Source organism: Ixodes scapularis, unplaced genomic scaffold (assembly GCF_016920785.2).
Source record: "Ixodes scapularis isolate PalLabHiFi unplaced genomic scaffold, ASM1692078v2 ptg000658l_1__unscaffolded, whole genome shotgun sequence".
Classification (NCBI taxonomy): Eukaryota; Metazoa; Arthropoda; class Arachnida; order Ixodida; family Ixodidae; genus Ixodes; species Ixodes scapularis.
This window is the reverse complement of record NW_024610018.1, coordinates 47,333-191,511: the sequence shown is the minus strand read 5'-3', so window position 1 is coordinate 191,511 and position 144,179 is coordinate 47,333. Positions and strand designations below refer to the sequence as shown.

The window sequence follows — 144,179 nt, the reverse complement described above, 5'->3', positions numbered from 1 at the left end:
ATTCTGTTCTGGGAACTACTTCAGTAAAAAGTTATTTACAATAATTATTTCTTCCAGATTGTTATCAGTCATTGGACAGATTGATCAATCAATCTGCCTTGTTCAAAAATACATCTATAGATAAAGAATCACTATTTTAAAACTACAATGATTTAAATAAAATTAACATGATTTAATTCAAAGAAGGCTGATTTAAATAAAGCAAGTCCAATTTAATTAAATAAAGAAATTGTTCTTTTATTTTGTTTTTAGTCAAATTCTTATTTCATGTCATGCACATGCACTCCTCCTGAGGCCTGCCTGAGAGTGTAATAAAACATGTGATTGAATTGAAATACATTGAATGAATTGAACCACCTGCAGCAATCATTTGGGACCTGGATGTTACTTTGAGTCAAAGCTTAATTCATGCAATCTAGAGCACTTTTGTTGTAACAAAATAAGTTGGGTGCCTAGTTAGTTGAACATTATAAAAAAAATATTAGCGTAGAAGACAAAGGACAAGGGAGGACAGGACAGGGCAGCGACAAACGCATTTGTTGCTGCCATGTTGGATCAGATGTTTCCATATATTTTATATAGTTTCGTTATTCTCATGGAATGACCTAACCAAGTCCACATATTTACCACACTGCATTGAAAGATAATTTGTTTATATTTCTATGTTCTTTCTATCCCCATGGCATCAAGCATGCTGTTATGCAGATGTATCTAATTACCATGCATTAGAGGCATTGCATCACTAAGTTTCTAGCAGATGTCATGTTTTTTTCCAGGTGTGTGCTCAATTACCTTAGTCTACCCAAGTTGTTATTGTCAGTCTGTATTTACAATTTTTTTTTATCAAGTTATGCATTTTGCCTACTGTAATAAACATGTTAAACCTTGTTGCTTATGCACAGCTAGAATAGAAGTTCTGCACATGAACTTGACATTATCTATCATAACAATAACAGTCTTCGCTTTTGTTTTTTTTTAAGGGACGGGAATGGCAGTTGTTTATGAATTTTCCCATTTGGTTGCATGCTAAACTTAAGTCTTGCGTACTTGCACATTTTATTCTGTTCTTTTTGTATTGGTGTATGCATTGTTTTGCTGGGTCTTGATGTGCGTGTGGTCACATCACAGGCACGCCATAAAGAGTTCCATCTGGCCATTCTCAATTCCAAATGAGGCAATAGTATTCACTAGAAAAAAGGGGCGGCTGACCAGTAGAAAGTTTGTGCATGCGTCTTTTAAAGTATATATAGGTGTACACTAAAACTGACTCTACCTGGTGGAAGATCGATATGTGAGGAATGGGCATCATAAGGCATCCGGTTCGAGACACAAATATTGTATAAGGAAAGGAATTGGCTCATCATCTAATGAGATAGGCAGTCAGAGCCAACGTCACTCGATCAATATCAGTTGACGAGCTTCCTAGAATGCCTAGCGCCTATTCGTGGCACGTCCGCTTCGCGGTGGTCGCTACGCCATCGACCCAGCCCATACGGACAGAAGCGACGGAATTGATGGAACATTGGATGCACATTGTCTGCGGTGGAAAGTGTTCCTAATGCGGTTTTTATGGTGAACTTATATAAAGCTTGCATGAAAGATTGCTCAAGAAGAGCGCTGTTCAGAAACGGTTCTTGGTTGCCCTTGGGAGCGGCGCTGGTGGAGGCACCAGGATCGCTATCCCCCCGTACCTGCTTGCATGCAGACAACAGAAGAGGACCGTTTTCTAATTAAAACTTTGGTTTGGGCTAGTTGGTCCATAATAAATATAAGGTTTAAAAGCGCAAACAGACAGGGACAACAGAAAATAACACAAACGACAGGGACAAGGCGCTTGTTGCTGTCGTTTGAGTTATTTTCTATTGTCCCTGTCTGTTTGCGCTTTTAAACCTTATACCTACCGTTTTCTAACTTTGCTAATCCGTAGAGCTTGTCAACCGATGGATCTAGAAACGTTGGTGTGAGCATCATTATATCGTCATTGTTTTGTATCATCATCGTGTGCACTCTTGCAGCATGATCCCTGTGTTTGGGGGGCGCAAGCCATTGGGAGTATTGTAGACCCGCTAAAACGGTAAAAGGATTTCAGTTGATCTAGTTTCTTCCACCTTGGTATTGCATACCCTGTGGTGCACTCTCAGCTCAAGCATTCAGAGGGCTTTCTTCGTGCCATCAAGCTTGTAGCGCTCGGAGGAACTCTTGCCATGCTGACATTGACACCTCGTATGTTGCTTTAATTGTATGTTTGTCTATACAGCGGGAAGTTAGGCAGCCCCAGTGTGCACCAGGTGTCTCTGCTGTTGATGAGAAATGTAGCCAGTGCGCACTGGTGCAGTAGCACAGCTAGCTTGGAGTTTTTTACTTGCATTACGCGGCAGTAATTGCACGACCGCATGCCGGTAGGATGCCCATCCAGATCGAAACGGGCAGGGGCAAAGATTGAACAGGATTCCTAGTTTCTTAGACGCAAGCTTTTTGCTCTTCGTGCTTCCAACTGCGCCACCGATCCCCTTATCCCATTTGCAGTCGTAACAAACAATGGCTATTTGGCTACGGTTTTTACACCGGGGAGGTAGGAATTGCTACGCTAAACTAATCATGATGAAAAACAGCGCGAAACACAAGGACACAGAGGAGAGAAATACACAGGACAAGGCACTGTGTCCTTGTGTTTTGCGCTGTTTTTGATCATGAACGCATGCCAACTAGCCCAACTGTCCATTCTAGTAAATTAATCGTCGACTGACTCAGTATAAACCTGCGCCGAGGGGAGGCAGGGGCGTTTTATTTTTTTTTAAAACTGGCAGTGCATATTTGTGAACATCGAATGGCTCTGGATAAACACAGATGAGAGGCCGTCGTCTGTCTTCATTTGTGGACAGGCACTATATTACGCTGCTTCCAAGTGTCTGGAAAACTACAGAGAGCCTAGATTTAAGGGAGGGAGCAATTGAAACCACGGAGAGCATTTGCAATTTAATGGCGGATGCCTCCCGTGCAAATTGGTCGCAGGTTCACAGGCGTTGCGTTGTCGCATGGCGAAGAGGAAAGTGGGCGGAGAGGCAGAAGTGGCTGCAGATGGGGGGGATTGACACTTTCGCCGCCTTCTCGCAGCTCGTATTAAAAACGTGGCCCATTAACCATGTGACCCCGATCAAGCAGTTGAAACCCCTTTGAAATCTAAGCGCACTATGAAAAACATCTGGACCAAGTAAGCTTAATATAATAGTCGTCTACAAAAGGGATGCAAGCGGTTCATTGTGTACTTTCACAATGGGACCGGGAATAACATCGGTGCCAACAGCAGTTAAGTGACTCACCTCCTAACGGCGACAGCAAAATCGGTGGAAATAACCACAAGCTCGGAAATTACGTCAACCACACTTTCTTGTTTTTCTGCGGCATATCTGACGTGGTGGGTCTCGTGATCTAACTTGGCGGCTCTGCAAGCACGTCAGAATAACGATAACAATTTGGAAAGTTGTCGAATAGCTTGATGGTTCGTTAAGATAAAAGAGTATGCACCGTGTCGTGTACTAACCTAAAAGTGTACTTGCTCTATTTTATAATTTGCATCTATATATCTGTGGATAAGCTGATGTGCATCTATGATTGAAAACATGGTTTCCTAGCTCTTGAACCTGCATGCCCAAAACGTAGGCCAACTGGCCAGCTGTTCTTGTCCTCGAGCTAAAGCTTGCTTAAGTTATTCAATACTACCTTCTGACTGCTATTATTGCTTTTTATGACTCATTAAATGTCTCATTAAATTCGAAAGGCTGTGCCACTTAATAGGTTTTCTCATCGAAATACAGTTACGCATTAAGGTAGCAGAGTTCTGGAAGGCAGTAATTGTTGTAGGGTTGTAAGCAGAGAGGGCATAATTTTAATCACTCACTCACAGTATCTATAAATCAGTTTTTGTTGACAGAAAACATGTCAAAATTAATGAAAAAGCAGATGAGTCCACACCCATTTGGCTAGGGTTCACCTGATTCTGTCGGGTAAAACCCAACATTTTTAAACAAAATAGAGAAAAAAATGTTGTGCAGTTCTTTTTTTTATATACATATATATATCTTGACATAGTTTGGATCGCTGGGAGCAAAGGGCTGTGGGCAAGAGATAGAGACACTTGTGCAGACCACGTTTATGCGTTCCAAATTGCACCTGAAGCAATTGAGGTTGTCTCTAGTTGCAAAGTTGTAAAAGCTTAGTTGGGTCTACCCATTACTTAGCCTGACTGGCTGCTTGCAGGCCTCTAAAAATTCAGTTTCATCTTACACCGGCTAGTGTCTCTGTCAAAACAGGTAACCGATAGAACTTGTAGCCACGGTGGGGGGTATTTCAGGGTTGAGTTTCTAAAATATATGTATTATTCTGCAAATCAAGGTACAAATTAATTTTGCATCGATTTATACCGTAAAATACCGGGCAAGCGCCCACTCAAAATTTTGAGATAATCATGAAAAAATGGGGGATGGGCGCTTGTCCAGTCATCAATTCTACATATCAATGTACTGTGCATATTTTCTCAGATTTTACAAATTTGGGTATGGGCGGATGCACGGTATTCTACGGTATGTAGCCATTTATATTCTCTGCTTCATAGGTGATAAGCCAGAGAAAATTTTCTATCATAAATTGAGTGGCACAAAAGTCTTCTTTGTAGCTGTTTCAGCCGGAGAGCCGTCGGTTCTCTAAACACAAAACTGCTCTTGTTGCTGCGCCAAGCTGTGGTGTCAGGGAGAAATTGGGTTTATTCTGAGTCGTCTTATTCGACTCTCTAGCTGACAGGTAAAATGGGATTTATTTAGAAAGGTGCTGCTAAGTAGATTCAGGTGTCAAATAATCCCAAGAAGTAGCGACATACTGTTAATAGCTGGTTTGTTGTGATGCTGTCCACAAGAGCAGTGATTTGTGAGAAGAAAAAAAACTAAAGATACCAAGAAATGTGGTGTGCAGATTGTAGCAAATTACCAAAAATACATTACAATACTTCCAAGTTCCATAAAATAAAAGGGTGATTGTAAAAAAAAAAGTGGCAAAACTGAAATGTTTATACGGAGCTTTTAAGAGCCACCCAACTGCATACCTTGCTACAGTTTATATAGAGAGAGATGAACATTTTCTGTCCCCTCTGCCAGGTCCCCAACGAGACAAACCTGCTGGTGGTGAGCCTGGAGGCGGAGAAGTGGTACCGGGACCACAAGATAGCGGTGACGGGCAGCCAGGCCAATGTGGTGCAGCTCAGGAACCCCGCCCTCAACCCGGCCACGGCGGGAGACCGGGAGGCCGAGGAGAGGCACACCGAGGAGGACGCAGTCCTCACAGACGCCCCGACCCCGGTCCTGGTGAGTTGACCACACTCTCAGCTTGCACAAGAGAGCATCGTGCTATTAATATTGTGCTTGAAACGTGTCTCTAACTATATTTATGATTTTTTTTTTTAATTTGTCTATGCTGTTTGCATTTCATATATAGGTGCCAAGGCAGATAACTGTCCTTCCGACCAATGCTTCAAAAGTGGTCTCATAGTGGCAACGAGCAATGTCACAGGAGCTGGCGTGTCATGCCGTCGGCTTTGCAATCCTGGCAATTGGTTATAGAAATACCGGTGAAAATGGGCGAACGGGGGCGAGCGTCGCCATTGTCGCAGCTTTGCGTCTCGTGTCGCGTCCCAAGAGCAAGAGTACCGCAAACTATAGGAGCGTGACCAGCACATTAGGCTGAATCCCGTCGTAGAACTCCACTTTGGAAAGAGGCACCTTCGTGTGTCTTTCACCTGCCAGGTAGCGTGCACTCTGCATTAGGAGACATTATCGTCATTGTTGGCCAGCCTTCTTCGTGCTTTTGGGTGGCAAACTATTTATAGAATGTGTGGGGCTATTATTTGTATAGTTATAGTTTGTTCTGTAAATAACATGTTTCCTTTGTGTTTTTGTGGTTATTGAAACAGGTTGAGAATCCTCACCTGCTAAAGGTGCAAAGTATGCTCATGCAACAGATTCACATTATATCTGATTCTTATTCAAATTTTACAGCAAACAGATGAGGTGCGCGAGGTGTGCTTGCAATGGCACCACTATACAAAATCGGACACAGTTTCGAACGCTTTCCGTTGTACCGTATCTCTGGGAAGTTCCACAACTGAAGTGATCTAGCAACGTTGGGCATGACTCTGCCACCGTGCTTATTTCATGCACCTGTCAGTCTATAAAAACGCTATGGTCTACACTTGTGCTGGTTTAGGTTTCAGTCTCAGATGTTCCTGACGAGTTCAGAGGTAATGTGAGAAAGTGGGCCAGTCGGTTTGTCTTAAAAGTTTGCAAAAAAGTGCAGAAAAACACGGGTGTCTATAGACAGGCTTTAAAACATAATGGATCTAGAAGTACCCCCTAATCATTGTTATTTCAGCTAATAGCATCTGTATTCTTATCAGAAAAGAGCATGAGCAGGGCTCTAGCGACCTGGAAAACTGGGAATTGTTAGGGAAATTTTAATTACCGGCAGAAATCAGGGAATTGTCAGGGATATTGCCAAAGAGAGAGCCAGTCAGGGAAAATGAGCCGGAAACGCCATCGAGTGCCCTGAGCAAAGACACGAGAACTTGAAGGCAGAAGAATCGGCAACAAATTCTCCTTAGAGCGGAGCGCAGGCTCTGCTCACCCGATGTAGAGTGTGCTACCCGATGCAAAGGGAAGAGCCGACAAATCCAGTCCAAGCCTTGGATTGGATTGAGGGCACGACACTAGGCTTGATCAAGTTAGAGCTACTAGATTTAGTAACAAATGGGAAAGCCGCAGACCTCCATCCAATCCAAGCATTAAGCCGAAAGTATCCGAGAGTGCGCATCTGGCAGGAATGCGCGATGCTGACATTCGGTTATTGACGTGTGTGGTTGAGCGTCGTGTTTTCATTGTGTTTCCGGAAGTGGCCTCTTCACTGACAATGTTGGCGACAAGAAAGTGCTCGTTTAATCCGGACTGGACGAACCCAAATATTTCAGAATATGCAAGTTGGATTAAGCCCGTGCAAAATGATGCTCACAGTGCTCAATGCTGAATGCCTTGTGTTGTAATGGTCTTATATATTTAACCGCCTCTGCACTGGCCAGGAAATTTCAGCTAAAATTGTCAGGAAAAACCTGGAAAAGTCAGGGAATTTCAAAATAATAATTTGCTAGACTTCTCAATAGGTATATGAAAAGGGTTTGCTCCGACATAACAATGACTAGGCATTTCTAGATGGCTTATATAAAGTTCTATGTTTCTTTTTGCTTTTTTGGGGTGTTTGGCGTTTTTTTATGACAGATTCCGTGACCATTTTGTTAAGAACAAGTTTTTCTATACCTTTTTTTGGTGACTTTTTTTTTAGACTTAGATGTATGCGAGATCTAACTGCCACTAGGTGGAGGGTTTCTTACTTTCTGCCCAACTGCAAGGGTGGCAAAAGAAGAATAGAGGTGAATAAAAGCAGAGGATCCTCTCAACGCCTCCTAGGTGGCAGGACCATAGCACCGGTTCTTTTGTGTCTTCTACCAGAGTTAAACGCAGCAAGGCATGAACTGGACATAGGTGCTGTGTCAAGGTTCATTTGGGACTCATGTCCTTGCCGAGTCAGCACCAGTCTCGGCCCAACACTGACACTGGACTCATGTCTAATTGGCCTCTTGCAGGTGTCATAGAGGATCCAGTACTACTGATTTGTCATCTATACTTTGTTTCATCTTAAAGGGGCACTGAAGTGCTTTTGGGGATCCTCATTTTATGGTCATAACTCATTTTATGAACTCTAAGCATCCTAAAAAACCGATATTGCATCCATGCCTGGCCGATTTGCGTACTAAAAAAGAATCAAGCTTCCCAACACTTACGGTTCATGTAGAACGACAGATGACTCTGCCGAACCTTGCTGAATATAATTGAACGGCAGACGGCGTGTGTCAGCCACTTGCGAGCGATGAGTTCCTGCATGGGTGAGTGGCTGACCAGTCCCGCCTGTCCTCGTGGGAATCTTTTGCTCTCAAGTGGCTGTCAAGCGCCGTCTGTCGCTCAACCATATTCAGCAAAATCTGGTAGCGCCATCTGTCGTTCTGCGCCAGCGGTGAGTGTCAAGATCTTTGATCACTTTTTTAATACACAAATTGGCTGCACATAAATGTAATTTCAGATTTCTTAGAATGATTAGAGTTCTTAGGTTGAGTTTTGACCATAAATTGAGGATATCAAAAAGCACTTTAGTGCCCCCTTAAGACCGGGCGGGGCCAAAAGCTGACTGCAACGCAAACACAAAGACGCAGGCTAAAAGTGTGATGTCGCGATACATTCGTCACACTTGATTAGATCAGTTGGTGGTGATCACATGCATAGAAACACAACAAGTGTCGTAACCTAGCTTTTTTTAAGAAGCTTGATTAGCCCCATCAACTTGTAGCATTGGTAGCTTGCGGGCTTAAGATGAAACAGAGTATAGGAAGAGTTGGTAAAGTGCTCCGGGAGGAAAGGTGAATCAAATTTGGGTGACACAGGCGAGTTGGTTCATTCTTACAAATCGGTGATACAGCGTGCAACACACAGGGACAGAGATAGGCAGTAGACGTGCGCCCTTCCTGTCTACTGCTTCTCTCTGTCCTCCATTATTGTACAATCTATCGCTAATTTGTGAGGAAAGGTGACGAAAAAATGAAAACCCTCGAGTGCACGAAACGTCAAGTGTCGTTCAACCTCACAGTATCGATCTGTTGTCGGCTCCTTTAAAGAGCGTTTTCACCTCTTTCGGTGTCGCTGCAGAGGAGGCAGAGTCTGTCGGAAGAGGACAACGAGAAGGTGACGCAGCACACAACCACCCTGTCCAGCTTCGTCGTGCAGCGGCAAGATGAACCGGACGGCGTGGAGGATAGGGCCCCCGCCCTGCCATCTTCTCCGGTGAGTTGCGGCTGGAACAAGCGGTTTAACTATCCTATTTTCCGGTCTATAAGTCGCACCACCCTATAAACAGCCATTTTCACGAGAAAGATGGTATATAATTTGCACCTTCGTATGCCCAAGTTGCATACACACCGCCCGTATGTGTATTAGATTGCAATGTTTTTGCAAGCGAGAGCAAGTTTCAACATTCTCATCAAACGAGAAACGTAACTGTTGTGGCAAAGTTTCACGGTTAAAGACCATAGTCATTGAAAGAAATCTGTGCCAGTTGCACCGTTGCATAAAATGCCCCGACGAAACTTTTCGAAAAACACAGCGACTTATACACCGAAAAGTATGGTACCTTTTGTACATCCATTCGGTTGCATCAAGAGCCAGTTTATTTTGTTGATCCAACATAAGTAAGCGTAAAAATTTCCTCGTGGCAGGAATACTGAACCAGTTTAGTTTTTGAATTGTGAAATGCATTCTTACTGTAAGCTGCCTCGGCATTCGGCATCACAAAAGCATTTCGAATGCGGCAGCTCCGTCAGAGTTGCCTAGCCGGCGAGTTGATTTGGCCTCTCGGTCCAGCTCGATCGTGACGCTTTGACATGATGTCTTTCAGAAAAAAAAATATTGACAACAAAAGGAGGAGGGGCGTGTTGCACGTCAACACGCCTCTCGCTCCAGCCGTGTCGGTCGCAGCTCCCAGAGTACTTCATCCACGTCTTTAACGAAAGCGTTTAATTTTTTCGGCCCAGCTCGGCGTTCGAGAGAATGCTGCAAATTTTCTCTCACCTCTTTCCAATTTGATGTCTGCGGTGGACTTGGTGGCGCTACGTCCGTAATAATTGTCCGAATAAAGTACAAACATGATTAATGCTAGTAGAAAGAGCTCCAGCAAAAGTTTTATAGTCATTGATCGGCCTCAAAATTATTTCAACACGTTAAAAGACGCACTTGAACCAGTAACTCAAATCATGAGTCGTAATAGTTTTTTTTTTCGCTACAAAATATTGCGGTCTCGAATTTGGTCCGGAGGTTCTTATGGCATCACTCAGTTGCGACACCAGATATGTGTCACATCGTAATGCCCCATAGCATCCGGCATTAGGGGGCATTACAGCTTGTTCCCGGTGGGTTACAAAAAGTCAGATAGTGCGAAATGAATGCTGGTTAAGCTCGTGCCAGGAAAACTAAAAAAAAAAAAAAAAAGAACTGAAAAAAAAGGAAGGATGTATGCCAAATATTGTTTTTAGGCTGCCTGCACGACTTGCCAGTTATGCAACTTCATCCCACTGGAGAGCACGGGAAAATTTGAATGTTGGTTTTGGCATAACCTTTATTTGCCATTTCGTCAATGGCTATTTTGAATTTGGAGATTATAGATGGCACATCGGAAAGAGTACAAAGAATGTGAATTCCGAAAATGTGTTTGATTTGCGTAGCTCAAAAAACTGCCAGAGCTGTTTCTCCTTTAACCGCCTATAAAAAACTGCCTTACAGGAATCTTTCTACTTGCATTGACCTTCCTGGTCGCGTCAGCAGCAGCTGACATTTTCACTGAGAGACCTAGTATTTTTGGGAATACTTTTTTATTTGCTGTTAGTATATGTGTAGAGTGGCCACCGTGTTCCTTACGCTGCAAAATGGACCTGAACAGGACGCCTGAACACAGGCAGGTCAAACTTCCATAGAATCTGCATTTATGTGAGGGATTTTTTCCTCGCAAAAATTCAAGGCATAGTTCTCCTCCTGTAAAAGATGAGACCAACAAATCTGCCAAAGTCAACGACAGACGTGTTTGCAGAAGACAGAGTTAGCGATAGATTTAACTTGTGGCACCATCTCCCGATAGGTACAGTGACCAGACGATACACTTCGTTGTCTGCTAGCTGCGCCTATCGGGAGATGGCGCCACAAGCTTCGTTCATCTCTTACTTGGTCGTCTGCAAACACATTCACTGTTGACTTTGGTAGACCACGGACGTCAAACCAACAAACTTGGTTGATGCGACCATGTTTGTTGGTCTCATTCTTTACAGAAAAATAACTTTACCTTGAGAGTTGCCAAGGTAAAATCCACCACCTAAATGCACATTCGGTGAAATTTTGAGCTTTGTATGTGCAGGCACTGATGTCTCCGGTTCCTATTTTGTCGTAAGAAACACTGTGACCACCTCATATTTTCCTTCCCCTCCAACGCCGCGAAATTCTTCAATTTCGGCGGTACCGCTTGCCTCTCAGCCGCCGGACGACACGGAACCCGAGGTACCGGAGACCAGAGAGGAAACCCCCACCCCAAAGGAGACCCTACCAGAGGCAGTCAAGACAGAGGTCATCAAGACCGAGGTGGTCAAAACCGAGGTGGTCAAACCGGATGAGCCGAAGCCCAAGCCGGAGCCACCGAAACTTCCGCAGGCCAAGCCGGTGGAGCCTCCTCGTGTCCCCACCGAAGCCAACGGCGGTGCTTCCACAGTGGCGATGACGACGACGACGACGACTTCTGAGGCGAAGGGAGCGAGCAACGGGTCGCTCAACCTCAACATGAGCGCTTCGGAAATGCGGCAGCTGTTGGCGCAGCGCAAGAAGCATGACCCCAAAAAGGTCCAGATGGACCTGAAGAAAAAGTATGAGCTCATCGAACAGATGTAGACGCGACCCCGATCTTCTTTCTTTGTATCTTCGGTGCTTTTACCGTCGTTGCCTCTGTTTTTCGTCGGTTATTGGAAGAGGTGACGTGTACCGTCTGCAAGTTTTTGCGAAAGTGTCGACGGCACTGTGGATGGTCTACATGGGATGACCGAGAGGCCTTTGAAGGCTCGTCTCGAAACATGTACGCGACTATGAAAATGCTGTCCTGGACGGTAGTAGACTAGGCCGAGGTTTTTTTACGGAAACACATTTTTCTACTATGGTATAATGAAATTCTTGGTCTGTCGGCATCTAAAAGTTGCAGCAAGCTTGTGACGTTGGCGTCGGCAGTCCGGATACCATCGTAGCAAACAAAAGAAACTGCTTTACTATTAGTAGTAAAGGAACATTGTGGTAAGCTCACAGTTGTGGTATTGCCGACTTAAATGTACTTTTTGGCCCGTGAATCGAGTGTACCTCTACAAGCAGGTCCTTTTAAGTTTTAAATAGCTTTTCCCAAGATGCAGAAAACGGGGAGCCATTTGGGTGCAACCTATTGGTCCCAGTTATCACGCACGAAAAGTTGAGGTCAAATGTCCCTTTTACGCTCTTCTAGAGATCCCTTTTCTATTCCGATAGGTGACTGATTCCAGTCAACCGGTCCTTCGTGACAACTATCAACAGTGCTATCGACAGTTTTGCGCCGGCACTAGCAACCATACTTTGCTGCAGCTTTTAGTCCGAGCTATGTCGGACTTAGGTGCCTGCAACTGTTTTTTGGCTGGTTCACGATGGCTATGAGCAACGGTTGTTATTTACAGAGGCTCGCGGACGTGGCGGCTGCAGTTTCTCTTCCACTGTTTAGGGAAGAAGCCAACTCGCTACGTCCGCTCGAAAGAATTGTGCTTGCGAGAATTTGGTGTTGAGAACCGTGGCATGTAGCTTTTAAGTGCCACGGAGTGCAATTGCCACCGTTAACTTCGTTCTGTTTTGCTCGTCGTGCGCGGAGAGATGGAGGTAGCAAGAAACCGAACGGAGCTATTTTTGTCGGCCGCTCGGATCACTTCCACGCATCCACTGGACGTCGAACAAATTTACGAGTGTGCGCGACCCGTCGTTCTTCCACATTCCACTTCGTCGAGCCTGGCGCGCTTCTCTCTTCTTACGGAACAAACGACGTTTGCCGGTTTGTTTTCTCGTTTCTTTCGTTGGGGCTAACCATAATCACATAATCGCCGTCAATTTTCATGTTGCCATTTTTTTTTTCTTTTCGAGGAGGCTACGCAAAAGTTGTGGAGAATGTCGGTTAAATCGTGACAATTGCCCGATAGTTTTGTTTCTTTCCGTTTTCGTTTCGAGCCTCGTCCTCTCGGATTTTTATCCCTTTACAACGCCGACTGTGCAATACATTCCTGTTCTGTACTTACCGAATTTCGTGCACGAGCAGTTGCTTTTCGTTTCGGACGGAACTGCCCATTTAGTGGTCTCTTTCCACTTTTCTACCGTTTGTTACCATGTAGGGAGTTTTTTTTTTTCTTTTTGGTATTTTCATCTAATCTCGACATCAAAGCCTCCACACCATGTGGACTTTGCAATGTCTCAAAATGCCATGCAGAGAGAAGTCCTACTCTTTTGCCGACTATGCGTTTCTCCCCGGAAGCGCTGTGTAGGGCGAGTGTTGGGGCGTCAAATTACGGCTGGTTCGTGCACTTGCGACTGCTTACGACAGAGTTCATTTAAACCTCTCGTGATCTCTCGCGACGAGAGAATGCGCAGTGGGACACTTGTGAGTTCCATATATTTCCTACTTTTTTCGCGCATCATTCCTCCTTTATTGGCTCGATAAGCTTTTGACGATGTTACAAACGATCATTTCTCGTAGATAGTAAGCACATTTGATCTCGCGAAAACTGAAAAACCTTCGCTCTAGTGAGACATAATAGTTTCAGGGCCACCTCGTAGGTGACACCGTGTGCCAGTGTCTCGTCGTGAGAGATCGCGAGAACTTTGTCGTAGGCAGACGCGAGTGTGCGGACCAGCCTAAAGTCTCGCGCGACTTCTCCATCGACTCGAAGGTTGGTTGTGCGGAGGTCCGGTGCCTTATACCCCAGTTCCAATGTTTACAGACGAAGCATATTTTTCCATCATTCTACGCAACTATGAGAAGAAAAGCAAAAAAAAAAAAAAAAAGATGTATACACTTCGTTGTGGGAGCTGCGTTTAAAGCTCCATATTTTTGTAGCCATGTTTGAAAAGTGTTTTTGCGACCTTTTGGAGTCATAGTAAAGGTGTAAAAAATAAGGCGATGGTGTGTCCTCTCTTTTTTTTCTAAAGAATGATTTCCACTGCAATGTCTGCCTCAGCCAGTGCTGCCAACCTCGGGAATTTCTTTGCGAATGTGGAAATTGCTCTATTGATCCTTAACATTGCGTAGGTCGGTGTTGTCGTCCTCAGTACCCAATGAATTTTTGTTTCAAAGTACCGGGCGAGCTGCGTAGTACGCAATACAGTGCAACCCACTTATAACGATAATGAGAAAACCCAAAATTTCAATCGTTATAACCGATTATCGTTGTATCTGGACTAGAAACTGATTATTTCCAGTCCAGAAACTCTAGAAACTGATCGTTATAAGTGGCACATCGTTATATGTGGTATCGTTATAAATGGATTGCACCGTATTACACATACGGTATGGAGAAAAACTAATCTCGCGTCCTACGATGCCGCAATAAATTTCTGCAATCACAGTCGGCTAAATACGAACTGGGCTCATTCACCCAGAGTCGTCAGACTTGCCCCGAGTTCATTGGAACCTAAAGCCGCAGTCACACTGCCCATACGCCATACAAAGGGAACGCTGTTCGCTGCGGACACGATGTCCGAATTATCTGCGGAGATGCCCGGGGCACGTTAGAAGCAGGCTTGCTCCATACATACATATGCTTCGAACGTGTCTGCAGACGGTTTGTGTACGACCAATGTGACAAGGCCATAGTACAAAGAAGAAACACGCCTCAGACAGTGTCAGTCTTTTCTATGACGTGCGAGCACTGTGGCTTTAGAAGCAAGCAAGTCTCTCGGTCATAAGGTGACCCACCTCGACGAAAAAGAACTGTCGAGCATCTCTGCACATGCGAGGCTGTCTTTGCCTGCCATTCGTGACTGGAAGCACTTTTGTAGCCCTGTGGGAATGTTTCCACGGCACTAAACAACATTAGCGGAAGTGATCAACGGCTGAAACGGTCCAATAGAGACCTTTTGCCGAATCACCCCAGCATAGAAAAGAATGCCGGGAATATGGGTACACGCGCTGCATGTGCTAGCGTCTTCGGCTCTAGCTCTTTGAAAGCAAAAATCTAAAACAAATTTCACTTCTCACGCGCGTTCCACAGATGCTTTATTTTGGTTATTTACTTGAAATCTTTTCTATAGGGAAGGCGAGCACGTGCAGTGCATATAGTACTTATGTTCCCGACATTCTCTTTGATGCTTGGGTAATTTAGCTAAAGGTCCGCTGCCGTGTGCGACGCTTCATTGTCATGAATACATTGGAAGCAAAAGTGGCCGAGCCTTCAAACCTTTCAATCTCGGGGGTGCCTCGGCAGACCTACTAATGGGCTTTTGCAGAGACAGCTGTCGTCTGCAAAAGCTCCTTTTTTTATTTATAGATCAATGCTGTCATCTGTGGTCTTTGTCGATTCAGCGTCTTAGAACCCATCGGCGACGGTAAAACAATAGATAAAACAAGGTAGTACCACTCCTCTCGACGGGCAAGCGAAAAGAGACCCCATGTGGACAGTCACGCATGGCCGGAAAAGCCCGAGGCAGCTAGAGCAGCAGCGTTTCGAAAGAGTGCTTTGGAGAGGGCTGCTGTCTGCCGACCTCCCCCGTGTTACATGTGCCTCGGTGGCTCGGATCCCCAGGTAACAGGTTTGAATCTCGGCCTGTGTGCCCGCAATCCAAAGGAGGCTTATTGCAGAGAAGGCTGAGCTTGCAGTTGCATGTCAAAAAGATCTCCAGGTGGTCGAAATGAATCTCCAGTTCCTCGCTGGAGTCATTATAGATGATGCCTTGTTGCTTTGGCACAAAAAAGCTCAAGGTACACCTAAGCGTTTCTTATGAGTTGTGAATGAGAAAGCATGCAAGCCGCTTGTCCGCTCCCTTTGTCGTCTGCTGCGTACTAGCTGTCATCTGCTGCATACTAGCGCGCGCGCTCTTCAGGATCTCGGAGGCCATGGCGCAGCAGCCAATGAAAGGCTTGTTGACGCGCGAGCCAATAGAATCGACGGCGCACGGAAACTAGGAGCCGTATTCGCACTTCCAACTGATGACGTCAGCTCCCTCCATGAGACAGTTAATGCTTTCACATTAAAATCAAATATTTTTCCCCCGTGCTACAAAGGTAGAGCCAGTCAAGCAATCTTGTTCCCGTTCTTGGCGAGACTAGCACCACGTGTCCCCCTTTCGTTGGTCTGGCAGTCGCTGACATGTGCTAATCTTTTTTAGTGCCGTCTGTACACTTATGTGCGAGTGCACACTTGAAAGCACTGTGCCATCGAACATAGAGATGGACAGCGAGCGATCTACTAGTCACTCTGCTCTAAATATGGCATAAAATTAATACACGTAATGACCTAGAGGGAAAGGTCCCACACATTCTGGCTGCTTCAGAACAGCAGGGTATGGATGCAGATGTCAATGACCCAACAGGCCCAAATCACTGGCGATGCCTTAAAAAAAGATGCAGTGAAACATCACCAGTAAGGTCTGTGCCTAGTTCTCTTCTAGCTTACATTGCAGGAAAACACTGGCATCGTGCATTTTAAAAGATAAAGAAAGTTGACAAGCGCTCGAATGACTTTTTAACTCATCGCGGCAAAACGAACATGCCTGACCTATTGTCTGCTTTTGTTTACTGCTCCTCTGTCGCTGTCACTCTCTCTCTTTCTCTCGGGACCAATGATATCGGCGCTCAAGATTTGCCGCGCTCTGTTTCCGTCTGTGATCAAGTCAACCAAAATGCGTCATTTCTCACAAAAAAAAAAAAAACAATTCCTGGTTCCTTACTGCAAAATTTACAAATGAATGGTGGTAACAGTCGAGTCTTTGCACATACTACTTCATTCAGGCTATATTTGTGTAGTCCCCGATAAAATGAGCAGGGAAATGCACAAAGCATTTTCCGGTAAAACCTAGTCGAGAAATTTGATCAGCTAAATACCGTAAACGGCTATATTGTCACGAGTTCAAGCAGATTTCATGAAGCGTAGCTTTCTATAATGTTTTTGGTTTTTTTCCGTGATTTGAAGCGATATGCCACGTATTCATTATCATGCATCTCTTACGCAACATTTTCGAAGTCGCGAAATTCGAGAAAATTAGGTCTTCAAAAAAATTGAGTTGTTTATGGCAAGCATTCTCAAACTCAAACGATCGACTGCCGACGGACCCTTTCAATCTCAACACCGATACAATAAGGTGGCGCAGAGAAGTTTATGGGAACTCTAAACAATAGTTCACATACTATTGAATGGTCTCTATAATAGTGCTTAAACAGGGAAACCGTTTTACATGGTGGTGAAGACGATTGAGAAACTTTTGGAGCTCGGGAACACCCGTGTTCCTAGAAACAGAGTTTGAGAACCGTGGGAAAATTTTCTTGCTACATTTGGCAGGGATAACTTCACCGCTTAATTCACCGAAAAATCTTTTTGAGCTAAATTGATCACATGTGGGACCAAGCTCCACCCCAGCAGACTGCCATCTCTGGTGGGTAAAACAAATGTCTCAGAGGCAAGTGCTTTGTTTATTGTAGCGTGGCTGGTATGGTTAGTCGACGGAAACAACATGCTCTTTGCCCTCTCCCCTTGATGAAGGCGGGGTTCTCGTTTGTAAACCTTCTACATATTAATATAAGCAGCATACAAAAAAATTGAGATCAACTACTAATTTACCTGGTTGATCAAGTGGACTGTCTTGATGTATTAATTTGAACCGAAATAAATGTTGATGCAACTACCAGCTCGTTCTTCACTCTAGAAAGTTTCCGTTCATATTCTTTGCGCAAAGTAGGACAATGCGGTGAGGGAATACTTCCATATATAAAGACTGACTGGCTGTCCGAGCAAGTGCAATCATGCTGAAGTGCTCGTTATCACCATCTCCAACAAAATTACTTCCTTTGTTATATCCTTGGTTTACAGGCTATCGGCTCTACCCTTCTTTTATTAAGGCGAAAGCCTCGTACATTTCATCGTTAAGTCGACCTTCGAAGTCCTTGAGCGAAGACGCGTCCTCACGAAAGCTATCGGAACTCGACGGCGACACGAAAGGTATGAAAACCCACGGTTCACCACTGAACCGCAAGATGGCGTTACTTGTGCCAGAAGCGGCAGAGGCGCATATTCCTCCGAAAAAAACTTTTCGCTCTTTTCCTTCGACTGGCATCGAACCAGCGGCATCTCGTTCAGTAGCCCGAAGCGGTACCCCTCCGCGGGTACCGCCTCATCCGTAAATCATGTCTTTGATGCATCGGTGCTTGGGCTTTCGCCTTCAGGTCGTCTTGGAGACCCTGCTTTTTTTTATGATGAAATGTTTTGGCTACTAAACACATTTAACAACAACAGTCAGCTTATAATTGCTGGTGATTTCAACATCGATGCGATGAACGTAACCAAATATGGGGTTGTGAACTACCTGAATTTGTTATCGGGATTAGGTCTCAAAATTCTAATTTCAAAACTATACAAGGAAAGAGCGACTGGGAAACCAAATTACAAATACATGCATCATCCCATTGTTGTGAGATTGAACAAGCTGAAAACGGTGTTGGGAATTATTAAGCAAAAAGTGGCAGAATATTATTTTATATTCCCTTTTTGTGTTTAAGGGGCGCAGGTATATTGGGACTTCAGTCAGCCATACAATAAGATGCTGCAACTCGGCTTACTTACCACAAATGACAGAAGACTATTTAAATACAATTATTAAAAGTATGTCGGTGGCCAAGCCTCCTGGGAATGACCGGATATGTAAGAGCTTGTGGCACATTTTTCAAAACTAAAATATGTGATACTTAAAATAGTTATTTCATTGCTTTCTATGAGAAAGATATCGAACGACCTCAAAATAGCTGTTGCGAGGCTCATCTATGAAAGAGGAAGTAAAAAATATATGTTAAATTATATGCCAATTTCTCTTTTGCTAGTAATATCCCTTATCATAAAAAAAAAAAATTGTTTTTTGGTCAATGTCCTTATTTTGGAAGAAGCATAACTTGCTATGTCATTCTCAGTCTGGTTTTTGTAAGAGTAAAGCAACAATCACATTGCTGGAAGACATATCGGACCATATTCATAACAATATTGATAAAAAAAATTGTACTAACATTATTTCTGGACCTAAAAAAAGTGTTTGATTCAATTGATCACAGGTTACTTCAATATAAATTAGAGCATTTTGGCTTCACAGGTACGTTTTTAGAATTCCTAATGAGCTATTTATCTGAATGAATCAACTTGTGAAATTGGTGACATTAAGAGTAATCTACTCGAGATTATAACTATGGTGTTCTTCAGGGATCTATACTAGTTCTGCTACTGTTTAATATTTATGTAAATGAAATTGGTAACTTGAACTTCTCTTCACATGTGTTTCAGTATGTCGACGATACAACTATGACGTACTGGCTGAAAATGACGAAATTGAAACGGTGTTGTCACTTCAGACAGATATATACAAGCCGATAGAATAGTTTGAAAGCAGTAATATCTTTGTTATTGTAGACACAACTAAATTAATGTGCTTACACAATCCTCAAAAAACATTAAAACTTACTATATTTTGGTTCTACATCGGTCAGATTGCCAAAATTGTAAATCTACCCCAATGGTGTAAGCATTGTCAGTAAAATATCTGGGTCTCTTTTTTTATCAACATCTCTCCAGGAACACTCATATAGACTATTTGGCGAAATACCTAAGAACTGTATCTGCCTTTTCATACAGCTTAAAAAGTAGAACGAATATGTCTGATAATAAGGATACAAAACTTGAAAGTATAAAACAGAGAGGACGAGGACGGGAACAGGACATCTTTCATTCAGCAACAACATAGAATGGCACAACGATAAAAACCGCCCCCCCAAGGATCTCAACGTTCTCAAAGAGAGAAAGGAGTAAAACCTCGTTATAACAAAGTTGAGGGACATGTCGTAATTATTTCGTTATAACCATTAGTTTGTTATAGCCAATGTCCATTTTTTCCCTCTATTAGCAAGCAAGGGGAATTATGATTGCTTTGTTATATCCATTAGTTTGTTATATCCCATTTTGTTATAACGAGGTTTTACTGTACTAGTTATAAGGGAAAGGGAATACACTAAATAGAAAAGTTTGAAAAGTGCATCAGTAATCTAGTTATCTCCGATTACTTAGAATAGAACCTTTGTCATTGTCAGTGATAATGCAGAATTATTCTTGTTTGCAGTCCACAAAGGGAATTGTACTATAAATATAAGAGTTTAAAAAGCTGTAGCGTCACGACGAGGTGTCAGTATTCTAGTCATCTCTGGTGTTAAGAATTCAACCTCTGTCACTTATATAAGGGTTTACCAAGCGTTGGGAGTCAGTGCACTGGTACAGTTTGACAATTTTCGATTCTTGCTCTGAATATTAAAAAAAAAATTAAATTAGATGATATTTTACATAAATAGAAATATAGCATATGGAACAAACTGGAAAGAGCCATGAATCGAGTTAAAAATGTGTTATGAATTTTGTCTGTTAGAAGGGTATAGTGTATGTGGTACTAGTAAAACATTACTACAATAGCAATTCGAAGTAGGGGTGTCGCGAATTTTTGTCGAACCAGATTTTTAGGTCGAACTTTCGGGGTTCGACTGTGTCGAACCCCGAATTTTTGTCGAACCGGTTTGATGAACCTTCAAACTTTTCACCAGATTCGACCGGTTCGACTTTGTAGACAAAATGGCCTGACCTTGATACAAGCAAGTCTAGGTTTGATAAAATTTTTTATATGCAAAAGGTTATTTTAATTTAATGAACAGCTGCAATTAAAATAAACTAATTCTAATCACTGAAGAAGTTAATAAATTAATTTTCTTGTACTGTATTAACTGAAATAACCAATCAGTGCTGCCCTTAATTCACCCCTTAGCCATCACCATCCAATTTGAAGCCAACTGGCCAGCTTGTCGCACAGGCGCATAGCAGTCGAACTTCAATACAAGATTCGTCGAACTTTCCACTAGAAGTTCGAAAAAGTTTAACCTGGTCAAACTCGAACCTCGGCTGGTTCGCGACACCCCTAATTCTAAGCAACCTCTAGAGAAGAACAGCTAGGGTTTTGAGGTGAAGTGATCGGTTCACTCTACCGAAAATATACACAAATCATTTTATGTTCTGCATTATTTTAACATTGTGCTAAATGATATCTTACAGTTGCAGTCACTGAGAGGTAAAAAGAAAAGATATGGGAGTAGTGTTGCATTTTTGAGTTTTAAATTGCTCTATGGGCTTTGTATTTTTTTTTTTTTATAGTGAAAGTGTAGATATTTTTATATTCTGACGATTTGTTGGGTCCCGTACAAGCATTCCTGTGCTTTTGTGGGTCCACTTGATGTGTTGTCTTTTTCATAAAGCAAATTTAAAAAAAGTAAAAAAAAAAAAAGAACTAATGGTTTTCCGACAGCTGAAAAGGCAAGGCAGCCGTCGCTACTACTAGCAGACCACACATTCGGGTATTTTCTTCATCCTCCAATCGCGGCTCAGCATTGCAACGCCGCTGCTGCCTGCCCTTTGTGCAAGGAGTGCACGAACTTGCTCGTTGTATTGCAATTGACATAACCTCAAGACTAAAAGACTGTAAGAGTGGGATTCATACCTGCTACCTACCCCAAGGTGAAAAATGCTTTTGTCATTTCAGTTTTGGCTCTCGCGGACACTTTTCGGGTTAAGGGCCGTCTAAACGAAACAGCAGACGGCGTGCTGCGACGCGGCGTTGGCAAATGCCGTGAAAGTTGCTGCACGTGCTTTCGTTTTCAGCTTGGGCATTGACTGCACAAACAGCACGGCTTTCCTTCTTGCGTCGTCAATGTCGTCTCTTCCTCTCCGTTTTCGGGAGATTGGGGACCGACGACGATGGCGGATGCCTCCATGACAGCCAGCCAAGTGCGTGAGCGGCTGTCAGCACCCACGTGATGAGCACACTCCAAACCTCTGTCCAAGGATGCAAGCGGAGGCAAGCTTTCTGCTTGGCAAGAGAAACATATAAAAGCAGACCAGAGTACTGCATATGCCGTAAATTTATAAAACACTTCATTGACCGCATGCGGGGAAATATATGCCATCTGTCGCGTCCAGTTGGGCACCTCTTAACTTAAACAGCGATGCCAGTCAAGCTGGGGCAGTGCAGCTATACTGATGCGACAAATTCAGACAAAAAAACATTTTTTTTATTGAATACACACAGAGCAAAAAGAACGCAATGGGGTGCTCCCTAATCGATGCCGATCGTCGGCCCTTCACACTCGTCATTGTGCCGGCACGCGTGATTGATATGTATGACTATAGAGTCGTCCTCCATGTACCGTGACAAATGGCGCGTGGCAGTGCTTGCCATTTGTAACGTACGATACCACGCAACGAATGGAAAATGCTTTGACCTTTGTCGCGCGGCATCTTTAAGCTGGGTCCGTGGCCGTGTCTGAACTCTACACGCGTTCGCGACACGAGCTTCCGCAGAATTGGAGTCGGACGTGCAATCGCCGAATGATGCGGTGCGTTTGTGGCAAGATTCCAGGTTTGTGCCTCGGTTTATGAAACCAAGAATCCCGTACAAGGTTAACCTAGTAGTTGCAAAGCGGGAACCAAGGTTATAATTTGTTACTGGAGGCCAGACACGTGGGCAGAGAGGGCCTACCGTAATATCCCGAGAGATGGCCCACTTAAAATCGAGAGCAAATCAGGTGAAAATAAGGAGTGGGCTAACTTTCGCTGTACAATCGAGTTGAAAAAATATTAAATTTAGATTTCGTGACCTTTGAAACCTGCGATTGCAGGGACGGGCGATAAACCAAAGACAACTATTTTTCCCAGTCAGCAATGCTCGTTTATATCTCCCGTCTTGACCAGGTGAAACCATTTTAGTCAAGTTCACTGTTGGCCAGGGCCCTGCAATTACACGAAATAAGCTATCTTATAATGATTTTTGAAAAAAAAAAAAAAATCTTGCAAAAGTAGGGGTGGGTTACCTTTCGGGGGGGCTATCTCACGGGATACTACGGTACTCGTTTTGCTATCGGTACGACCAGTGGGCATTCACGGTAGTAGAAGTTTTCGGTATCCGATAATTGACGTGATAAAGGAGAGACGCATACCGCCTGTACCAGTCTATGTCGCCAAGGTCGGTAATGCGCTTCTGCCCATTTTGTTGCACTAGCAGTTTCAATGGTAGTCTTCCAGCCATGCTAGAAAAACGGGGAAAACCGGCGACTGCATGTCCATGCTATGTCTCTGACTAAGCGTTTGGCCTTTGTTCACACATGCATCGCACTGCTAAATCAACACTGGAAACAGCGCTGAATCAGCGCTGGCTGGAAGGTAACTTAGTGTTGATGCAGCACTGCATTACTAATACAGTGCGAAGCGAACACTGCATTAGCAAGGTCAACGCTATTTCCAGCACTGAGGTAGCGCCGTGCTGTATGTGTGAACGGGTTTCAGATACGGCTCCTCGCTAGCAGCTATAACTTTGCCAATACGCAATTGCAAAAAAAGTTACTGAGACAAAAGGTTCAACTAAGGATGCATAAGGATGCAGTTATTGGCAAGTGTGCCGCACACGAGGCAAGCACCAGCTTTGTTTCATCTACAATGCACAGATTACAATGCGTTCATTTTTGGAGCCGCACCAAAATGAGTGACTGGGCCAGTGGGGCAAAGCCCGTCCGAAATACTGGGTCCCGTCAAAGAAGATGTTGAAGCGAGTCTCGGAATGCAACTGGACGCAGAATGCACGGGGCACTTCTAAACTGGCTCGCTTATCGAAGCGCACAAAACGAACCGCCGAGGCGTCGTTCACACTTGCCGCACAGACGCGCAAGTAACAGGAAGTAACTGAAGTAATTGGCAGAAAACGTGCTTGGGGTTTGGCATCCTGTCTTTGGTAGGCTGACTTCTTTTTCCTTCGGCATGGGAGCGCGACAAAGTTTCGACGTCTGCTGCGGGCGAGCCTCGACGCGACGTCCAGTTCATTTGGATTACGCAGAAACGCAAAAAAGAGAAAACTAGTAAAACAATTAATTATCGGAAGGTTCGCTCTAAAATGGCAGTGCGAAAGTTGTAAACAAAAGCATGTATGTACAAGATTAGCATTTGCATAATGCCCCGCACAACGTGCGTACCGAGAGTCAGTGATGCGATTCGCGGAAAACAAACAAAAAAAAATCCGTACAAAAGGTGTCTTGGAACTGAGCGTGTGATGTGGGGAAGTGAGCCTGTGAGGTTGTATGAGTTAGCTACACGAGGGGCTACGGCTCGGTGAAGCGAGGTCTTTTGGTTGACGGCAGCACGTTGAGTAACTGCACAACGAACCAATAGCTGGGCACTGTTTCTAACGGCAAGTGTCGCATGATTGGCTAGTCTCGTCCAACCTAGTATTATGCAGTTTCGAGCGTCTGACTTTCCTCGCACAAAAAATCAGAGTCGATGTGCGGGTCGGATCACAAACAGACTTCAGGTGCATGTCTAGCTGCTTCGCACTGTAACTACGAGAGATCATTTCGCGAGCATAAATAAAACGACGCTGAATGTAACGCAGGATGAGGCGCAATGGCTTGCCGCGATGCCCTTCCCGAGGAGAACCTGTCTCTCTGTGCGTTGCCGACGGTTTTCGCTTGCTGCAAGTCAGAATTCCCAGATAAGCGAGGCAGTCAACAGTCTAGGCACGCGCAAAGATGCACTGTCACGCTGCCCAACCTTTAACATTTGTATATATATATATATATATATATACTATATATAGCATTTGAGTTAGATTATCTCGGGAGAAAATGCAATGGCTTAACAAAAAAAAGTTGCGCCGGTCTACGGCAGCCACTTCCTAAACACGCGCAAATCGTTCGTCAACAGCTCGACGTCTCGCATCCGCGTTCTCCTCGAAGAAATGTCCGATGGTCTTGAGCACGTTCGAAACAGTTTGCAACGTTCCAAAACAAATCTCGGAACCTCGATGTGCTTCGTCTCTGAGGAGACGACGACTTTTCTTCAGTTGGCGCGCACGTTTGTGGACTAGCGCCATTGCAGACGACGTGCCGAAGTTGCAGATGACGAGCCAACATGGCAGACGACAAGTTGACACGTCAGGCGCCTTCCTTCAGCTCCACTTCGACAAACTCTCCGAGGGCAGACAGTGCAAACTGCAGGCGACCGCGAAGCGAGTCGTCGCAGCCGTCACGCGCGACGTCTGCGAGGGCGTACGCGGCTGCACGGCGCTCTTCGTCGATGTAGAGGAGAACAGGGCGCTGGTGGCGGTCCGCGTTGATCACCAGCTTGGTATGGTCCTTGAAGAAGTTCACCTGCATTGTGGAAGAGAACGAAAAAAAGAAGGCTTTAGAGTCCGAAATATGGGAAGCTAGAAAACTGTGTATCGGTTGACCATGAAAAAATTAAGGTGCTCCTTTCATCTACTGAACAGGCATTCCATATAAAAAAAATGCATTAGCACTATATATTCCAATCCGGGCAGCGTGATGTCACTTGACGTCACAGCATCGAGTTGGTGTTATATGATATTCGAGTTACTAGCCAACGTACTAGATTACCTCAGTTGTGGAACTCCTGCAGAGGGGTGTACCCCCCTCCTCACCCCCGTGCCATACACATCCCATCGTTTGAAGCGCCATCTAGATTTTCGTTTCAAAACTGTGTGTTCTATAGCGTACGGTTAGTACCATCTAGACGCTGTGCTTCGAAACATAATATTCCATAGAATACACTGCAGTTACCATAGCAGCCATCCCCCAGAAACGGTTGCATGTCGAACGACGGGAGGTGAGCCGTGGGGAAAAGAGGGAGTACCGCTCATGCAAGCGGCGTCTGTGGGCAGTCCCGTACCTGAGCTAATCTAGTAACGTTGATTATCGCACGACGTCACGCGATATAGTGACGTTGTCCGAGCTGATGTCATGCAAAGCGGTCACATGATGCGAAGGCATGTTTCACTACAACTTGACATCCAACGCTAGTAAATCTAATGTTGACACCGTGACGACACGTGACATTGCAACTTTGCACTGTAACTTGTGACACCACAATGTCACGTGACCTAACGGGGCCTGATGCACATCATGGGGTAACATGACTCTACAACCCATAACGACACCATTCGTGTGAACCACAGTGGCATACTGAGAAATTTAGCAGGATGTTAGCCAACTAAATTTAGCCGCTAACACCGTTAAAAGCTACTGCACTGTTATCCGCACTGTAAACCTATGAGAACAGCAATGCAAGACAAATTCCAACTTTTATTTCATTTAATTGCATTCCACACAGGGGCAGATGCAGGAATTTGCTGAGGGGGGGTCAGGTGTTGGTCAGCGTACTATATGTTTAGGAACCCCTCCCCGACTCCTTCATTTTACGCCCTAAATTTTACACATGCAGAAATCAAGAGGGGGGTCAGGACATCCAGACCCCCCCTTTAAATCCGCCCCTGATTCCACATTAAAATGATGCAAAAGGACAACATACACAGCAGGTGGGAACTTATTTCGGAAGGTGAACAGCAGTATGTATAGATGCAAAACTTCAACTAAAGTTAAATACATAGAAGAAAAAAAAAGTTTGTATTATTTAAAGGGCAACTCCGCTCAATTTAAAAAAATTTTAGGCTTATATGTGATTCCATTTCCCAAACCACTACTAAACAGCCCTACATGTTCGGATTTGCGAAATGTGGAATATTATTTGTGTAATCTTAATTTAAACATCAGCAGATACCGAAACCGAAACTTCGGGTGCGTCAGGCAACGTTGGTCTTGTGTCGTCAGAGTCATGGCCACGTCACATCGAACCACGTGGTCCTGTGACGTTCGTGAGGGCAAGGCACAGGACACAAGACGCGAGCAGGCCACTTCGAATGGCGCAAGCAGCGACGGCCGGAAGAGTGGAGAAACCGGACATGCGAACAAGTTGGGATGGGTCGGGCATCATGGGAAGCGAGTCCGAGCGGGAAGACGCGGCAAAAAAAGTGCCAGGGAGCGCGCTGGAGAGAACGCAGGAAACAATGCACCAGAGAAACACAACGAAAAGGCCTCCCGCTGGCGTCAGCGCCCTAGGCCCCTGAGCCTTGAGAAGCCCGAATCGCTTCAACCGCAAGGCCATTTGCTAGTGCCAGCGCTTCAAGCCCCAGAACCCTGTGAGCCTGACCAGAGAAACACAAAGGCCACTCACTGGCGTCAACTCCCCAAACCCCCAAACCCTCCGAGCCCTGAGAAGCCTGGATTGCCTCAATCGCAAGGCCACCCGCTAGTGTCAGCGCTCCAAGCCCCTGTACCCTGTGAGCCCCGGAGCCAACTCGCCCACGCACCAGCACAGTGACGAACAGCCCGGGACCCACCCCTTCAGAACGCCATGACAGTCAGTGAGCTGCGGGCGGCCCCAGCACCGACTCCTATCATTACTAAACAGTAAATATTGTTTTCGCCTCGTCCCTCCTCACCTCAGCGTGGGCCCACCACAGCGTGTCAGTGCCTCCCCTACGGGGGTCGTCACAGTCTCAAAGGTTACGTGATCTTCTATTCGATAGCGGGCGAACGTAAAGCAAAGCACAAGTGTTGTCTGCTCCGCAATTTTTGCCAATGTAGTTTGCTACAACATTGTGTGTAAACTTGTGAAAGACACTTCCCGGGCTGGTCAACTGATAATTCGAAAATAATGGCTAGTTGGTTTTGCATCATGGTGTAATACGCCAAAAAAAAACAAGGACGAAAACGAAGGAAGAACTGGACAGGACGCCGCGTCCTGTCCAGTTCTCCCTTCGTTTTCGTCCTTGTTTTTTGGCGTATTACATCATGATAATTCGAGCGGGCAGCAATTAACACAACACCATGAGCCTATGGATCTTTGGACATTCATCGCAGCTAGGCATCAGAGATGCAGCCTGCGCTTGTATCAAAAACAAAACGTCTCCTCAAGCTACAGCAGTGGCGAGATGAAACAGACTGCTCCCAGCTCTCAGCTCCGAGGAGCGTGCAGAACAGCGCAAACTACAGCATCCGTGTTACGGTGATCACGTGGACACCATTGAGCCAAAACCGGAAGGAGAAACTCATAACGTCATCGTTCAATTTCGCTCTGAGAAGTAAACTAAAAAACAAACAAAATGTGAGAATGACGTAGACATGCCTCTGACGTAATGGCTCAATGTTGGTTGCTCCAACTCTGTGGCATTGACTGCGCTGATGATTGCGCCTCACGTCGCACGCTAGAGTTGGTAGATTTCGGCGACTTGGCTCATTTGAAAGTTTGCTGGCCAGTTTACTAGATATATAGACGGAATTAGATTGTATTATTTTGCATGTGGTCTTCCTATATGATATTGAAGAGGGCTGCATAGTTTTCTACATATCAAAAATGAAGCGGAGTTCCCCTTTAAGGACTTGCTTTTTTCCAATTTTTGATAGCCACATATTCTTTGCACTAATGACTTTCAACGAGATTATGCTTTTGTCGAGATAACAACATAGTGCCATCTGCTGGGCAGCCATAGTGACCAAGTGCAAATGAATGCTTCTGGTCCTGAACCAGATTTGGGGTTCTAAAGTACTTGTGGAATAAAATCTGCACATGAACTATGAAAATGGTCACTTATAACATTTTCAGAATCCTTTCAAGCCTTATGGCAAAAGAACAATGCAACAAGGTTATAAAATATAAGGTGTCTCGAGCAAACCTTTTGCCGTAAAACGAGCCGCAAAAATCAGTGCCTGCACCGAGCAGGTCAGTATTACCGTGCCAAATTCCAAGGCGTAGTTCTCTCGCTGTTATAAATGAGACCAAAAAACTTGCCAAAGTCCACGGTTAGCCCCTTCGCATACGACTGAGTTGCCGACGCTAGAGAGCCTACATTACAGAGACTTTCCAACCGCTCAATCGGGGTCATGTGATTTATGGGCCCATTGGCAACACGAGCTGCGAGGAGGTGACGAACCCGTTGGTCGTCCGCAAGCATCTCCGCCTTTCCGCCCGCTTTCCTCCTTGCCACGCGAAACCAAAGAGCATGCGTCTTTGCGACCGATCTCCGCCGTTAAATTGCAAATGCTCCCCGTGGTTTCAGATGGACCCTCTCTACAATCTAGGCTCAGCAACAGGGTGAGTCGTCCGCTCGCTGCACCTATCGGGAGATGGCGCCACAAGTTCAATGCAAGGATCTTGACGTTGAAAGAATTTGCATCTACTACTTTTGACGTTGTTTACCTTGTCACAAAGGACAGAAAACGCATCTCCTTCCTTCGAAAGGTTGCAATTTCGCGGCGTAATCGCGAGGCAAAAATTAAAATATTTCCCGGCCTGCAGCCGCGAGTGGTGGCCATGAGAACCACACGGCGTGACGTCAAAGGTGGACTTGTCAAAAAGTGGCAAGTCGTGCAAGTACCTGCTCGATAAAAGGTAACTTTTCTATAAATCTTGTCGTTCCAACAAAAAATATAAATGCGTCAAAAACCTGGTATGATTGACATAACTTTTATTATACAGAGTTTTAGTGGCACCATCTATCCGAGGTCAACAAAACTGCCAGCGCTATCTGCTACCCCGAACAGCCACCAGAAGCCGGAGGGGGACGGGGGCGGAGCCACTAGGGGATGGCCGGACCTGGACGAGCACGTTATCTCACCTGCAAGGTGGTGCAGCTCAGCTGCATGACTATGGCGTGGGCTGTGCGCACCCAGCGCTTCATGAATGGAATGCATTTCTTCTTCTTGGCAGCATCGGTGGGCTGGACCACGTCACCTCCCTGTTGACAGAACAGGACGAGCGGCCACTGCTCGTTTGTAAACAGTCGGGTGAGGAGTCAACTACGCCTTTGCATTAGTGACGTGCGCCATGGCACTCGTGCAAAGCGTGACATAGTATATGGAATTAACAGTGTTATATTTGGTTCAAACGTGAAGCTAGCTAGCTAGCTAGCGAGTGTCCGACACACAGAAAGAGAAAAATAGTGCTGCACCATCTTTCCTTACAATTTTTAGTCTGGTAAAATGTCTGTAGTTGAAAACTTTTGTCAGAAGGGCTCAATATTTCGAAACGCTGGCTGTAATTGGTCCTGTCAGTCTGGGAATCTTCAGTGGCTGCAACGTAGTTACAATCATATATCTTAACTGCAGGAAATGTTAAATCTATTTTTGGCGAATTGTGTTTTTTTTTTCTATGTATTTGGCATTCTTTTGCACCAACGTCAACGTTTTTGTCTTCCTTACGTTTAAGCATTACCTTTGATGGATATAAATATGCCCGAGTGCTCTTATGCTTTAATGTTGCTCCACATTAACATTCCAACGCTTCATTTAAGAGTAATTGTGATTGTACATCATGCATGGTTGGTATTTTGACCAATTTTTCTTTCTAAGGGCACAATAAAAATCCAACAGGTCAGACAGAAAAAAACAAAGATGTTAACTCCAGAGCTGAAAAAATGGGATATACCGGGTGTTCGTTTTTAATTCGAACAGATTTATTTTAAAAAATCCGTAAAAGATGGAATGATATGGTTTGTGCAGGTGAGTTATATGGCCAGGGGGACATTTTATAGGGGGCTAATCGTAACGATCAGTTGGCTAATTAATTAAAATTTGTTAATTAACTTTTTAATTAATGAAAATAGACATATGGTTCCAATTAGAAACTTGCACAGCGTCACCGAAAACCACTAAATCAGTCATTTTCAGAAAGACTTTGAGCGCGTGAAAAGCGTAGTAGTGCACTAAAGTTACGGCTCGTGGAGCAGATACAAGGCTGGGGCTAGATAAGAGACGGAAAAATCGCGCGGGCGCCTTACCGCAACCGCTAGCTTTGTACATGCTCCACGAGTGGTAACTTTAGTGCACTACTACGCTTCTCACGCGCTCAAAGTCTTTCTGAAAATGACTGATTTAGTGGTTTTCGGTGACGCTGTGCAAGTTTCTAATTGGAACCATATGTCTATTTTCATTAATTAAAAAGTTAATTAACAAATATTAATTAATTAGCCAAATGATTGTTACGCTTAGCCCCCTATAATATGTCCCCCTGGCCGTATAACTCACCTGCGCAAACCGTATCAGTGCATCTTTTACGTATATTTTTAAATAAATCTGTTCGAATTAAAAACGAACACCCGGTATATATATGGGAATTGTCAATGACTCAATGGATATACAGCTCTAACAAAGAAATTGACCATTTCCCAAAAATCAAACATGCCAAATTTTGTTTATCTTTTCTAATGAATGGCATGTCACTGTTCTCCAAACTCAAATGCAAGAATTCTTAAATTTTGTAAAAAAGCCATTAATTGAGGGATACAACCCCTCATACCCCAGTCTTCTATTCAAGAAGCAACTCCAGCTAAAGTAACCAGGCATTTCATCACCCCCATAGTTTAAGCAAAGAAGATAGAACAAAAATCTTCCGCTTAGGTTTCCATTTGATCACTTGGTGTGCACTGTACTAAGTGCTTTAAGCATTCCTGGATTATTACTAGACTTAGTTCACCCCTAAGCTGACGGTGCGGTTATGTGCTCACTGGACCAGTCATAACCGTCTTTCGCCATCCCACCCATAGCCACACACAAAAAGCGGGATCAGGCAACGAGGTAGCTGATTGGTCCGGCAACTTAGGGGCGACAACCAATGGGTATGGAGTCCATATACTCACCTCAGTGAGGTTTTCGTCCATGTAGTGAGCAAAATACTTGAGCAGAGAGTACCTCTCCTGGAGGAAGGTTGGCAGTGCCAAAGCATCGTGCACCGTGAGTTTCCCCGAGGTGTCGTGGTACTCGATGCGCCTGCAACGTCGAGTTGTGATTGGCCGAGACTGAGGATCACCGACCTCGGACACAAGCATGCCTTCGTGATCGAAGACTGTGCGACTAAACCCACGCGCGTTCTGCTTTGAGCATGATATCACGTCCTTGCAGCACGACAAAGCTAACTTCTAAACAACTGGCGCGTGAACAAGCTATCAATAAATATAAAATTTTTCCTCTCGTACTAGTACTTATAGGCTCAAATTTGGCGTAAGGAAGTGATCGTCGACTAACTATCTCTGAGGAAACCTTCAGAAACTGTGTAGAGAGAATAGCGTCTTTCGTGTGCAGCAGAAACACTGCTTTCGTCTTTTTAGGTGGTGCAGTTGCAATTGGGAGGATCACATTCCCAGCTGTTGAGAGCTTACTAAAAAGATCTGTGCAATTTAAGAAACTGCAGAAAAAAGTTATCTCGATGCTATGGATACTCGATAGACACAAAATTCACTTTTGCGGCAATCTTTAAAGCTTGTGGCAAACTTTGCAGTTTTCTTTTTTTTTTTTCTTTTTATCATTTTTGATTGCACAAAGAGGAACCGAGAAAGAGGAGATGAGAGCATGCGGGAAAGTCGGAGTACCGGGCTCTGGTTGGAATGATTAGCGGGTAGGCGCAAAGATAGCTGCCACTGTCTCTACTCACTGCGCGGACGCAAACGCCAACGCCGGCATTCGTGGCCACCACTGCCCCTTTGCTGCAGTAACAGTGTGTTGGGCTCATAATCGTGGGATCGGGGGTTCCATTCCCGTTGGGGTGCATTCAAAATTTTGTCCTTTCTTCGCGATATAATTCCCATTTATTTTCAATTATGTGTTCTTTTGCACAGATTGTCAGGGTTGATCATTTGTGCAAAGCCAAACCAATTAAATCACAAGTGTTGTCACTTTTCCAGACCCTATATTGTTTAAACTAAGTTGCGCAGAGTTTATTTGTTAACTTGCTATTTCCTCGATGGCTTTCGTATTTTGAATACGTAACTGTTTTTGTTGATGCCCCGAGTCGTGACAAGTATCTAGGTATTTACCTTGAGCGTTCCACATTCTGTATTATTTGACATCAATAGATTTCGAGCATTGACGGGTCACTCGTTACCAGTATTGTATACACGTATGTATACATTGCAACACCTATCACTAGTTGTCATTTTGTTAAAATGAATGTATATATCACGACTTCTGCAACTTTCTTGCTTTCACCTTCATGTAACCTTTGAGGTAAAATAAATGAAATGAAATGAAATTATTCTGGCATCACTGGGACACTTTGCTATCATAGCATGTCATGCTTCGTCTGAACAATACCTTTGATCCGTGGAAAAGTTTTAAGGGAATTGTTTTTTCAACGGATGACGACTCACGTGCGATCGGCTGAGAGACCAAACCGAGTGGTGTCGTTGAAGAGGACGCCCACGCTGTGGTCGGACAGCTGGAAGCCGAAGCCATATTTGTTGGAGTAGTCGATCCACTTGGTTACAAAAGGGACCGTCACCCCTGGAAGGGCTACGGGGTTCTCGGTGGCATCTGCAATGCGGCGGCGGTTTGGACAATGTAATTAAGCACTCCACCATCGTCCAGCGAGCCCATTATTAATGAGAGACTAATTAAACACCTGCAAACTAGACTGACATCATTTTTATGTTGCCCTAACATGTATATGCATGTGCAAATGCTAAAGTATTCATCGTAGCTTCATTTTTTGTAGTGGTTTCTAGTAATCCCATGCAAGAATAAAGAAAATCATGTTGTCTGTACAGATTAGTATAAATTTGTTTTTAAAGGTACACTGACAGGGTATTTCTGCTCGCCAAGGTTTTTATTTGTACATGACATATGAGAGCCGAACCACCCAGAACTCAATTTGCGGCTCAAGTGTTTTGACACCAAATTAAATTACCTAGCAAAAAATTAAAAACAATTTTTTGAGGGGTGTCAGCGTTTCTTTAAATGGTCAATATTTTTGTTTTTGACAGCTTTCAAAATTCCGCCACTTCTGCGGTCCGCAAGAGGTGGCCAACTTTTTTGGTAAGTTTGTTTCTCGTTTTAAGGTGACCCAAGATGATTTCTTCATTAGTCAATCCATTATTGAAAGCTTTGCATTAGTTCCACACTAAATAAAAGAACTGCTTGAAAACTAGTGAGGAAATTGTATTTTCTACCCCACTGTAAACATAGGCTAGCATGCAAAATTGGCACCTCACCGTTTAAACTTTGGCAGATAGACATCGGACCACAACACATGCTCAACTATGAGGAAGAAAAACTTTTCATCTATTTCAAGAACCTACAGCACATCCACTCTCACTTATTTGAATGTCCAGTCAGATGGAAAATGATCCACAATGACCTGACTGCAAGAACTACCTGTGTTTGCTCGATTCGAAACACTGCCTAGCTACAGGCCTCCGCATTCCTAACGCCACAAACACTTGTAGAAATATCTGAATTCGCAGCTTGATTTCCCTTTAGGTCATTAGGGTGTGACGACATAAATCAGTTTTCATAATTACTTATAGCTCAAGAACCATAGTGAAAGAAGGTATACGGTGAGCAAGTGTTCTAAAATTCATCTTTTGCAAGCCAGAGCCTATAGAAGGGCAACATAAAGAATGCGTAGCTAACGCCCAGTGACGAGGTAGCCAAGCTCGTGCCAACATTGGTTAAGGTCAAGAGAAAAACAAATGCATGTGGGAGCATTTGGGAGGTAAATAAACGGACGAGGTGCGCAGGCAGATGAACTCCTTGCTGTATAGCTCCTCGTGAAATGTTAGTAATTTCCCCCCCTTTATGCTACGAATTAATACCCGTGCCACACGGGCAACTCGAATGCCATTTACAACGAAGGACATTTGAGTGGACGGCCAATCAGCATGCGACACTCCGGGCGTGGCGCATTCCACTCTCGACAGATTGCGAGCTGGTTCGTTGATCACACAAATGTCATTCGTTGTAAAAGGCATTTGAGTTGCCCGTGTGGCACAAGTATTAGACACTTGTATGGACACTTAAGTCTGCGATTTATTCTATGAAAACATATACACGTTCAAAATTTCTATCGTGGGTGGAAAACGCTTGATTAGGGCACCAATTTGGCAATGGGGCATTCCTCAACGAGTTACAAAAAGAAAAAGGGGAAAAAACTTGGCAGGGTGGAAAAATCATACTTTGGTTTCTAGGCCAGATGGCACAAGCTAAGTACAGCCTTTAGCGCTCATCCTTTCGGTAGGACGAGGGAAGGAATCGTGTGTTTCTGATCTTCAAGCAAGGTGGTGCAAGCTACTGCCCGTTATAAAAGGTACAGCCGTCAATCCATCCATCCATCCATACAGGCTCAACTGCCAGACGACCTACACACACCAGCCGCAATATGAGCAGCGCCCAGAGACTGTACTTGCGAATGTGCATAGTGGAAGCCAAACTTACAGGAGGGAGTATCTTCGAGGCAAGCCAGCAGCAGCTTGTGGAGGACAAGGGTGGGACTAGACTTGGTTCTTGAGCCTGCAACACAGCGTGCAGCGTGAGCCACTCAGTCAAACTCCAGCCACATCTACAAATCTGAGGGGCTGGCAAACATTCTGGGTTTCCCTGTCCATTTAGAACAAATGAAATATTTGACCATCGTCCGGATAGGTCAGAGAGATCGAATGAGGCCAGGTCATGTTCGTGTTGTCCACACTCTCAGCATTCTGTTTGTTAAAACTGTATTCCATTCACCTCTAAGCCAACAGTGCGGTGGGAGCTACGTGCACATCAAACCAATCGCACGTCTATCCTTCGCCACGTGGTCACGCTCCCACCCGTGCTCACGTAAAGAGAGAGGGGTTAGGCGATCAAAAGGAGGCGGTTCTTTAGTGTGGCGGGTCTGTACCTCCGACTGCACTCTTAGCTTAAAGGGGCAGTGCAACGATTTTAACGTCGAAAGAATTTGCAGCTTGTATTTTTTAAATTATTTATCGATCAACACAAGCGAGAGAAAATGCGACATCTTCCTCCGAGATGCTGCAATGCTGCCGCACAACGCAGAGGAAAAAAGAAAACATTTTGTCCCGATCTGCAGTTGCATGAGGCGGTCATTAAACCATGGTGTGACGTAATTCGAAATACACAAGTCTTTGTGGTGCCATCTATCAGAAGTCAACAAAACCATTTCCTCTGCATCGCTACCCTCCCTATTTTTCCTGTGGCAAACCATCTTTTGCCTCGATAGCTCGCCGCAACCTTTAAACATACTGAGCGGGTGCAGTGCTCTTTCGTAGCCGAGTCGGGGGCTTTAAAAAGTCGACGACTGCGGAGGGACGGCTGGGGGCCCTGAAGATGGAACCAAACGTGGTGCTCCCAGAGATATCGCTGCGCAGCTCACTCGAACGACGGTGCAAATTGAGGGACACTGCAATCCTTTGAATTGTATCCGAATTAGCTGCTGGGCTAGTTGGTAAAGCATTATAGAGGACAAGAGTGCAAAAGACACGGACAAGTAGAAGAACGGGACAGGACAGGACAAAGCGCTACTTGGCGTTTTTTTAATGTTAAAATGAACCTGGAGATTTTTAGTGATACAAAAGGAAGAAGAATGCTGCTGTCAAAGCAAAGAAACCAAGAAAATCCATTTTTACATACATACATTTTATGAGAAGCTATAAAAAAGAACAGGACGGGAAATGAGACTAGAGAAAAAAAATAAGAAAAAACAATCAGGATAAAAAAATAGAGAAAAAGAAAGAAGTTCAAAGAAAAATCTAAAAGAGAAAGAAAAATTGAAAAATTGTAGCGTTAAAGAAAACAAATTGAGGTATTGGAGTACGCTGTCAGATAAGGCATTAAAGCCAGAGGGCATGCTTGCAAGCTCGGTTGCGCCATCTCTTAGGGAGTGCCTAAACTTGCAAAGATCTAGTTTCGGTTTTGGAATTGTGCACCCGCATGGCTGTCGCTCATTTTGCCCTTTGATGCCACATCGTAGCATCAAGTTATAACGACACGGGACGAAAGCTAATGAAAAGAGGTTACTATTAAAACCCCAAAATAACAAAAGAATTCACTGATAAATATTTGAAACAAAGTTTGGTCATGCATTAGAAGCAATCGTTTGGTGGATTCTGTACATTCGTTTTACTTATGTAAAAATCAAATTGTGATGTTATTTCATTAGGTTACCCTTTCTTCAGTATAAGCAGTGTAAGCCCCCATAAATGACAACTTTCTGTCCGACACCGAAAATAGACACCGACAATGCAGGAGCGACAGTGCATTCAACACCGAATTTCCCCCCTAACAAAAAGAAAAAGAAAAGATGAAATACATATACAGAATGCAAACAGGCTGTAATTGTGCTGTGTATGTTTAGACAGTAAGAAGTTAGTCAGTTGCAATAGCCGTCTGGTGTCAATTTGTAGACAAGAAATTTTGCCAGTGCACTACGACTGCTAGCCTGGGGGTCTTTAACGTGCATCATGCAATATGACCACAGACCGGTACAATGCCCATCCAGATCAAAACAGTTAAGGCCCGTTCACACTCTTGCGACCGAGTACGACTGAGAGAGACGAGATCTCTTAAAACTTGTTAAATGTTTTTAGAATGAGGGAACACACTGGCATGGTGGCGCCATCTATGCAGTGACCCTGGAACTGCATTTCACAAGAGCGAAGGTTTTGCGGGATTTCCGAGGTCAAATGTGTTAATTGCCTTAACAAGTGTCCCTTGCAAAATTTTAGAGCACATAATCTATTCGCATCTCGTTAATTTTCTTAATTCCCATACATTCTTTTCTCCTGCTCAACATGGCTTTAGAAAACTGTTCTCATGCGAAACTCAGCTATTAACACTTACGCATAACCTTCACGCTTGCCTCGATCGTTCATCTCAGGTTGACTGCATTTTTTTAGATCTCTCTAAGGCATTTGACAAGGTTTCACATAGGCTCCTTTTGTATAAACTCAGTAAGCTGAACATTGACTCTCATGTTTTGACTTGGATCAACGCCTTTTTAACTAACCGTTCTCAATTTGTTCATGTTAATGGCATTAACTCGCACCCCTCTCCTGTGACTTCTGGTGTCCCCCAGGGTTCAGTACTCGGCCCTCTTTTGTTTTTAATATATATCAATGACCTTCCTTCGCATATCTCATCCTCAGTTGGTCTCTTCGCAGACGATTGTGTCATCTATTCTGAAGTAACTAACGATTTTGACGTTCTTGCACTCCAGTCTGACCTTGACAATATTTCTCGTTGGTGTGATAAATGGCAAATGGAACTCAATATTAACAAGTGCAAATCCATGAGAGTATCACGTCAAAATAACACCTGTCCCTCGTACCATATAAGAACTGTTGAGCTGGAATCCGTGTCCTCATTTAAATATCTTGGTGTTCATATCACTAACAACCTCTCATGGAACATTCATATTGAGTATATAATTAAAAACGCTAACCGCATGTTGGGCTTTCTAAAAAGGAACTTCTCTCTTGCCCCGCTGTCCTTAAAACTACTTCTTTACAAATCATTGGTCCGCAGCAAACTTGAGTATTCTTCCGCTATCTGGGACCCCGGTGTAACGCTTGCATTATCATTAGAAGCTGCTCAAAACCGTTCTGTTCGTTTCATACTGCATAACTATCATCGCACATCTAGCGTAACAGCAATGAAAACTACCCTAAACTTGTCTGACCTCTCCCTACGTAGAAAAATATCTCGTCTATGTTTATTTCATAAAATTTACCACCACAATGCAAATCTTCGTCAGCATCAGTTAACACAACCATCATACGTCTCATCACGTTTCGACCATGAAAATAAAGTTGGCATCCCTCAGTGTCGCACCTCAAGCTTTCATCAGTCTTTCATACCCATGACATCACTGGACTGGAATCGCCTTCCCGCACCTGTTGCCAGCATAGCCGAGAATGCCGGATTCAAAGCTGCACTTTGCGAATATTTTTTGGATTTTGGTTGACAGTGTTTTTTTGTTTTAACAATGTTCTGTTTTTGGATTTTTATGCTTACCCGCCTAATTACTGTTTGTCTTTGTGTGCAATTAGATGTGTGTGTCCACTCCCCTCTATAATGCCTTCGGGCCCTGAGGGAATGAATAAATAAATAAATAAATAAATAAATACCCATAGAAAGGCTCGTTTATAACATTGACAAAAGTTTTTCGAGCCAAGAAAGAAAGGATAATGCGCGAGAAATAAAAAAAAATATGCCGGACCGCCGAGTTTACAGTGCTTCCCAATAGATGGCGCCAGTGTGTTTTCTGGTTTAAGAAGTTTTAAGGAACCCAGGTTTAAGAGGTCGCAAGAGTGTGAACGGGCCTTTAGGGGTGGGGACTGAGCCCAGAACTCCTGGGTTCTACAGAGAAAGTTTTTGCTCCAAGTGCTTCAACCTCAACAGGCTTCTACAAACATTAGAAAAAGATATAGAAGGAAGCAATATAAAAAATAAAAAAAAAGATAGCCTTTACACACTTTATGTAAGACTTGTTTCTTTGTAATCCAAACATGCACAGCATGGTTGAGCAGAGGAAGCAAGTTTAACCAACTAGCTCACTCATTCATCTTAAAAATTATCTTCTTAGTTACATGAGCACGTCTTACCTCATGAATAACCAACTAAGCTTAGCTAATTCCCCTCGTAAGTTTTTCTTGTCTCGTAGTTTCTAACTGGGATTCGACAGCAAGAACTGACAAAATATGATGATGTAAATCTATATTAATAATACCCGGTAAACTCTGAGAAGAAAGTTTACTTACGTTTTTCAGGGCAGAGGACACGACTGAGGGTCATCATGAGCCCCCCGTGCATTGTCTTGGTAGGCGTTGGCTCTGCCTTGGAGGCAGGTGCGGCGTCCGCAGGTTTGGCTTGAGGCTGCACATGGGCAACACACACTGTTACAGTCTGCGCTAGACTCTGAACACAACATTTGACAGATTTTGCTTTCAACGAAAGTCCCACCCAGTAAGCCACGTGGAGCATGGGAGTGGCAGCCGCACAGTGCAAGAAACTATGAGTGCGAATTGAGCAATGCCGTTCGGCCATTTGCCGTTAGTGGTCCGTAGCATTGCTGTGGTGCGGACTCCCGTTCCGACAGCATCTGCAGCTACCTTTGCACTCGGCGATCGAAAACAGGTTTCAAATAAAATAAGGCTTATGTCTTCTCGGATAGGCCTTATTTTGCTTCGCTAAACAAAGTGCCCCTTCCGTTCTTCGTGAGAAATCTACTCTACTCCCGATCAGTTAACATAGAATTTGAGTATATGACAGGCTCCTAGGAGTTCTCCGATATCGAAATTCCTGAAAGTACTTCCTGTAATGTAGGCTCCCGTAAACCACTTCTTCCTGTAATGAATATCCTGCAATGCACTTCCTGTAAAGCACTGCCTGTAATACAGAATACTGTAAAGCACTTTTTGTAATGCTCATCCTATAATGCATTTCCTGTAAACAAGAGCCACACACGAAAATTCCCCACTATAAAAAAGCACCGGTGAAAGCGTGGAAGCAATCAATTTCAAACCAACTGCAATGAACAAAAGTGAGTTTGAGATGTTGCCTCAAGGCAGTGAACATAGGTATAGTGGGAGAGTGTGCAGAAGGCAAGGAAAAGAAAAAAGGAAGTCAAATTCAGGGGATTTAAGTGCCAAACAAACGAAGGCCTTTTGGCTTGTCCCAGCGTAGGACTGAGGATTATTTTGGACCACCCAGGGATCTTGTGACACGCAATCAAAAGCTCGGTTATATGGTGCCGTCTCCGCAACAAGCATCTATTGAATTGCGGGAACCTCAGCTGGGATTCAAACCTGCCACCCGGGGATCCGTAGGCCGGTGCTTTGCCTGGGTGCCACCGAGGTGGTGGGGGAAGAAAACAATTACATGCTTCGAAGGAACCGGGGAGATGTGAAATAGCAGGATCAAAGCTGGACTGTGCGGCCGCAAGAGACGCATACTTCATGTTCTACTTTCTCTTGAGCACTCGCTTTGGCAAGAGTCTTTTTCAGAGACACTAGCGACGCACAACGATGTTTAGGCCATCGAGGCACAAAGTGCACAGTAAGTTCATCTGCACAACATTACCACAAAGCAACACAAAACAACTCCTGCACTACCTCTCTCTGCCTCTGCCACAACAACAACAAAAAAAGAAAAGGGGGGAAGGGGGTGGTAAATTTCTTTTATTTTTCGATTTGTTTCTCCCAAGTTTAGGGTCGTAATTTGGAACCCGAGTCCACCCACCTTGTGATTGCTGGAGTCCAGCGTGTAAGGCTTCTTCTGCTGCGGCTGCACCTGGAGCTTGGACACCAGTGCCGTCACCTTCAGTGTCTCCTGGGAGTGTGCTCCGTCGCACTCCTCGGTCGGAGACAACCTGCGACGGAGACCCCCAGTGCGTCACCCAAAGTGTACAGTCTACGCCAGAACTGCCGACACCTACGGGCACCCTTAACCGCAGTTAAGTGTGACCGGGGTCAGACTTCACTGAGGTTAAGGGTGCTCGTATAACCCAGCTATAGTTGAAGGTAATTGCCAATCACACTTGAGCATAACTGCGGTTTAGGATGCGTGTTGAACAACCTTAACTGTAGTTAGGTCCGATCTCAGTCATGCATAACTGCGGTTAAGGGTGCCCCTGTCACTAGGGTATACACAATCTCATCTCTGTTACGTCGTGGCGCGGTGGTGGCGCGTCGGGTGCACTTCCGATCTGGGGCTGGGAGTCCCTGTGTAAGATATGTATTCCTGTGTTGTTTTGAAAGGAACCAGACGAAAACCTGCCTTCTCGTCAAAACGTCACGACTGAGGCTGTACCAAAAGAGTTGAGGAAGGTTTGAAGGTCAGTTTTCATGTGCTCGGTTCATCCGAGAGCGTGAATATGTGCCATGAAAATGGAAAACCAGATGCCGTCCGACCACAATTGCTTGGGTGGGAAGCACTTTGGGTTGAATTCACGGATACTTGTGGTCATCAGATTTATTTGTTTTGTTCCAACATGATTGCCGGAAAACTGTCAAGTTGTATGGACCACCTGTGGACTATGTTCAGTGCATCTTCAAGTTCGAACGGCCGCCTGATCGTTCAAACTGTCGTCTGCTCTTTAAAACGTTTCTGCTTGTCGTCTGCTCTTTTAGACGACACCGGCCTGTGGACCAAACATGGGCCCGGCACTTGTGATAAGAAGTAAGTGCAGGCCTCAAAAGACTTAGGATTGAAGGTTGGTAAGCAGACTCAATATAAACAGTAGATACAAGGAGATGTTGATCATTGTTACCAGTAGCCATCACCGTCTTGTTATGCCCGATTCACTTGGTCCGATTCTGCTTACGATTTTCAGTATCGACGTCGACCATCTCAGCTACAGTTCACGCAGCCCGAGCGACGTTGCGACTGAAAATTGCAAACGAAATCTCATCATGCAAATCAAGCTTTAGTGTACATTCTGCAGCGTCCACGCGGAATGAATCGCCGCATGTCACATTATTTACGCGAAGTTTTGCGGTGTAACGAGCCTCGGTAATTTCGCTGAGACTGCTCAAGTAGTCAGACATTGCCAGGAAGACGTAGAATCAACAATTCGAACGCGAAAAAGAGCAGCGGGACTCACACCGACGCCGAACACATCGCATTTCAATAAACTGTTTATGGGCGACGGCGAGCTTCTTGCCCACACCCCCATTGCGCATGCGCGGCGCCAGTGGCGTCCGCTAGGGGCGCTCCAGTTTGTTTGTAAACATGAGTTTGTGTATAAGCAAGCTACACTTCAGGGTAACGACACTTCAGCCATCTTGGTGCCTAAAATCATTGTTGCCAGTTATCCAAAACTTTATCTTAAACCGCAGGAAGCACTATTTTGTCCCTTGGAACCACTCAAAACAGTTGGCAACAGAGCAAGACGCCGTCGCCCGAGCTTCCTGGCATTGTACCTTAAGTTAAGAAAGTCGCATTATCGAACCGCAATGATCACCAATTGAGCCCGCTGTGCCCCGAACACCAAAATGGTGGCGCACCCAAGAATATTGGAAAACAGAACCCCGATGCTCTAAATGTATCTTATTTGGTGGCTCTAGTCTACGCTGGGCCTGTAATCTTTTAAGAGCTTTTATTGACTCCAGGGTGAGAGGAAATGGATTGTAGCATTCACCCTGCTGAGATCGAAGACGAAAATACGAAAAACAAACGTCCTCTATGCGTTTTCGACAGCGCCCCAACAGGTCGTGGGGATGCAAACCATTCTTTTACTTAATTTTTACAGCGGAGCTGTTAAGGGCTAGGTTCCCGAGGACGTCGACAAAAAAGAAGCACGTAACGAGCGCAGCGCTCGTCACGTGTGTTTCTTTTTTGTCGATGTCAGTTTTGCGCGCTGTTTCCTACACTCTCATCAGTTTCGGTTTGGACTTAGGACAGGTCGGCCGCGCGCCCTTTCGGGGAAAGAAGACTGCCTGTGGAAGGAGCGGCGACGTACGCAGCAGTGCGAATGGGTCCGTAACCGCCGCAGAGCTGCTGTCGCCTCGACTTCCACTGTGTCGAGCGCTTCAGATTCCCTTGCCAAAGAAGAGCACATTGCTCGCCTGGAAAGCCGCTGCCGAGAACAGAACCAGTGATGTAAAGGGCGCCGGCGGGCCAACGCCACGGACGACCATCGTGCCACAGAGGCCAAGTGCAAGCGCGGGGCCCGGCTACGACTGAACTCCATGCCGGCTCAACAGCTCCCGGGCGCGAAGGCGATGTTCCGGAGGGAGTTCGTGGATTACCCGTTTGGCGTAACATGTGCCGTGTGCGACCGACTCGGGGTCGCCGGAGACGTATCCACGATCGGCGGTGTGTGTCGGACGAGAAGAAGCGGGAAACTGGGCCGTGCGCGTTGCCGCAGTGTATTGAATACAGCTCCGCTGGTCTTCCTTCTTCACGAGAGTGGAAAGGCTGAACGTTTTTCCTCAAATTATTTTGACTTTGGATACATATTTTAGATTTGAGTTGTTAAAGCGAGGTTGCGGGTCATTTTTCTGATAAATTTATAAATGGTACTTGCGTCGCGAGACTCGTTCAAAAAATTCTTATCTTATCTCCCCTCCTTTTTTCCTTTTATTCAAATCCTGGGAGGTGGGCTGGCACGCACACTTGCGTACAGGTTCTAACCTTCCTGCACAGCCTTGCACGCCACCCAGGATCACATTTTTGTTTCGCAAATAATAATAATAATAATAATAATAATAATAATAATATATTATCATCATCATCATCATCATCATCATCATCATCATCATCATCATCATCATTATTATTATTATTATTATTATTATTATTATTATTATTATTAACTGAAAAAGCTGCTAACCAATATGTCAATCTAGGTCCGCTGCATGCATGCTTTTGCTACATCCTGGCGTCGTGTATTGATGTGTAATACTGTATAGTATCATGTTGTTTTTTTGTTGTTTTTTAACATATGATGGGTCTTCGTTATTATTGTTAGAATGCATCTGTTACTGAACGTTTTTTTTTCTTTCTTTGCATTTCGTCACTTGACTGCCGGGTCCTGTCCTTCAAGCCTCCTATTGGCTTCGACAGACCCGTCTTTGTATCTTGTCTCCACTTCATAAGATGAATAAAGATTATTATTATTATTATTCTGGCTGCTGAAGCTTTGGTGGACTGCCAAGCCAGAGAGCGAGGAGCGGCAGAACAAGCGTTGGCGACGTCCACCGCTGCCGCCGTGACACTGCCAGGATCGCGGCTGGCAACAGTGTGACACTCTTATGACGTCATCAAACGGAAATCAAGGGACACTCTTTAGGACATGGTAAACACACCAGTCAGAGACATGTTCCAGGCACCGTAATATTGCCACGTGCCTGGACGAATGCTACTTTGTACTTTTGGAAGATTTGCGTAAATTTACTCGTCTTACCCCAAATGATCCGACGTGCGATCAGAATGTTCAAGATACCAAGTGTAATAGACAAGGAGGCCGACGCAACTTTGTCGAGACGGTCTCCCGAGTGTTCGACGCTCAAACATTCTGGGCCGAATGTTCGAGAGTCTGAGTGTAGTAGATAAGGAGCCCAGCAGGGCCCTGCCGACTCGCTCCAACGCTCACACTCTCAGGCCGGCCAGCTGTCACACCAACACCTCGAAGCTCACTGCTGCCGCTTTCGGCGCTCGTTCTTTCTTTTGTTTATGGCACAAGTTCGCCAATTTGACCGTTATATTCAGGTTGACGCCCGTCGATACCTTCCCATCCACGACAATATTGCACCACAAAATGTTTTCTTTTTTTGGGGCAAGTTTATTTTGTAACATACAAGACCTATCCTGGAACAAAAAAGAAAGTCTTTATGGTGGGGTTTTCTGTAAAATGTAGAGGCCAGAAGTGACCTTGAATGGGGACGCACCTTGCGACGGTTCTGGTGGCCAGGTGGTCTGGCACGGAGACGTCGGCGAAAAAGGGGTGCTGCAGCACCTGTGCCACGCTGGGCCGGGACTCCGGGTCTGGATGCAGCATGGCGGCGATGAGCTGCCGGGCGGGCTCGGACAACGAGGGCGGGATGGTGTAGGCGTTGCGCATGATTCGCTGGTATGTTTCGCTCAGCGTGGACGTCTCGAAGGGTGGGTAGCCCACCAGCATCGCGTACCTGCCCCCACGGACGGCAGTTAGTGCCTCGTCGAGGACGCAGTAAATCCAACTTTTGCCCTCCCAGGTGGTAGTAATGGCATCGCTTTGAAATCCTAATGTATTGTGTGTTCTAAACTATTATAATCCACAAACTATACACGCTTAAACAATTTAATTTTATTCATCAAAAGGATCTGCTTTTCGAAGGATTGTTTGTTACGAAGAGAAGGGAGAAATCACGTGAACCACAGATTATATTAAAGGGATACTACAACGAAATTTTTGCGCTCATTTTTTTTGTCTATATGTGTTCAAAGGAGCAGCATCACGTCGAACATACCAATATCTTGTTAAAAAAAGTCACGAAACGGAATATTAAGACGAATTAAACGATTAGCAAAGAGCACCTGGTGGATGTCGCTAACGTTTCGCTTGTAATGCCCGTCTAGGAACCTTGACAGCCAGTGACAAAGGTTGTCTCGTCTCCGGCCACAACGAGAGAAGAGAGGAAGGAGGAACTCCCCTCTTCCCGAGAATGCCTTTTGTGTGTCACAGAAGTCGCTATTGTCCCCCTACAAGATTATAGAAGATTAACCCGCCACTCAAAATTCGTAGAAAAGCAGCCGCTTCGGTGGCTGGAGTGACTAGGCCATCCTCTCGACATCAGCCTCGCCGTAGCTTTGCTCGTCCTGAGACGACCTACGTCACGATTGCGTTGGATGTCACGTGCTCTAAGCTGGGCCTTCTCCGAGTGCTTGCCAGAGTGGGCCGTTTATAACGAAAAATACAGCCACCAGGCTCAAGATACAAACGTGCGATTGTCATTTACGAATATTGTGGATCATATGCAACCTATTTTAGAACACGACGGGAATATTTCAAATTTCGTTGAAGTATCCCTTTAATAATAATATTAACAAGTATAATAATAATCTTTATTTCCCATTTTCAATGGCGAAGACCAAGGAAAAAAGCCGCATATTAACAATAATTTCCTTAGGATACAAGCTTACAATATTTTGCAAATAAAACAGGCATTTGTAAGGGAGTGTTTACATGCAAACTATCTAAAGAAAATATTTGTTTTTGAACTAAAATTTACTTTTGAGGACTATGGCTTGGGTGCAGATTATACTCCGGAAAACATGGTACTAAACACACGACACCAAAAAGTATTAATAGAGTATTAAATATTTTTTTTAAAAAGTAACTCTTTATTTTCACAATACTCTCAAGTTACACATTTTTCTACAATTTCATCAAACAACTATAATTACAAATCAAGCGAATATGAAACTGTCACTGGCCAAAATGCCTCGTTTGTACGCATAAAAGGTGCTTCTCAAAGTTTGAGTTGATGGCTTGTCCCTCTCCATGTAAATGCAGGGGTCTCCGAAATATCAAAGGTGGAATGTATGCAATTGTGCATGCCCACTGAGAGGGTAAGTGTGGCAGGATTTGATTCGATTTGATATTTATTTGAGCCTCCAGCACAAGCTTCATAGCTTCCACAATGCTGCAAAATCTCATGCACCTCGAGCATGTGCGTGCAGCCGAAGCATAGCGGAAGGCACGGAGCCCACGCTGGAGGCCGGACATTCGAAACACGCGTCCTGTCGTTCTCACTCCGTCAGTGACTACAGCTAAAACAACTCACATGATGCAACCCATGGCCCAGACATCGGCGGCAAATCCGTGACCTTGCATCTTGAGCACCTCCGGCGCTATGTAGTTGGGCGTGCCACATACGGCGCTGGAAATGGGAGTCACAAATGGCTTGGGCGATTCCATGAAGTACAACAGTTAAAAACACCACTGTTTCTCTTTACTATATTGGCGACACGACACAGACCATCGCTTCCCCGCACTCCAAAGCATTGGGAGAGGGACCAAGGACCACTATTGAGGATGTGGCTGCCTGCTTTCTAGGTCTCCCAAACCATTGCTTTTGCAAGGGTTGGGTACTTAAATGTAACTACCCTTTTTAGTCCTGCACAAGCCGCATACAGCCAATCGCTGCATTCCACACAAAAGAAGTAGCGAGTAACGATGTCGAGAAAACGATTTTCCGTAAACATGCAACCTGCACAAACGTTATCTCTGTCCCATAAATAGCGGGCATCTTTCTGTCTATCGCAGTGGTTAGATATCCTAGTACTCAGCGGAATAGCAGACTCACAGGCTTTGTTCATACAGAGTGCGTCTATTACTCGAGTCAATACGGTATGTAGGCATAGTGTTACAACCAAACAGTTCTACTCAAGAAACGCGGAACAGAATCGGCAACTGAGGGATATATAACTGAGCCAATAGACCTTTCCGAGAATTCAACTTCATCTAGTGGATCAAATATCACTCAAACTTTTTCAGGTTAATGACGATAAAAATGTAGCACTTCATTGGGCACCAGGACTCTAATTAAGCAATGGCAGGTGGGAACAGGTTCTGTGCTGTACAGCCCTTTCTCGGTTCGTTTCAATTTCGATGGCGCCAAAGAAACTATCCCTTTCTAAAAAGCACTGACTTGAGTAAAGCCCTCACTAGAATTGACCACAACAATAGGGATTGTGGGTGGAGTTTGAATCAAATGATTGAAAGTATACTAATAGAGTTAGAAGGCGGGCTAATCGGTGCATATGGTAACAGGTAACAGGAGAAAATGGCGCAAAAAAGACACAAGGACAAGTAGACGAACGACACAAACACAGTACTGTGTTTGCGTCTTTCGTCTACTGCTCCTTGTGTCTTTCTTGCACCGTTTGAAATAAACCTGCACACAGTGCTAATGCCCAATCTGTGATCCACAGAAAGCTAATGTCTAGAGTGCTCGAGCTTTCCGTTATCCACTTTGGAGCATGTCTTCAACTCTTTCCTTCATCAGCCATCAGAAGGTTGCCTTAGCATGCGACAGATATCATACACTTGTGCTGTGCTCCAAATCTTATTTGAGTAGATCTGAGCTACGACCCCAGGTTATGACACGGAATACCACAAATAGAATGACGCTGGACCCGAGTAAGTTTTTAATGCTAAAGTGCAAATCTTTTACTCAAGGGCAGTTTGCCAATCTCTGCGGGTATCTGAACTAGCGAGTAAAATAGCCGCAAGAGGGATTTTTAGGCGATGCGACCGGCTCCTTAGAAAGAAATTACCTAGCGTTCCAGCTGATTCTGATTGGCAGAAGCAAGCCTGCCGTTTTCTTTCATTCTCACTCAACTCGGCCTTCTCCAAAAATAGCTTTACACGGTGCTCCCAAAGTACACAAACGCAGTTCATTTCACTTTGAGCCTCTTCACCCTTTTTCTGCACAAGGAATCAGTTGTTAACATTCAAAGCGAGTACAGATTTATGGCAGTCATTTTGCTGTAACGATGGTACCCTTAGTCTACTGTCCTCACGGAGCTGGTCACATGACCTCGAAATCCCTCTTGCAGGCAAGTTGACTCCTGGGGAAGATAGCCGCAGCGATCAGCAAACTGGCCCTGGAGCAGACTGAGCAAATTTTTTAACATGACCTCAAATGATGATAGTGATCAAAGTGGTTAGGCTGAATTTTGGAAAGGGTCCATCGCAGCTACATCGGCCGTGTATCTGAGGCGAAGCGGCGGAGGGTGGACTTACTACTTCTTGGTGACTTCGGAGGTGAGCCGTGTGGCCAGACCGAAGTCCGCGATTTTGAGCCTGAGGTCTTCGGCGAGCAGCATGTTGCCCAGCTTGAGGTCCCGGTGCACCACCCCCTGGCCGTGCGTATACTGCACCCCCTCGGCCAACTGGCGCATGAAGTGGCGCACCTCCGACTCCGTCAGCTGGCCCCTCTGCTTCAGCAGGTGCACAAGCGACTGCAAGGGCATGCACACGCTCGGGTCACACGCACGGATGTCTGTGCCGCTGACGCTATGCGTCATAACGTCACGTGACACTATGACATACGACGCTCTGACGTCACGTGACACTGATGTTACATCATGATGTCACGTGATATCATGTGACATTTACAGGGCCAGCTTCAAGGATTTTGTGTTCGAGGAATGTAGTTTTGATGACGTCAATGTCACGTGACTTCGTGAAGTCACATAAAACTATGGTGATGGCTTCATGATGTCTTGGACACTATGACACGTAATGCTCTGATGTCGCGTGACACTGACGTTACGTCATGATGTTACGTGATGTCATGTGACACTGACGTTATGTCATGATGTCACGTGATGTCACGTGACACTGTGATGTCACATATGACACTAACATCATGTGATGTAATGTGACACTTATATCACATGACATTGTGACATCACATGATACCATGACATAGTTAACCACTGTGATGTCACATGATGCTGTGACATCATTGACCTAATGATATCATCTGACATTGTGACTGCTTTATATATTCACAAAACTTTCACAACATGCTCTTGAATGGGCTTCTTACTCTGTATGCAAAAGGAGAAGCATGAAGAGGCCCTAGAAATGCTACACATTTGAACACCTTTGGGAAATGCCAAAGAGACGGCCAGTTTCTCTTTTACATGTAAACATTTTTGGAAACAAACTTTTTGTCTCCCTATAATGGACGACTCATATTACAGACAATCTTTTCGGGGGAACAGAGGTGTCCATATTAACAAGACATCACTGTACACTGATAAACCAGTCAAGGTAATAAGGAGGACACAAGTCTACCAAATTTAATGAAATTTAGCGTTACTCCCGAGCTCGCAAAAACCTCGTAAATAAACTCCCAGAGTGGCTCAAAACACACTGCTCATTCAATGTGTTTCCCAACTTTATCCATTACATTAAGATATAATCTTTTTTTTAAAAATATGTGTCGTGATTTTATGGAGGCTCAGGGAGCTAGGGCATCTTAATGGGAAGCGTCGACTGGGTAAATCTAATAAAATGCGCTTAGAACTAAGAAACAAACTGTCCACTTTATCTGATTAAGTGGCATATATTTAGATAAAATGGGAACATCAGCAAATGTTTTCTTTGTATCACATGTACTGTTGTCACAACTTAAAAAAAAGAAAATCGACATAAAAAAACTTTACAGCATCAATGAGCTCAAGACTATACGAATCCTAAGCCCAACTATGTGAGCACTAAAAATGATTTCCAAGGAGTAGCTCATGTTTATGACATCACGTCAAGTGACGGTGCTTTGCATAGGTGCTTTGCTTTTTGAGAAAGGTTTTCTGCATGTAAATAACATTCTCAGCCTTGTGAGCAAATGCTTATAATCATAAATTGTAATCAGTTTGATCTGTAAGTACTTGCTTGTACGCGCATAAAAAGTGCTCTCAAAGTATTGCTTAGGGCTCACTGCTCAACTGTGTCAGAACGGTAGTTTCCGTGCATTACATGGCGCCTTATCCCTGGGGAATGCCTGTTGCATTCCTTTCACAAATTTCTAATGTTTTAAAGATAAAAGTTGCCACAGAAATTGTTTTAAACTTCTGGGAAGACACCAATTACAATATTCATAACTAAGTGTGCGATATTCACTTCAAGATCTCTTTGAAAAGACTAGATTTTTCGAAAGACGACAATCTTTTTGACGTACTGCTGACTGTCACTTTATATGTTACAAGGACAGAGCTGGGATTTTCTACAACAATGACGACAAAAGAACACATCAGAACGGTGTGAACAAGATCCAACTAAGAAGCTACACTTGGGAACCCGCCAGTTTCAATCAATCCAGAGACTCCTACACAAATTTTTCTTGTGTGTTTTCTAGGTTTTTTTAAACACTTCCTACACAATTAAAGTTTTATAAATGGTTAAATCAACAAAATATTCCTGCAAGACTGAAACATTTCTGCCAAACAAAATAAATGAGTCTACTCACTCAAAAATAAATTTAAAAAATCAGTTCTATGCAACACTGTAATGTATCATGAAAAGGCAGCCAGCTATGCGGTGCACTCTTTTTCTTTAATCCATGAAGACTAATTTTTATAAAAAGCTATAAATGATTTTTAAAAAATATTTTCCGATGCATCAACATGAAAAGATTTTTGTGTCAAAGAAAAGAAAAACATTGTTGCAGGAGGATGGGGCATTTTATAGACGAAACAGGGAGCAGGAGTGAAGTAAGAACTATCTTCATAACTTTCTTTTCTGTTTTCATGCCCACTAGAATGTTCTCTTGTTTTTTTCAATGACTTCAACACATTGCACATTTGTACTTGAAATGTTTCCTTCCATATTTTCACAAAACAAAATCAAAAATGGATGAACCATTGCTAAAAAAAGACAGTGGTATAGAAGAATACAAAATGATCTTTGCTATTTACTGAAAACGAGTTCGATGTGCCCGTGCCCACGCTGTAGACGAATTCCAGCAAGGTAAGCTCAGCTGGCAGAGCAAACTTGTTCTTAAATAATTGTGCATTTACGAAAATACAGCACACAGGCAAGCTGGGAGAATGAAGAGTTTAGATTGCTTGTTGGGGGCCTTTCTCAGTCAGGACTACTTAGTGGAAGTTTGGCGTGCGAGGCGCTGGGTGAACACTGGAGCTTCGTTGATGTGTCACGTTTCAGACCAGCTTATTTTAAAGTACAGAAGCATTTGTCCAGTTAAGAAGGTCGTTTGCATTCTCTTTTGTTGTGAAAGTGTGGTTTTTTGCACATGTCCTTGAAAACAGGACGTTCCGCAGCTTGGTGGCACTGTGGTTGCGTGTAGACAAGGAAGATAATTAAATAAACGCCTTAGCAGAGTTTGAGAGACTCTTCTGATGGGGCCCTAGCACCCATTTCTTTTTTCTACAACCGTAATCTTTATCTACCATCTTCCGCAGTCTCGGGTTAATGTCACTATGGTGTACATTTACCTGGCGACGTGCCACCTCTCGCTGCTTACCTTGCGGGGGCAGTATTCTAGGATGATGTAGATGTTTTCCGAGTCTCCAAAGAAGCCGTGAAGTCGCACCACATTCTTGTTCACCAGGGGGCGGTGTAGGTCAATCTCACGGAGGATCTGTAATTCAGAAGCAAACCACTGAGCCAAACGACTTACTACCCATCTTTCTTTGAGCAAACCCGATTCCCTGGTTAGGCACTGCACCAGAGCTCCTCTGGGACCGTGAACGCTGACACTATGCTCCATTCAGCCTTAAGCTGGCAGTGCAGTGGAAGCACCATGCTCGTTTGAAAAGTCAAACATGTTTATTGTTCACCATGTGACTGCGTTCTTGCCTGCACTGGTGCGCAGAGAGCAGGGTCTGGTGATGAAAGGTAGGCGGTCGATTTGTCTGACAAGCACGTAGCTTTCACTGCACTGTCAGGTTAGGGATAAACAGTGCACCTGGCTGTATCACATTTATTCATTTATTCCGCTTGTGTTGCTACCATAGTTGCCCCTTTAACCAGTATGGTGGATACTTGCAGGACAATGAATAAATAAATAAACAATTTTTTATGGCCAAAATATATAGTTTTGCTCGACATGGAAGCGTGGACGGTAGAGCATGGAGAATAGAAGGGTAGCAGAGGGCATGACGTCAGCCGCGTAACCTCCACAAGCCATGCTCCCTTGACGCCTCGCCTCTTTCTCATTTTCCTCCTTACTCACATCACATCACGTGATCGCAGCTAGCCTTCGTCTAGCCTTTGATCTGTTAAAACCTACCGGACGGAGCGTGCGCAAGCCTGCAAGGAATCCTCCTAGAATCAACCATCCATCTCACACGTGACATGTCACGCGCACCAATCGCCAGACAGATCTGCGTTCACGCTGGGCACAGAATCGTTTAAACTTTTTATGACTAGGCTTCAACAATATTGCAACATGCCCCCTCCTAGTACTTCTAACCTCCTTGCGGTAGAGGAAGTGAAATCGAAAGGAGGCACGCAGCCACCCACTCTGAGAATACAGACACACAATAAAGTGTTTCCAAATCTAAAAAAAAAAAAAAACCAAAAAACATATCTTTTTTTTTTTTTTTTTAATTTACAGCACAAGAGCATTACCTCTTAAACAGGTACATTAAATTGGATAAGCTTATTGCTGACCCCTCTCCACCTCAACACAGCATAATTAAAGGGCCCATGAAACGATTTTTGGGTTGGAATAAATCATTTTAGATTGGGATTTTACTAATAGCACATCGTTCAGTGGACCAAAAGAAAAAAAGGTAGAAAGTCAAAAGTCTGACTTTCAGTGCGAAAATTTTAAAACAGAGCGGACTATTTCGTACCTCCTCCCCTTCGCAACCTCTCTGCCTTTTCACTGTGATACATCCGCGGTCCCAAAAGCGCGTCATCGGGTCCAAACTGACGTCACACGCAACCCGTAAGCTGACATTGTGCTGGAAGCTACGCGCTTGCCGGACCAATCAGCCGCCTCCCTTTCATCACCTGACTTCATTCTCTGCAGCCACATTTGCCACGTTCACGTAGCAAGTGTGGCTGGCCCAACGAGCACGTAGCTTCAACAGCACGGTCAGCTTCGGAATAAACGGGGTGGGGAAAGCAACTTTGTCTGAATTTTGAGCGACGGGCTAATCTTCTAGGGGGACAATGGCTCTGTCCGGTTACACAAACCAGATTCCGAGCGAGAGGGGCCTCCCTTCTTTTCGTCTTAATGTTTGGTGGAATGCGCGATTTATGAGTTGAGGAGGAAAGCTAAACAGGAAAAAGTTGGAAAAGCGTTTCATGACCCCTTTAAAGCGAGACATTTAAAGTTGTTTGCAAGCTACCCAACCAAAAAACAACGAGATAAATGTTTGTTTTAGTGACCGTGCAAACCAAAATTCTTATTGATCCTGCCAGCTTTCCCTCTCCTTACTTGTTGCGCCACCATTTGTTGCCTTTTCGGGCAGACTAAATGCTCTTAACCATTTCGTCGTTTACCCTGAGACTGGGGGGTTTTTTGAAGAGAAGAAGTAACAGAAAAAACAGACAGGTCTCAAGCTCAGCTACACGTTTATTTCAACAACTTCCTCTTATAGACCGACACGCGGAGCGGCTCTGTTTACCAACACGGCCGGAAGGCCGCGCATGCGCGGTAGCTATGTGGGCAAAAGCATCCCGCCTCTCCGTGTTTTCGCCATTGCGCTCTATGGCGTGCGCTCGTTGTTGACGTTGTAGGGACGCTTGTATCTTTATTTGTGCGTCGTATTTCTTCATAACGTATGTCGTATGCTATGCCCGACTATTTGAGCTCGTTGCCCGAGCCTGAACGGTAGCGGTATCGAAACAAACTGTGCGTGGACGGCGTTGCCTACGAGGATCCGAACGCCGTAAACAGTGCTGGACTTCCGACGTAAAGTTGCTGGCACGGAAGTCGACGGCTCAGGTCGTCGTTTATTTAGTTTTCGCCAAGTCAGTTCACGGCCGACACGGTGCAGGCCTACAAGTCTCTCGAGGCCTACGATTACATCGAGTCGGTTTCCGCACTGCCGGCGGGATCAGCAGACTGTGGGTCTGCGGAAGTGTGTGTATTCATTAATTGATTAAATACACAGACCGTCTTCAAGTCAAGGTATGATATTTTTCATACCCTCGTGACCACAAGGCTTTACAACCAGTAAAGGTTTGTCCGTTCTGCAGTCTTGGCGGTAACAGGTTACAAGTAACGGCGTTACCAGGGACGCGTCACTTTTTTCAGTAACGTATACCTACTCGTTACGTTTTCGACACAGTAACGGGTAACGTACTTATGTTACTATTTCAAGTAACGTAGTTACGTTAGTCGTTACTACTTCCCAAGCCTTAAAGAAATTACACTTCAATTGTTTCCGTGTTTTAGGCGTCAAGCCATGTTTTCTTTGCGTTTTTTCTCGTGTAAGTATTTAGGTGAAACCATAAAAAGAGATAAAATATTTATGTTCAGCTTCTGCTTGATATATGACCTGTATCGTCAAAACCGTAAAATGTGTTAAATCATAATTTAAAAAAGTAACGCAGAATCAGAAGTAAATTGCGTTACTTTTTATCGGTAGCGGTAACGCGTTCTTTTTATTTTTAGGTAACGTAGCTCACTAACGCGTACCTTTTATTTGCAAGTAACGAGTAACGTATTTCGTTACTTTTTTTTCGGTAACGCCTACAGCACTGCCGTTCTGTCGCTGTTCCCCTTCTGCTAGGTAGCACGGGCATAACGAGCCTCCGACGAGCGCTTGGCCGGTGCTTTGTGCGCGAACACCATGGGAACAAAATCCGGGTGATCTCGATCAGACAACGGTTTCCCTGCACATAAGCAAGCCTCGGGACGGAGATTGAAATGGAAGCCGCACTTGCCTTCAAGAAAGTGTTTGCCGCACAAACGGTCGTTCGCGCGAGGCGACCATATACTTTTCGATCCACGGATATTATCCACCTTCCATGCCTTTCAGAGTCTACCGGGAACTTGTAGAATCTCACTCTGATGCTTTTCTTGTACATTTTGGCGCAATTAACGGCAACACAGCTTCGCGGCATGCTGAAATGCTATGACGCCCATGCGAAACGTGCGCGCTTTTGCCCACACCCCCCGGCTCCGGCGCGATCGCAGCGCCGCCGCAGCTCCGTGACGTCAAGCCCGCGTGTCGGTGTATATAGTTCGTTTTCGTCGTCAACAACCAATCAACCCCACCCCCCCCCCCCCCCTTCTCCTTTTTTTTTTTTTTTTTGTTGGGTGGTTGGTTGTAAATAAAAACGAAGTTGCGGTGCACCAAATGCTCTTGGTGCACCGCAACTTCGTTTTTATTTACAACCAACCACCCAACAAAAAAAAAAAAAAAAAAGGAGGGGGGGGGGGGGTTGGGGGGAGTAAGACAATTGTTTGATTGTACAGGGCGTGGACCGCGTGCATACCGCGTGGAACAGAGCCGTATCTGGCGTCGACCACGGACCAAAGCCAAAGCGAGGGAGGAAGCATCGAGCGAGGTTTGGCGTTTCCTCCGAGAGATGGCACAACAAGTCTGCCCGTTGACGCCGTTATGTTCTCGACTTTGCGGGTTCTCCAAACCTATGGAATCACCCCCCTTTAAGTGGCACTTGTCTTTCGTGTAAATTAGTTATATAATTCTGAGAACTAGTCATGGACTGAGTAAATGAAAGCCATAAACAATGTAAACTCGAAACTTGGTCAACCGATGTGGTAATTATTGAGTGCACCTTGAAAACCGCCTCCTGCGACGCCCTGGATGTACCGCCTCGGTAGCGCAGTAGGCAGCGCGTCAGTCTCATAATCTGAAGGTCGTGAGTTCGATCCTCACCCGGGGCAGGCGGTCAATTTTTTTTTTTTTTTTTTTTTTCGGTGCGGTTTACATAAAATGTGTCTTATACATTTTACAAATATTTCTTATTTCGTTATACTGCGAACGTTTAAGACCCACAAAAGTATATCTTATTTTTCTCTGCGAACCACGCCTTGTCGCTTTTGTGCGCAGCATGTCGCTTTTGTGCGCAGTATGTCGCTTTTGTGCGCAGTTTGTCGCTTTTGTGCGCAGTTTGTCGCTTTTGTGCGCAGTTTGTCGCTTTTGTGCGCAGTTTGTCGCTTTTGTGCGCAGTTTGTCGCTTTTGTGCGCAGTTTGTCGCTTTTGTGCGCAGTTTGTCGCTTTTGTGCGCAGTTTGTCGCTTTTGTGCGCAGTTTGTCGCTTTTGTGCGCAGTTTGTCGCTTTTGTGCGCGGTTTGTCGCTTTTGTGCGCGGTTTGTCGCTTTTGTGCGCGGTTTGTCGCTTTTGTGCGCGGCTTGTCGCTTTTGTGCGCGGTTTGTCGCTTTTGTGCGCGGTTTGTCGCTTTTGTGCGCGGTTTGTCGCTTTTGTGCGCAGTTTGTCGCTTTTGTGCGCAGTTTGTCGCTTTTGTGCGCAGTTTGTCGCTTTTGTGCGCAGTTTGTCGCTTTTGTGCGCAGTTTGTCGCTTTTGTGCGCAGTTTGTCGCTTTTGTGCGCAGTTTGTCGCTTTTGTGCGCAGTTTGTCGCTTTTGTGCGCAGTTTGTCGCTTTTGTGCGCAGTTTGTCGCTTTTGTGCGCAGTTTGTCGCTTTTGTGCGCAGTTTGTCGCTTTTGTGCGCAGTTTGTCGCTTTTGTGCGCGGCTTGTCGCTTTTGTGCGCGGCTTGTCGCTTTTGTGCGCGGCTTGTCGCTTTTGTGCGCGGCTTGTCGCTTTTGTGCGCGGCTTGTCGCTTTTGTGCGCGGCATGTCGCTTTTGTGCGCGGCATGTCGCTTTTGTGCGCGCCATGTCGCTTTTGTGCGCGGCATGTCGCTTTTGTGCGCGGCATGTCGCTTTTGTGCGCGGCATGTCGCTGTTGTGAGCGGCATGTCGCTTTTGTGCGCAGCATGTCGCTTTTGTGCGCAGCATGACGCTTTTGTGCGCAGCATGACGCTTTTGTGCGCGGCATGTCGCTAGTGTGAGCGGCATGTCACTTTTGTGAGCGGCATGTCGCTTTTGTGCGCGGCATGTCGCTTTTGTGAGCGGCATGTCGCTTTTGTGAGCGGCATGTCGCTTTTGTGAGCGGCATGTCGCTTTTGTGAGCGGCATGACGCTTTTGTGCGCGGCATGACGCTTTTGTGCGCGGCATGTCGCTTTTGTGCGCGGCATGTCGCTGTTGTGAGCGGCATGTCGCTTTTGTGCGCAGCATGTCGCTTTTGTGCGCAGCATGTCGCTTTTGTGCGCGGCATGACGCTTTTGTGCGCGGCATGACGCTTTTGTGCGCGGCATGACGCTTTTGTGCGCGGCATGTCGCTTTTGTGCGCGGCATGTCGCTTTTGTGCGCGGCTTGTCGCTTTTGTGCGCGGCTTGTCGCTTTTGTGCGCAGCATGTCGCTTTTGTGAGCGGCATGTCGCTTTTGTGCGCGGCATGACGCTTTTGTGCGCGGCATGACGCTTTTGTGCGCGGCATGACGCTTTTGTGCGCGGCATGACGCTTTTGTGCGCGGCATGTCGCTTTTGTGCGCGGCATGTCGCTTTTGTGCGCGCCATGTCGCTTTTGTGCGCGGCATGTCGCTTTTGTGCGCGGCATGTCGCTTTTGTGCGCGGCATGTCGCTGTTGTGAGCGGCATGTCGCTTTTGTGCGCAGCATGTCGCTTTTGTGCGCAGCATGACGCTTTTGTGCGCAGCATGACGCTTTTGTGCGCGGCATGTCGCTAGTGTGAGCGGCATGTCACTTTTGTGAGCGGCATGACGCTTTTGTGCGCGGCATGTCGCTTTTGTGAGCGGCATGTCGCTTTTGTGAGCGGCATGTCGCTTTTGTGAGCGGCATGTCGCTTTTGTGAGCGGCATGACGCTTTTGTGCGCGGCATGACGCTTTTGTGCGCGGCATGTCGCTTTTGTGCGCGGCATGTCGCTGTTGTGAGCGGCATGTCGCTTTTGTGCGCAGCATGTCGCTTTTGTGCGCGGCATGTCGCTTTTGTGCGCGGCATGACGCTTTTGTGCGCGGCATGACGCTTTTGTGCGCGGCATGACGCTTTTGTGCGCGGCATGTCGCTTTTGTGCGCGGCTTGTCGCTTTTGTGCGCAGCATGTCGCTTTTGTGAGCGGCATGTCGCTTTTGTGCGCGGCATGACGCTTTTGTGCGCGGCATGACGCTTTTGTGCGCGGCATGACGCTTTTGTGAGCGGCATGTCGCTTTTGTGAGCGGCATGTCGCTTTTGTGCGCGGCTTGTCGCTTTTGTGCGCAGCATGTCGCTTTTGTGCGCAGCATGTCGCTTTTGTGAGCGGCATGTCGCTTTTGTGAGCGGCATGTCGCTTTTGTGAGCGGCATGACGCTTTTGTGCGCGGCTTGTCGCTTTTGTGCGCGGCTTGTCGCTTTTGTGCGCAGCATGTCGCTTTTGTGAGCGGCATGTCGCTTTTGTGCGCGGCATGACGCTTTTGTGCGCGGCATGACGCTTTTGTGCGCGGCATGACGCTTTTGTGCGCGGCATGACGCTTTTGTGCGCGGCATGTCGCTTTTGTGCGCGGCATGTCGCTTTTGTGCGCGGCATGTCGCTGTTGTGAGCGGCATGTCGCTTTTGTGCGCAGCATGTCGCTTTTGTGCGCAGCATGACGCTTTTGTGCGCGGCATGTCGCTAGTGTGAGCGGCATGTCACTTTTGTGAGCGGCATGTCGCTTTTGTGCGCGGCATGACGCTTTTGTGAGCGGCATGTCGCTTTTGTGCGCGGCTTGTCGCTTTTGTGCGCAGCATGTCGCTTTTGTGCGCAGCATGTCGCTTTTGTGAGCGGCATGTCGCTTTTGTGCGCGGCATGTCGCTGTTGTGAGCGGCATGTCGCTTTTGTGCGCAGCATGTCGCTTTTGTGCGCAGCATGACGCTTTTGTGCGCGGCATGTCGCTAGTGTGAGCGGCATGTCACTTTTGTGAGCGGCATGTCGCTTTTGTGCGCGGCATGACGCTTTTGTGAGCGGCATGTCGCTTTTGTGAGCGGCATGTCGCTTTTGTGCGCGGCTTGTCGCTTTTGTGCGCAGCATGTCGCTTTTGTGCGCAGCATGTCGCTTTTGTGAGCGGCATGACGCTTTTGTGAGCGGCATGTCGCTTTTGTGAGCGGCATGACGCTTTTGTGCGCGGCTTGTCGCTTTTGTGCGCAGCATGTCGCTTTTGTGCGCAGCATGTCGCTTTTGTGAGCGGCATGACGCTTTTGTGAGCGGCATGTCGCTTTTGTGAGCGGCATGTCGCTTTTGTGCGCGGCTTGTCGCTTTTGTGCGCAGCATGTCGCTTTTGTGCGCAGCATGTCGCTTTTGTGAGCGGCATGACGCTTTTGTGAGCGGCATGTCGCTTTTGTGAGCGGCATGTCGCTTTTGTGCGCGGCTTGTCGCTTTTGTGCGCAGCATGTCGCTTTTGTGCGCAGCATGTCGCTTTTGTGAGCGGCATGACGCTTTTGTGAGCGGCATGTCGCTTTTGTGAGCGGCATGACGCTTTTGTGCGCGGCTTGTCGCTTTTGTGCGCGGCTTGTCGCTTTTGTGCGCAGCATGTCGCTTTTGTGAGCGGCATGTCGCTTTTGTGCGCGGCATGACGCTTTTGTGCGCGGCATGACGCTTTTGTGCGCGGCATGACGCTTTTGTGCGCGGCATGACGCTTTTGTGCGCGGCATGTCGCTTTTGTGCGCGGCATGTCGCTTTTGTGCGCGGCATGTCGCTGTTGTGAGCGGCATGTCGCTTTTGTGCGCAGCATGTCGCTTTTGTGCGCAGCATGACGCTTTTGTGCGCGGCATGTCGCTAGTGTGAGCGGCATGTCACTTTTGTGAGCGGCATGTCGCTTTTGTGCGCGGCATGACGCTTTTGTGCACGGCATGTCGCTTTTGTGAGCGGCATGTCGCTTTTGTGAGCGGCATGTCGCTTTTGTGAGCGGCATGTCACTTTTGTGCGCGGCATGACGCTTTTGTGCGCGGCATGACGCTTTTGTGCGCGGCATGTCGCTAGTGTGAGCGGCATGTCACTTTTGTGAGCGGCATGACGCTTTTGTGCGCGGCATGACGCTTTTGTGCGCGGCATGTCGCTTTTGTGAGCGGCATGACGCTTTTGTGCGCGGCATGACGCTTTTGTGCGCGGCATGACGCTTTTGTGTACGGCATGTCACGCGTGTCCCCGAAAAATTATTAGCATGCTGAATATTTTTTTAATTATATACCGCAGGAATAAACTACGGTTCAACGGAACGCTTAGTGTCCGGCCAAAATGTGGCGCTGGCGGTCTGGAGTGGATACCGAAGTTTCAGAACCAACCGTTGTATCATTCAAAAAGGTAGAAGTGATTTTTTGACAATTTCAATGAGCCATGTATTCCCGGGTACATTCGTGGACTACATCGGCCGCCATTTTCCCAACGTAAGTTTCAGAAAATCAGTAGATAACGGCAGGCTGAAACTTTAGCATCTAGTCCGGACCGCTAGCACTGCATTTGGACAGGAAGTGAGCTTCTGAAAAGGCGTAATTTTATTTGTGAGAAAAAAGAAAAAAAAAAAAAAAAAAAAGGTTCCGTGTGTAGGCTTTTGTGGCGTGCGTGCGTGCGTGCGTGCGTGCGTGCGTGTGTTTGTTTGTTTGTTTGTTTGTTTGTTTGTTTGTTAACGTTTTAGCTGGCCACGTCCATCACGAAATGATTTTGATTTCTGTTTTGTGTAGCAGTGGCGAGTAAGTTCTCAAATGCTTTGTTTGGGCTAGGCGTCAAGGAAGATGCCGCAGATGGAGCAACAAACGATTTTCTTTTGGGGTTTCGTTCATGACGCGCAATTCCGAAAATAGTGACGCTGGCAGCTCTCAAGATAAAAAAAAAAATATTTTCAAATGTAAGAACACATTTTATCCGTACATTCGATTTCAATGGCAAAACGATTGATTTTACGGGAGTGTAGCTTCGAGTCTAATTCAACCGCGCGGGCGCAATGGGCCGCCGTTACGATTCGAAAATGTGCCTTCTTCAACTTTCTAGAAACTGCGTCAAGGAGCACAGGCGATATTACTTTGCCTTCTTGCGGATTCTTTGAACATTTCAGGAGGACGGAAAACTGTTCCCTGCGATCTCGGATATCGCTTCGGAAAACTGCTAACAATGCTTTGAAGCACCGCTGCACTGTCGCTACTTTCAAACGTAGCTTATTTAATAATAATAATAATAATAATAATAATAATAATAATAATAATAATAATAATAATAATAATAATAATGCTTATTGCGTGTTCAAGAACAGCCAGTAGCCTTTTTGTTGAAACACGAGGAAAACGCTGAGACAAAGAATAAACAAGAGAGGAAAATCAAGGCGTAAAGAGGCATAAAAAGCGACATGAAGACATTAACACAAAATAAGAGAAGACAAACATTACTGCAGGTAAAAACATACCCAATCAGTCCACAGAAGTACATGCACCATTAATATTAAGAATATTAATAAGAATATTTTTTTTCTGTGCCTACAAGCAACCTCGCAGTATACTGTGCTAAAAATGGGAATGCGTTTCGTGCACGGATACGAAAAACAATTTAATATAACGTGCTTCTATTTTTTTTTTTTTTTTTTATTGTTTATTTTCGACTATATCCATTCTTGCGGGACATACAATATACACATATTTATTTCTGAAATAAAGGTAGCGCTCTCTACTTATAATTTACGATGTTAGACCTATAATCCGCCAGAAAAGCTCGGGCTGAGCTACTAAAAACCATAAAAAAATACAATGAAAAATATTCGAATAGGTTACACGGAGGAGCTTGCCAAACTTCGCCAAATATTCTCGAAGGAGGGAATAACAGAATCAAGGTTTGATTTCTCGTTTGACCAAATAATTGTTTAATTCGTTGCGCATTATTCGCTTATTGTCCAGTCTAATTCGTTATCGGCTTGAGTTCGCGATTGTTGTGTGGAGTTCTATCGGAGCAATCGATGCATTGCAAGTTGAAAAAGTTCAGAAGAGGTTTATTTGAATCGTTTATGATCGTTATAATAAACGAAGGTGTTTTTATGACTACGCGTACGTAGTCGAGACTCTCGACTTACAAAGGCTATCAAGTGGAAGAGTTGGTCGCGACTTCCTATTGTTACACCGAATAATTCATGGCCAAACAGCAGCTTGCAATGTTGTCCTTATTTTCACGTGCCACGACGTCCCAGTAGACAGGCCACTTTGTTATATCCTGGCCCTCGGAGAAACCTTGTCCGATCTGATGTATTTTTAATACGATATCATGAAATACTTCTTTGTATGATTTTACAAACTATGTGTTTTTTTAAACGGGAACTAGAAACGTTGCTTTTCACGTCATAATCACATCGTATTCCTATATGTGCCGTTCACGTTGTACGGATGTATGTGCCCCATATCAAGACTTCGGTCGTTCTGAGGCACGAAATAATGAAGTATGTATGTATGCATGTATGGTAATAAAGTCTTTCAAGAGTACCGTTAAAAAAAAAAAAAGGGAAAAAAGAAGAATTAAGCAGATTTATGTCGGCCGACGTGAGTGAAAGCTTGTGTCAGAAAAAAAAAAAAGAAATACCCAGAATCACTTTCTTTCACTTGGCCAAAAACTTAAAGAATGTCCCAAGGAATTACAAAAAATGTGTAAAATCGCAACGAAAGGACGTGGCAGGCGTCCCTGCTCTAATGATTGATGGTGACCCAGTAACATAAAGGCAGGCTGCTTTTGATAGACACTTCGAATCTGTTTTTTCAGCACTCACACCCTCATTTCCTACTGGAAACTATTAAAAAAAATAAAAATGAATGACCTTACCTTTGATCACAACGGCATACGCAAATTATTGGGAAATATTAAATTAGGCAAAGCTTCCGGACCGGATGGAATCCCCAATATCGTATGAAACCTTGCGCTGGTATATCGTAGCGTCTTACATAGTAACACTATTTACGAAGTCGCTAGAAAGTGGAAGTCTCCTCACGATTGGAAATCCGGAAAATGTAGTTCCAATGTATAAAAATGGCAAAAAAATAATGTCGATAATTACTATAGACATATATCTCTCACGACTGAATGTTGCAAATCATGGAACATATCGTTTACTCGACCTGGTGAGTCATCTAAATAACAGTGACTTCTCAGAATTTCATCGTGGCTTTCGCACGGGGTTGTCATGCAGCACTCAAAAGCTAGAATTTTATCATGATGTTGCCTGTGCATTTGATAAATGCTGCCAAACCGAGTGCGTCTTCCTGGATTTTAGGTAAGCTTTCGATGTAGCGTATGAATACATTCTTAAATGGATAGCTATTTACCTCGATGTCAGAAAACAGCGTATTATCATACATGGCGTTCACTCATCACATGTAAATGTAACGTCAGCAGTGCCCCAGGGTTCAGCCTTAGGCCCCCGTCTTTTTTTTTTTAATTTTCATTAATGATTGCAAACGGAATCTCATGAAATTGTAAGTTGTACGCATATGATAGTTTCTTATATAAAAAAAGTGTTCAGTGAGGACGACGTTATTGTTCTTCAGAGTAATTTTTAAAAAAAATCAGAGTAGTGCGAGAAATAAATTTAAAAAAAAGTCACTTAATATAATCCAAACCTTAGATCATAGCCTCCTCTATGCTTAGATTTACTAGGAAGCGTAAAATTGTTCCGACATCTTTCATATTAAACAACCTTAGTTTAAAGCTTTGCACGGAGGCGGTCTATCTCGGAGTGCGCCTGACAGATGACTTACGGTGAAACAATCACGTTACACTCGGTGTTCTAAAACTAATGGTATGCTACTTTCATTATTATTATAATTTTTTTTTTGCGTCGCAATTTTAGGAAAATTTTACCCAGCGTAAAAGAAACCTTGTGCTTTTCTTATGTCCTGTCGATTTTAAATTATGCTTGTATTGTATTAAAATGTTTGCTTGTATTGTATGGGACCCGCACACGCAGAACTGCATAAATCAAATCGAAAGAATCCAAGACCAAGCCGCGAGATATGTATTTAATAGCTATGATTTCCGCAATAGTATTCCTGAATAGAACCAAAACTCGGTTGGACATCCCTACAGCAAAGGCGAAAATGCCTTCGACTTAAACGTTTTTTTTTTTAGTTTTTTTTTTATAATGTTTATTACGGTAGCACGGGCCTGGATATATTAAAACACATCATTGCACCAAATTATGCTTCTCGTAGAGTAAATAACTAAAGAAAAGTACGGGAACTTTTAGCAAAAGCTGACGTCTTAAAAAAAGTTATTTTTTACCCCAAACGATTAATGATTGTAACGTGCTATACCCGAACCATTTGCAGATCTATCTACCGTTCTTTTTATCTTTTCTTTTTTTTTTAAAGAAATTATGTTATTGTAGTGTGTTTGGAATGTTTCATTTTGAGAGTTTATCTTGTTTCAATATCATCGTCTATTGTTTGCTGTTGTTTCTAAATTTTTTTTTTTTTTTTTTTTTTTACAATTTTTTAGGAAAATTTCCTAATGAATGCAGGAGCATCAGTCGTCTCGGGAAAGCGTGTCCATGTTTGGCAGGAAAAGAGCGGAAAACTTTCGTTGAACAAAGAAAACCCAAAACGTACAGCCACAATAAAGTAGAAGAAACCTGGAAGTGGCTTCTTTGCCTACAAGTATATATTGAGGAGACTGAATTCTATCCTCTGAAGTGGTGGAACTTTCGCCACCACGAGTTTTCACACCTCATTCTTGTAGCGCAGTTCGTGCATGCCACCCCGGTGTGCACCAACGGAGAAAGAGACTTCTCACTAGCAGGCATTAATTTAAGAGAGGCGACCCAGTCTGAATCCGTCCATGTTGGCGATATTCTGTTTCTTTTATATACACAGCGACCTCGACAAGTGAAACGTTACGTATGTGCGCGTTTTCTTTTTCTCGACAGTTGGCACCGAGTTGCTTTCAAGTATGTGGTTCCGAGCATGCAGTTGAGGCTCCGTGTCTAAAGGTGAAACAGATAAGACGTGTTGCCATTATTGAATAATATTGGGGTATTTTCCCAGTGGAGTACTACTCGCGCCTTACCACATATACGCAAGTATACTTTTCTGCGGTGAGTGAGCAGCTTTCCTCTCTTATTTTTTGATCGTTTGGCCTAAATAAAATTACACACTGTTATTTGTCTGTCCTTTGTTAATTTCCATGTTTATAAAATATGCGTCTGCTCGAAATAGGCTTTACAAAACAAACAAACAAAAAAATTGTTTTTCCTTTTTGAGCGCACCTTTTGGACAGAGTGTGCCACGGACTCCCCAGACGAACTCATAATGGAGATCATCCTATTACTGAGGCGAAGTGCGTCAGGAAGGGTGATCACTTATTCTATAAATACGAAAAAAAACAGAATACGATAAAATGACTTTCACCGTATTCTGACACGAAGAGTTCTTTGTACAAAGGTAAGCAGACGGCTTATAGGATACCACCCAGATGCATTTTTTCTTTCATTTTTATTCATGCTTGATTTTATAGTGTAAAATTAATGCGCGGATTGAGAGTCTGATGCGGTTCCGAATTTTGCGGACGCGCGGTTCAGATGCGGATACGAAGTATGTGGATGCGGATCGGAGGATTAAAGTGTTATCTGCGCAGGGCTCTAATTGTTATTATTATTATTATTATTATTATTACGAGCTTTAAACAAAGGATGAGAAGGTTCAGTACACCAGTGTATAAAATCAAGTAAATACTATTACATAAAATCAACATAAACAAATAAGAAAACAAAACTCTCATCTTCCTGCTTGCATCCCCCTTCATTTTAGAAACGCCACCACAACACATATTGTTTTCGTTAGTCAGTAAAGAAACATATATATATATATATACAAAACGTCAAAAATGACAGGTTTCTTTTTTTTTTACCGCAAAAATAAAGTAGGCATTGCCGAACGCTCATTTGGTCACAACCAGATGCCAAAGTTTCAGCCCGATGCGATGCTTTATTCAAAAGTTATAACTGATTTTCTGAAAATTTCAATGGGTAAATGGATCCCATTTTTCCCCGTTTTCGGTTTCTAATGCCCGTAGAGCCCCATGTATTCGAGAACTCCGTCGGACGCTATTTTCCCATTGAAATTTCAAAAAATCATTTATAACTTTTGAATAAAGTGCCCGTTCGGGCTGAAGCTTTGCTAGCGCTACCTTTGGGCGGAGAATGGGCGAAGAATGAGCGTTCGGAAATGCCTAGTTTATTTTTGTAGTAAAAAAAATTTTTTTGACACTTTATATATATAGTTCTACCCCGACAGCACTTTTGAGTTCAAACCAAACTGCCCATGCTCTTAGTTCACACACAAAGCGGTGAAAAAAAAAAAAAAAAAAAAGAATTGGAGTTTCTTTTGGAAGTTAGTTTATTTATTTGTACATACTGCTGGCCCGTGGGGCCGTGGCAGGGAGGAACAAACACACACACACACACACACACAAAAAGAATATGACTCATACCTCCAACAGAGCTACGAACAATAAAGTAATTACAAGTTTAAATACAAAACGCGCCGAGAGCGCAAAATAGAAAACAAGAGCACTAAATGCACGTAAAAAGTGATAATAAATTTAACAATGACAATATACTGACAAAAATTATCTCCAATAACTAATAACTGAGGGCACGTGCCGTGTACAAAAACACTATACACAAAAAAAAATCAGTACAATATTTAAAGTATCACGTAATATATACATAATTAACCCCAAAAAGAGAAAAAAAGACAAAATAACACCAAGGCAATATGCTCACTCTTTAAACAGAGTAAAAAAGTCTAACGGCATCTTCGAACACTGAAACATCGTTGTGACTTACGATATGTTCGGAAAGCTTATTCCAGTCGTTAATTGTCTTTGCAAAAAAGGAATACTTGAAAACATCGATTCTGGGCAGATACGACTGCAATGCTTTGGAATGATTTAATCTAGCTGATCTATTGGTTATGTTTCTAAGATAAGTGTCTCGGTTGATCTTTACTTGTTCATGATAAATCAAAAACAAAAACTTTAGGCGTGCAATTTTTCTCCTAACTGCTAAGGGTTCAAGCCCGCAAGCATTCAACATTTCTGTCACAGAGGACGTTGATTTGTAATTTGAAGTTATGAAACGTGCAGCCTTCCTCTGTATTCTCTCGAGCTTGTCTATGTCAGTCTTGGTTGCGGGGTCCCAAACGACAGAGGCATATTCTAGAGTGGGTCGTATGAGAGTTTTGTAGGCCGTAAGTTTTATTTCTTCATTGCTATGTTTAAGTTTATTTCTAAGCATACATAATTTCCTATACGCAGCTGCGCAGATATTGATGATATGTGGCTGCCATTTTAAGTTTTGGCTTATCGTTACCCCCAAATACTTGAAAGTTTCTGCTTTTGTTAGTTCTACATTCCCAATGTGATACTGAAACAGAGATACATTCTTCTTATTAGTGACGTGAGTATAGGATGACTTTTTGAAGTTAATTTCCATTTGCCATTGGAAGCACCACTGTTTGATGTAGTCCAAACTATCATTTAATGCTGCCTGGTCTTCGGATGTCTTAATGGGTGAGTAAACTAAGCAATCATCTGCAAACAAGTTTATTTGTACTGGCGGTTTAATGACCGTAGAGATATCATTAATATATAAAAGAAACAACAATGGTCCCAATACGGACCCTTGTGGTACGCCTGAAGTTACCGATAATGAATATGAAGGGGCATCTCGAACTTCAACCGTCTGTGATCTATTTCTTAAATAAGCCTCAATCCAACTTGTGATGTTTTCATTTAGTCCAAACATCTTAAGTTTTGTCACTAATTTTCTATGCGAAACGCGATCAAATGCCTTTGAAAAATCTATGCTTATGACATCAATTTGTTGCTTCGAATTCATGGCAGAAGCAAAGTCGTGAAAAGTTTCTACAAGTTGCGTCGTTGTTGATAAACCTGCCCTGAAGCCATGCTGTCTTGGATAAAGAAAAGAGTTGCTATCCAAGAATTGTATTATATGCTTTGCAACTATATGCTCCATCACTTTGCAGCAGCTGCTAGTTAAAGACACTGGACGGTAATTATTTATCTGCAGACGATTGCCACTTTTAAATATCGGTACCACTTTCGCCCTTAACCAGTCACAAGGAAGAGTGCTTGTTTCCAGGGACTTCTTAAAAATCGTTTCTAGGTAGAATGACAACCATTCAGCATATTTTCTTAGAAATTCTCCGGGGATCTTATCTGGTCCATGAGCCTTTTTCGGATCAAGATGTAACAATCTATCAAAAATTCCATTTTGCGTTATGATCAGCTCTGTCATCTGAGGTGGCGTCGCGCTGGTAGATATTGGGATCCTACTTTGTTGATCATCCTTCGTAAAAACCGATTGAAAGAATTCATTAAATTTGTTTGCAATCTCTTTACCTTCCGTGACTACCACATCATCTACAATAATCTGTTCGATTTGCTCTTTTTTATTGCTTAAATACCTCCAAAATTTTCCCGGCGAACTTTTCAGAAAGTCGTGTAGGGTGACCCCAAAGAATCTTTCTTTCGCTTCCTTCAGTAATCGTTTCATTGTTCTAGTAATCTCTTCAATGACCTCACGTTTTTTATTTTTTGCTTTCCTCATTCGCCTTATCTTACGCTTGTGGTGAATTATTTCACGAGTAATCCACGGATTATGCTTTGCTGTTTGTTTAACACGTGTAGGAACATAAGTTTCAATACAGTACGAAATCAGGTTCTTTAAGTAAAGCCACATGTCGTCCACACCATGCGTATTGGAAAGATTTCTAAAATCATCCCATGCCATCTCCAGGTGGTCAAGAATAGCAACGTCATTTGCCCTGTGAAAATCTTTTATTAGTTTTTTGTAGGACATTGTTTTTTCCTGTGATTTAACATAATAGTAAGTGAAACCATTTCATGATCTGATATGCCCTCATTTACAGCTGTTGAATAATCGCTTATATTATCTGACAAAAATACCAAATCTAATAACGTTTTACTATGTTCAGTAATTCGCGTGTACTCTTGAACTATTTGGTTGAGACAATATTGAAACGCTATATCAAGCAACTTTTCGCAACTTGTAACTTCCGAAGACCCAACCGTGAGCCGCTCCCAGTCAATACCAGGAAGATTAAAATCCCCTGCCATAATTAGTCGAGTATTGCTGCTTACATGTTCCCTTAACAAGATATCAAGATCTTCTAAAAACTCCGTCGGAGCGTTCGGCACTCTATAGACAGCCACAACCATAAAAGACACATCACAAAATGAAATTTTACAGAACAGGGTCTCTTTCAACTCACAGTTTATCGGCAAACAAGAAATATTGCTTTTCACGATAATAGCAACGCCCCCTCCGCGAGATCCCCTGTCGTTTCTAAACATTTTGTAGTTCGGTGGAATTATAAGGTCGCTTGTCACCTCAGGCGACAACCAGGTCTCAGTTACGATAACAATATGCGGGTTGTGTACTATTATCATGTGCTCCAAAGATGTCACTTTGTTTACTATGCTTCTAGCATTAAAAGTGATAATCCTTAACTGAGACGTTTCCGCAGCTGATTGTGAAAGTCATTGCCGATCTTCTCTCTTTTTATCTGGCATTGGACGCCTTGCATTGCTTTCATCGTCCCAATAGAACATTGTGTCGTTAATTCTTAGCTTGTCATGAAGAAGAAACACTTTATCTCCATTTTTCCTGTTTATTTGTGCGCTATCCCACAGTTTTTTTCTGACATTTAAAGTTTCTTTTGCATAGTCACAACTTACACTCAGTTTGCTTCCCTTCAGCTTTTTGCAGTTTTTCAGAACTTCCTGCTTCTCATTGTAATCCATAAATTTCATAATTACCGGTCTACATGCGCCCGGCTTTTTTTGACCAATCCTGTGGATTCTTTCAATTGTCGTAGCTGTTACTTCCAACGTGTTAGCAAATATTTCCTTCACAACAATTTCTGTTAGTCCTGAAGTGGCTTCACCATCCTCTTCCCGTAGCCCGAATATTAGTAAGTTGTTCAGTCTACTGTAGTTTTCAAGTTCAATCATTCTTTCCTTCTGCTGCTCTACCGTTTGTTCGAGTGTCCTCACAGTATTTTTCACTGATTCTACACTTCCTTTGATTTCCTGAATATCTAGAAATGCTTTTTCTAATTTATCTATTTTCCTGTTCATGTCCTGCATGTTACTTTCTAATCTTGTCTGGTTATCCTTAATTTCTTTGAGGTCTCGACCAAACGCTCCTTGCCCGTCAAGTACTTTTTGCAGCAATTCTTCGACAGTCGGTCCCGGATTTGTTTCCACGTCTCCCGCAAGTAGCAGTTTTAAGGCAAGCCAGCACTCGGACAACATAGAAACACACTTTCTGGGGCACGGCAGCACAACAATACAATAACAACTAGAACGGAACGAGCTATCTTCATTGTCGTCACTAACCTGTAGTGAAAACCATGGTATGAACATCTTGCCGGCTCGATCGCCACCGTGCCCTCTGAGCAGTCCGAAGTCGTCGGCAGGTCTTATAACCCTTGGCGTTGACGTCATCGTCCCCCGCTGCTGTCCGCAGTTGGCGGTTATGCTGGCTGAATCGCTCCAGTCATGCTGACACGGCGGCTTGAGCTTCGATGTGTCACTTGAGCTTGCGATGGCTGGGGACGACAGGCTGACGAGGAAAATCTGTAGTGAAAACCATGGTATGAACATCTTGCCGGCTCGATCGCCACCGTGCCCTCTGAGCAGTCCGAAGTCGTCGGCAGGTCTTATAACCCTTGGCGTTGACGTCATCGTCCCCCGCTGCTGTCCGCAGTTGGCGGTTATGCTGGCTGAATCGCTCCAGTCATGCTGACACGGCGGCTTGAGCTTCGATGTGTCACTTGAGCTTGCGATGGCTGGGGACGACAGGCTGACGAGGAAAATCTGTAGTGAAAACCATGGTATGAACATCTTGCCGGCTCGATCGCCACCGTGCCCTCTGAGCAGTCCGAAGTCGTCGGCAGGTCTTATAACCCTTGGCGTTGACGTCATCGTCCCCCGCTGCTGTCCGCAGTTGGCGGTTATGCTGGCTGAATCGCTCCAGTCATGCTGACACGGCGGCTTGAGCTTCGATGTGTCACTTGAGCTTGCGATGGCTGGGGACGACAGGCTGACGAGGAAAATCTGTAGTGAAAACCATGGTATGAACATCTTGCCGGCTCGATCGCCACCGTGCCCTCTGAAAACGTTTATAAAGACAAAGCGAGCAAGCCGGCGAACTGGTTTCAGTTGAGACAAGTCGTGAATTGTCTTTTTTTTACGTTTATCGTCTCCGCTTTCAAATACAGTATTTTTTCTGCACTATCTCCGCGTTTCTACACGGTGACGACCGCATTGCCAAGCCCCAGGTATACAAATGCAGCGCATGGCCGGGACCCTTCTTTCGGCGAAGTCTTATTTTGTATAAACTTTAATACCATATACAATACAAAAACAGGTGTACACGAAAGCTCCACAACATGGCTGGCGAAAAAAAAAATATATATATATATATACATATAAGCTCGAGCAGTCCGCACTTCAGAATAAAAAGAGCAGTATATTAAAAAATGTACCAAGAAAAAAAAAATAGAATGCCATAAGTGTGAACTGTGCTGCCGCGTTGTGCCGGACAAAACTGACAGAAGGGCGAACCAATTTCCAGGCCGCCCGACACCCTCGCTATTCTTGCGCGGGAAAATTGGTGTATGTCCTGTTTTCATTTTTTTTTTTTCTTTCCTCGCCGAGTTTTAAAGAAAGTCATTTGTTTTGTTTGCTGAGGTCGCGGACAGCTTTGTGGTCCAATAGAGAGGTCTGCTTCCGGCCTCCCCGAGCAGACGTCGACAGCAGACGACGGAAAGTGTTGACAGACGCTTTGACGACCGACCCGGCGAGGTGGCGGCGGGTCGTCTGTTGACGCTGCGAAACTGCGCTCGTCACGTTGAGGTCACAGTATAAAAATAGAATAAATAAATAAACGAGTGCATTTTTGGGGCACTCTCACTTCTAATACAAATAAAAGACAGTCGCAGAAACTGTGTGGGGCGTGCTTCTCGAACGACGATCACATTGGTCATACAAGTACTGTCTGCAGACATATGCATGATCATAGCCTCCTCTATACTCACAAAGCCTGACAGTTCGACGACGGAGCCATAGAGTGCCCGGTCGCAGATTTGGAGCGCGAGGATCTGGTAGCAGAAAGTATCAAAGAGCCATTTCTCGGGGAACCTGGACGTCAGCGCACTGCTTTTCCAGCGGCGAGGACCCGAAATCCACGTACTTGTTCGCTCGAGAGAAGCGTGTTTTCGCGTCTCGCCGCAGCGGGGCGCCAGTCACGTGGCTCACCCTCATTCATTATCTGCCGCTCCACCTTTTCCATTTCGGCGGCCACTTCTCGTGGCGATCCGCCAGGCTTTGTCGGTAAAGAGGAGGCTATGGCATGAAGCAAACCTGATTCTAAGATGGCATGTCCGCCGACAAGTCTCCCGTCTTGTCTACACAGTGTATTTTGTATGAAGTACAAACAGTGAGACTGACGCTTAATGCTATCGCGTGACGTGTGTCACAGCAACAGCAGCGCGCCGTAACAGCAAGTCGCGTTCTTCGTGCAAGCCGTCACGTGATTGATGACGTAATGATGACGTCACCGACAGTTTTCCCGGTGGACGACCGGAGAGGTTCCCCCTAACGGCAGCAGCACGGAAGCAGCTGTAAAACAGTCACAGCGCGTGCATACCGCGGCGGAAGTTCGCCGGTCTTTGGCAAACTTCGCGGATTAATTGATCGCCCTGATCCTGATCTCACGGCAGCTATATTTATGTTCATGCTCCGACACGAGAAGAGTTTCTCTCCCACGACCCGTATATACAACACCTGCATAACACATTCGGTGCAGCGGATATTCGAGTTTTAAACTCATATTTGGTATCATTTAGGATGTTTTTTTTTTTACTTGTTTAATTTTAATGTCGTTGATCATGAGCACGGGAAATGAAAAAAAAAATAATGAATGAATTCATTATGCAAATTAACCTGAGAATGAAATAAATAAAATGGACTATTCAATAAGTGGAAGATCAAGGAGAAAGCGGCACTAATAATGATAATAATAATACATTTTATTTTTCAACAAAACAAAACAATGCTGCTAAATACAATAAAAAAAAAAGCTATTCAAAACAGCTTGACGTAAATAGAACTCAATGTCCTACACTGGATCTACGTCTCAATGTCGGGATACTGAGTTTATTTCGCCGCTGAGCATGAGACGCTGTCCGTCCCGCCTTTTTGCCTATTCGAATTTGTGTAGAGAGCGCAACACTGTTAGCGCGAACAAGCGATCGCCGGTTTTTCCAGTTTTTCTCTTTGAAACCGAGGGATGTCATCCAAGTTATAATTGCTATGGAAAGAGCTCATTTAGTTGAATAATGTAAGCGATAAAATATCGTGCTCGCTAATACCATTTAGAAGTAAAACGCGAAAATGCGCCGATGTCGTGTTCGCGCTAAAAGTGTCGCGATGTGTACATTCCATTCTCCTTATTCCACCCTCAGTTCCACTTACATCGGTTCAGTCATAAGCCCTGCCGGGTTCAAACTGAATGAGGATCGTGACGTCACGATATGTGACGTCACGACTTCGATTTTCAATCGCCAGCGACAATTTAGATGGCGTGTAAAAGCACGGTGGAAAGTCACCGGGTCCTTAACCAATACCGACAAAGTTGCTTGTCTGGAATTTTTTTTTTTTTTTCATTTCCATGTATGAAACTGATATTTATTCTATCTCGGTATGTCAGAGTGAGCGTTAGGCCAATCGTGGAAGGTAGAGTGCCTTCATACACACGCGCGCCATTTTACCGCCCAAGTCATGCACCGAGTGCGCGAGAGCGTCACGCGCTGGCACATTCAGTGCAACAATGGATGTCTTCACCCTGAGACAGACAGACATGCAGGCACCCTAGTGGAAGGCCGACTGCAGCGACGCTCCTGGTCGCGCACGGTCCCACTACTAACTCCATCGACCAAATTTCTCCTCTGCAGCGTGCAACAGTGTCGACCCTGGCCAACGCCACCTGAAGTAATCCAGGCCCACAGTCAGATGTCACCAACTCGGCAATGGGACCCGAGCCCGATGCCCGACCGTTCTTCGACGTGTTCATTGGACACCGAGGCCCAGCCGAGCGCTGACGCAATACTCGTATCCAATCAGCGTCTTCGCTCGATCTCACAGCGAGGACGTCAACATTGAGCGCATGGGTCTTGATCCTTCCAGGTGGTGTTGCCCTGGCAGAACGAGGCCACGCTGTTTTCATAGCTAACATTTCGGTTGCTTGTGTGTTTTCATTCATTCATTCCGCATCGTGGTAAGCTATTTACATTATCAGTGCGCCATTCTGGTTAACACTTGCTCAGTATTGTTTAGGATATCTCGCAACGTATTAGAACTCTGGTGTAGGGCTAAAAAGGAAGAATACCCTCTCTCATCTGAGATGGAGCGCAAACTCGAGTAAAGCTTTTATTTGTTTCTGTTTTTCATTAATATTGTCACGAATAAAAAAAACATAAACTCGATCATTAAAACTTCAAATGAACCTTTAAAACGACGAACTAGTGCCGAGAAATAAAGTAACAAAGACCGTACTTTGACGGTGAGAGAGGGACGACTGCCTCAAGCAGCCATGCGAAACTGCCTTTGTAAGCGCGTGGGGATCTAGAAGTTTCCGAGCTCGAACAAACAACAAGATTCGCGAGTCATTTGGAGCAATCCAGTCATGCGAACAAAATAAAGAAAAAAAGGACAAGCGCAGGCAGGGATCACACCCCAGCCAGCGGCGTAAGAGTCGAGCACGCACTCAGCTATTCGCACGCGGCAATATAAAATAATAAAATGCATTACGCAATTTTTTTCCGCGATGGTTTTTTTTTTTTTTTTAATGACATGGCATGGCGTTTTTATTCGTATTCCCCGTTACAAGCATAAGGACAACGGCACAAGCACCTCCCGGAAAACCCTCTCCCCTTTCCACTTTAGAACGATGAAGAGAAGACGCGAGTGAACTCGCCTCCTCCCTCATCTCCTCTTCAGCGTTCGCTCTACTAATGTGGAAAGAGTGGAGAGCTTAAAGGCCGACGACCAGAGTCGAGATTCTGCAAGGCAGAACATCCTCCTCACCATGGGGGAGGAGGAAACAGGCAACGGTGGACAGGGTAGAAGGGGGGAGAGGAGGGAGCGGGGGAAAAGTGGAAAGCGCGAACTGGTCGCCGGTCTTTAAGGGAGGAGCTTGACCAGCTCTCCATACCTTGCAACAGGGTAAAGAGCCCCGCTGTTACTCTAATAATAAGATTTTAGTAATAATAATAATAATAATAATAATAATAATAATAATAATAATAACGTGTTAAGGAGTAAAAAAATCCCGAAAAGGAATTCAACTGAGGAAGCCAGCATTCGTTTCTCTAAGCCTTTATGAACACTTTAGAAAGAATCCGCATCGACACAATAAAAATGAGGCTTCCTTTCTGTGACAAGAAGCTCCTTGCCACTTTACCCCTAACCAAAAAGAAACAAGGAGAGAAAGGGAGAGAGAGAGAGAGAAACAGAGAGAAGTGAAAGCAAAGCTAGAAAACGATGTTCTGCCATGAGAGAAATTGCCAAAGTACTTCTCCCGATGAAGGACGAGAAAGGCGGCATCGGAACTTCGGAAGAGTCGGATCGAAGCCTCCCGCACACTCCCTCTGGCGGCGGCGGTGCGCAGTTCCCGCGAACGCTTAAACTCGAAAAGGCAGCAACGGAACCCACGCGGAATATACTGCACCACCCGCCTTTCGAAAGTAAAATAAAATGAAGACGGGAAACCTCTGTCTTTCCTCGGCGGACAAATTTCTTTTCCTTGCCCGACTTGAACCTTCTCCTTCCCAAAAAAAAATTCCAAATAAAACGCCCCCCTCCTCTCCCCCCCGCCCCCGCCCGCCCCCCCCCTCCCCCCCCCCCCCCCCCCCCCCACACACACACACACTCAAAAGAATAAAAACAGACGTTGGAACGGAAATTGGGGAAGGAGTTACAGAACCCACCGACCGCGCGCACGAAGCAGTCAATCAAGGATTTTGATTTTGGTGTTTCTTCCGATTAAATTGTTCCCCGCTACACCCAATCTCCGTTTTGCTATTTTTCTTTCTTCTTAAATTAAATGTATAGCGCTTTGCAGACACTAAAAAGCGATCGAGCAGACGGCGCGGTTTCGGTTCTGAGCAACAAAATCGAAACCGTCCAAACGAAAGCAGAGAGGATCGGTTTAACTTATACTTTGGCATCTAATAATATGACTTTTTTTTTCTTTCTTTTTTTTAAGTATTTTTTCACCACTCGGACGAAATTACAATTTTCATCACTTTATTTTGGTCACGCGCGCGCCACGGAGAGTGGTCAGCATTCTTTCGAAAGCGAAACTAACCGGAGGCTAAAGTACCAGGCGGCGTACAAATAAAGCGACGCCTAGCGGCTTTCAGAGAGAAGGATAGCCCACGCAAAGCGAAGCCGGCTTTTTAATTAATTACCGGCTCGGCAGCCGCCTTGTCCAGCGAATTGCTCCTGTTAGCCAAGATCGAAGACAATAGCGGGCCGGACGCGCCTACAGTGCTTTCGCTGACGTCCCGCTTTAGGCGAACGAGACGACCGGGCGCAGAAAACAAAACGATTTGTCCTTTCTAATGACCGCTCCCTCATTTAATTAGAGACACGAGGCCGTTTGAATCATTCCATTAGCCTCAGCGTTCTGTGTCCGCGTTGTTTCATAATGAGGACCTCTCTAGCCTAGCCCCCCCCCCCCCCCCCCCCTCCCCCCCCTTCCCCCCTGGAAATGTTCATGGTCTGAACGGGCAATCATCTTTAAAAAGAAAAGAATGGCGTCTGTTAGCGAGGGTAGCGTGTCCTCCTGCCATCTGGCGGTAAGTTGAGGAAGCAGAATCGAAATGATGAAGGCCATGAAAACGTAAGAGATGACACGCGCGGACCTGGGTTTTGGAAAAATGTGAACGTGCTTGTCGTTGAATGTCTTCTACCGATGACATCACCCAATTTCTTGTTAAAGGGGCCCTCCGGAGCTGGCTGAGATCGTCTGTTTATGTTGTTATATTGCGTAGTAGGTGCAAGTTAATAGGTATAGAAAGTTTTAGATTATAAAACCGTTTATTAAGCAGATGGCAGTAGAAATATATCGGGACTATTTTCTCTTGGAAGACAATCCCCCATTCCCTGCCCATCGCTAAAACTTGACCAATGAAAATGCTGCATCTCGTGGTGAATGCGAACGTTTTTATTGCAACACTTTTTAAGCTCGTTGTAAATTAGAGTTTGAGAAAAACGTAAACTGATTGTGGTGCGGGAAATATAGTTCGCAATTATCGTTCAAAAACCAGCGAACTATGTTTTCTCCCCGCAAGCTTGTTGCTAGGGGATGAGGGGTCGGCGCGTCGGCTCGTCTGCTTCCCGGGGCGTGAGCAGATGTGTGTTGGCGGGACACATGTTCCTCCTTCCCGTGGATCCCGACTCCGAAGCCAGCTTTGCGATCTTTCCACGTCAACGAGTCAAACTTTTCCTTGTCATCTGAGGGATGCGACTGCGTACTGCAGTAGCAGCGCGACGGTGCGGCGCGATGAACGACGACTGCCGAGCACAAAGTCCGGGCTCCTTGACGACGGTCCGCGCGTGTTCGAGAGATTCCTCCGCGGGTTGGCGGTCGGCCGCGTTGGTGACGCGCAGTGACGCCAGAATCCTTCGCTTGCTATTGGCTGACGCGTAAAGAGATGCCCCTCCCGTTTTCCGGGGTCATCTCAGAAAGGGGGGCGTGCCGGGGACTTTGATAGCAATTTTCATACGGAAATCGGCCGCGCATGACCAAAATTTTATGATTTTTAGGATCCTTAGGGCCCGTAGATTGAGTTACCGCCATAAATAGACCATCGCAGAACGCTCCGGAGATATGCTTTTGAGCAGATTAAGTTGGAGGTATAAACAATAGTTTGTGCCAGTCTCGGGCTCACTAAGTTAGGCTTGCGCCAATCCTCCTATTCTCTCGCCATTTCCTCCATCGGGAGACCTTTGGCGAGAAATCCCCAAAAGGCCGCGCGCGAGGCGCGCAACGAATTGCGGGTACATTGTGTACGTTCTTCGCTCCAGCAGCATCCACCACCCGAGACTAGAAAGAACGAGAGAGTGGGAGAACGTATTGTAGCTGTGTGCTTTTCCTTGCCTGTTTCCCTGTGTTTCCTCCGTCGACCGCTACATCCTGCTCGCTCCACGATTTCCAGAAAGCCGTTTCAGTCCGTTTCTAAGATACCCCGAGGGTTTGGTCCGAAACGAAATACCGACCAACACGCGAAAAAGTATACATTTTCAAAATGGCGTCTTCTGCCTCCGCTGAATAAGATCAATTTCGCCAGCTCTTTTCGCGCAGCCCGAAGGTTTCTGCAACGCTTCTCGTCCGCCTGACCAATATGCCCCGCGCAGTGGAAGGCCAAGCAGACCACCAAAAACGGACCGACCGCATCTGCTGCGATCGAAAACGGCCAGGCCATTCGTTTTCCCGCGCAGCATGCACGAGAAAGTGGACGTACGAAGTTCATCCCTAAGCTTACACTGCGGTTGGGAGCAACGCGCTCGTCGTACCAACCAACGGCTTCCGTTTCATCCCCTGACTCCGCTCTCCGCGCCTGGGAAATGATGAGAGCGTGATCACGTGACGAAGGGTAGCCGTACCCGTACGCTCCAACGAGAACATAACTTCCACCGTACTATCAGCCTCCTGGGGGTGAACGAAGTAATCGCCGCAGACGCTGCAAACGCGATATTCGGAGGGCACCCACTGGTGGCTCGAGGGCTCGTTCACTCGTGGCTTCACATTTTGGAATAGTGTTATATTAAACGGAGTTGAGTTTAAGTTGCCTCGGGCGACAGCAATTACGAGCCGCGGAACGAGGCGTCATCGGCAGAGCTCGCCCGAGGCGAGGGAGACCAAGGGCAGACACGTATCGGCGGATCGTGGGATCGCCCTGATGAAGTGGACCACGAAGAACTCTAGAGACCAAACTCTGTTGCAGGTTAAGAAGAGCAGCACAAGCTCTTTCCGCGAAGATTGAGCCCCTGAGCAGAGCGAAGGGTGAAGAGGAGGCGAGTCCACTCTCCAGTGTTCGTTCTGCTCAAGCGGAAAGAGTGGAGAGTTTCGTGGGAGGAGCTTGGCCTTTCGTAACCCGCTAAAGATTATTGGCGAGAACATAAGGGGCGCTTTTTCCCGCCTGCATTCTATAGGGAGTATTGACTGGACGCCATATTTGTGGGCGATGTTTAGTGCGCATGCTCAGAACGAGCTCGCATTAATAGGCTGCTAAGACCGGTAATCTCGATGGTGTGGAATGCACGTTCCAGAAGAACTGTGGAAGCTTGCCGTCAGGACGCGCTCAGCAGACGCGCACACAGCTATGGCCGCCAGTGAATACTGTCTATAGAGCTCGGTGTTTACAACACTGTAGTGTTTACCCACTCCCGGTGACTCGATTCTTTACGTCATCTTCCTCGATCGAGTGCGAGGCACAAATTGAACGCCCGTGCGCTGCGTCAACGTTCCGTCGGGACTCATGTTTCATCGGTGTTTGACTGATGCTGGTGAACATTTATTTCCATCCCGCTTTCATAATTATGACGCATCATCAACATATTAGCGCGTCAAGCAAAGCGGCAGTTCAGAGAAACTACTAGACAAACCGACGGCGCAATTCGCGGACACGTCGATCTCCAGCAGTCTGGGATATATAGAAGACAAACACGACGGTCCATGATGAGCCTTCCAAGTGTTTTTATGGCGAGCACAAAAATGTTTGGCGAACGAGTGTTGGTATATATCTATACTATTACATTCAATTGTGTGCGCTATGCACGTAAACCCGTGAGCAACGATCACGTTGCGGAGAAAGGTGGTTATGATCGATGAAGTCTTTGTTCTGGGTGCACAGATGGTAAATTTTCCTCTGTTTCGTGTTCGCAGTGCGCCGACAGCATGACCGGTGTTTCTATACTATATATTTAATACTTAGTGTACAACGCTGTCAAAGCTACTGGCGCCAGCACTGGAGTTGATCTCATTGATCATTTGCACGCGTTCTCACGCCAGTAGCGTTCTCGCGCCAGCAACACCGTGACGACGGTGTTGCTGACAGTGACAGTGTTCAACGGTGACGACCATAATAAGTTTACGCTGAAGCAGAGCCGCTGATTCTGGTTCTGGCCGCGATGATCGGTACACCCACCAATGAGAAGGATTCAAGCGCGGTATCCAACTCAACCTTGACGACGTCGTCTGCAAAAGTCGCAGAAAAGAGAACAAATACTTACCACAAAGAAAGTTGACCAGATATTACTTTCGTGTTTTTTTCCCTTTTAAAAGTAAATTTATGATGACCTCGCGTCTTATTGCGATATGTAGCAAAACGCAGCTGTGCAGGTAGAGAAATCAAAGCAGCAAACGATAGTGCCCTTTCTGCGAACGCCGAATAAAAATAAAACAAGCGGCAAAATAATAATTAAAAAAAAACTGCGCACAAAAAAAAAAAAAGTAGACGAGAGGTTGCAGTTGACCAAAAGGGAACACTAATAGGCAAATTTAGTCATTTAATCACTGCAGACACGCACATGAAAAAAAATGTCTGGTATGACATTGCCGATGTTGTCTTCAACTACAACATTAGTGTCTTATGACTTAAAATACGGCAACCAGCGCAAAAACCGCACAGTTTTCTCCTTTCTAGGCACGCTGGTTTACCCAAATGGGTTTACCATCGCTTCGAGAAGACCGGCCCAAAACAAAATCGGTTTTTTTTTCGTTTATTTTTTTTTTTCTTCTTTTCAAGAGCTTATGTTTACGTTCTTAAAAACGGCTTAAAAACGTGTGCTCGTTGTATAAGTAATTGAGAAGGACGATTCAATTTATTTTTAGAAACCGATTTACTACGCGTGTGAACGACCGACAGACCTTTCGCTGCAGTTCGCTGGTGACAGAGATGTTATAGGTTTTTTTTTTTTTTTTCGTTTTTTTCTACGTATCTGGAATCTCATTGCATATTGATAAGGTCGCAGTGAGCCTCGCGTTCGTTTTTTTATTTTTTGATTTATCTTTGCTTTTTTTTTAAGAGTTAAAATTTGAAAGTAACTGATTTGGAAATCGTGACAGTATTCCTGAACGGGACCTAAAGGGGCCATGAAACAATATTTATGTTCAACGTTATGGACTTCACACGAACTTGCTGACAAAGGTACTTGATCGCACCCAACGCCACTGAGCGGAACGCCTCTTCGACGCAGTGGAAAGACTGGTTCACACAATCGCGTTTGCTCACGATCGAGTTCGTACCATCTCTCACGAGGAGAGCGCACTATAGAGAGCCTGTACTCTAAAAAAAAAAAGGGTATCGTTTTACACTCTTTTGTCCCATATAATGCACCTCAAAACTTCAGTTCGGCGTACAGCGCCCTATAGTTGAACAGACGGCCCCAAATTTTACGAGGGGCTTTATAGCCGTGTGGTAGAACTTACTGAAATAACTAAAGTACGTATCAAAGACCACAGAAAGAAAATACCGAGTTTTTGCAATAAAGCCAATAAAACCACGATTATTTTTTATTATTATCATTATTACTATTTTTTTTTGTACACGGTAACACGTACATTAGCAATTCGCATAAGTTGTACCACTCGGCTATGAAGCCGCTCGTGAAAGTCAAATTTGGGGGTTTTACGTGCCAAACCTATACGACGGGGATCTGGCACGCCCCAGCGGAGGATTGAGGATTAATTTCGACAACCTGGGAATCTTTTGACGTGCAACCGAAAGCTCGGTTACACGGCGCCTTCTCCGCAATAAGCCTCCGTCATATTGCGGGCACCTCGGTCGGGATTCGAACCCGCCACCTGGGGATCCGTAGGCCGGCGCTATCGCCTCGGAGCCAGCGAGGCGGCCCGCTCGTGAAAGTTGGTACCGTCGAACTGAAGTTTTGGGGTGTCTTGTATGGGACAGGGGCGGTACGTATGACTAAGAGATGGTCGTTTATAAGATCGTCAAAAGTTTTTCACTCCAATAAAAAAAGAGTTATGTACAAAAAAAGGAGGAAATATACGGAAATCACGAGTGTTCCCAGGCTTATCGATAGATGCAGCCGGTGCGGTCTCTCGTCGTAAAAGATTACAAAAGTTGGCCTTGTTAGCGATGAGAAAATGGAAGGTGAACAAGAGTCAAAAGTAGCTCTGGGCGAATTTGCCATTGTTTTAACGTACTCGGCCGTATGTAATGGCAAGCGTGCGAACCAGACCTGAATCTTAAAGATAGAAGCGGACTTCTTCATTTAGTCTCGCGTTCGCAAAACTTCCATAAAGTGTCGTGCGGATCACGGTGTTGACGTAGTCGCGGGGGTTCAACCGAGGCTGACGATAATCTAATGTGGACACGAGTACACAACGAGCGGTCGACTTGAGCTTGGTTGCAGTCAATGGGGACTTTCAGCAAACCGTTACCGTGTTCCGCGTACCGCACTACTTGGGGCCTTTGAAGCGTGCTTTTAAGCGCGCACCTAGCGGTCACGGTAACAGCGGAGTGCGTGCTTAAAAAGCATGCTTCAAAGGCTACGGTAGTGCAGTACGCGGAACACGGTAACGGCTTGCTAAAAGTCCCCATTAGCCGAACCCCCGAAATGTGCAGAGCACAGCGAATGATCTGTGCATTGTCAACTCCAGCTGGTTACTGCGACGAAGATCGGCGGCATCAACTATCACGTGGCCGCTTGTTCCGGCAGGGAGATAAAGAGGATGAATGCATGATATATAAGCGCAGAGACCTTTTTCAAAAGTCCATCGAGCGACACTGGCGGTCCCCATTGCTTGCTCACGAAGCTCCTGATTGGATCCGAACCCTCGCCGAACGCTGACACGGGCCTTGTGTCCAATAGGTGAGCAAGCAATGGCGGACAGGCCTTGCGCTGACTTTTGAAAGGGGTCTATTCAGTCAGTCAAGCAGCGCTAAAAAGTGTCATGGCGCTCGTCGTCTTCGTGCGTTGGCCGAAGAAAAAGACAACACATAAAAGGTGGTAACCCAGGAGCGGGGGAAAAACGGAACGGACAAACACAGTTTCCCCGCTCCTGGGTTACCACGTCAGTATGGAACCATGCTCGCCCGCATACTTGCTTTAGCTAAGTTGTGTTTTGCAGTCTCAAACATGTCAACGTTCCACCAGCTTGCCCGTGCGCTCACCCTTCTTGCAGATACTTTTATCTCGCGCAGTCCATAGACATCATTACAACAAATATGTCATCAGTTAGCGGTATTTCTTGTAAAGCGTATCGTATATAAAAAGAACTCTGACCACACGGAACCGAGGAATACTCGATGCGCCAGGACTCAAGAAGAGAAAACGCGGACGGCGTGAGGGAAGAGTGCCAAACGAGGAAGTCGGCATCGACGAGTTTTCCTCGCGGTTTACGAGCCAGCGAGAACGACGCATAAAATAATCCGAGGAAGGAGTGTCGTTCATCAGCGACACCCTCCTCATAAACGGAGCCTCGCTGAAACGGACCGTGCCGCGCGAGCCGCTCCGTTGCCAGAATGCCCGATACGGTGGCGAACTCGCGACCGAGGTTGGAAACCCTGACCCCTCAAACCAGAGATTTCCAATACATGGCTTGTGCTTACGTCACATCAGCAGCCATTAGGACTTTAGTACGCCAGAGATTTTAGTAGATCGAACGCTGGGGAAAACGGACCCACCATGCGCGTGCTCAATCCGTGCCGAAGTGACGGCATGAGCTCCCGCTAGCAAAGCGAAGCTCTATGCGTGTACAATCTACTAAAAGTCCCTATTATGAGGGCCTTTCTGCTGAGTGCGTACCTTCTGAGTAACCGTATACTTTTGCAGCACAGATTCCGCATCATAAAGTCATTTATTGTGTTGTGTTTATTTAGACAGCGGGAAGACCCAATGGGAGTCTGGATGGTGTTTTCCCTGTAGATAAGAAATTTAGCCAATACAGTACGACTGGGACGTGCATCACGCCGTAGTAATACACGACCGCCCGCCTCTAGGATGTTTCGCTCTATCGAATATGTATCTATCTGCAAGAACGAGTAGGAATCACCACCAGCAGTTGGCAACGTGCGCGATGGAAAGCGTCGCTGTGGTCGACTTTCCACTTTTGGTCGAATGCCGACTTTTACGTCAGCAAAGGTTTGCTCATCGACGGAAACAAGAGTAATGTAAGAGTTTCAATTTTGACGGTGCTGGCAGTGATGCTTTGAGAGCGCAATGATTTCAAGCGTCCACCATGCTCATCACACGCACCATAGAACTTGGTGTTCGAAAAGTGGTAACGCCACGAGAAGGAACTATAGGAAAGCGCAACCAAACCATCTCGCCTCTAATAGGGGGTATTCACTAAATGCCATAGTTGAGGGCGATGTTTAGAGTACATGCTCAGAACGAGCTCAAACTAATAGGCTGATAACATCGGCAATCTTGATGGCGCGAAATGCACGTTGCAAAATAACCGTGGAAGCTCGTCATCAGCACGCGCTCAGCAGATCCATTCTGCTTTCACCGACGGAAATTAGAAAAAAAAAAAAAAAGTCACACTGCAAACTTCGACCGCGTCGGTTTAAAAAATGCGGTGATTCAGAGCGTCCACTATGCTCTTTAAAAGCACATAATCAAACTTGTCGTTCACAACTGATCAGTGAACAGGATCACAACTCATGACGCCATAGTGAGGCAACTCATCGCAGTGGAGTTACCTCACTATGCCACGGATAGGAACCATTAAGGAGGGCGCCACCAAAGCAGGCTTTCTCGCGGGACAAGACCAAATGCATACACGTGGCTTATTGGCCACAAACTTTACAAAATGGATCCGGACCGACGTCTTCAGGCGACGTTGGTTTGTGATACTTGGCTTGCCATACAGGTGTGATGGCCGTTTTAGTTAGAAGCCTTCGTACACACCCTCTCCCACCCCGAGAAACTGGAAGCGACAGGGAAATTGTCCAGAGACAGTAGTGATTCCAGTCTTAGTTTCCTGGCCCTTCCTCGTCCTCTTTGGTTTCTTCGAGGTCTCGTAGCAAGTGTGGACTTATTGCAAGGACACAGAGAAGCGAAAACTAGAAGCCATCGCAGACTTACCGCCAGAAGCAAGGCCTTCAAGCTACACAGAGTAGACCCGCGTAAGCATCAAGGACGCTCACAAAAAACAAATATTGTAATCACTGGTCACTTTTATTCGCTCCTCGGGCCTCACCCCCTACATCAGATCTCTTCCCTTCCTCATATCTCTCTGTCTTGCCAGATGGTATCAACCAAGAGGCAACAACATAATCACATTTTCTTTTCAATAAACCTATTTACTACTACTACAGGTCAAGACGCTCGGCTTCCAAACCACGCATGCTTGTCACGTGACGTTTCGTCGCCTGATCGCCTACTCGATAGCGCTTTTACGTGCGCAAGAGACGTGGAATCTCGCAGACCGTCGCAACGTCAGCGAATATCGCACGAGGCACGTCTCCGCAATCTCCTCGGAAAACCAAGGCGGGGGTCGAGGCCGGCCACGGGGAAGGACGTACCATACTCCGTTTACTAAGGTGACAGTGCGGTGGAAGCTGCGTGTTCGTTGGACAAGTTATACGACATTCTTTCACCACGTGAACACTCCCCCGCCCATACTCTGGCGTCTGGAGCGCGTCTCCAACTGGCTTGTTTGCCGTGCGCGTCGCGTCCTAAAGAGTGGTCCCTCCATTTCCGCCTGATGACGTCACAGAAATGTCATGCCATAGCCTCCTCTATACTCACAAAGCCTAACAGTTCGACAACGGAGCCATAGAGTGCCCGGTCGCAGGTTTGGAGAGCGAGGATGCAGTAGTACAGAGCATCAAAGAGCCGTCTCTCGGGGAACCTGGACGTCAGCGCAAAGCTTCTGCAGCGGTAAGGACCCGAAACACACTTGTTCGCTCGGGAGAAGTGTGTTTCGGCGTTTCTCGCCGCAGCGGGGCGCCAGTCACGTGGCTCTCCTCTCATCCGTTATCTGCCGCTCCACCGCTTCCATTTCGGCGGCCGCTTCTCGTGGCGATCTACCAGGCCTTTCTTTGCGGTCCATGAAAGGTTCGGGGGCCAGCAGTTCGGACTCCACGACGGTACCGAAAGTCGCGTTCGCTCGTACTCTTTGTCGGGATTTCTGGCACCGACCGCCAGGATCGCGACGTCTAACAACATAACAGGCCGGCTTCCGTGACGTCACCCGTTGCGACTTCGCGAGAAACTTTTGATGCGTGGGCGGGATCTAAACGTACCACTCGAAGACGCGTTCTAGGCACCCGATACCCAGGCGCATACAGCAAGGGCGGGTGACGACGGGCAAGCGTTCGACTGGTCCGGCGACACCGTGGCTTCCACCGCACTGTCAGCTTCGCGGGGAACGGAGGAAGGACGTGTGCGAGCGATCGCGGTGCTCTTCCGGGCAGCGCACAAGGACGGTCGTCGTCGAGGCTAATAAAGAACCGGCCGGCCGCAGCAGATAGTAAACAGGATAGCGCTGCTAACGAGCCCCAACCAGCGGAGGCGAGATAAGGCGGTCTGTCCGGCGGCAGATTCGAAGGGGCGCAGACCTGACCCGGACTCTGTCAGCGAGTGCTTCAAGGTTGATGGCCCTGTGCGTCGGTTCGCTACACACTCAACGCGCTGGGGCAACGCCACCTATACTCCGTTTCACTTCAAGCGCAACATCAGCCGAAGCAACTTCGAAGGAACCAATCAAGCTGCACCAAAAGTGCACTGTCGTGGCGCCGTTGTGCGTCTGCAATGGCTGACAAAACCAATCACGCACAGGAGAAAGCGAAGGATGACGTCAAAGCGTCACGTCTCGAATTACTAGGTGCTCTTGGCTGGAGGTTGATGTCATAGCAGACGAAGGCGCGAGAGCTCCGCGCATTGACTCAAACATCCTAAATAAAAATAAAAAAAAAAAAGGAGAAAACCAGCATGATGAAAACGAGGAAGGGCTGAGAGGAGTGTGCATAACCAACTCACCCAGCTTTCCACTAAATAAGAAGGCCAGAGTGATGGATTTCCGTTAGGTCAGATACCGGAGGCGGGACGCCTCCGGTATCCCGCCTCCGGTATCTGACGTATCTGACGGTATAGATTGGACGCGGCTGCAGCACTAGATAGCGCTCGCGTGGCGCCGTGATCAGCGAGGATGCGACTTGCATCCGAAAGCAGACGTGTCAAAGAGTCGGAGCGTTGTCTGTTCTGGTTTGAGTTCCGTTACATGAAGAAAAAAAAAATGTTTCTGCTTTACAACGGGAAAAAAAAATGATAGACCGTTTACAGTTTCTGTTCGCGAGCAAAGAGAATTAATAACCGAATTAAAAATAAACGAAACGTTCATTTTTATTACGAAGTAGGCGATTAAAAAGCTCTAGCGAGTGCGTACTTATTGCACCGCTAAAACCCTAAAGAACTCAAGTAAAAGACGCCGCGAGGAAGAACGGCTCGAAGCAACGAGCATGATCTCAGAATCAGCACGTCATCGGGTGTACTGGCGGCAAAGTGACGGCGGTCTCCTACCTCACTTCGTGGAACGAATCTGAAATAGCCGAATTTTCTCTTTAAAGCAAAAATCGATAAGAAAAATGTTTCGGTTTCACTCCAGAACAAAATAATGTAGCGTTCCTATTACGTTTTCATTCCGCCTTCCATTCCGCCCCCAAAATATTGTTTTCCTTTCTGTCTTTCGCTTTTTCTTTTTCATACCCTGAACCCACTCCCAGCATTCATTTGCAGCGGCAGTGGCTGCGACTCTAGTGCTGACTGAACACGAATGTCAACCAAACGTTGACGCGGAATTCGTGACCAATCATTCTTCAATCCCACCGCTCGATAGTAGTAGGTGACCGAAAAATAAAAATAAAAAATAAAAAAATGGCCTCGATATTTAGGGGCTGTCGCGCACGCAGCCTCCGGTTTGCGGTACGTGATGTAAAAACGTCAGCAGGCCTTATTATCTAGGTGTTGATGGTGGGCGGCGACACACTCTAAAATCTTTCCGAGAGAAAAGCGGGCATAAACAGGAAGCAGACACAAACAACACTATTTATACATAGAAGGCACGTAGCTCTCAAGTTTGGGCAGTGCACGCCTCCGACGAGAAAAATCGGAACATTTCTCGGCCGCGTTTTGGTTGTGCGTCATTACGAATGTTTTCATATTTCTCGCAGACGCTAAGCTGCAGGATGGATTATTGTGAAAGAAAATAACGAAAAAAAAAAAAAAAGCAAGAAAAGCAATCTTATCGTTTTCAGAGGACACGGAAGGCGGTAGCTGCATTTGTTTTGTTCAACTGTTTTTTTTTCTTTCTCGTTCTTTCAGACGCTCCGTCACCGCGCGTAGACAGATGCTGACACACGCTGGTAAGAGACCGTGGTTCGCGCATGATCGAACGCTCCAGTTGTAATGCTTGCTGGCTGCAAGCATAGCATGGTGGCGTCTTACGGACGCGCTCGCGTTCCCTGGCTAACTGCTCTGAGGCACGGGCTAACTCGGGACACATATTCGACAGCAGTCCCCAGCCGAATCCGTTCTAACCTACCCCCATTACTCAATAGATATTGCGTACCTAGTACTGACATTTATATCGGAAATCACTTCACCTACGTTTTTAATATGTATTCTCGTACGTAAACAGCTTAATAAATGTATTTCATGTATATATGCTAGTTTTGCCTTCTGCATTTTTGTTACTTTTTGCCAAGCACTCGGGACTCGGACCTCGCCAAGCCAACAAATATCTTTTTTTTTCTCTCTATTTTTTTTTTGTCCGTGGTTTTGGCACCCGTACATGCAAATGCAAATAGAATTAGTCGAAATTCGATTTACACTCGTGTACGAAACGTGACCCGCGACGGCCCTCAGTCGTTAACGTAGAGAATGGGGCGCTACTACTTTCTATCTATACTCATATTCAGCGCAAGAACTGTAGGCAAAAGAGGTCCGGCTCTTCGCGGAACGATACTATCTTCTTGCTTCAAGTGTTGCATTACGATGTAGGTGCATCTTAGATAAGAATGATGCCCAAAACGTACACATTTCGAACTCGTATCGTCGTTTCTTCCCTTTCGACGAGCAAATCTTGTAAGAACTACTTCGCGCGGCGCATGTATAAAGGCCGGTTCTCACATGCAGCGAAGTGCTGATGTAGCGCTCCTCACGTGTCGAAAAGGCAAACAGCGCGCAGAAAACGGGGACTAGAGGAAGTGCAGACAGGACAAGCGCTGCACTTCCTCTAGTCCCCGTTTTCTGCGCGCTGTTTGCCTTTTCGTCAGTATGAACCAACTAACCCACATCGCCACCCTTATTCACCTCACGTGTCGTCTGCTACTTATTGTCTGCCATGAGCAACAGTTTTGGCGGTGCCATACAAAGCTGGTGAACGCTGCTGTCTGCACGTTCTTAGCGCGAGGTGAGCGCTATGCTTGTAGCGCTCCGCTGCATGTGTGAACAGGCCTTAATGCGCCAAAGTTGCTACGACAACGAGGGACGCACGATTCTGAGCCGCGGAACACGTCGTTCTCTCGTACACTCAGCGGAGACGTCGGCGACCGAGGCCGAAGCGCGTGACGGCCGGATGTCTGCCGAAGAGACAATCGCTTCCTGGACCAGCTCCAAGGCCGGCCGCTGGCACGGCACAGCAGTTTTTATACGCTGGGCTCCGGCCAGGCACGCAAGCTTGGTTACATCGCTAACCAGGCAACTATAGTTAGTCGCCTGGACATGCCTATACTAAAAGCGCGAGGTCACTGCGTGATTACTGCGCTGCTGCATTACGGCGTAAATGCATTCGCAATTCATCGTGAGAGGTTACAACGAACCTAAAAAGTAACCTTTTATCGCGACGACGCCTTTCAGACCACTAAAACTGTTTTGTTCTTAAAAGTAAGCCGACCTTTGTTTACCGGCATGCAACATGTGTTCCCCTCGCATGAGGTAGATGGCGCCACTCACCTTCTCTTTCTGGTAGGGCCTGTTGAGCCTGGACCTGGGAATGATCTTGCCGGCGTACACCCGGTTCGTCGTCAAGTCCGTCAGCTCGTGCACCCGGGCAAAGCCTCCCTGCAGAATAAAAAAAAAAAAAAAAAAAAATCACGTAAAAATGTTTTTTTTTTTTTTTTTTTTTTTTTTTTTTTTACAGGGAGGAATATAATATTACATAAAGATGCCGTCCATTTCTCCACAGACGTATTTTGTGCTAAACAGAAGTCAATATCCATCAGAAAATAGAAAACACGCCCAAAACTCAAATGAGAACGAAAAAAAAAAAGCCCACAAAAAGCAGTAACAATAAACATTCAACATGTTCAACTCTTTCCGGAAGGCTCGCCATTGTTTCGAAGCTTTGAAAAAAAAACAATGATTACGACAAAAACAGTTGAGAAGCGCCACGTACTCGCTTACGAACACGCGAGCATCCCGCCTTACATAGACACGATAATAATAATTAGGTGATTATAAATGATAATTAGGTAGTAGTTTAATGATAACACAGAGAAAAAATGGAAGGGGAGCACGTCAATTGCTACGAGGCATGGTACGCCTCCTGGCGCGCGCTGAAGGAAACGCCTGGAACGTGCAGCACGATCTTTGGGCACCAAAGCCAATCCGCACAGGAACGCTATCCAAAAATTAAAAAAAAAGAAAAAAAGTGTATTAAGGTCCGACTTTAGCACTAATTAACTATCGGCTAATTGACTAAGATCAGTGCTTCTCAAATTTGGGGTCCGCGAAGGCATTCTAGGAGTCCGCGAAGCCCTGTCTCAGCAGTCAGGCCCGCCAAGGAAAGTTGTCTTCTTTTTTTTTTTTTTTTTTTTTTTCAGATTGAGAAGAAACGTTTCAATTTTAGGGTGAGTTTGCTCGTGTATATGTCGATGAGAAAAGTTTAGATCACACTAGCCCTTAGTTATATCCACTTATTACATCATCCTCATAATTAACCTATACCCTTTTTTCCCCTCGCCACGAACAGGGTCCTCCGTCATCTCTACCGAACCCCCAAGGGGTCCAGAAACATCAATGGTTGAGAAGCGCTGACTTAGACAATTAAGAAAACATGGGCGGACGAAAACAAGAAAGTGTGAAAACAAGAAAATATGCATTCCATTAAACATCATTACAGTTGGACACAAAAGGACAGGAACAGAGAAAAGGAACACGTAGACGACAGACAAGCGTGTTCTACGACTACGTGTTCCTCTCCTCAGACCCTGTCTTTGTGCGCAACTGTAACTATTATTATAATGCAATTAAATGCAAAGGTGCAAGCGAGTTGGATAAGAATGACGAAAATAATCCCTGGAGAAGGGGAACAAGAGGGACAAAGAACAAACTTGGAGATTTGTGTATGTCCTTTGTCCCTCTTGTTCCCCTTCTCCAGGGATTATTTTCGACGCTGTAACTATGTTCAATCTATACCAACTCGCCCAACTGTCTACATAACTACAGTGTATTCCAGGATTCCTGGCAGCATATCAGAATAATCTTAATAATAGACCCATGCGATGGTATACAGAATATATCAATATTCCATCTAATATATTGGATTTGTTCTTCAGACGTCGATTGCGACACTTTTAATTCAGACACGGTCGTTGGCGGATGTTTGTAGCTGATAACCCCCTCCGCATTCAACCGCACATCAGCCAGCTAAATCAGAGCGCCGTATCTCACGAAGATGAGTTTTCCGATTCGTGGCAAGGGTTGGATCGATTTGGCGGAGGCGGTGAAACCCTCGAAATATTACTTCCGCTCTCATCTTTTTCAAAGAAAAGAGAGCAAACAAACAAAGATTAAGCGTTTACTTTCGCTGCAGTTCGTAAAAACAAAGAAAAACAGGTTTGATTAAGTTGACAAAGACCGGGGAATAAAATAAGATATGAAACTGTGGGCACCTGTCGTATCTACTTCAGTGAAAAAAAGCTAGCCCACAAGAAAGATTAGAATGTGCTCTTGCAGGCTGTCAAGTCCTTCTCACTAACATCAATCCCCCACGTGTCCAAAATGTCAGTTCTTGTTGTGACAATAACAGCTTAATAACGTCAACTCACAGAAAAAAAAAAAAATTCAATTATCTTTTGATTTGGGTAACGTTCTCTCCTCAAACATTCGCTTCTATTCCAACCGCTAGCGTCACATTCTCACAAAGTTCAAGTTTTCTGCGATACTATGCGTAGCGCAAGTTCGTCTGCTTCTTTTGGCAGGGGTTGTGGTGACGTCAGAACCCGAGCTCTGATTGGCTCCGATTGCAGGATAGTGGGTAGACCTCAAGGCGGCTTGCTTTGAGGTCACCCACTCTCTTTCAATAAGAGCCAATCAGAGCTCGGCTTTCTGACGTCACCACAACCCCTGCCAAAAGAAGCAGACGAACTTGCGCTACGCATAGTTTCTTTACGCGGCCAGAAAAACACGGTTCTCTTTTCTCACGAGCGCCCTGTACTACTACTCGTAATTGAACGTAACCTTCATATTATGCAGTTATGGCGTTCGAACGCCAGGCTTTGCGCGAAGGGCAGACGACGCTCTCGCTTACTTTGACTGGAGGGAGACGGCGGGTAGAAACAAGAGCAGCTTTGCGTCTATTCACTATAATCCTTCCAATCGGAGCTCGGCGTTTTCATATCTTCCCCTCCCTCAGTTTGTCTGCGTATTCGCGCAGCAGCCCATACAGATTAGGTGCTCCAACCGAACCAAGACAGAACGCCCGTCACCGGGCCCGTCCACTTAGGGGGCCCCCATATGCGAAGAAGAGCCCGCACACTCGCCGGGCTGCCTGCTTCCGTCCGTCCATCCATCACCGAGCAAAAAACCGGGGGAGGCGGGCGAGCTCCGTATGCACATCTGACCGGCGAATCAGGGACGAGCGCGTTACATCAACGCTACCGTCTTCCCGGGAGCGCGCGCTGACACATCGAATTAGTCTGAGTCACGCACCGAAAGGGAACGATTTGCGCGCGCTGTTCGTCGGCGCCAGGTAACCGCTCACGGAGACTAAACGCAATAATAAGTGTCTGACATGAAAAGATCCCTCTTTTCGAAAACGTGTTCGCAAACTGTGCGAAATCGGACAGGCGTTGGGCAACCCCGAGTTGGGCGAATTACTCGGGATGCACCGTGGACGAGGACAATGAATATCGTGCGTTTTGTTAGATATTTTTTTTTTGTCTTTTAATTCGATAGCATTTACCGGAGAACCTTACTCGGGCGTCCGCAGCTGGGTTTGTAAAGGTGTATCCACACGACGGACCGGGCCGCGGACCGATTGATCACGTGATGCGCGGCCCGCGGGCCGCCCGGCTGCAATGAGCATCCACACGGCGGACCAAAAAAAAGCAGACGACACAGCGAACGGGCCGGTCTAATATGGTACGTTTACACTTGCGGATCCGCCAGCGAATCCGCCCAGCTTTTGCCGCTGGGGCGAAACGCTGGGCGGAAAACGCGGCGGCGAGCCGTTTAGGTCCGGGATCTATTTCTGCCGCCGAACGAGGCGTTTCGCTGACCGGATATGCCATTCTTGCGCGGCGCGACGCTGCCTACGTCACGAGTACGCGTTCTTCCGGGAGCAGCAACGCCGGGAGAGAGAGAGCCGAGGCGGGAACTCTCGCGCCTTCTCGTCATATTTGACGAGACGTTACAGGAACCGCTGCCGCAGCCGGCGCTGCCGCCACTGCTCGAAGGAAACAGATGTAAACGCAACCCGCTCGTCGCCGCCGCCGCCGGGAGCGGATCCGCTTCCGCGGCAGCGGATTTCTTCTCAGGTGTAAACGTACCAGTGTTTCACATGCAGCGATTTTGGCCCTAGAGCGGCGCGATTTTTGCCGTCGCGGCGCTCGTGCCGCTCAATCGCTGGTGCTGGCGAGAGCGCCGCGACGGCAGAAATCGCGCCGTTCTAGGGCAAAAACCGCCGCATGTGAAACACGCTTAACCCTCGACCTCACAGCTTCGCCAAACACATACAGCGAGCTGCTTTGAGGCTATTTGTAAGGAACCAAGATGGAGGTTGAACGAAAGAGACGTTTGGCCACGGTGGCCCTGCAGCGTTGACTATTGAGGACGAGGAGGACTTAAGTGAACCGAAAGAGGCATGGTGACATCTTTAGATGATTAACTGAGTAGTCGCCGTGACTATTGTCCCACAGAGCGGGGAATTGCTCCATGAGCGCGATGAAGTAACAAGTTGCATCGCCGCACAACAAAAGGTTCGTCTTCTTCATCTTCAACAGTTGGCGCCAAAAGAAAACGACTTTGGATTTGGATTCCAATCCAAACAACAAAAGTCAGCTTGTTGCCAGACTTAGCGCTTCAATTACACTAAAAACGCCGCGGTCCGCCGCCAAGGTCCGGGCGAGAAAAGTCGCTTGGCATTTCTCAGAAGCGCGGGCCGCGCACCGCCGGCAGACCTCAAAGACCGATGACGTAAGATCACGTGATGCGCGGCCCGCGGACCAAAACAGCAATTTGGTCCGTCGTGTGGATACACCTTAACCAGGGAAGCCCCGGTACGCGTCCGTTTTATGCTCACCTCGACTGTCACCAAGGCGCGGCTCTTAGCTGTTTGTGTGGCACTGAAAATACAGCAAATGAATGAATGAATATGTCACTCCGCTGCGGTGGTGCTGGTGTCGGTGCGGCACATGCCCTTTACTTCGCGCGAACAACATCTCTAAGCAAAAAAAAAAAAAAAATGTTTATACGTTTTTGAACGAAAAATACAATTACTGTATGTCTTATTATGTCATACGTCAAACGCGTCTAAATGCAGTAAGAGAGGGAAAAAAATGAACTGCAGTAATGCTAGAACAAAGAAGTCGTTGGTTGGACACGGCAGGCCCGTCCGCGAGATAGGACAATCGTCTGAACTGATTTTTTTTTAAATATTAAAATATTTTACGGACGTTGACAAAACCTCCTAGAATTCCCACGGCAGTTCCTAAGGAGTTCAATAAAGAAACGCTTAGTAAGCGGTAGAATACTGTGCAAAATCCCATCGGATTTAAACGACAATCTCCGTAACAATTACGGCAACGACTTTTTTTCTTTCAATAAGTGAGGCTTAACGCTGGCCTGGTCCGTGCTCGGTGAGCTTGAACCGCGCCGCCAGCTGGCACTGCGTAATGGCGACGCGTGGGTACATGCAGCGTTGAAAGCGCAGCTGTCTACACTCATGCTTATCATCCGCTCTGCCGCAGCAACGTGCGGATTTTCTCAGCTCGCTCCATTTCGTCGCGTGAGATCCCGCAGCGGTTAATTCCATACACGCCGCTGGGGTCGTGGTTTCCCATCTGGACGGTCCCGTGCAGCATCGTGGGAGGCGCGTGTGGACGCGAGCGCCTGGCTGTATGATTCATCTCTTTATCTAACGAAATACCCCGAAGCCGCGGACATAGTATACATCACACAAAAGAAAGACTGCGGATACTGTTTTTCGCGTGTTTCTTCCTCGTGAGTAGTCACATTGTTCCAACAAAAACGGTCTACATACATGTATGAAGCAAATGTGCCTAATGCTAGACACTTCAGTCATCATGTCTGCGGAAGTCACCGCATCTTCTGTACGATGTAAGAGCAGTACGGCTGCAGTGCATTGCTTAGGCGGAAACGCAATGGCCGCGTTCCAGAATGTACTCTGTCTTATTCCAGGACGACGGTTTTGTACCTTGGCGTTCGTAAAAAAACCTACCCGCGGCCAGAGTTGCTTTAGCTGCGTTGTCACGTGACACGACCCGCCGGAGTAACTCGGGTCTATGTGGGCAAGACTTGAAACACAGCCATCGAGTTACACGACAGAAGCGAGCAAAGTGCGCGAATGCTCGTAAAAGCCATATTTTTTTTCTGACGGCGGTAGCTGTTATTGGCGAGGTTTAGCGGCAGATTCCTCGCGTTTTTTGTACGTCGTGGCCCGAAAATATAGCCGGAAATGTCCTCGGCAATTATTTGGCGCGAATTCAATTCCACGTGACGTCACGGTAGGACGTCACGCCATTATGATAACAGTCTGTGACAAGCAGGACCTTCTATGACACTGTGATAAAATTTCGATAGAAGGTGATGCTCTTCACAGACTGGAGAGCTGATATTGAAGAGACGGTTCAAATCAAACCATGCGGAGGCGTTTGCAATTTAATGGCGAACCTCTCCCCGCGGAGACTGGTCGCAAGTGCGCGTGCGCTGCGTTTTCGCATGGTGAGTAGGAAAGCAGGCAGAAAGGCGGAAGCGTTTGCAGCTCGGATTGCAAACGCGGTTCCTGAACCACGCGAATCCCGATCGAGCAGTCGGAAACTCTCTGTAAAACAGGCCCTCTATAACATCCCCAATCAAGCGCTATAACGCCTTCGTCGCAATAAGCAAAATATATGAACCAGGATTTTTTATTATTTTTAAGTTTCTTATTTACGGCAAAATTAGGTGCCTTGTTTGCTGTTCGTGCACGGGCCACGTTCGGTCGCACGACTTTCCCCAGAAACCTGGAGCGATAATTCTGACAGGTACGAAACGCGAGGAACACTCATCGCAAAAATAAGAGTATATCCGGGCCTCTTGCGACGCGGACAAGCCGCTCCGCATACGGGGCTTGCTGCAGCAACGCGTACCCAAAGAATCTGGTCCCAAACTGGTCCTATAAACAACCATCATCCCGTAATTCACGAGACGAACAAGTAGGAGAGACGTCGACACGGCAGCTGAACGGCGTTGGGCGAACGACGAGGAGCAGCAGCGACGATTTCAATTCAGCCCCCGAAGCGACAACGCGGCGGCACCCGCAACAAGCGATATAATCAAGCAGGCGCCACGCGTTCTGTCGGCTGATTACGCGTGGACGTGACGTCATCAGGCGGCGGATGCTACTTCCCAAGGTGTGGGGCCCGAAACTGGGGTCCCCAAAAGATCCCCCCCATCCCTGTAGTGAAAGGGGGGGGGGGGGGGGGGGGGGGCGTGCACTTTCGTCATTAGGGGGGTGCGCTGCTCCGAACCGGACACGCTCGGATGGCTCGTGAGCACGCGCGCGGGACGAGGCGAGCGGGGCACTGGCGGCGTTCCTCTATTCACTGGGGCAGCGACGGACGAAAACGTGTTCTGGTGGCCCCAGGAGGGCCCCGACGAAGACGACCCAAATACCGGCCTGCCCCATACCCAACGACGCCAACCGAGAGACAGAAGAACAGGTGTGTGTGTGTGTTTGCCTAGAATGTGTGTATGCCTGCGTTGTATGTTTGTGCGTGTGTGTCTGTGTTGCATGTATGTTTGTGCGTGTATATGTTGTGTGTGTCAGTGTGCGAGCGCGTGTGCGCGTTGGTAAGGGCCGGGCGCGTGTTGAATGCCATCAACTGGGCGTGGTGTTTGGAGCGCCAAGGTAAACTTACTAACCTTCTTGGTTGCTAAGGTGGCCGGAGCGAGTTAAGTATCTGAGACGGCGCCAACAACGATAATGTTACGACGAAGGACGGACAGAGATTAGGGAGTTTTAGTAGACCGGGTTTCCCTCTCCGCTAGTCCCCCACTACGAAGAAACCGCCACTGCGCCTGTGCGCCGATAGCCTTGGCTGTAGAGTGCCGGCTAGCGGAGGGGCTTAGCGGAGGGGGAAACACGGTCCACTAAAACTCGCTATTAAATGCGTTTGCGCTAGGGGTGTATAAAAACAAAACTGAAAGGGATTGCATATTGTACAATAAACGCTCGAACTTTGTGCACTTTGCTTCGAAGCACACGCAGGCGTCACAATTATTTTCTCGCTAATACGCCAATTAAAAAGGAGCTGTGCAACGATAATCAATTGGAATGTTTTTCTCTCTACACGAGCTTACTGGCACACCTGGGACTCAAGGATACTCACACGCAACGCCATTGGCCAAGAAACTCCTTTGTTGCGGTGTAATTTCAAGGACAAAAGCGGTCATTTTCATTCAATCTCTCCTTTGCAAAATTTGATGACGTAACTCGGGGATCGCAGTACACCCAAGTGACGATATTTGAATGCGGTTCATAGATTGGACCCGAGCATTGCGTGGGCACTCGACTTGGGCTCGTGACAATTGCTAGCTCAAGAAGCATTCGGGTAGTGACCCGTGTCCAATCGCTGCAACGACGACAACAGCCGAGCCATAACAATGTCTGGAACTCAGCGCGTGTCCTGCGCTTTGCCAACCCCAGCGCGTGGCTATGATCAACACTGGCGGCATATAATCGGGTCCAGATCACGTGGCCGCTTGTTCTGGCTGCGAGTTGAGGGGGTGAAGGCTGCTCGTTTTTATTCAATTTTTTTTCTGGGACCTCTATTGCGTGGGGTGAAAAACGAACGCGTGTTTCATAGGTCATTAACGTTAGGGATCCGTTTTAAGCGGTATTTGTGCACAGTACAAATATTGTTGCACAGCTCCTTTAAGCAAGAAAAAGCGTTAAAAAAAAGAAAAGAAAGGGAGGTGGAACCGCTTCCTTTCCGAGCAGTTAGTGCGAGGAGGAAAAAACTGGCGTCACCTCCCCTCTCCTTGTACTCGTGTCGTTCCCACGGTGCTCGCACCACCGCCTGCAGTCAACGATCATTCTGTCGTTCGTAGTCACAGTGTGCGCTGGGTGACTCACTTGCCCCTGGCTCGCTTAGGTAACTCTCGCTCTTCGTTTTCTTTGTTTCTCCTTTCCGTAAACAAATACACAGATTAAGAGGCGAAAATTCGCCTCTAAATAATTGTCTTTTTTTCTTTTTGTCTATGTCAACGTTGGTTGCGTGTTTGTAGTCAATGCCTTCTGTCTGTCATTCAGCTTCGACTGGTGTAGTTCATTACACGCTTATCTTTTCGCCTCAATGCTAACGCTGCGACGCGCGTTATAAACAAATAAATAAAAAAAATACCCAAAACGCGTAAAAAATTCAACCCATAATATATTCCGAGCCGGCCTCAGTCCAGAGACGACGCTTCACCTCACGGCCGGAGACGGAGGACAGAGAAACCATCAGCGGGCCAAGAAAAAAATATAAATGAATAAAAGAAGAAAACGCCTCCCCTAATGCCCCGCTTAAATCGTCTCCCATTCCAGCGCCGGCAGTGCTCGAACCAGGTGCGGTGGTCGGGCGAAGGGGCATCAACTTATACGAGGATTTCCAATGGACGCCGACACCGGAGCGCACACCCCAGAGAGAAGCACCATTAGTGCTCTTCGTCCGCGAAGGATGAACCCCCAAAGCGGGAGAGGGGGTCCGAACTGGGCGCCGGCCGATCCGCCCCGCCGGTGCCCACCTCCCGGCCGACAGACAGTACAGCGGAAGCTAGGACCAAGTCACGCGTCTACCATGTCCCACGTGATCACGCGCGATCCTGGCCATACCCAGATGAGTTTGCTCATAGATCATAAAAAAAGTTCGTTGCAGACACCATGGCAGAGTTATCTGAGGGTCAAGCATGCTCCAAACATGTTCGATTCTGACACACGTCTCCAGACAGTTTTTGTACGGCCCATGCGAGACTCCCCATACACCGTCCGCAGACTGTCCGTTGTATTACCAGTGTGACCGTGGCTTCGCTGTTAAAGTTTGGCCGAGTTGGTTCATACGCATCGATCAAGCTATTTTATTTTATTCATTCCCAGAAGAAGTTGGCAGGTGGGGCAAAAAGCTGCAGTAAGTGCGGGCGAAGAGGGACGAAGGACGAGAAGTATAGTACACGAGCAGAGACCGGAACGGAGCGGGGGTCACGTGGCGAAATGGATGCGTCTGATTGGTCCGGCGATCGCGTACAGCTCCCACCGCACTGTCGGCTTAGCGGTGCACGGAGAGGCGCCGTCGGCACAAAAGGGAAATCAAACGAGATCGCAGCAGCAGCAAGGCGGCAGAGGAGGGAAGTGCCCACCGCCGGACTCGTGGGAAAAAAAGATGCTGGCCGAGGAACATCTCGCGTGGACCACTTTTTCCGGTTGGTTTCACTGTTTTTTTTTTTTTTTTTTTGTTTTTTGGCTGGAGGCTACGGCCGGACGGAGAAACGAGACGAGCGTGTTTCCGTTCCCCCCTGTGGCGGTGATTATTTGTCCGATGTGGAGACCGCTTTTACTTCCATCCCTTTTTTTTTTTTTTTTTTTTTTTCGTTTCCGTAGTATTCGCACTCGCTGCGTCCGCGAGAAAGCACCCGATGACCCCCGGGCGATGATGACCGCGAAACGGGAGATTATTCTCGTCCATTGCGCGCAGACGCCCCAGTCTCGCTGAAGTCGTGGTGCCAGACCAATTGTGGCGGGGGGATCGGTGGCCGAGTGCGTTCTAAACGCACGGCAGCAGCTCGGAGCGAACGTTCGCGCTGCAGAGCCTATAATCCTGCTTTCCATAAACCCAACAGCGCCTTGCATTCGGGGAACCTGTGGGCCAGGAGCGGACCACGTATGGAATTTAATAACTTCCCACTGATTCCCACGAGGCATAACGTGGCATTACGCCGCTATGAGGTGCTTCGAGTTTTGGAATAGGTCTATTCGGATTTCTGCCCGTTTCGATCTGGATGAGCATCGTACCGGCGTGCGGTCGTGTATCACTACTGCGTGATGCACGTTAAAGAAACACTGACAGGGTATTTATGGTGCCCAGCAGTTCAGTTTATTTTCGCGCTCACTCGCTTCTCCGTGGTCACGTGCAGTTTCTATTTCTATGGTTTAGACACAACCAGCAAAGATAATCAAAGTCGTGGGTCATCGATGGCACACGCTCAATAGTAGAAATGGACAAAAAATATTATACCCGTTTTTTGGTGGCTTCTAAAAAGCTGCAAAAACGTTGATTGAAAAAAAAAAAAAAAGTTCCACAGCCACGTGACTTTCGGTAACTTTCTCCTCCTCTATATTTCTTCCTCCCCAGAACAGTTTCGGTGTCGGTTTCGAGCAGTTGCGTATTTTGACTTTATTAAAAATATACGTAACGCTGTAGCAAAATACTTATTTCGTAGTCTTCTGACAACATAAAAAATCGCCTGACAAAAAACTACGAAAAAAAAAAAAAATCGGGTGCGGGAGGGTTTTAGTGTATCTTCAAAGACCTCAGACTAGGCGTTGTCTGCAAAGGGTAAATTTCTCCTCAGACCGACCTGGCGTCTGTACTTGGGATCCTCGCTGCGTAAGTATGTCAGAGAAGAGAGCAGCGTTTAATTGTCTGAACTCCAACGAAAACACGCATCTAAAGGCCGTCAAGATGGCGGGCCCTTTTTTCAAAAGGGCGCCGCCACCTTGAAACATCGTCACTTCCAGTATGGCCGAAAACATTGTTTTAGAATCGCCACACCAATCGAAGACATTTAGGATAAAAGCGTAACCGCCACACATTCTCGTTTTGCCTGCCCTTTTATAATTTTACTATTAGGAGGTTGAAATCTCCGATTATTTTTTTTTTTTTCGTCACCCATATCGGATATGCCTGCCAGGTAGCTGGGGACGGGAGTACGCCAAAAGGTCTATACATTGCACAAAAACAAAAGACGTTCTGCAAACAGATTCGAAGGCGAGTCACCGCGAGATCCGTGCTTGGAATGCAGCGTGGCAATCAGCTCTAGGAGAAAACTTGTGCAGGCGGCATTCGAACCACGGATGTGGAGGTGACTCGCGTTTGCAGACTGTCTTTTGTACGATGGTATGAGCATCATACATCAGTTTCTCTGCCCCGGTTAACGGGCCGAGAAACTGAAGGAGTTAAGACGAGAGCGCGCGGTCACGTCATAATGATTAGAGGGCAGACCTAAAGCTATTAGCGGCGAGATGTTTTGGTGGCGCCCTCGTATGGTTACCTCTCGTGACGTCATTATCTTGCGAACAACAAGTTCAATGTTGTTTGTAATGAGCATGATGGAAGCTTGAAATCATTGCGCTCTGAAACCAACACTGCCAACACCGTCAAAATTGAAGTTCTGACATTCCTCTTATTTCCGTCGATGAGACATCCCTTGCTGACGTCATAGTCAGCATTCGGCCAATTGTAGTGCGCCGACCGCAGCGAAGCTTTCGATCGCTCACGCCGCCACTAGCTGCCTTTGTCTCCACTGCACTCGTGGAAAGCGTTCGAATGCCAAAGCATAACGCGGACGTCGGCGTTCCGCGTTCTAAAGCGTTCGGCGACTGCAGTGGAGACAAAGGCAGCTACAGCTTTAGGTCTACCCCCTAATCATTCAAGCCAGAGCTCGGCGTTCTGACGTCACCACCCGCGTTGTCTCGTCTTCTCCTGTTTCTTACTTTCTCGCCGCATTGGAATGTGCGAGCTAAGTGGGATGTTTCAAAAGCTGACCGGTAGCTATATATTTCGGGTAAATAATTAATCTGATCATTATTTTTTGCATACTCGGAGTAATCTCACGTGCGCGCCCCAGTCGATAACGTAATTCCGGAGAAATAATTTTCTTTTTTTTTTTATTTCAAGTGTCGTCAAGTTTTTAATAATATTTGCGGTCGTTGGTAAAACAGCCCATAAATATTTATGTATTTTTAAATAAAAGAGTGTGTACCCTCATATGAAATATCTACGCAGATTTGAAAATGAAAAGGCGTAAATTGCTCCTGTATAAAATATTATATAAAAAAAAAAGACGAAAAGCAAAAGGGAACCGGAGGTGAAGCTAACGAGCGGGGGAACAGCGAAAGAGACAACAGCGGGGAAAGCGAGGGGAGGTGTAGCGACCGACTCGAGGCCCAGACGGACTGAACAACGGTCCTCGGGACTAATGAAGGGGCCCGATGCCCAATCAGTGCCCATCGGGGAGACCGCCTTCCACTGGACAGTGAAGGGAGAGTCCGCGGTGGCCACCGCGGCACGTGACTCGAATTCCGACTTGCCTTACTAAGCACTCCAGTTGCAGCGGGTTGGCGACACGCTCGCACGAAAGGCTCGGGCTATTGAATCAGTTCGTACGTACTATACGCCTAACTCGTATGGTATTCCCAAAGACGCGTGTTTCGGGACACCGGGGCCGCCCCCTCAAACCTCGGAAGGCGCAACAATAGGCGGAGCACACCGCGAAGCGAGAATACTCCTGAAACCACGAACGAGTGTGCGGGAGCAGTGCGGTGAAAACCTTGCGTCGTACCTTTCTAAAGCCGCGCTCAATCAGCCAATTTACATCGGAAAAAAGGCAGAGTGCAGACGCTTTTCGAGACGTGTTTCTTCCTTACACGACGGGCCCTGACGTATTAACCATGCATTAAAAAAAATCGTTAAAGACATTAAAGACTGCTTACGTGTAAGAATGCGAAAGCATTCTTACACGCAGCGCACTCCTACAAGCAGCGTGCAACGTCTTCCTTTTTCATACGGCGCTCCGGCGGTGACCTCACCCTCCCACACTGCGCAGGCGCGGTGCCCCCTCCGGCTCCACGGCTACCGTGACGATGCATATGATATGATATGACTCATCGCAGCCAATGGGAATTTATTGCTGGTTTCGCTGCTACAGACAACGCCGGCTTCGCTCCATGGAACAGTTAATGTTTTCGCATTAAAACTGTCACGTTGGAAGCACACGTGTGTACGGAGAGCTTCGGTCACTATCTGCGGAACCGCCTCGGGTCCCCGGATCATTCTGTCATCATCTCTGCAGCGGATACCGTGTCTTTTGTACGATGCACGAGCATGTGTGAATGAGCACGTGCTTATGGGGACCTTACCTTTTGCAACGTGCATTCCACACCATCGAGATTGCCGCGGTCTTACCAGCCTATCAATGCGACCGAATACCCACTGTCCGCTCCCGGGATGTAGCCTCGATAACGTCACGTCACATGGTCACGTGACGATAAGGTCTAAAGTGCCGATGCGGGCGAGTTGGTTCGTGACTAAAAAAACACGCGCTTGTAGCGTTTATTTCCTCGATCGGTCCATCTTTTGTGCGCCGTTTCCATCGTAGATAGACGTAAGGGCACGTGACTTCGTGCTCTCCGGATAGTCACGTGACGTTATTATGTCACGTGACTTCAACTAGGCTACATAGTTACGGTGTCGCGTTACGTCAGAGTATATCTATAAATGCTACGCATTTAGAGCGTTTTTGGGATATACAAGAGAGACAGGCTGCCTTCTTTTGTTTTTACGCAGAATCTTTCAGGATTAGAGTTTCGTAGAAAAAGAAAAGAATCTCCCGAATGAGAATGCAACGCAAAAGTGTATCACGTAATTACACGAGTTCAATTTCCCCCGCTACATAAAAAATAAACGCATTAAAAAAAAAAAAGAAAAAAAAAAACCTATCACATTTTGCGCGCCTCAGCTCTATCATAAAAATCAAACACTCTTTTTTATCACTTTGTTTAAAAGTTTCCAGTATCGCCCACCATCTCTGTAATGCGCAAACCCGGGGGTAATACACCTCATGCTACACATCGGCCAGCGAAAGTGCACTAAAAAAACAAACGTAAAAAAAAAAAAAAAAAAAAAAAAAGAAAGAAGCCAACGAGAAGAAGAGAAAAACGAGAACGCTGTAAAAGGTTTGCACACGCACCGAGACCTTCAAAACACACAGCTGATGATGCGAATAACAGGAAGGAAAACAACAACACAGAAGATACTCTCAAGTCCAGCCTACTTTTCTGGGCTGTGTTGGCCGAAAGTTCTCACGAATTTCTCCTCGGACGGGAAAGCGCCCTCGGTGGTAGTGGCACAAGTCAGGCGTGTCGGACAGAGATTATTAGGGCTGCAGGCGGCGAGAAGACCTTGGCAGGGCCGACGGTTGCTGGAGCGGCGCAAGCGAACCCCGAAATCAATGCGTCCGCTGAACTGGACCGACCTCGCCAAAAACAAACGAACAAGCCAAACAGTCGTCATTGTATGCCTCCAGTCCACCTGAACCCCCTGGTATCGTTATGGTGTCTTCACGGCTAAGCTGAGAGCGTGGTGGAAGCCACGTGCTTGTTGGGCCAGTCATATACGTCGATCTTTCGTCACGGGATCACGCTCCTGCCCATATACCCATCACGGCCGGACAGGATTCGAGCTCGCTGTCTTACGGCCTGTCCAGTGAGGCATGACAGCACCTGTCGCAATACTTCAGAAGAGGCAACGCATCTGCCTTTCGCTTTCTGCTTTTCGGTATATAGTTGATGCCAATGCCAATAGTTGATGCCGATGCCGATAGTTGATGCCGATGCCAACAGTTGATGCCGATGCCATAGTTGATGCCGATAGCTTCAAAACGGGCTGTCTTCGGGCGTTCTCGGCTGTAGGCATTAGATCCTTTGAAGAAACATCGAGCACCCCTCCTGAGACTAGGTTCTTTATGCTGTATCTCGGTACATAACCCTTCGGTTTCAATGCCCACTGCTCAAAAACGTAGATGGAGACTTATCGTTCGGAACAAGGTTATCCCATGGTATCTTCTTCTTGCACTTTGTGCTTAACGATTCATCGCAGGGCAGCTAATGGAAAAAACACGCCAGAAGCCTTCCCCGATGTCGATTTGCAATTCGAGCATACAACAGTAAACCATCGGACCACGCGAAACAGAACCCGTTGAGCAGCAGGGCGGAACAGCGAGAGTGGGGTCGCAGCGCCCCCACGCAGAATTATTAGCGAGCTTTCTCCCTCGACGGAAAAGGTCGTACGAAGAAGAAGCGCGCGAATCCAGTCCGACCGTGTACCCACGAAGAGAGAGCGGGGTCAGGCGATGAAAGGGAGGCAATTCACTGCTCTGCCGAGCGCCTATGGCATCCAGCTCACGGCCAGCTAGTTGAGGTCCTTACAGCAGACCCCGTCACTTCTATCGTCCCAAGTTTCGCCGACGACGTCGGGTAATTCATTAGGTAATTAATTAATTAGTTGCTCTTATTAAACCATCGAGGCTCGGTCGGCGAAGGTATTAATGAGGGCATAATTGGTGTCACTGAATACTGCGTCGGAGTACCGCAGTCCCGCTTTTTAGTGCTGGGCCGACATAAGAACTCTACCCGAGTATGTTTTGATTCGCTGCGGCATCGTTGGACGGAAGAAGTCGCAAGGTACATGTGCCATCACTATCATCATCACTGTCATCATCGTAGCAGAACGTACAAAAACAAAACAAACATAAGCAAAATTATATGCAGAAGACGGACAATGGTACATTCAAACTAAACAACAACGAAAGAGCTCGGTAAAATACGGCAGAAGAAATATGAAGATGTGAGCAGTGCTTCGCTCGAAACTACTGTTTGGAATTAAGTAAATTATAGAGAGAAACTATGTTGTGGGGAAGGTCATTCCAAGCTTTGGCGGCTCGTGGAAAAAAAAAAAATTAACTTGGGGAGGTCACTGTTTTGGTCATGATGAGGGTCACGTTTAATGTATGAACCGTAAGACATAAAAAGACGTTTGAGTTTATAACAATGCTACCGCGCACGTAAAAGAATTCAAAAGTCATACCAAAGCCTTTTTGTTTCATAATATGGGGTGTTTCTTTTTAAACTTCACAAATTTGTTAAAAAAAGAAGACAAAAAAAAAACGTGAAAGTTACACTAAAGCGATCTGTACAGATGAGTTATACGGCCGGGGAAACATAGTATAAGGGGGCTAATCGTCACGATAATTCAAATAATTACTTACAATTTGTTAATGAATTTTTTTATTACTGATGCTAGACATATGGTTCTAATTGGAAACTTGCTTAGAGTAACTGAAAACCCCTAAATCAGTAATTAAGAAATATTTGGAGCGCGTGGGAAGCGCAGTAGTGCGCTAAAGTCACCACTCATGAAACAGGTGCAAGGCTGGGGCTATGCTAAGAGGCTGAAAAATCGCGCGGGCGCATTACCACAGCGCTAACCTTGCTCCTGCTGCCCGAGTGATGACTTTACTGCTCCATCGTGCTCAATAAGTTTTTATTTAGATATGTGGGTTTATTTTCAATAATTAAAACGTTAATTAACATGTTTAGCTATTTATCCTACTGATTCTTACAATCAGCCCTCTATAGTCAGTCCGCCTGGCCGTATAACTTACCGGCACCGGCCTCGTTGTGTAGCTTTCACGGCTTTTATGTTTTTGTGAACAAATGAGTTAAGCTTTAAAAAAAAAAGCACCCTGTATATAAAAGCACATCCATAAACCTTTAGTTATTTAGCTTCTTAGCTAATGTGAAACGATCCGGCCGAAAAATATCGGACTTGCTCGCCGTCCGGTGGTGTCAGTTCGTTTTCAATTTCCGCGCATGCTCATATAACAGTCCAAGTTCAGTCGAACTTTTGTCAACTTCGCGTTAAAAATTCGAACCTCTTCGAACCCGAACTTCTGCAGGTTCGCAACATCCCTAGCGACGAGAAAGTCCGCGTGTTGTAGCGGTTACGGCGGGGCTTGACGGGTATTTTCGTCTTGTGCGGTGAGAAAACAAAACCGAATATAAAAGAGCGGAGGGAGCCGCTCGGTTACAAGGTCGCACGAGTCTCGAAAATCGATCCTTTTCATTTTTTTATATATTTTTTCGCCAGTCATTTCGGACCTGCGTGAAATGAACTCGCGTTGCGTGCGTCTGTCTGGTGAAAGAAAAACGCGGGTCAAATTGACGCCGATCCGGCGGCCATTCGTCCTCGTCGCTTCCAAGGTCGCGGTTCAATCTGACAGGCTTATGGCGTCAGACATTACGACCAACGCACGAACTATGTTTGAGAGTGTGAGGATCGTGGTACGAGACACGGAGCGCGGGGAACCTGTCAAACAGCCTAGAGCTACCAAATAAGGGGTACTGTATTTTCTGCTCTATACAGGGTGCGCCGTTTGGCACGTCTCGCACAATTCGAATTCCCAACGGACGTACCGATATCGGGCACGCGAACGTATAGTTACGTCAGATGTTTTATGTTTAGTTTTTTTTTTCAGAGCTCAATTCTCAGAAAGTGAAATGTTAAAAACAAAACAAAACCGGAGGCCGTGTATTTCTTCAGCCTGTTTGTCGTTCGCAGACTGGTTTATGAGATCGCTCCCGGGTGGCTGACTGAACGCAAAAATACTAAAAAAACAAATGGCGACGAGCGAGATAATGGCGATAATAAATACTTGTAACGAAATATATGAACAATGACCACCTGAGAGCAAGCTCCGAAATCAGTGTGGAGACGACGATCATCCGGTATAGGGGCATAGAAAATGCCGGCTGGCGTTCTTGCTCTATTTTATTAAATATATTTTACTATATCTAAACTCAGACCTGAAAAGAAATCGCGTAACCAGTTTCAGGTGTGCGAGGCGTGCCCCCCAACCCGACGACGCCAGCGAGAAGACAAAACAGGTGTGTCTGTGTTTCACAGGGGAGGCATGCGGTTTAGAGAAGCTCGTTTTAGCGAACGCCGTTTTACCGACCCCGGTTTATCGAATGCCTTTATAGAGAACCCCGTTTAGAGAAAATGGCGCCTGCTTTTAGCGAATTCGGCCGCCGCGAAGCGGCCTGTACAGGTAAATCAGGTGAGTTAACATTTTTGTATTGAGCCGCCGCGGACTGCCGCCGGCCAAGCGGCGGGAGCGCAGCGGGAGGCATGGCTTAACACGCGCACCAGTGATGCACGCGAAAATTAGGGAAGCCTTTTTTTAAAAATCATTCCCTTTCGATAAACGGCGTTTCTCTTAACTGAGGCTCTGCTTTCTTTAAACCATGTTTCTATAAAACGTGCCCATTCTCTAAAATGCGCTTCGATGAAATGGCATTCGATCAACCGTAGCAAACCCGTTATACCGCCAGTGGTTCGGACGAGATACAAGTTTTAGAAGGCTTTCTCACGAGTCACGAATGGTTTCCTGAAGGTATTAATGGAAACATGGGGTCTATTCCCGGTAGCTGCTGCGCCATTCACCTCTGTGTATTCGTGTCGTGGGCTTTGTTGGTGGTCACTTTTCCATCGAACATTTCCGTAAAATCGCTTAAAACATTTGAATCAAACAAAGGCAAGCTTTGAAAACTTTGGACCGCAAGCGCTATATGTTTGGACAGAGACTGAGCGTTCGCCGATGAGTAGTTTATTTTTGCGGTTAAACAACAAACAATGTACGGAACCATTTACGCGTGAGGCTAAACTGAAACATGCGGTCAGTCCCAGTTCCACCGTCCCCGATAGCGATTGTGATTTCTGACGTTTCTAATTCCTACAAACCGTCGCTGTCTCGCGACGGACTCACTACACGCAAAGGCGAGGAAAGAAAGCGCAACAACCTCATCCCTCTCACCCTTTTGATATCGCAGAAGCACGGTACAGAAGTCGCGATGAATGAACCACGTAGAAGCGTGAGCCATACGATCGTAACTGTGTGCGAAAGACCCGAACCTAATGCAATATCGAAATGGAATCGCTCTCGCCCTCTCCACGGTGGACGGAAAAGAAAAAAAGAAAAAGCAACAGGCAGCGGCAAAGTAGATCGCCCAATTCAAATCCTGCCGCGACTTCTTCTTTCTTCTTTTTTGCCTGCGTTTGAGTTTGGACGCGCCAAGAGCAGCATCGCACGTCCTTCCCGGTCGTAAAGAAGGAAGATCTGATTTCACTACAAAAAGAAAGCGAGCTAACTATTTTAGACAAAAGGCTGGGACTAAAGTAAAACGAAAAATCGGGATGGTCGTCCCAATAGATCGTAACACTTTACGGTTCCTTCAAAAAGCGGGTAACGAAATCATGAGTTGGTAATAAAGACGAATGACTTCCAAAGAAAAGTAAATAAACAACAAAAGTAAACAACGGAGGATGGTCTTCGCTACGAAATAGACTAAGTAACAAAATATAATTGGATGAGGCGAATACACGCAATAGCCAAATTGAAAAAAAAAAAAAAGTTTCTAACGACATAGAAACAAAAACAAAAAGCTAGGAAACAACTCTTTCGAATGAAAATGAAGCAACGCCTGACCAAAGTTAAAAAAAAGAAAAGTCGACCAGAAGCTACGACGCAAAATGCGAGCACACACGGAGGGAAGAAAGATATTTGCGTCCATACTAACAACGTCAACAAGAAAGAAAAAATTTCCGCCTAGATTTAAATTTTTATGAAATAAAGAGAACGTCAAACAAGGCGAGACGGACATAGATTACGCTACAGGCAACGATATAACAACAACACTAAAAACATATATAAAAATGAGCAGCACCGTACGAGGCGTGACGCGCCACTGTCGGCGCCCCATCTGAAGCTTGATATACAACACATGTGCCTTGATTTTAGAGAGTTTCCAACCGCGCGATGGGTGTCACGTGGTTTACGGGGTCGCGCTTGAATTACGAGGTGTGACGACGGCATTGATCGCTATCAAGCGTCTCCACCTTCACTCCCGCTAACCTCCTTGCCAGGCGAAAACCTAACGCATGCGCATTTCCGACCACCAATCCGCGTACGAAGCGTCCACCATTCGAGTGCAAACGAGTTGCTCCCCCTACTTATATCTAGGATCTTTGCACCGTATCTTCCCCCAAAGTAAAATAAATTGTCGAGGGGACCAGTTGGGGCACGATAACAACGGCTGCGCGATTTTCGACAACGACGTAAAATGTGAGGCGCGGAGGCTGCCGACGCGAGAAAAGAACGGGCGGAAGATGGGGACTGCGGGGAGGAGGAGGGGGTCGCGGCTGAACTGCGAGACATTTTATGGCACGGTCGGGACCCGGCGCCCGAAAAACGTCGTTCATATTTCGAGCCACTTCTCCAAATGGTCTCTCTTCCTCGAGGATTTTTTTTTATTTGTTTTTCGAGAGAATTCGGTTAGTCTCAAAGTCAGTTCCCGAGAGATAGAACTTGAAACCGCGGAATGTTTCGGCCTTAAAGGGCAACTCCGCTTCATTTTTGATATTTAGAAAACTATGTAGCCCTCTTCAGTATCATATAGGAAGACCCCATGTCAAATATTACGATCTAATTCCGTCTATATATTTAATAAACTGGCCAGCGAACCTTCAAGCGAGCCAAGTCGCCGAAATCTGCCAGCTCTAGCGTGCGGCGCGAGGCGCAATCATCAGCGCAGTCAATAGGGAGTTTTCGTAGATCGTTTTCGCCGTCCCGCAAGGCCCTCCGCAACCCGCTACAATAGCGGGAACTCCACAGTCAAGGCTATCGGCGCGCAGGCGCAGTAGCAACTTCTTCGTTGCGGAACGCTTAGCGGAGGAGGCAACGCGGTCTACGAAAACTCCCTAATGCCACGGAGTTGTAGCGGCCAACGTTGAACCACTACGTCAGAGGCATGACTACGTCATTCTCACGTTTTGCTTGTTTTTACTTTTCAGAGCGAAATTTAACGATGACGTCATGAGTTTCTCCTCCCGGTGTTGGCTGACCGGGCGTTCACGTGATCACCGCTGCCCTGCGCGCTTATCGGTCTGTTTCTCCGCTCCCCTTCTCCCCTTCGTCTTCTCCCCTTCCCCCTTTCCCTCGGGCCATCACCGTCCACGCCATGCAAAGCGACCTGCCCGCGTCCAAAAAAAAAAAAAAAAAAAGGACCTGCCCGCGTCGCGTGTCCTGTTTCTCGCTCCCTCCCGAACGTCGCAAGACCACGTGGTTCGACGTGAGGTGCCCATGACTGTGACGACCCGAGACCAATGTTGCCTGACGCAACCGAAGTTTCGGTTTCGGTATCTGCTGATGTTTAAATTAGGATTACACAAATATTATTCCACATTTCGCGAATCCGAAGACGTAGAGTTGTTGAGTATTACTTTGTGAATGTGAATCACATGGAAGCCTAAATTTTTCGGAATTGAGCGGAGTTGCCCTTTAACAAAAGGGAGGGGGGGGGGGGGGGGTAACATTTACATGTGGCAGAATTGAAACAAAAATTAAAACAAGTTTTAATAAAACTAATATTAAAAAAAGTAATAATAAACGGGAGTGCAACGCTGCGCAAATCAGTATCGTCAAAAAAGGTGTGGGTTTCGTGTCCTCGGGATACATTTTGGTTCAAATTCATGGGTCCTTCTTCGAGATTTATCTCTTTTTTTTTTCCTCATCGATTTGGCGTTTTTCAGAACTTTATACAGAACACGGTAGAACTATGACGATGGTGCCCATATGACGCCAGACGTGCTGTTTTGCGGAGAAGTCGCACGAAATGGGAGAGCCATCACAACAACATAATTATACCGTAATAATGGTGCAACATTCTTAAGAGCATTATTTTAATGCAGGGGCCATCGTCGTCCGAATGAATCGCACCCGACATCCTCACAATAGAAATTGAGAATGGGGTTTGTATAAATTCAAGATAAAGATCAATAGAACTGTACATTTCAAAGGAAATTTAGACGAAGCTTGCAAGAAGGTCACATTACAACTCAATACATCTGAATAACCCCTACAATCGAAATTAAAATTGAGTTGGTTATAATCCCACACGTTACTCGAAAAAAGAAATTAATTATATTTACAATTCCTTCTGGTTAAAAACTATCCCATTACATTACTCAAGAAGGAAAGGAAGTGGGCGTTACTTGAAAAAGTAACCGCTTCTTATTCGGTATTAGGGAGTTTTAGCGAGTCGTTTCGACACGAACGGTTCGTCCTCGAACGCACCGCCGACGCCACTACGTATGCGCGCCCGAGTCGATGGGGGCTTCGGGATGTGCATCTCATATACAGTTTCCCTACTCCGGCCGCTAGAGTCGTCGCCGCCACGCAGCCAGCGCCGTTCACGACTAAGGTAAAAAAAGATGGCGATCGGTTCGGCGACCGACTCCGTCGGCTCAGCCGAGCGTTAGGTTTAGGACAGCGGGAGGCGATTTGCCGTCCTGTTACTCCGCTTCACTCGAAAGGATGAGCCAAATTATTTCGAGGGCCACTCACAATGGTAAGCGATCCTGAATGTAAACAACGCATGCTAGTAGATTTTCGCGATCTGTGGGCTGACTATAGTGTATAGCTGCCGCGGCGACCGCGAGCAGACAAAATTACTCGGTTCGACGGCACACAACGTGAACGATCGTTTAAGTTCAAGATGATGGAGACACACGTACCACCTACCTTTGCTGTCATGCAGACATGTTTTACTTTATATATATCTACAGCTTCGCGGGTCTAGAAATTCGAACCGGTAAATGCTACACGTTGGCCGTCTTGTTTACATCAGTTGTACGCCGGAAACACGAGCCGTCACGGATTTGCATGCTGTAGAATGCTTCGCACGTTTACTAGAAGATGACACTGCCAGTCAAAAGCAATCATCGTCATCGGTCACAAGGTAGCGCCAGTTTTACGATTCACTAAAATACGTTAAATTTCACGTACGGTTTCACGGAATGGAACTGCTCACAGTTCGTGATTTTGAAACCGTGTGTTGCAAAAACGACTCACTAAAACTCCCCATTGTATACTTCAGATTTTCAAAACAACGGAGTTTTCTGCCGGTTCAAGGACTGGTCTTTCGTACCATTATTGGACTAGAATCACCGAATTTTGAACTTGGAGCAGTTTTGGTAGACTACCCTCCAGTAGGAGACTTGGTTCGAAGATTCCTCGGCAGGAAACTTAAATGCAAACAGAGGGCGTCATTAGAAAGTGGCAGGGAGAAATAGTAACGGCAACGAGCAAGTTTAGTGCTTTCAGAAGTAATCATATTACCCCCGTGATTACTTCGTAGTAGGTGCAATCGAATAGTTACACACTTACTACCAAGATTAATCAATGACAAATAATTCAATTACTCGTAATGAGTACCGCTCAAGTCTGTGACAGCTTACAGGAAACGCGGAGCGCCGTGGCGAAACTGGGCGTCTATCTCATCGGCCCGCAGCCAACCAGATTGCTGCCTCAATCGGCCTATGGACCAAGTCAACTCTCTGACGTGACGCCACCGCGGTGGCGCTGCTGTCGGCGCTGCGCGTGCGCAGATGCTTCGCCTCGAGAAAATCTGGTCTCCGCGCAGAACGCAGCACGGCTGCATTGAGCCTGTTATATCGCTAGGTTCGGCAGAAGCCGAACCGAAGCTTACGATCGACGCGAGTGCGATGGATACAATCCAGACTTGTATACGGCATTCATTATGATCGTAATCCAATCACTCAAAATCGATAACTTTTTTGAGCAATTTTCTGATCATTCGATTACCTTTATTAGGTAGTGATTGTAATACAATTAGTTCTAACCATTATTATTTCCTGGACCCCCGCTCCCCCTTCTTGTAATGGCGTCCTTACCGCCGAATTCAGAAACCTCACTCAAACTACACACAAACTGAAGGGCCGATCCACTTCCTCGAGGAAGGCGCGAGGGCCGGCGCTGGCCAAACACCAGGACGGATCCGCCGTCGCGGTTGGCCAGCGCCGGCCCTCGCGCCTTCCTCGAGGAAGTGGAGGGGCCCTTTAGTTTGAGTGTAGTTTGAGTGAGGTTTCTGAATTCGGCGGTTAGTTTCCACAATCTTCCTAACGAGCAATCTTCGAACCAGGCCTCCGACAGGGGGACCTGGTGATCGGGTCGGACAGGTCTACCAAAAGTGGCGGATTTAGAAAATAAGTAGTTTGGAATTCGGTGATCCTAGTCTGACACTGAACAGCACGAAATGACAGTTTTAAGCCGGAAAGAAAACTATGCCGTTCAAAAAAATAAAGTATTCGAAAAAAAAAAATCTTTCCCTCCCAAGTAGTTTAATTGAATATTTTAACCAAATACAATAGTAATAGTGATAAATTACTTGTTTTAGTAATACGTACAAGACTCACAATCTTACCGCGTGCGTACGAAAAACTCTGGAGAGCGAAGGAACCGGTGTAAAATTCATATTTATCAATTTATTTACTTTATTTTTAGCCCCTGTAAAAATAATGAACTTGTCAACTGTGGGTATGTACACGCCCCAATAACGGCACAGAGGTAGCCTCGATTTGGCAAGATTTCTACGTTTATAACTTCAGACACAAAAATATTGCGCCATGTTATTGCAGATTCTGTTAAAACGTAAATTCGAAGATTTATACACACACAAAGAAAAGATTTTCTTAAACATTAGTTTTTTTAAATATTTTGTATTTAGTAAAATGACCTAATTTGACCGTTTCTCGTAAATTTGTTCCGGTTAACAGGAAAACAATATTTAAAGAAAACAAACACGGGGCAGCAGGCTTAAAAGTTTCAATATCCAAGCTTGTATAGATGCGAAGAAAAACAAAATCAAAGTTAAGCAATATTGCCCAATGTAGCGTGTTCGCCATTTTTCCTTCCGAACTAACGACGTGGAAACACCGTGGTAAATACTTTGGAGAAATCCTACCTAAACGTAATTTGCCAGTAAAAATATATCTGGACACGTAGCTACAGCAGTTCTTTACGGGGAGGTACCCGAAATGCCAACTTTGCGCAATGCGAAGAAAGCGCTTCAGTGTGCCTCTAAATTTTTTTCGCAAAGACAAACGTTTTTGTTTTTTCTATTCAAAGGTCGGTTTTATTTTGGTGGGCATTGAGTCGACGATACTGTAAAACCCTTTATTTTTGCGGCCCCTATTTTTCGCGAATCGGTCCCAGATGACATAATTGCGACCACTAAATTTCGCGAATTCCAGACGCCTGCACTGAAAATCTTAAGGACCGAAATTTTCGCGCGCCCTTAGATTTCGCAAATTCTTCAATTCGTGAAATTCGCGAAAATTGAGGGCTCGCGAACATTAAGGGTTTTACAGCATATGTTATTTTTTCTCGTCAAAATGAAAAATTGTCACCTAATATGGGAGAGGCCGAACTCATCTGAAAACGCTTTTATTTAAAATCTGCGTAAAAACAGTGTTTTGCGCAAAAGCGTGCACGAGTACGAAGTAGAAAGGGACAGAAACAAAGTTACCCACACGTGGTGTGTTTTTCGCAAGCGCGAAAACACAGTGTCGCATAAGAAACTATAGTGATCATCAGGTACTATACTTCGTCTTATCCTACGCTGGACTAAAGGCAAAAGCTACGGACCGCCAGATCCAATCACAAGTCACTTAGAAATAGCATGGTATTGCGTTTCGATGCGCCTATTAGTGCTCGCGTTTCGGATCACTGATAGGGATGGGCATGAACAGTGGTTCGAATCGAATGACACTCAGTGAATCATCAATTTTGCATTGCAAAGAAAGTCACAACATACAAGCTCTTTGCACTGTCGAAGCTATAAGCATGATGCAGCGCTTTTTGATTCGGAGCATTATTCGTCCACCCCTAATCAGTGTTAAGCATGTCATAGTTTAGCGTGGAACGGGATTGGACCTGGCAGACCCCGGCTTTGGCTTTTAGTCCATCGTAGGATGAGACAAAGTATAGAACGACGCATTTTTATCCCTAAAGAACGAACGGCTTGAAATGCGCATGACGTAACGCAGAACACGCGGTACTAAATCGGACATCACGCGTTCACGTGACTGGAAGTAGACTCCGCAATACATGGCTCCATCCGGAGCACAAAGGGGAGCGATGGAACGGCTGGTCCGCCGCTACCAGTCCACAGCGAGTAAGGCCGGAAGGAACAATGAGCGTCGGCAGAGCGGCAATTTCCGGCCTCCCAAATTGAAGTTCATTTCCAGAACCGAAACAACTTCCGCTCATTTCATTTCTTTTTTCTCGTCGTTGTTGATGCGCTTAAAGTTATCATAGCGAAATCGCGATTCTCTATTATGCCGAGGGAGATAGGCGATGACGTTCTTCACCCACGTCGGGAAGAATTGGTAGGAAACAATTGTTGAATGTTCGCATAAAGCTCGTCGCCGGACGATCTTACTGGCGACGTCTGCGACCAGAAGTGTCGCTGAGCACGCCTCTTCAGTACTGCTCGTTTGAGTGGGTGCCCCTTGGATGGTCGCATTGACAACAATGCGCTCATTCTTGCCGAAATCTCTTTTATAAGAAGAAAAACGGAGGGAGAGGAGAAGAACGCCGACCTCTAGCTGGATGGAGTGATAAGTGGATAGATGCGACGGTTGGAGCTGGCTTTGTCTCTCCACACACCTCGAAAATCTAAAAAATCTCGCGCAAGATTTAAAAAAAAATTGTGATTACCCGCTAGCGAACTGAGATGTAGGCGCTCTTATACGCCCGGAATCTTATTGAATCACGCGCGCTTTTTTAATGCTTGAAAGAATTAGACGCGCGAAGGCTACCTCAATGAAAACGACACAATGGGGTGTTACACCCTTTACAACTTTTGTATTGGAGAATTTGCCGGAAAATTAATATTTTAAAAAGTTGGTTAATATATTAGCGTTAATTAGACAGTTTGTGCCACCGCAAATTATTACATGCTTCAATAGGAGTGTCCTGGTTGAACACGCGTGATCCGCCTAAGTCGTGCCAGAACTTTGCTGAAGCGTCCAGCATATGCCCGCATACAGCTGCAGAAAGGCGGGTTAGGGAACGAGGATATATTCGTCAAAGGCGGAAGATTGCTCCCCGAACGAAGCCCGGAGAAGACGTCTTCCTCGTCGACCACGCATCCTTCATCGTCAGGCGTCCCCCGCCGACGACGTCACGCCGTCGGGGCCGCAGTGTGCGCCGACAGGGACCATGACAAACGAGGGAGCCGTGGTCTCCCTGGACGGTGCCTCGTTCCCTGCCCCGGTGTAGTAAAGAACAGATGGGATCGGTTTACCGCGGTACAAACTACGCTGGTTAAATTAGGTTTTACATTAAGTAGAGAGACAGACGCACAACGTCGATCTTCTCTGCAAGGCAGACGGTTCTTCCCTCCTCTCCCCAAGTGGGGGGGGGGGGGGGGGGAAGAAGAGAAAGAAAGGAGGAGGATATCGTGCTCTCTCTTCCTTCCAAAAGACAGCCTGCAAACACCGCTCGAGGTGTGCTTCATGATGACTGCCCCATCGTATTGGTCGTACAAAAACTGCCTGCAGGCAGGGCCGTAACCAGGGGGGGGGGGGGGGGGGGGATAGGGGGTTCTGACCCCCCCCCCCCCCCCCCCCCCCCCCCCCGAAATTTTTTTCTGTGTACGGCCCTGGTCGGTGCACTGGCAGCCAGCCGATTTTAATCTCCACCTCTGCGCACGCGCAGTGGCGCCGGTCGGCTACCGGGTACCAAACCGGGACCGGATCTCCGGTTTGCTGTAACTCTCCATTATATGCCACCGATGCACATGATTCATAGGCGAAAATAAGACAATAGACACTTTCAAAATGGCCACCCCCCCCCCCCCCCCCCCCCGAAATTTTTTTCTGGGTACGGCCCTGCCTGCAGGCAATGTTCGGAGCATACATACGCATGAAGCAAGCATGCTTCAAACAGCAGCCAACACCCTGTCTTTTGTGTTCCACCAATGAGCAGTGGGGCTTCAGCTTTCGGAAGCGAGCGTGGGACACCGATTAGAGACGAGTGCTGCGTTAAGTGTTCGGCCGGGGCTCGTGTCTTCGCTGATTGGAGACGAGTCTCGGCCGAACGCTGCCGTAACACTCGGGTCCAATCAGGGGCCCGCGTTCGCGTCCTCAGGCTGACGTGGCAAGTTCAGCGCTTGGGCCTTCTCACCTGGGTAGTGCTGGGAGGTGATGGCGTGAGGGGAGGATATAAGATAGAAAATAAAAAAAAAACGATAGCGAAAAAAAAAAAAAAAGGACGCGATACGCTCCTGCTTTACACCATGCAACGTACACCGTTTATTTAGTGGCAATTGTAAAACACATTTATTGTTTCATAACCCCAAAGATCCACTTTTTTTGCTCTCAAGTAGGCAGTCCCCGAATCAAGAACGACCTCATTCGTCGAAACTGCTAATCAACTAAGCGAATCGGGATGGAAACTTCAAATGTGCGATCAATTCCAACTGAGCGGTGATTTGGGCGGGACGATCTGGACAACTTTACACGTGATTCTGACCGGAGACGACGGACGACAAAGGGGACAACGGACACACACAAACACACGTCTCAATTTGAGACGCGGATGTTTGTCCCTTCGTCCCATTTGTCGCCCGTCGTCTCCGGTTAGAAATATGTTTAAGGTTAACCCGTTCGCTTGTTTATTAACATCGTCTTCTAGGACAACCTTTATTGTGAAAGGACGCAAGTCTTAGCTGAACAAGAAATTGAGTAAAACGAGCCTTTCTCTCAGATATGATACGAGCCAAGCTACCCGAGGAAAAACATGTACAGGCCTGAAGCAAGAACTACGTTTCGAATGTGATCACAACTGTAGTGAAAGTACGATCACATGAAGTGAAATTTCACAGCAGCACATTGAAGAGCAATAATGTGGAATGTAAATTGATGGGCAGATTAAGGATGATGAGGCGATGATTACTACAACTAATTAACTTCCGTTGCTACGGCAATGTCCAAAGCCGAGGATTTGTTCCGCTGGACGTTACGAAATCACTTATTGGCTGCATCCATTTTAAATGGCCGGCAATGCCAAAAATGGAGACAGATCGAAATCAACATGGCCACGCGTTTGTACTTCATTACTCAATGAGAAACAAAAATATAACAAAGAGTTACTTCTTTTTGTTACTCTCATATATGACAGTAAGAAATTGCGGCCGTTGACAACGAAAATGGATTACTGAACGGGCTGCATTACAACTTGGCTCCGGAATACTTTCATCCGCCAGACGTACTACAGATCCATTAGAATAGCGAGGCAGAAAACAATATAATTAGAGATTTGGGCTATATTCATAGCGTGCCTGACTTTTCGTCGTCAACGTTATTTCGTGGTTTCCCGGGAGACTAAATGTCCTACGATCCGTGATGCTCTCATTGAAAGTCCGTCTAGCGAAGCTGAGGAAACGAATGAGCTGGTTAGGTATACAGGCTAAAGCATATACCACGCATACGTATCTCGGAAAGCGTAGGAAATCGGGGTGATGGTGGTGCGTAGAAAAACAGCATCGGCAGTAGCTCGTCACAAGTAACGCGTTTACAGGGAATGCATTTTGGTACGTCGTTTTTATTTTCTTGCGCCAGAGCAGGAAAAATAAAAAAAACAAAAAAGGTACGTCAGGGGTATATATTCTCCGCAGTAATTTATTTCTGTTCCAGAATTGAAAAAAATAAACACGAATATATTTTTTGATTGAATTTTAGTTATTTTTCTGCTTTTGAGAAATTGCACAATATAATAAAGTATAACCGTTATATTTAAACGCGCGCACGCACACATCATTTTCACGAGCGCACATGGCAGTGTTTTGCGGGGAACGCTCAGAAACGCATTCACTTTTAATCGGCTACAATACGGTCGGAAACCTACGTAACCCAAAACAAAAACATCAAAAACAAAATCAATCGTCTCTTCACCACGGACGGGTTTTTGAACCAAGAATGGCTCCTTTGCACGCCGCGCATAATGTGAAAAAAAAAACACATAAAAAACAAAGGTTTTTTGGTAAGTTGATGGCTGCAGGAACTGGATTTTTCATTCCGCATAAAAAAAAAAATTAAAAAAGAGAGGAAAAAAAATTGAAGGCGCCACTGGAGAAAATTCGGGATCATCAAAGGGGAAGATCGAAGCTCTCCTTTTTACCCAAATTGGGGTTCCTCGGGGGAGTCCAGCCAAGCGGCTCGCGTTCACCATCCCGGGGAGAGAGGGCGCCTCAATCGACCGTCGTGTGCCTGGATTTTAGAGCGTCTGCAATTATTCGATCGGGTTTCACGTGGTTCGTGGGCCGCGTGTGCAGTACGGGCTGCGTCAAGGAGTCAAAGCCATTTATCGTGCCCAAGCGTTTCCTCCGCCTTTATCCTGGACACGCAATGCACGCGCACTAGCGACCTATCTGCACAAGACGAGTCCGCCATTATAAACTACAAACATTTTTCGTGGTTCGAGTTGCTCCCTGTCTCGAGTCCAGGCTCCTTAAGCCACCGTCCTTCTCCTTGCAAATGCGTTTCCGGCACACCGGGGAACAATAGAATGAAATGAATAAGAAGGAAAGAGAAGATTACTCTACAAAGTGAAGACGATCGGGAAATAAACACGCAGATATTTCGATAGAATGAGAAGGTATCTTCCGAGCTTCCTATTCACTCTTTTCGTTTTCCGAAATTTTGTCATTTTCGTTCCATGATTTCGCATCGTCGATTCCTTAAAGTTTGTGCTTTTAGTTATCTCCGTTCCAGACTGAATCATAGCATCGCAAATGCGACGCGCTGATGCCAGCGAATGAAGTGCAAGGGAAGAGAACACGTGACTTAGAGAATGGCTAGACATCAATACGTGAAGTAAAGTCACCTGACCGCTTCCCGGCGTGTGATTGGCTGAGAGTAAGATCGCAGAGTTCGCAGCGGTTCACCTTAAGTTTAAATGGAGTATGAAAACAAGCAAATATATATAACGAAGGGAAAAAAACGAAAAAAAAAAACACAAGTAAATGCAAATAACGCGAGATTAAAAAATAAAAAAGAGGGGGATAGAAGGGAAATGAGGAATTGAGAAGAAACTCCTCCAGAAGCAGGGTGGTGCACAGACGGCGAAACTGAGAAAAGTGGGAAGACGAGGGAGCCTAGATTAAAGAGGGAAGGCAACTCGAACCATGGACAGCGTTTGCAATTCTTTGGCGCACCCCTCCTACGCCCATTGGTCGGGAAGCACGCGTGCGTTGCCTCGTCGCGGGGGCGAGCATGCAGAGCGGGCGAAGACGCGTAGGCGCTTGCGGACGATGGACGCTCTTCGATTCATCCCCGCAGCTCGTATTGCAAACGACCCCCACAAACCACGTGGTCTCCATCGAGCAGTTGGGAGCACTCTGCGATCTAGGCACACACGGAAGGACGTTTTCCCGCCGGAAGGAGAGAGGCTCTTCGGCAGTCAATATGAAGAGGGTCCGAGGCGCACTCCTCGAGAAGCGGTGCTGCCTTTCTTCGGCCTGCAGTTTGCCAATCGAAGGGGTCGAGTGCGTATACGGACGTCATCGCGGGCGGCAATCGAGTTCCACGTTGCAAAGTGGAGTCGAGGGATGGGCGCCTCGCGATCGACCGCAGCGGATGTTGAAGAGCCATCGGAGCCAGTCCGAGGCCGTGTGAGCGCCACCTGACCTTGGAGAGGGGTCGCAGGGACGCGCGGAGAGCGTATCACGTGGTACCTTCACGGAGCTCAATCGGCTGGCAGGGCTCCTGGCATTCCCTGCGGTCGGATGTGAGGTGAAACGGAGTGCGGATGGATGGGTAGACGAGACTCAACACTTGGGAACTTGCGCCACTCGGTAGGGATGACTTGAAGCTGATTGCATGAAAGTTCTTATCGCGGAACTAGGCGGAGCTCGGAACCCCGGGAAGCTCCTTTACTGTTTGGAAACACCCTTCCATATGAAGAAAAACAAAATGGGTACACATAAATTGCCGCCTAAATATGGTCGTTTTAAGTTGTCTATTTCTTATACAGAATGTGTTTAGGGGCCAAGATTTTTTTTAATAAAAAAGTCATAAAAAAGTTTAACGCAAAAGCATACCATTATCTCCCCTTAAAATTGAGCAGAAATCTGACCTGGCGTGTGACTAGATACGATTTGAATTTCCTCGCGAAATACAACGCGGAAACGCTTCCCAACAAACTTTGGACCCAAATAATAAAATATGACGCAGAAAAAAAAAAAAAAAAAAATACACGAAGCGCGGATCGAAACATGCTGCGAATTCTGTGTCTATCGACATTACACTTTACGCGCAAAAAGACGATATATTGGAGATAGTAGACTTTTCATGTAGATACTGTAACCGACTCAATATTCACCGAATTTCGCCAATCGCCTACAATTCGCGAAAAATAGCTAACGCGAACAATGCCGGTAAAAGGTAAACATACTGGAATCTATATTGTGATCCCACCGCGTTGCGAAAGTTAGAACCCGCGAGTTATTCTGAACCCTCAGCTTTAACCTAATTCGCTAAAGATAGAGCCCGCGAAAAATAAGTCGTTTGCAGTATTTTCGAGGCTTTCGATAAAGGCCCGTTCACACTCTTGCGACCGAGTACGACCGAGAAAGACCAGACCGGTTTTTAAGCCTCTTGCGATCTCTTAGGACCAGCTCCGCTGCATCGCATCTGGTCTTAAGAAGTCGCAAAAGGCTTAAAAACCGGTCTGGTCTTTCTCGGTCGTACTCGGTCGCAGGAGTGTGAACGGCGCTTAACGCTTAAGCGCAGGTCCGTCCAAGTACTTTGACAAGTGACTCGTCGATCATCGGTGGCAAGGGTTACCGCGTGGAGTCCCGAAATCGGGTTTCCCTTCTGTCCGCGACGCCCCGTCAGTTAACCTTGGTCAGCGCTAGGAAATTGTGAGCACCTATTTCGGTCGCTTTGTAAGCACGGGCCCACGTCGGAGCGCGCGGCTCGATTGCCCGATCGCGTTATGGGAGCCCTCCCTTCTCGAGTGCACCTTCGCAGCCTTCCAAGAGTCCCGTAGCGTGTCCGGTCTCCATCAGGCGCGACACGCCTGTCGGCCTCGGTGCCACGCGCGCGGCGCGATGCTCTGCCGACGCGGTGTCGAGCGTACTCCGAACACTGGCGTCACTCTGGTGGACAGCCAGCTCGCAAACTACGCCGAAAAAAAAGAGACACTTCAAGAAAACAATAAAATAAAAAAAAAAAAAGCAAGAAACCCGTTATCACGTGTCTGAATAGGACAGATAGGAGCGAAACCGAGTCAATCTCCTAATTCTGAGGTCGACCTTTCGCAATAGGCGTTAGTTTCGGTTTCGCTCACGGGAGCTAAATGTTGGGTAAAACAATATAGGCAGTAAAAGACAAATGTCTTCTTTTAGAGTTTCGGTGTACAATGTACCGGAATAGAAAAGTATGCTTTCTCTGTTCAATGTTAAATACTCAATCAACGGGAATAATTGAATTCTCGAAAACAATTAACACAAGAAAACAGAAGTATGTTTCGCCTAATTTCCCCAAAGTTCTAACATTTGGTTCTTTTGTTCAATAATGTATAAATAAAAATTTTAAAAATATGAAAAATATAGGCTTAGCATAAATATCCCACTAAAAAAACAAAACAAACAAACAGATTATTTAGATTTCGACGGTATCTTGTTACGCAAGGAGGCACAACGAGAGCCATTATGGAAACTGACCAAACAACTAGGGTCCTAGTGGCAGTTCACCCTAAAGATTCCGAGAGATCAAAGCTGCTCTGAAAACACAGGTGACACGAGGAAAGAATAGTAGGACATCATTCCGAGACGCGACCTCTTTGTTGTTTCACATATGCTTCAGTTTCCCACCCAGGTAGTCGCGCTGAAGACAAAAGGACTGTCTCGCGCTCATTGCTACCGACGCGAACGCCTCATAACAATAATTCGGCCTTTAAGGCACAATGGATGGTAGATTTTCTGGCATTCCAGTGAAAACAAAAAGTATGACACAATTTGCTTATCTCCGATTTTGGGCAGATTATCCACAACGCGCTTTTTTAAGAACAAAAAGCAAGCAGAAACAAACTAACCAAACCTCGTGCATGTATTTCTCACGATTTCTTCGCAGTCAAAAGACGGCTAGAGAAAACGACTGGAATTATCGGCACTGACTCCCCAAAGGTAAAATTTTTTTACGCGTGGAGTTACGCGCGGGTGCTTCGGCCATCTTCAATTGAAAGATAATTTGATGTATTGAGGGAGTACAAGCTGCTCCGTAATGATTAGCCACACGGCGAGCGGCAAACGAGCTTCCTCATTAAAGGAATGTCAGATTCTGCGATCGATTCCACGTTTAAAGGGGCACTGACACATCAAAATCATATTTTTTTGTATTATCCGAAACGATTGAAAACGATGCCGGGACATTACCCACAAAATTTGAGATTTGGGAATTCAGTATTCGTGAAGTAAAAAAACAATTTCCAAATGCCGAATTCGAAGTTCCCGCGCGATCGGCGCCGGTGCCTTGACGTCAAAAATTGAGGAGACCTGAGAGTCCACTTCCTTTCACCACTCCCTGCTGTTGCCATGGCGACCCAAAGCGAGGAGGAAAGGAGTGAGCGGCAGCGTTACGGCGGACCGGTTTTGAGCGGTGTCGCCTGTTTTCCGTTGGAGGATACAAATCCAGGAGACGACACCACAACGAACTCCCGATTTTTGGTATTTCAAAAAGAAGGGCCGTAGTGCGTTCGCAATTGCGTTAAAAAACATGTTTTAGGATTGCCGTAATTAAATGTTCTAGAGATGTCGCCTACAAAGCTTCTAAATTTCCTGATTTTTGACGTCACCGATCAAAAGAAGCGAGGAGGCGAGAGGCGGGAAAATCAAACGCCAAAAATAAAAAGGCGCGCGCGCGCGCGGGAAAATTTTTTTTCGCGATGCGGTTTTTTTTGCGTGTCTATGACTGCAACTTGCATCGTTTTAGACAATAAAAATAAATACGACCTTTGGGGTGTCAGTGCCCCTTTAAAGAAGGCATCGAGGTTAAAATATATGCGACAAGCTCAACCTAACCTTTTTTTTTTTTTTTTTTTTCAAGCACATTGCATGGCTAGGCTTCCACTAACTCGCTACCAAACCCGGCACGCGATTCAACGGACCTCGAATGAACCTCTTGGAAACAATTTCAGATGAAGAACAAGCACCGCAAATATATGTCTTCCATTAATGAAAAACTTTCCCCGGAATCATCGTTTTTCTTTTTGTTTTACTTATTATATTTTACTTCATCATTTTTCTAGATATGGCGCCAAATGGAGTAGCGCTTCGTATTTATAACTCGTCCAGGAACGCTTAAGTGAGGCCGAGAAACCACGCAATCTACAAACACAGACAGTTTGCAGGCGTCGACGACGAATCGATGAGCCAGCTTCTGAAACACATTTGAGCCGACTGCTTAGAGTTGTTTTCCTCGTATTCTTGAGAAGAAGAAAAAATAAATACCCTCGAGGATTTTTCTAATGGGGTCTCCTAAGCGAGAATAATTCCGCAAATCTGAGCGCGTCGATCGCGAAGCGACGGATAACGAAACTGATAAGAATTTTGTAAACAGCGCTTCGAAGAAAAGCCCGACGGTCGTTCAACTCCCCAAGAAGCCGTTAAAATCCGCGTAAACTTCATCCAGAAAATAGACGCGACAGCGGAGGCTCAGCGACAAGGCGAGATGAAATGGGGGAAAATAAGCGATAAGCAGGACAGAAGCGGGCGAGATAAACCCGAGCCGTACGGTCGGCCGACAAGAAATCGATCAAGGGGAAGGAAACCCGGGCGAGCAGCTTCCCCCTTGAGTTGGCTTCTCCACAAGTGCACCCTTTTAGAGGGGGAGCCGACTTTAAGGAAGCGGCGCTTCGTGTGGCGTCGCGCAGGGCCGGGACTCGTTGACAGTTTTTTCGCCCAGTCATTGCGGACATTGCGGAGTGCAAGTTGGTGTGCTTCTTGTGCGAGCGTTGCGGTGACGTCACAACGTTGAGTTCTGATTGGCTATGATGAGAAGGGTAGTGGGTAGACCTTAATGACAGCTGCCATGAGGTCTACTCACTACCGTTCCAATCGAGCCAATCAGAGCTTGGTGTTCTGACGTCACCACAACCCCTGCTGAAGACTTGAGGCAGACGAACTTCTGCTCCGCATGTAACACGTTACAAGTACCGTATATTCCGGATTAGAGTACGCATCCGGTAAAGTACCGCGTATTTCGGACTATAAAACGCAAAAGGAAACGTAAGTTTAAACAAAAGGTTTTTCCTCAGAGTTTGTACTCGTATGTATGTACACGAAGTCTAGTCCACATAGAAAAAAATAAATATCATACGCAGCACACTTTGACACATGTATTCTTCATTAGCTCAGTAAGAAGCTTGTATGATACGCAAAATCCTCCGTCATTCACAAAATCTGTATCGTTTAATCACACGATGAGCTTTCTTTAAACAAAGCATTCATTTTACAGTGTTTTCTTTTTATACTTTAGAACTTGTCTTTAAAGACGTCACGAAAGCTACGCTAATCCGGTCTATACAAGTGAGCAGTACATCCAGGGGTACATAATATCGGGAGATATTCGTCACTATAAGTCGGCTAATGAACTAAAATATGTCGATTAACTTCTTTTAATTATTGAAAATAAATGTGTGGTTTCATCGGAATTTCAGAAAATTGCTAAGCGTCATCTAAAACCAGTATATTCTTAAATTTTTGAAAGACGTGTGGCGCGTGGGAACGGCGCTGGTGCGTAAAAGTTGCCCTTCTTGCAACAGGTACAAGGCTAGTGGCGCGGAAACGCGATTGCGAGGTTTTTCCGTCTGTCACCGTCTGTACAACGGGTGCAAGGCTAGCGTTCCGTCCGCAACGCTAGCCTTGCACCCGTTGTACAAGAGGTAACTAGCGCACCACCGCGTTTCCTACGATCCCACATGTTTCTAAATTGTGCTCATTTCGTGGTTTTCCATGAGGACTAGCAAGTTTTTAATTGAAAATATGTTTATTTTCACGAACTAAATAAGTATTTAACAAATTTTAGTTCATTATCAGACTTGTGGTGACGATTATCCCCCATACTATGTCTCCCTCGCCGTATAACTCACCTGCACAGACCGCATTAGTGTAGCTTTCACGACTTTTTCTAAACATATCTGTGAAGTCTTTAAAAAACGCACTTTGTACACGGACTAAGTGCACGGAACTAGGAAAAAGTCAGCACACACGAAAAATAACGGTGATACTTTGGTGCGGTTACGCGGTAGATTTATTCTCTGCGGTCGAACAGCCAAGCAAGACATTCGCGTTAAAAAACAAGTAAAAAAAAAAAAAGAAATAACGGTATTTTGACACAAGAGCCTGACAAATGGAAAAGTTAAGTCCGTCTCGAGAAACGAACTCGAGCGAGTGTCGGGCTCTTCTGGAACAAGTCGGTGGCATAAGGGGAACGTTCGCCCGAGGCGTAATCCCCGGTGCCGTCTGGCAAGCGAAGCGAGCCGGTGGCGTTGACTCAATCTACGCCCGGATGTTTGATTTTCGCTAAGCTTTGCTCAGAGACGGACGTCTCGACGTCGGAGAAGTTAATTAGTGCGTCGCGACCCCCCTTCCCAGATTAGAGGAGGGGCCTCCCGTTCTTCGAGGAGTTGGGTAGAAGTCGGTCGTCGTTACGGATAAACGCGCGCAAGGGCTTTAATTATTCCCGCTGATCCCTCTTCGCCGAGATTACAGGAAAGTTGCATGAAACTTGAAAAGGAAGTTTTCGTAGACAACCTCCTCCCCCATTTTCGCTACGTTGCCGGCAACGAAGAAGTCCCTACTGCGCACGCGCGCCGCCATGCTAGTCAGCAGTGTTCCGGACGTCGTAGACGGTTATGGCCAGCCGTTGCGGGGCGGCGAAAACCACCTGCGGGAACTCCCCCAAAGAATCGCGTGGGCCACGTGGGAACAATGGGACAATGCGAGCTTCGGGCAGGTAGCTCGATATACCTTTCGCTAAATTACCCAAGCACCGAGGAGCATACTGAGAGTGTAGTTACACGCGATGCAAGTGTTGGCGTCCGCCACAATAAGTATATTAAAGGAAAAAAAAAAAATTGCACTTTGCACAAGCGTTTCTTAACGGCTTACACAGTTTTGTTTTACTTCAAATCTCTTATACAGAGAAGGCGGGTGCGTGCAGTCCAGTGTTTATATTTGTGCTTAGGTAATGTGGCTAAAGGCAAATCAAAGTTCCTCGTTGCCCCAAATGTCCGGCGTTGTCTCCAATTATTCTTCCGAAATTCGAAGACCAATTTCAAAAGGGGAAATGGCTGGAACAATCATATCACGCCGTGACACCCTCCTCGAAGTCACAGGCGGCGTCCCTAGAAGATACCGTCTATTAAAATACAGCGAAATAAACAAAAAAACAAAAACGAATAAAAAAAGATGCTTATCGGGATGAAAGCGATTCATGAAAACCTGACTGACTCCCACTAAAGCTCTAGTTTCACGGGCAACAGTTAAGCGTGACTGAGGTCACGCTTAAGTATGGATAGCACTTGCCATAGCAATTGACATTTCGGACCCTTCAAATCGTCGAAGCCTCCAGAGGGCCGTTTTAAACCAGTCGCGGCAATATCGCTATGGAACGTCATCGTACTGAAAGAGTTCCTCGCCAACATAGGCGTCTTTGTCACTGTGCACGCGATCAATCAACTTATGAGCAATGCTTATTTCCAAGGATCTATTACAGTTATATTGTTCTTGCGTATTCCCAGAAATTATTTTTTAATGTCGTCATGCACCGACGCCGCATGTGAAGGCGCATGCGAAGATGTGCGCTAGTTTCGTCGGAAAGCAACCTGTCACCGGGAATTTGGATTGCCTCACTAATAATGAAAAGGTAAAGGAGGAACTGCTCATTCCATGATCCAAAATAGCATATATTCAAGATGCTTGGTGCTACTTCGCCAGGGGTCTGTGACTTTACCAGTAACCGAGGGAATAAGGCGCCATACAATAAACACACTTGCGAGTGGGATCCCGGCTTAACCTCGAACTGCGCGACGAGGTGACGGGGACCTACTCTCCGATCAGGACGTTCGCCGATTGTCGTACAAAGTTGCCCGGCGTCTCTCGCTGAAGTATACACCGGTGAGCGTCGAGAGATTTTTGAAAGCTATTCATCAAACGTTCAGGTGTAATCTTCGACCGAGAAGGTGCGCAAACAAATAAACTGCCCGAACCAGTAACAAACAAAGAAACGAGAAAAATATCTAAGGTCTCAAAGAGCATATCAGAAGCTGCCAGAAGCTCCTTCCACACCCTAAGGGATGATGACGGACTGATATGATATACAAGATGCACGACGATGTTGAAATGGAGTGGAGCTTGTTGGCGAGAGTGCGGGTGTTCTTCCGAAAGGGCAAATCGTCCGCTACCAAGATGCATGTTGCGCTCACGTCTTTGGGGATCAGTGCATACTGTTTACACCCGCAGGAAGTGCAAGTCAGGCTGCACACAGAAATAAAGCAGCTTTGTCCGAGCAAGCCCGGTAATCCATTGCCGGGTCCATCCCTCGCGCGCCCTTGGCCGTGCCAACGTATTTCTCTTTCGCATACCCACACGTCGCACACAACACGTCATGCATGGCTACTGCATTTCCCGGCTGGTCCACATTTGCGCACCCCAAGGGCGTGCCCATAGCACAGCCCAGCGTGGCGGAAAGGTGCGCCAGCATCAATCGAAATGGCAGCACGCAGAAGCCTCTTTCGCAAACGTGTATTCAGCCTTGCAATGTTTACAAAATTACAGCCCAGCGTGCGATCTTCACAGCCCAGCACGTGCGCGTTCGGCGATTCAGAAAGCGAGCAAAGCACGCGCCATACGCACGAACACTTAAAATGGCACCCGCCATACGCTCTTTTTCTTTTTTTTTTGGAAATGCCTGTACACGCAACAGAAACTACGCAAGTGGCTCACCCAAAAGCGCCGAAGTCACTGCTGCTTGCACGCCACGAACAGCCACGAGCGAGCTGCCTTCCAGATGCGCGGCATCAAACGACGTCGCCAAGAACACCGTCGAAGCGGACTAAGCATCGGACGTGGTCGGCAGCACCCCTAAATTAGTGTTTCGTCACAAAGATGTAAAGAGCGTCTATTCAGGGTGCCTGAAAGTTTCCGTCTGCTACCCCCTCCCGATCCTCGAATTCAATGGATATTTCGTATATATAGTCACTGCATGGCTACGCTTATTTGTTACATGGGCTGCGTTTATTTAGGCCCGGCCACAGCGTCGACGTGGCGGGGCGATTTCGCTGATTTCGCGAACTTCTACCCCATCTCCCCTTCCCCGATCCTCTCTCCTATGTCAATAGAAACGAGGGACGTGAAAATTCTTTTAATAAAAGCCAAGTTTAATAATAATAATATTATTAATGAGGTCGAACCATCGCAAACTCAGACACACGAATAGATCGCGAGCCTAGATATCGCTACAAGGTCCGTTTAGAGAAACTTTGGAAGTGCATAGTAACGGAAGTGGGACAATCCAAACTATACTCCCGGCGACTCTCGAAGACTCTTGCCCCACAGTCCTCCACGGTACAGTTCGCTTCGCCTTCAATCCTATCACTGCAGCCAACGCAAGGCTCGGATTTAGCCAATCCAGCAGCGTAAAAAGTGCCTCGTCACGTCAGTCGTCGTCCTTGTGCCTTTGCTATCACCAGCTAAAGCAATCCCGTACAAAAAAAAACGCGCAAAAAGTATACGTATTTTTATTTAAAAAAAAAAAAAGTAATACGTATCTCCGCGGGAAGAAAGAACAAAAATGATCGTATTTCTGACACAATGATCTTGTAAACTTGCTTCGTTCGAAATAAAATAAAAAAGAAATATTGTTTTGCGTGTTACAGGGCTCTTCAGCGACTCACAACTCTATAGAGTCATCACTGCGGCGCCGAAAGTTGGGCGAAGTGAAATTATACGTCTAACCCGTTATCCACCGAGAAGACCAACTTTCGTGGCATCGGATGACTAGAAACTCTGAACAGGAGAGGGAGCGCTGGCATCGCGGAAGACGATGGAGCGTTCTTTGAGGCACCAAAATTTGTTCTTCCGAGCGAGGATAATTTTCCGAACCAATTTATGATCTCCCTTAATGTATACTTTTTTTTTTTTTGTAACGAGACTTGTTTTTCGCTACATTACAGCAGCGTTGCAAATTAATCAATAACAAAAAAATAATGCCTTCGAAGCAAAGTCACGACGTAACGTTTATCGGGGCACGCCTAAAAATCACTGGGTGCCCTTACAGTCACAGGCAGGATGAGACCGCCGAGGCGTCTGTTTTGGGTGCCCAGCCTCCCACGCGGCTCATTGGCTTCCACCGTGCTTCGCTCAGGAAAGCACGCTGGAAGTTTGCGAGACGCCCAAGTGTCGTCGGAAGTAGGAAGCTCTTGCAGGCCACCCTGCCGTTCTTGCCCTGCCGGTGACGACAGTCTCATTACGCGAACATACAAACACTGCTCGCAGTATACCCATAAATACTAAATCCTAAGCCTAAGTATCGGGACCGCATTCACCTATGTTCGTGGAATTAAACCTCCCCAATAGCCCGTACTTCGTGTTTCTTCCTTTTGCGACGTAAGCGCTGTCGGAAGCAATAAAAACGCCCTTAAAAATCATTTATTTGTAGAAAAGTTTCCATCACCGGCGAGTTATTTTGGTGGCGCCCTCATGTGGTTCCCTCTCCTGACGTTATTACCTTGCGAACAACGAGTTCGATGGTTTCTGTAATGAGCACGGTGGAAGCATGAAATCGTTGCGCTCTCAAAGCAACACTGCCGCCAACACTGTCAAAACTAAAGTTCTTAAATTCCTCTTATTTCCGTCGATAAGCAATCCTTTGATGACGTCATAGTCAACATTCGGCCAATCGTGGCCCGCTGACCACAGTGACACTTTCGATCGTGCACGTCGCCAATACTAGGGGTCGCATTTCTGTGGCAGTTACAGGAGCTACAAAGCCGAAGCACGCTGTTTCATTGCGCAGCTGAATATAGTTCGACCACAATAATTCGCTGGGTCACGTGACACGTTGGCATCGCTTGATTGGCTGGGATGGCCCGCAGCGTCCCGCTTGAGGTAAGCTGAAACGGCGTTCTATGCGGGCTCTTATCGGAGAGACCCGGACTAGGACGAGCGGGACCTCGCAGCGCCATTTGGCAGGGCGACGACTCCTGGCCGGCGCCGAGGTTATCTCTCCTCGCTGCTCCTAATTGCTCGGAAGACGCCTTATCGGCCGGGGAAGCACGCCGGTCCGCAGCCACCACGACGCGTCCTTCCGTCACGGCCAAGGCAACAACGAGGCACCGGAAGTCGTTGGCCAAACACCCCTTTCACAACGCGCTGGCCTATTCTTTCGTCGCGCTCTTTTTATTTATTCATTTCTGCTCACTTGCTTTTGTTTATTTAATCCCCTGGACCCCGAGCAAGGGGATGGTAGAAAAGCTTCCGCCCGGATGCTCGTAATGCCACATCAGCGCGGGAGTTGCTAGCTCGGGCACTACGCGGTTCGGTTGTGTATCCGGGACGGTCGTGTATCCGGGACAATGTCGTATGCGGAACGCCAAAAAAAAAGAAGCGTTATTCCAAAATATGAAGGTGTGGGATTCCCTTTAAGGCGTCTGTTGTTGACCACGTCCATAAACTATTATTACAGCGAAGTCTCGCTGATAGGGAGCCCGTTAATGGAAAGTTGTAGGGATCGCTTTTGCACATCCGATATTGTACGATAGGCCCTCCGGTACGAACTGCGCACGTGCTGCCGCGGGAGAATCGAACGTCCGCAATGCGTACAAGAGTGCCCATCGCACCGCATCGGATGTGCAAAAACTGTTGCCTAATACTCCCTAATGGGCAGTTTTTGTAGATCGTTTTCCCTGCTCCGATACGCTTTGCACAACGAAGACGCCGCTAGTGCGCGCCGCCGCTGGCCTTGACTGTAAGTTCGGAATACCGTAGCAGGTTGCGGAGAGCGTTGCGGGACGGAAGAAACGATCTACGAAAACTCCCTAATGTGTATACACCGCTATGTATACAACATTTCCGGGGGCAAACTGGGTAACTACATGTATCTTTGTCTCGTTATTATAAACAACTCCCAATTTAAGATTTTTTTTTTTTTTTTTTTTTGGAGGGGGGGGGGGGGGGGTGTTCTTATTAAAAAGACATCACTGCGTTATTTCAGAGCTACTGGACACCGCGGTACGAAGCAGCGAAGGGAGGCAGAAAAAACGAGGTTGCCAACCTCCTAAACGATGGGGGAAAAAAACGAATAAAAAATTGTGTAATATAAGCGAGGTTCAGAAAGAAATACGCGAAAGCGCTGTATTCAAGCAAGCCCAGGTTTGCTCACATCAGGGCCGGTTTTCTGATGAATGCGGGTATTCTTCCCGGCGGTTGCGGTCAATTCACCCGCAAGAGCGATTTTGAGGTCATGGGGACACAACCCAGCCGATTCCTTTCAGTTTGTCGTTTTCTTTAATGCTCGCTAAACACCGACCTTCTTTATAAATAACTTTACGCTCTGCTCCTAAAAGGGTATTCACACGGACGACAAATTCCTTCCTATATTTCCCGTGATGCGCATCATTAGACAACAACGTCACGCCTTTGTGCTGAGTTTCGCGTTTTGCGTTTTGTTCGCGTGTCTGGCAGCTATCCTACTCTGCGAAATACCGGCGGTGGCACCGAAATCGCCTAATGTATTGCGCGCGTGTCGTTCCAGGCACCCGAAGGAGTATTCGATATTCCTCAACGTCATCCTCAAGGAGCTCTTCATACAATTGGTCTTGGATTTCACGTTTGGGGGAGCATCTTTCTCTTAGCAGGAAGCAGTTCGTCATATTCTGTATGTAAAAGCGCTGCTGCCATAATCGCGAACCGCCATTTCTTGTACGCCTCTATGTTTCTGCTCTCGTCAGCGCGCAAATGCTTGTCGAGAGTGTGAGCGCTAAATCAGTCTGCTCATGCTGACATCCCTCTCGGCTCCCCGTCGTCCGTTTGAGTGCTGAAGCCGGAAACGAGCTGGCACCACCTATCGCTGACGTCACGAGGTCAGCGAGCGGCTGACCTCGTGTTTAGTATTCACACGAGGGTATCCCCCCGTGAGAATACCAAGTACTTTGAATACCCCACCCCTTAACGCACACAAACGCCGGTTCGTTTCACTCACACTTCGAGCCTCTTCACCTTTCTCTGCGAGCGGAATAATCGAAGCGATGACGGAATTCTGGCAGCCATTTGCCTGCAAAGCGAGGTACTCTTATGGTGAATTCCGCTCGCAGATCTCGAGCGCTCCAAAAGCGCTCCATTTGGAGTGCGCATATTCCGCTCGCAGATCTGGCTCAAGTTGGTCATCTTCCGCTCGTAGATCTCTGGCAGCGCCCGCTCCACGGAGCGCCCCAAACTCCGCCGAACTTGCTCTGCGGGATTTCACAGATCTCTCCGGAAATTGACAGAGCGGCCCACGTGATTTCTGTCTAAATCGGCGGTGCGCATGCGCGGCGAGGTTGGACAGATCGGCGGGCCGGTCGGGCCACGGTCGGGTCGTGGAGTTGGATCTGTTCGGGTGCGTCGGTTGTTTACTCTGGACTGTGACGGCTCGAACGCTTCTACCTCGCGTAGATCAGGGATAAAAAGCCGGGAATGTGGAGCGTGGCAAATCGTAAGCGCTGACATCTGTGATCACCGAGGAAGAACGAAAAAAAGAACGACAGAAAAGCCGGAGGCAGACGCAAGGTTAGGCCTATTCATTCTGCAGCCAGTGATTGTTTACCTTTTTACACTGCATTCCATCGGCGTTTTCCCATGAAATAAAGCAAGAAGTGGTTAGGCAACGACCGCGCAAGTGATGGCTTGTTACCTCTGTGTTTATTAAAGTCGTACTAGCAATCTGAACTCCACCGCTGGCAATCGCTGTCCGTGCCCCGCCGCTTGGAGGCGGCCGAAAGGTATGTGACGGTGCCGAACGCGGACGACTTCGCTATTTGTGACATGGGCGCCGTGGTACGTATAATTCGGCCCTGCCTGTGTCGCGTGTTACTTCTGCAGCTAAGCAGTGACAGTCGTCACTGGTCGTCGGAAATATCAGCCGGCTGAGGCGTTGGTGGGCTGGTCAAGTTCGAGCAGCGGCCATTTTGAACGGCGGAAGGAGAAGGGGTGGGGAGGGGTGTGGGGGAAATCGCTCCAAAAATGCAAACTTTTCTTCCCCTCGTCGATACACTCTAAGCCCGGTCCCACTTAGTAAGAGGGACATTTCTTCGATTTTTTCCCACTTAACTTTAAGGGGGGCGACAGACCTCTTAATATTACATGGAGATGCTCCCTCTTAATTAAGTGAGACACCATCCCTCTTAAAGTAAGCGAGGCGGCGTCTCCCTTAAATTTGAGGTCAGAGTCCCTTAGTAAGAGGGACAGTTTTTAGATATTTTCTTTCTTAAATTCGGAGGGACGGTGGCCCGCTTAAAATGCAGGGTTACAGTCCCCCTTAAGTCGGGGTCACGCTGCTTATACTTCATACAAAATACATTCTGCACACATGTTCCGAAACGAGTCGCCTCGACATCCGCGCTTCGTACGCCACGAGGTAACCAATCAAGAGGTTACTTTGTCACGTGGCATACAAAGCACGGATGTCGCGGTGATTCGCATTGGAACATGTCTGCAGAATGTATTTTGTATGATGTATAAGCAGCGTGACCCCGGCTTTAAGTTACCTCTGTTATTGTATATCGTACAATTTCTGCTCCTTCGTGTTTTGAGTGTCAGCTGACAGGCTGCACTGCACTTCTCGCACTTTCGCTGATATTGTTTAACCAAAGTTATTCTGTGCTGCGTAGCAGAATTAAAATTTGATCTGTATATCTTGTTTGATAAACGGAATCAATGTGTTAAAGAAAACAGTAACAATCTTTAAGAGTAAACACTGTTTTATTTGCCATGACACAAGAAAATATCTTGATATGTCTTTATCAAAATAATAATTCTATAAAGATGTTCTGGTAGCTTTTACGAATAAAAAAGACTTAGAACGACGCCAGAACACGGCGTTTCTTGGAAACTATCACACAAAAAATTTCGTGCTGCAAAGTGACTCATTTTGCCTATCATAAACAATAACAATACAATCGTGCTAGAAAAAAAAAACTTTTTTTAGCGGATAAAGTACATTCTAAAAAAAAGCCTGTGCGTCTACTTTCCCGCACAACACTTGGAAAGACAATCACCATAACTCTCGGAGGCAGCTCAGCGAATGTAGATGCCGAAACCGATGCCGATGATTATACCAAAAAAATGTGTTACGACATTAAGCACAACAACCGTGATGTTTTGCATTGGTTAATGTCACAACTCGGACTGCCTTTTTTGGTCTAATCTTATGTTTCGGCATCGTGATTCGCTGAGCTGCTTCCGTGAGTTACGGTGATTGACTTTCCAAGTGCTGGCTCGGGAAAGTAGATCCCTGTGCATTTTTTTAGAGCGTATTTACCTACTTCATAGCATTAAAAACGAATTATTCGGTGTCTCTTGCCATCAGCAGAAGCTCAGAATTTCTGTTGTTTTTGAACGGCCATAAGCGATTTTATGAGCTTCTCCGACATAAACTGAATCGAAACACTTTATTTTCAACGAGCAGACCCTAGAGGAGTCCAAGGGTTTGTCCACATGCTACAGGGTAGGAGAGTCCCGTTATGTAATACACCCATAAGCACATGACTAGTGCCCCCTCCATAGTCGTGCTAGCGGTGAGTTTCACTGACCAGTTCCCAGAAACGATCCCTTTCTCCGAACCGAAGAAAGTCTTGGGTCTTGGAACTTTTTCGTCAGGGGTAAAATCGTCCTGCAAGCAGCAATTGTAAAAAAAAAAAAAAAAAAAAAAAAATTGCGTCAGCGTCAAACTTAGATTTCTATTTTTGCATTCGCTTTTTCACATACCTTAGGTGATGAAAGAACTTCTGGCCAATCGAGACCGGAGGATGGTCTTAATGTTCAAGAATGTTGTTGGGTTGTCTCCGCAGAAGGTCCCTTTTACCTCCTCCAGGTTTCCCAGCATGGTGACGATCGTGTTATGGAACCGAAGTTGTGCATCCACCTTTAGCTGAATGAAAGACCATATTGTTTTCCTTTAGATACAGAGAGTGGGAATTAGAATAAAGGTAATGAAGCGCTTTCACCTGTTATCAAGCAGGCGCTAGGAAACGAATGCGAAAATAAAGTGCAAACAGTTCAAAGATTCGGAACCCAATCTGTATACGATGAAATAGCGAGTGACATTAGCTTATGACGTAACTTCTGCTACTATTAATTTTTGGTACGAGAATAGACTGTAGTTTTAATTAATTTACGAGAATCAATCGTTTCTGTGTTACCAAGACAAAACGAAAACGCATTTAGTAGTAGATGAACTTTAGAAGCCCCATGTGCTTTGGAAAGCATGGATTGCATTTGCGGCTCGAAGCTGCAGAAGTGATCTAGTGCATGTTTAAGAAAGCAACATAATCAAATAAAAAATTACATTTCTGTAAACATTTCGCCGCAAGCCATTCATTTACTATTTTTTTTTTTTTTTTTTCAGAAGCAATGCATATGCCAACAGAACGTAAATAGAGCCTACCTACATACCAGAATACAAAAAGTTAATAATTACCGAGTTCGTTGTGAACTGTGTACGGGTGGCCGCAGTAGGCTCACCACTCAGGGTGGTGCGTTCCACCGTGCAGAGGGTCCCGGTAGAGCTCTTTACACGAGCAATCCGAGCGGAACCCCCGCCTGATTCCCTTCATGTCAACGTTCGTTGCCATTGCCTCACTCTGAAAAAAAGATTGTTAACAACGGTCAGTCATTTAAGCCCTAAAGCGCATAAGAAAGAAAAAAAAAAAGAAAAAAAAGAAAACTTCTGTTTATATATTTTTCGCGGATGTACGACACAGAAAAAAAAAATATTCAGCCAGCTACAGAAAACAAAGAGCATAATAAACATCATAAAATCTCCAAAAGCAAAAACATGGTCGGCGTCAAAAAAAAAAAACAAAAAAACCGGTAGCTGTGCCGGCACGACCGTCAAAATATAACGAACAAAACAGTACGCCAAAGAAATACAAAAAACAAATGTACTCCCTGGCCACCGCTACACCCTTCCCCCATTTCCGCAGACGCCGCGACGCCGACGCAACGCGAACACATTATTTCTTCTTTTTGTTTTGTGCTCGTCCAATCCCCCTGCCCTTTTCACAAACATACATACACATTATGGGTTTTTGCTCGCCGCCCACTTGAGAAAAAAATGTTCATAATCACTGCAACGCTAACGATGTCTACAACATAACGTTGCAGTGTAAATTGCTGTAATGAATTGTGAAGGCAAACAAACGCAAAATCGCCAACATTGTTTCTGTCAATCAACGCTCTCGGAGAAACAAATCGGCGAGCCAAGCTTACAAACACTGACTGCCCCAGCTAGGGTGCCTTTATGTTGGCTTTGCCTTAGGGAGGGTGATGCCATCCTTTGTAGTACTCGATGCCGACAGTGTACGCTCACGGATAAAATACAAGGAAATTGCCGGTAATAAAATGCCGGCGTAGCACTGCCAAAGCTAGCAGCTCGAGCTGGGAGAAGAACGAACGCGCGTTCGAAATTAAAAAGTAGACAAAATCGTCGGACAGAAAATGGTCTGATATCACCAGCCTAAGACAGGCGCGTACACATTGGGACACCCTAACCCGCTAAAAGTGTTCTGTGCGAAAGACAGCCCTGCGGCTCACGGCAGGGCAAACGATTAGCGACGCTTTGTCCTAGCTGAACGAGCAGATCCAGGAAGCGACCGCGTCCGCGGACTACAGCTGAACACTCTCACTCTACATGCAAAGCTCGTGCATCTCACAGCCAGCGTGAAAATATTGATGGCTCGTTATTCCCACCCGCAATGCACCCAAAACAAAAGCGTCAATATGACAGGATTACTCACCTGAAGGAAGTCAAACAAGCAGCATGACGCTTGCGACCCTCCGGCAACGACCGTTTCCAGCTCTCCGCGAATTGGCGCGAAGCCTTAGCACCGTCCGAACTCTTTGCAGTGGATTAGTGCGCCTGCCCCTCTCCTCCTGACCGAACTACATTGGTCCAGTTAAGAGGGACCAGTTCCCTCTTAATATGAAGGGAGACGCGTGAATCTTTCTGTCGGTCTTTCCTGTTCAGAGGGACCAACGAAACGGTTTCCTTGGTCTCTCTTAATATGTTGGTGTCCCTCTAGATGTTGCTATTTTATTTTTCAATTTCCCTCTTAAAAAGAGCTGTCCCCCTGAAAGCATTGTTGTCCCCTCTAAAATCAGAGGGACAGCGTTTTTTATGAGAGACCGGTTTTAGAGTGTACGGAGCGGGTCCCACGGAGCGGAATTTTGCCCCCCTCGCGGATTTTGGAAAGCGCTCCAGATCTACGAGTGGAATTCACCATTAGTTTTTGCTTCCCACGTAGTTCGTCACGTGACCCAAAAATCCCTTCTGCGGGCGAGTTGATCCGCCAGAGATAGATAGCCGCAATGATCAGCAAACTGGCCCTGGTGTCCGCCAAGGTGGAAACACATACTGGCTCTCACCTTCTGCTCCCAGAACGATCAGCAACAATCACCCGACTGCGTTGTCGTAGTATAGTGATATCGTTCAAGCACTCGATCGAGAAGGTATAACCAAAACCTTTGCAGTATATATATATATATATATATCTGTTTTTAGAAGCCGTTTAGGACAAAAACTGATTGTCCAAAGCAAAACATCGAAAAATGTAATAAATTCCTGCTTCTTTCTCGCAGATCGCCAAACGGGTTTATTACAAACAAAACAAAACAGAAAGTAGGAAATTACATTGGGTGTGTTTTTAAAGGCGCATCTATAAAACAATAAATGCAAGTTGCTCAAGGGGCAAATTGTCCCTTCAGATTCCAGCTGGAATGCGCAGCTCGGAGATCCGATATGCTGTGTGTGTGTGTGTGGGGGGGGGGGGGGGGGGGGGGGGGGAGGGTGGCGTGTGTGTGTGTGTGTCTGCGCATACGAGTAGCGGTCCGTTAAACCTGCGCCCCTCGCCTTCCACTGCCGAACACTTACCCTACTTTTTTTGACCATAACTTGGCAAAGAGTGAAGTCTGGGGCCCCCACGAGCCAATCAGAGCCACGGAGGAGAACACGTGACACCTATCCGCTAAAGGAGCGCATTACAGGAGTGCACTCGAGGCACAATATTAGACAGTTTTAGTACAGTTACGATACCTCTGATAACGATACCCGATAACCATACGATGCACGCGGAAAGGCGTAGGCGGAGTGTCGGAGGTCGTTATAGGAACGATTCGCTAAAACTCCAAAATATAAAGTTCTAGAGATCGCTCCGACACCTCCGTTATCCCCGCGATATCGATACGATGCATGCAGCGGCGGCGGAGTATCGGCTATTGTTATCGGAGTCATCGGAACGATCTACTAAAACTGTCGTCTTCCACTTCTACGGCAAACGAAAGAGGACAGCACGCCGAGGATACGAAGAGTCATGTGGCTTACTTGACGGGCTGATAGGCTCGCTGGGGCCGCAGCCTTCGCTGTGCGCCAGGTTATGGTAAAACCGAGTATAGTTAGCGGAGGGGAGGGGGCGGCGATTTTACGTGCCTGCCTCGGGGGTCGCCGCCTGGCCCGAGATAAGCGAGCGGTCGTCGACAGCGGACTTTGGAGCGGGCCGTTCCTTGAACCGGCGCTTCCGCCTGCGTGCCCAGAGTGGCACCAGGCACCCGGAACGGGGCGACACCTCCGCGCCGCAGACGCCGGCTAGGCACCAACGCCTCGGGGTCAGCGACGGGCCGCAAGCTGGCACGGACCGTATAAGCACTCAAATAGAGCTGACTCGCAAGAATGTGAGTTTGCGCGACCGTCGTTGAGGTCAGAAACACGATCGCAAAAATAGGGCGTCTGGTCACAGCCATGACCTCGGTCGTGTGAGCAAACACGTGCACTGGACCTCTTTCCAGTACGCTTCTACGCACGCGTACACCCCCTCACCGTCGTACACCCTCGCCCGAGGTGTTAGCCACGCACTGCACAGGGTATATACGCGCTGAGTTACAGACATTACTAAAGCTCGGTTACTTCTTGATTGTCATCGTAGCGATTGGACAGGACACACTAGCCGAATACTCGTCGAGACGTCATAGAGTTTCAGAATAAGGGCGGCCACAACACCAGCTTGGAGCGTCGCACTGAACATCCGTAGGAGTTCTGCGCATGCAGGATTCCATCATGAAGGCTGGTTCACAGAGCCCCGTTTTCTTATGTTGCATTATGTTACGAAAGCTTACGTCTGCTTACGTCACACGTCACCGGGACATAAGGGCTTCGTGTTGAGCGTGGCTACCAGTCCAAGATGATTGCCTGGCACGCGACATTCGAGACGCGAATGTTTCGGAGAATTATGCGTAACGTAAGAAAAAAAGCTGGTTCACAGTCACACTGCCTTAATTTCTTACGTTAAGATACGTTACGAAATATTACGTTGAAGTTACCAGGACCTCTGTGCTTCATATTAAACGAGGCTACGCCAGTTCAAGGAGAAAGCATGACACGCGACATTCGAGACACGAATATTTCGACGACCTACACGTTGCGCAACTCAACGGTGTGAACCGGCCTTTAGACTCTATTGACTGATACCAGCCCAAATCGAGTGCTCACTAAGTGCTCGTGTCTATCTTTGATCCATATAATTACACCGCGACAAAGAAGTTTCTTGTCGGCGGCCTTGCGTGCAAATATGAATACGGATAGAACGGAGGAGGAGGAGGAGATGAGAGAGTGCGGCGGCATCAAAAGCGCCGAGCTCTGATTGGAAGGATTAGTGAGAACACGTTCGAACGCTGGATGCCGGCGTTCGAACAGGGACTATCATCCGGCGCTCGAAAGTGCTCAAACAGTAAGACAAAATCAGTTACTGGCGAAATCCGCGGCGCTGTGATCGGCCTTCCGCGATTGGCCACAACGCTCACTATGACGCATTAAGTAGGATTATTTCTGCTCTCATCGACGGAGTTAAGAGCAATGTGAGAACTCTGACGGTGTTGATTTAGGAACGTGACGACTCGGTTTTCAGCGCGCGTTTCACGCACCATCGAACTTGTCTGTCACAAATAATACTCATGTTCGTGACGTCAGAGATGGGAACCATATAAGAGGGCGCCATCGAAAAATCTCTGCACGTGCAGTCCTCCCCTGGTCGGAAACGCCGCAGGAAGTTGCACACAGTCATAGCCTCCTAAAGCCTGGCAGATGGCCACGAAAAGCTGCCGCCGCAATGGAAAAAGGTGGAGCGGCGGACGACGGATGAGAGGAGAGCCACGTGACTGGCGCCCCGCTGCGGCAATACGCCTAAACGCACTTCTCCCGAGCGAACAAGTGTGTTTCGGGCCCTCGCCGCTGCAAAAGCTGTGCGCTGACGTCCAGGTTCCCCGAGAAATGGCTCTTTGATGCTCTGTGCTACCAGATCCTCGCGCTCCAAACCTGCGACCGGGCACTCAATGGCTGTGTCGTCGAACTGCCAGGCTTTGTGAGTATAAACGAGGCTCTGACACAGCCTTTGCGTCTGCAGATCAATCGTTCCAATCGGAGCTCGGCGTTCCGTCACTGCGCGCACTCATCTACAAAATGCTACACCCTCGACCGCATTCGCGACTCCTGCGGCCTATAGGCGTCGCCACTGTCGGGCAAACATGGCGGTCTCGGACAGATTGCGCCGTGCCGGCTCAACGCAGAATGCTCAGGCAATGATTCCACTCAAAATGCCCGGGCACTCAAAATGCTCGGGCAATCATTCCACTCAAAACGGTCTGCCCCGATTTTTATTCACCTCGTTTAAAACCCGCGGTTATGTGTCCGTAAACGAACTTGACCACCTTCGGGAAAGCGATGAAAGGACAGCGGTGCCGTTGAACGTTGATAAAGGCACAATGTCCGGTTCACGCGGTAAGGTAGCTAGGTTTCGTTCAGAGCGACCTGGGCAACACGCCTATACAACAGCAACAACAGAGTCACCCGAACAGCTCTTCCGTCGTACCGATCGCCGACAACGCGTAATGACGGAAGCCACGAGGGACGAGCAGAAATCGTGAAAGGACCTGTTTCGCTCAGATCAGTGTTTTTCCACTAGGTACTGTCTGTCTTGCTGGAGCCGCGTATCCGCAA

The 144,179-nt window shown here is 46.3% G+C and overlaps 2 protein-coding genes, 1 non-coding gene and 1 pseudogene across 3 annotated transcripts in view; 3 read left to right on the top strand and 1 right to left on the bottom strand.

Moving 5' to 3' along the window:
- Nucleotides 1–13,847, top strand: part of LOC120848543 (Na(+)/H(+) exchange regulatory cofactor NHE-RF1-like) — an 18,743-nt gene extending 4,896 nt beyond the window's left edge. The window contains exons 2-4 of the mRNA XM_040220536.1: nt 5,148–5,354; nt 8,793–8,927; nt 11,160–13,847. Coding sequence (XP_040076470.1) covers nt 5,148–5,354; nt 8,793–8,927; nt 11,160–11,567 — 750 coding nt within the window. The 3' untranslated portion in view covers nt 11,568–13,847. The remainder of the gene's footprint in view (nt 1–5,147; nt 5,355–8,792; nt 8,928–11,159) is intronic.
- Nucleotides 12,338–13,847, top strand: LOC120848542 (annotated as a pseudogene).
- A 10,160-nt stretch (nt 13,848–24,007) lies between these two features.
- Nucleotides 24,008–90,756, bottom strand: LOC120848549 (serine/threonine-protein kinase PLK2; the record flags this gene model as incomplete). The annotated part of the gene is made up of 12 exons (XM_042287959.1): nt 24,008–25,146; nt 29,469–29,588; nt 31,488–31,617; nt 32,994–33,156; nt 35,056–35,130; nt 39,378–39,492; nt 40,858–40,987; nt 45,009–45,248; nt 46,887–46,982; nt 48,851–49,068; nt 52,098–52,214; nt 90,649–90,756. Coding segments are annotated over 12 exons (1,728 nt in total), but the record flags the coding sequence as incomplete, so codon positions are not given.
- Trnam-cau lies at nt 56,372–56,444 on the top strand. The gene has a single exon. It is a non-coding gene; the product is annotated as a tRNA-Met (tRNA).
- Nucleotides 90,757–144,179: the final 53,423 nt, after the last annotated feature.